General features: G+C 41.4%; 6 protein-coding genes across 19 annotated transcripts; 4 read left to right on the top strand and 2 right to left on the bottom strand.

Annotated features, from left to right (window-relative positions):
• Positions 1-363: 363 nt before the first annotated feature.
• MFF (mitochondrial fission factor) lies at positions 364-22,382 on the top strand. Of its 7 annotated transcripts, XM_036388555.2 has the most exons (10): positions 364-497; positions 4,835-5,052; positions 5,931-6,103; positions 7,016-7,104; positions 10,525-10,599; positions 13,730-13,888; positions 16,238-16,255; positions 19,088-19,150; positions 21,096-21,180; positions 21,542-22,382. In XM_036388555.2, exons 2-10 carry the CDS (start codon positions 4,836-4,838, stop codon positions 21,671-21,673), a joined length of 1,011 nt encoding a protein of 336 aa, XP_036244448.1. In that variant the 5' UTR covers positions 364-497; position 4,835; the 3' UTR covers positions 21,674-22,382. The 7 variants fall into 7 exon arrangements, with proteins under 7 accessions (XP_036244448.1, XP_036244449.1, XP_036244453.1 ...); XM_036388556.2 differs by lacking the exon at positions 16,238-16,255; XM_036388558.2 differs by lacking the exon at positions 10,525-10,599 and having other exon boundaries at positions 365-497.
• Positions 22,383-23,841: 1,459 nt separating this feature from the next.
• Positions 23,842-27,371, top strand: MRPL44 (mitochondrial ribosomal protein L44). Its single transcript, XM_036389229.2, has 4 exons — positions 23,842-24,020; positions 24,327-24,795; positions 25,666-25,844; positions 27,038-27,371. Exons 1-4 carry the CDS (start codon positions 23,857-23,859, stop codon positions 27,207-27,209), a joined length of 984 nt encoding a protein of 327 aa, XP_036245122.1. The 5' UTR covers positions 23,842-23,856; the 3' UTR covers positions 27,210-27,371.
• A 14,015-nt stretch (positions 27,372-41,386) lies between these two features.
• On the top strand, positions 41,387-78,120 carry AGFG1 (ArfGAP with FG repeats 1). Of its 8 annotated transcripts, none has more exons than XM_036388526.2 (15): positions 41,387-41,855; positions 50,710-50,803; positions 61,901-62,016; positions 62,552-62,714; positions 63,701-63,857; positions 69,267-69,386; positions 70,016-70,087; positions 71,051-71,260; positions 72,090-72,270; positions 72,929-73,008; positions 73,299-73,391; positions 74,750-74,797; positions 76,180-76,338; positions 76,943-77,034; positions 77,408-78,120. In XM_036388526.2, the coding sequence occupies exons 1-15, from the start codon at positions 41,689-41,691 to the stop codon at positions 77,465-77,467; spliced, it is 1,812 nt and encodes a 603-aa protein (XP_036244419.1). In that variant the 5' UTR covers positions 41,387-41,688; the 3' UTR covers positions 77,468-78,120. The 8 variants fall into 8 exon arrangements, with proteins under 8 accessions (XP_036244419.1, XP_036244421.1, XP_036244420.1 ...); XM_036388533.2 differs by having other exon boundaries at positions 41,749-41,859; XM_036388528.2 differs by lacking the exon at positions 74,750-74,797 and having other exon boundaries at positions 76,183-76,338.
• Positions 78,121-79,742: 1,622 nt separating this feature from the next.
• LOC118689976 (thiamine transporter 2-like) lies at positions 79,743-101,174 on the bottom strand. The gene is given in 7 exon segments (XM_036388535.1): positions 79,743-80,788; positions 81,542-81,683; positions 82,184-82,376; positions 84,320-84,824; positions 84,826-85,137; positions 98,449-98,614; positions 101,101-101,174. Coding segments are annotated over 6 exon segments (1,425 nt in total). The 5' UTR covers positions 98,599-98,614; positions 101,101-101,174; the 3' UTR covers positions 79,743-80,665.
• LOC118689977 (thiamine transporter 2-like) lies at positions 88,645-96,213 on the bottom strand. The gene is made up of 4 exons (XM_036388536.2): positions 95,912-96,213; positions 95,642-95,834; positions 93,820-93,961; positions 88,645-92,682 (listed from the first exon to the last, which is right to left on the bottom strand). The coding sequence occupies exons 1-4, from the start codon at positions 95,964-95,966 to the stop codon at positions 92,503-92,505; spliced, it is 570 nt and encodes a 189-aa protein (XP_036244429.1). The 5' UTR covers positions 95,967-96,213; the 3' UTR covers positions 88,645-92,502.
• Positions 101,175-113,090: 11,916 nt separating the features above from the next.
• CCL20 (C-C motif chemokine ligand 20) lies at positions 113,091-114,553 on the top strand. Its single transcript, XM_036389108.1, has 4 exons — positions 113,091-113,181; positions 113,409-113,523; positions 114,239-114,316; positions 114,490-114,553. The coding sequence occupies exons 1-4, from the start codon at positions 113,100-113,102 to the stop codon at positions 114,515-114,517; spliced, it is 303 nt and encodes a 100-aa protein (XP_036245001.1). The 5' UTR covers positions 113,091-113,099; the 3' UTR covers positions 114,518-114,553.
• The last annotated feature ends 332 nt before the right edge of the window (positions 114,554-114,885 follow it).

Genomic DNA, 114,885 nt, shown 5'->3' on the forward strand with positions numbered 1-114,885 from the left:
TCAGAGCCGGCCTCAGGCGGGGCTGCCCCGGAGCAGCGCCCAGGGCCCGGCGCCCTGCAGCGCCCCGGCTCCTGCCCGTGCCAGAGCCCAGCACGCACCCGGACACGCACGGGGCACAGGGCACCGCTCCGTGTGTGGGCACCGAGCGCGGCTCTCCCGCCGAAGCTCAACCCCGGGCAAGGGGGCTGCGCCATCCCCGCCCGCCGGGGCCGCGCCGCGGGTCACCTTGCCGGGCACCCCAACGCGCCTGCGCGGCGCACCCTGCCCTCACTAAAGATGGCTGCCCCCGCCTCCCCCACACGTGAGGCACCGGTGAGAGCCGCTTCCGCCCGCTTCCAGTCATGTGACGCGCGGCCCTTACGGACACCCGATGGGGACATGCAAGCCGCGTTTGGCGGCTGACGCGCGGAGCGTGGTGCGGTGCCGCGGTGCCTGACGCGCTCCCGGCCGGGCCGGGCCGGGCTGGCAGCGCTCCCCGGCCTCCTTCCGCCGCACGGGTGAGTACGGACCGCCGGGGCCTGGCGGCAGCGGCCCCAGTTCCGCTCGGAGGGCTCGGCCTGCCCTCGGGGCCGCAGCCGGCCCTTCGCCGCTCTCGCAGCCGGAGCCCCTTCATGAAGCCCGTGTGTCCCCCGCTCCCCGCGGCCGCGCGTCCGCTCAGCCCCGGCCCCCTCAGGGCCCGTCCCGCCCGCCGGCACCGGCTCTAGGGCTGCCAGCACTGCCCCCGGCCCGGCCCGGCCCCTCGGGCTGTGCCCCGCGGCCCGGCCCGGTGCCGGGGTCGCTGCCGGATCGCGTAGGAGCGTTCGGTAGCGGGGACAGCCTGTGCCGGGGCTCCGCCCGCCCGGGGACACCGGGGGCGAAGCGCCGGGACCGCGAGCTCCTCAATTCCCCCAGACGTTGTCGGCTGAGCCGCCGTGACCACCCCCATAAAGGGAAGAAAGCACCTGCACCCCCGTCTATTTCCGAATGTTTTTAGTGCCGCCACAGCGCAATGAATAGTTGGGTATTCCAGAAGAATGGTTGTCACTGATGTTTTCCAGCATTTTTTTTCTTATTAAAAAAAAATTAAAAGTATTTTGTGTTAAAGCATTCTGCTGGAGTAAAACAAACTTGAAAGAACACAGTCTTTAGTGGTCTGTGATCATACAGCCTTGCCCGTGTGTCACAGGTGCATTTTGTTGATGTCATCCCAGTGCTGAGGAGAGGGGCCCGTGCATTGTTTAAGTTCAGCAGCTGTAACTGTGCTCTGCAGAACAGCTTTCAGCGTTTAGCCTGCCCCTGGTGCTCCTCCTCCTCAGATTGTTCCATTTGTGCTTTGTTAGTTCCCGGTCTCTCTCATCTGTATTCAGTTACAGGGCCCCAGAATAAGGTCTTTTGGGTCCTTAATTCACATCCTCAACTTTGCTCTGAGTCTTCCTCTTCCCCCTTTTCCTTGTCCAAGGATAACTGGATGCTTGCCAAGGGAACACTTTGTATCTTATGTGCACGTGAACAGAGGATCTGTGAAGTAGCCACATCAGGAACAAACAGTAATGGAGCTGGAGAAGCTACAGTTTGGTGCGGATTGTAAAACCTCCCTGAGCTCAGTGCTGACAGAGCTATACTGTTACCAGAGCTCATCTTCTTGTATCTGGGGCTCCACACTGTGCAGACCATTGCTGGTTGCAGCACAGATATGGCCAATGTCTGATTATGGCCAGAATGCTGCCAAACAGTTGTCCCTCACATTTGTATGCATTGCTTCAGCCTCATCACTTCTATTCTTGTTTAGGAGAGGGAGGTTCTTCTGTGCCTTTCTGAACATGTAATTCACTTTTCATAACCTTTTTTTTTCCCTTTCTTGCCTTATTATCTTCTGGATTTCTCCTTTCTTTCTTTCTTTCTTTCATTAAATGTGCTTGATGCTCATTTGCACATCAGCCATTTTTTATTTATCCTGTATTTGTGATTGGATTTTTATTGTCTTATCATTCTCAGACTTCTATTATCATGCCATTTTTAGAGGTACTTAGTTCTGTAAATGTCAATTTTAAAATCCTCAGTCACCTGATTTATTATTAATGCTTTCTGTAAAATGCTTTGTATAACAAGGACATTGCAGAAAACATAACTTTGTTTTGTTCAGAAGCTTCATTAAAATGTTTTATCTGTTGCTGAGATTTCACTGTTTCTGTTTTGCTGTTCTCTTGTAAAAAGGGGTAAAATTTGAAATCACTTTGACATCAAATCCAGTTCTCAGTGACAGAAAGTAGATGAGAGTAGGAAGAAATTGAGGTTTTGCATCTGTAGGGCCTTGGCAAGAGCTGCTAAACCCACACAGTGCTATTTAGTTTATAAATACTTGCTACTGCTGTCTGGCTTTGTGTAGGTTTTGCCTTGCAGCTGGAAAGCAGTTGTTGTGCAAGCAGACTTGTGTCCAAAAGCCTCACCAAGCTGTGGTGGAAACACTGCTGCAGGGCAGGGATACTTGATCACTACACTTGGAGCCAGCCAGGTGTTTCCAAATGAGAAGCAGGGAAGCAGGGAAACACTTTTTGTCACGTGTGAGCAATAAGTGTGCTTAAAGCTGTTGCCAGTTGATACTCTGGGTACTGTAAGTTCTTAAAATTTGGTCTCTCTGTTGACATTATGATTTTTATGAGATTGGGAAATGCTTTACTGATCACAGACGGTGTTTGAAATGAAAGGCACCTTTTGGAATGTAGAAATTTCAGATGGCTGTTTATTTTGTTCATATCATTAGTTGATCAAGCCAATGCCTTGCAAGAGGTGCAAATCTAGTCTATAAATCAAAGGGCAGGGATGAAAAAACTCCATGTGAAAAGGTTAACATTTTTGAAGTGACAGATGCTTAAGCACCTCTTGAACTGCTATAAAGTGTTTATTCCTAATTAAATGGGTTGTTTCACTTTCTTTCACTTGATAAAAACTGTGATAATTAATACAGGTGGATTAAATGTGCAGCACTTCAACTATTTCCTTTAAAACTAATTTTTTTGAGTTTACATAGACCTTTTTTAAGGTTACACAGTGATTTTTAGCCTGCTCCCTGATCACCTGTTCTCCTACTGTGCTGCAGTGACATTTGGAGATTATTGAGATGCTTTATTTGATGTGTGGTGATAGGGAGCCTTGCAAATAACACCGAGGCTCACAGGATGGACTGCCAGGTGATCACACTCAGTGTGTGTTACACAGTCAGGTCCTTCTCTGTGCTTCTGTCTTTTGCCTGAGGGTTATTCAGGGTTTTATTGGCAAATGAGGAAGAATTGCTTGTGTGGGATGGTGGGAGGGAGGGTTTGGGCTGGCTCACCTGCCTTGGGCTGCTCTGCACTGAGGCCTCTCTGAGTTCTGCACGTTCAGCTCAGCAGTGCACACACAGCAACAGACGTGGCCTTGCTGCCAAAAATAGTAAAGGAATGTAGTTGCAATTTTAGTGGCAAACCCTGCCTTTTTGCCAGGATGGGTTACTTCATTTAGGGACCTGCTTAAGCAACACCAGTCATAGATTTTGTGCTAGACTAAGCCATGCTTTGCATAGGCAGGTTTGCCAATGTAAGCTATATTTACATGTTGTGTATGTATATATATGTCTAGAAACTTTGCTTTCCTATTCAAATCCTAAAAAAAGCATCATTGCAGTGTGAGCTGTTGAGAAGCCCCCCATTTGTTACCTGGATGAAGAGCTTCCCACAACCAGTTCTTGCAGCTCAGTGTTTCCTCTGGGAGTCCCTCTCCAGCCCCTCTCCAAATGCAGCTTCAGGGTGTCTCGTAACCGAGCCCACAGCCGTTATCTGGGTGTGAGCCATCAGCAAGGTGCACTGGCCACTGCCCCGGTAATCAGCTCCTCCCAGCTCTCTGAGGTCCCTTTCCAGCCAGCCCCAGGCACAGCTATAGGATTTCTTTTTCTCTCGACCCTAAATCTAACTTCAGACTCCCAGTTATCTTGGTCTTTAATACAACTCCCAGCAATTGCATTAGTAAGTTTCTCACAGCCCAGTTTCTAGGGAACTCATCCACTGCTTCATTTGAAATTACACTGCTTCATTTGAAATTCCACTGCTTTTCTAGGAAAATGTATATATAAAGTACTGGCAAATGCTTCTAAGTTTAAATAAAATCTTGTTCTCTCTCCTCCTCATCTTGTATCAGTTCCACAAAAGTAAGATGTTAATTTAGAGAAAAATATAGAAGTGAGAAGTTTAAAGAATTGCTGCACTTGGGAAGGGTTATGAATATTCTCAGTTTTCAAGCTGATTTGACAGGCTGTTGATAAGGAACTTTGTCCTTGTACGATCTGGGTGACTGACAGTGAGCAGGAGGCTCCTGCCCAGGCTGTGTCTTTTCTGTCTCCCTGTGCCTCAACATGCAGTTTTGTGAGACTTCAGCCATTTTCTCAACCACAAGTATGCTGGATTTCTGTAAATGCAAATCAGTAATTTAGATTTCTCACCAATCCTGAATAGATTTCCTATCAATCCTACCGATTCTTTGATGTGTTTGTTTATGTTTCTATTTCTGTCAGCCAGTACTGGAATAGTACCTTGCCTGCAGAATTTCCAGGTTGGTTTGTTTTGTTTTTTTTTTTTTTTTATTTGTCATGGCTCAATTTGAGAACCCTCAATTTGAGCATTGTCTACAGTATCACTTTGTTCTTTCGTTGCCTGCACCACCCAGCACTTTGTGAGTACGCTTCCTAAGAATTTCACTGCGCAGTTTGTTCCTTTAAATAAGACTCTTCAGTTACTATCTCCCACTTCCTGGTGCCCTGAGCAAAGCATCTCCTGTCCCTCCTTCTGCTGGGTGCCTGTCCCTGAGCGTTGGCTTGCCTTGGCAGGATGAGCGGGGCGGCGTTCCCGTCGCCGGCTGCCGAGATGGCCGAGATGAACCGGCTGCAGTACGAGATGGAATACACCGAGGGCATCAGCCAGCGCATGAGGGTCCCCGAGAAGCTCAAGGTGGCTCCTCAAAACGCTGACCTGGACAAGAGCAGCCAGGAAGGATTTCCAAATGCCAGTGTAACCATGCAGGTCCCAGAGCGGATTGTAGTGGCAGGTATGTCTGCATTGCAGTGCAGGTGAAAACTTAAATTAGTTCCCCTGATTTCTGGATGGAAAAAATATGTATATACTGATATGTCATTTTTGAAAGAATAACCTGTAAAATGCTTTCTGGTGTTTAAACAGTTAAAGCTCTTTAACTTGGGAAGTTTTTTAAGGTCTGAAAATGTTTCATGATTAGTTTTGGTGTAGCTTATAATGGAGACAGCTGATGAATTAATTATGAACAGAAGGTTTAATTGCTGATGTTTCATCTTACTATGCTATTTTTGGAGAAAAAGTTACTGTTTATTGATTTACACCCGATTTTTAGTAATTAACTGTAAGCTAAAGTAACCGTAACAAATGTTGGGGATGGACTTATATTTGTCATGCAAATGTTGGGATGACTTATTGTCATGCAAAATGTATTTGATTAGAGTGCTAATTTTGTTGATAATCTGTCTATAATGAGTGGACTCTATCAATATTAGTTTAGTATTTGTGGTCATGGGCACAGTGACATATCCAGAACTGCTGAAAGTCTAACAAGTTTGCAGAATGTCTGACTTGCATATATTTTATGCTTTGATGTCCCCAGTCAAAGACACTGGTAGGACTGTGTCTTGAGTGCTCTCACTTGCATAACACTTTATGTGGTTCAGGGTTACTCAGGATCATTGTCCTCAGAGAAACTGCTCAAATAAGTGTCAATGTGGTCTTTAAGAGCACTTCAACAGTAGTTTTTAACATACAAGAAGGTTAAAGAAGGTTATACTTCATCATTTGGCATGGGCAGGAGAAGTTACTGCTGTGATGTCCTTTTGAACTTTAAGCACTGGCCTTCAGGCCTCAGAACAATTTGCTTTCTATTGACAATTGATGTTCTTGCAGGTAATAGTGAAGACATTCCATTTTCCAGACCAGCAGACCTTGACATTCTTCAGTCTACTCCATTCAAACCACTGGCATTGAAAACTCCTCCCCGTGTTATTTCTCTTAGTGATCGACCGCTAGATTTTTTGGACCTAGAAAAACCTCCACAGCAGACACCTCAAAGTGAAGAGGCCAGTACTTATTTTGCTTTTTCCTTAGATGAGAAGCATTCTGCTAAAGAAAGTGAAATGACCAATGATTTCTCTACTGTGGTGCAGATCAACTTGGTGCTGACATATGTTGGGAAAATACAAAAATATTTTTATTAGCACTATAGTAGTTCTGTTTAGACTTTGAAGTGGCAGATGGCCTGGAATTGCCATGCTCAGCAAGCTTACTCACTACTTACAAAATTAGTCTTTGTGATGAAGAGAAAGCTGTAAGGTTTTTTTGATTTATAAAGTATCAGAAAAGATTCTTGTATTGTATATAGTTATACATTATAATGTATGTAGTTAACTTCTGGACTTCATAGCCAGATGATATAACACCACACAGAATTAATGAGTTTTAACAAAACTCTGAAAAAAACAGCTTCAAGTAATGGTATAACATTGGCATCCAGGTGAATAATGGCAACTGACACTTTAAAAACGGAAAATTATTTATGAAGCTGCATATTCTATAGGCTTATAAAATACAATAGAAATACATTTATCTCTGGTGGTGGGAAGTAATCCCAGAATGGGCAAGACTGGGAGGGACCACTGGAGTTTGTCTAGTCCAGCCTACATCAGCAGGGTTATCCTAGAGCATGTTACTCAGGATTGTGTCCAGAGGGCTTTGAGTATCTCCAGAGAATATTGAAAATTCTGTTGGTTTGTAGTTTTGACATCAGGTCACACGGATAGGTAACAACAGGGTTGCAGTAAGTTTGGAGCTTGATTTTACATGTACCAGCATCACCTCTGTCATCAGCTGTTTTCCTCCTAATCACTGTGAAACCCTGGAAATGTGCCTTTGTGTCTGAGGGCAGTCCTGCAGAGCACAGAGCGTGTCCTGGAACTCTGTGGCTTTGATGTCTCCTTTGCTCCGTGCTGCAGGTGCGCGCGGTGGGAAGGCTGAAGCGAGAGCGCTCCATGAGCGAGAACGCCACGCGGCAGAACGGGCAGCTGGCCCGCAACGACTCCATGTGAGTGCAGCCCCTGCAGGGCCTCTGCTGCACCTCTGGGACACCCACCCCTCCTTCCTTACCTCCTCCTTGTCTGCTTTTCCCAGCTAATGTTTTGTATGTTGTGCCAAGATCATCATTTAACTATTACAACCCCAGCCTTTTTCTTCTCTTCTATGGGTTTTGTTCAGGGAGGTGACTTCTTGCAGGGGATGGGTGCAAGTGTTTGTGGGCTCACAGTTGGTTTTACCACTTATCAGGAATTGTTTCAGGAGATGTTGCAGTTTCTGAGTTGGTACAATATTTTTTCCCCCTGAATTTTCAAGAAATGGCATTCTTTGTGCATCAATATGTTCCCAGTTCTCTCACTGTTAATATTATAATGATTTTCATTCATTGGAGAAGAAATATTTTTATTTCCTCATAAATATTTGAATAAGTATTTTTTCTATGGTGTCACTGTACTGCATGTATTGGAATCTGTGAGTATATACATCTTAATCTTTTCTGACCAAAATGGCAAGGAGCACTTAGAATTGGAAACTTCATCTATTGTTACCATCCAGGGTAGCAGTTCTTAGGGTGCCTCCTGAAGCCATACACCTCTGTAAATTCTTATTAGATATGATAGTCTTGGATTAATCATGGCTTATTCTGAGTGACAGCATCTTTCCACCTGGAAATAACTGGTTTTCCAATATAACACTTAGGAATCTTTTATGTATGAATTTTAATACAGCTGCCATAAGGAATACTTGCCTTAGAAAAGGCTTTAAATTTAAGATTTGAAAGATGGGCTTCATCTGTCCCAATGTAGACTGTATAACAATATTGCTAGATCACCATCAAACTTAATTTTCAGTAACTAGAGGGAAATAAGTGCATAGCCTACTTAAGGTCTACCTATTTTTAGTCTAAAGTAGATTAAGTGAAGTGTGCCCTAGAAATGCCTGTTTTCTTCTATTGACATCAGGGGCACTAGGAGGTACTGTGTGTACCACATATCAGTTCACCTGCTAATTTGGCTAAAATGAAATGTACTCTGATTCATGTTCCACACATGTTACACTTCTCCTTCTCTTCCAGATATTTATGGAAATATTGTTTCATATCTTCCCCTTCTTATTTGATCAGACTTTGGGGTCATACAAGTTTATAGATTGCACATGTCTAGGTGCTCAGGTCTGCAGAGTCACACACATTTACTGAGCTGGCAAAACTCAGATTCCCATCTTTAAGAGCCTGACCAGCTCAGTCTCTGGGTGTCCAAGTTCAGCCTCCTCAGTGTCCAAGTTCCCTGTGGTGTCACTTACCCAGTAATGTCCCATTGGACTGGACACACTATAATGTCACTTGAGAGTGGCTTTCTCTTGCCCATCTGGCAGTTTGGACATGGTACCTGCTGGAGTACCATGGTCTTCATGTGATGGGAGCTTCCTGGGGAAATATTTCTCCCTTTGATGCTGCCAGCTCTGCTTTGCCAGTCTTTGATGTATTGCACTTAAAAGGAAAAAACAGTTGGTAAAGAAATTCTTGCAATCTCTTGAAATTGCTTTACACTTGATCCCTGTGTTAGTTTAGTTTTCCAAAAGTCATGGGCCATGTCAGCCATCTGAGAAAATAGTAAGATCAGCTCTGCCTGTAGTTGCTGTCAGATTTCTCACATGTCTGGACTTCTTGTATCTGAAAATCCTAAATCTGTAAAATTTGCTGTCCTGTGCTTTGCTGTCACTCAGTAGTTATATATAGAATTACTGGGTTTACATGGCCTGAATGTTATTTTCTGTCACAGTATTTTAATCTTCTATCAATCCTTCAGAGGCTTAGCAATACAATAAGCACCTGGAATCCTGTAAATTTAAAAAGCCTGTGATGAAGGAACATATGACTGGCAGCTGGCATGACTCAGTTTATCATTTACAAAAGCCAGGAAATTTTTACACACCTGGAGATTAGTTTTCCTCTCTTGATACCCACGCTGTGCTTGATAAGGTCTCTCATATAAATCATAATTCCAATGCCAAGCACCTTCTATTGTATCTTTTGATTGATCCAGGATCTCTTCTCTTGCTTGTAAGATAAATAACAGCTAGGTGATACTGAGCCTTCAGATCTGTATTCTCTACTGCCCACGTGGAAGATATCCTTCTTCATTGCAGGATTCTTCACTTCTGACCTGCAGATCATGTATTTTAGTAGAACTTCATTTTTTCTCTTGTCCTCTGTTATCCTATGACAGAAATTATGCTGTGTCTGATGTTAGATCATCTGCTTTGAAATCACAGAGGTTCCTAGAAATGGCTTCTTTTTCTCTCACAATTACTTCTTCTGATTCAATATGATCCAAACAAAGAAATCACTTTGAACATGCTGTGGCACTCTGATGCTGAGTCTGACATTTCTCCCTCATCCAGGTTTTGTCACTCTCCAAGTGGAGAATGTGGCTTTGTACCTGGCTACCTCTTGGGAGAATGTTCTAGGAATTCAGATTGTAAAAACACCATGGTCACAGTGGAACCTGTGCAGCTCCCACAAATGCAGGAAGGCCAGGCCGCCTGTGCTTGGTGGAAAAGTAACCTCTTGGCTCTTGTTTCCTCACAGTTTAAGCCTTCAGGACATACAGTGTAAACTGCAAAAACAAAATACAAGTTTCATGTAAATCTATTCTTTGCACTACAGAAAATGTAATTGTGCAGCCATTCCCTCATTTATATCACCTTGGAATTCCTTTACCATCTGGAAATACTAATTTTCCAGTTAATTACAAGAATACAAGAAACTAGCTGCTCCTAAAGTTCTTATACCCACTGTTGTTGGCTGAAAAATAGTTTACTTCTGCACTCACAAATGCTGTGGTGCTCTACCTTGACAAAAATCAGCCCTTTGTTTTTGTGCTTTGGTTTGGTTCATCTCTTCAAAGTGAAAAGGAAGTGCACATGGGCTGCTCAGATGCTGTGATGAGGATTGAAGAGGTGCTTGGAGCACTGCCTTTTTAAACCTTTCTTTTCAAAATATGATTACAGTTCTCAAGTTTTAGACTAGGACACTGTTGTCCTCCTTGGACAAAATATTCAGATGTACTGTGTGAAATTCCAAGACTTGACTTAGAAAGTGACAAAATCAAACATTCTGGAATAGATGGTGCAAGTGAGAGTTGGCTGGGCTCCCTATCACAGTGTTCTTGACATGCACAAATACTGGTGTCTCTTCCATTGTCTTTCTCTTCTTGTCATCCAGTTGCATGCAGAGACAGTTCTGAGTATTTTTTTGGCCGCTGGGCTTCATTAAAGTCAGTAATTCTCTAATGCTCTTAGAAATCCTGGGACTAACAAGTACCTGCTGGTACAATAACTGTCTGTGTAGCAATAATGACAACTCTCTAAATTACAATCCCTCTTTTTCTAAGGATGCTTACTTAAGAGATTACAATTATTATTCAAGGTGGCACAGATCAGATACTGTCCCAAGAAATAAAATGCCACGGTTCCAGTCACCTCTTTCGACTAAGGATTGCACGTAAGCCTGAACCTTCCCTGGTATATGGAAAGCAAGAGTGTGTATAATTCTGTAGCTCTCTGCAGTACTAATATTCTGACTAAGTACCTCTAGCTTAGAATATAAAATCTGAAACAGCTACACTGAATGTGGTGTTTCTAATTTTGCTTCAGGGTTTCTCAAACTTGGCCAAATTGTTTCCCTCTGTAAAGAGCACAGGGAAAAACACCTGACAGCCAACGAAAGGGAAATAAAATTTTAAATTATCTTTAACTTGTTTGACACTCTGTTCTTTGGCTAGTTTTGTATAGCTGGAGAAACAAAGCTTTTTGTTGGTTATTGCCAGCCAATGCTGAATGCAAGGATTCCACATCTCTGCTGGAAATCACCAAACCACCAAGAGTGTGTGGAAAACTGGGCACCACTTAATTTTCTTTTTTGCTCCAGCCTTTTCCTTAGAATAACACATCTTTCTAGAGAGTTCAATTTCACAGTTTGAGAAATTCTGTTCTTCTTGCAAGTCATGGAGGAAAAGGTGATGGTGTGCACGTCTGTCTATGTGCTTAAATTCAAAGTAACCTTAATTAGTTAAATCTGTTTACCTCTCATTTAATACTACCAGAACTGCAAGTCAGAGAAATACCTGAAATAAAGCCTGAGTACACCACAAATGCTTTGAGAAGGTTTAGGGGAGATTGCTGCTAAGCTAAAAACTGCATATAGCAACATGCTACTGTACTCTTTCATAGTAATGTCTGTAATTTCATCCTGTCTGTTTTGGTTCCAAGCTCTGGAATTGACTGGTGTCTGTAACCAAGGAGGTTACAGTGCCTGGAGCTGTATATAAGAATTCTTTTCAGAGATGAGAAACAAAATTATACCTACAACCAGGACCATTTCACTGGAAATGGAGGGGGGAAGGGGGGACAGCCACAATGTCTAATGATAACTGCTTATACTACATATTAGAGAATTTCCTTATGGCAGAGATTTTTTTTCTCTTATGTTATCTGGGCTGATTTGTATCAGGTAATTGCTTCATGATATTTCTTCTCCATGGTCTCTGACATAGTCCAAAGGACTGCCAGATGCTTACAGGACAGCAATTTCAAATCCCGAAAAAGCAAAATTTTCAGAAGAAAAATTTTGCTTCTCTCTCCAACCCCCAGTCATGTGTCCTTTGTGTCCTTCATAGACCTATTCATGTTTTTTGATTTTTTCCTTATTATATAACTTTGAATTTAATCAGCACATGTAACTTAATGCTAAAGAATTCTGTACAGTTTTAGTTAAAACTGGGTTTTTTTGTTTTGCTTTTATAATTTATTAGGATCTTTTTAGTATATACAGAAATCTTTGTATGCAAAAATCATTACTGTAGTATTTATACTAATACCATTCTGGACAACAGGAATTCCACATTTTTTTTCTGTTTTGCAATATGTTTCAATATTATTTGCTACCTTTTTTTATTAAGTTATCTTTCACCCTATTCTGCACATCTCTGAAGTGATGTACAGGAGAAATTAGTTTTAATGCAAAATATACTGTGATTTCAGGCCTTAACTCTTCCCTCATTTCCCTCAATCCAGTAAATCCACAAGGAGTAAAAATTCTGATAAATTCATTTTAATGGCAATATTTTGAACTTGCCCCTGCTGCTTGATATTTTTCAGTTGAATATTGGCATTTCTAGTGCAATTCCATAGTAAAATGTGTGGGTGTGACCACTACTATTGATTACAAAATAGAAGTCATCATAAATATAGAAGAAAGGTGGATTCTACAAGTGTGGGAGAGCAATAAAAGCTGTAAGGAAGGAACCAGATATTTATTGAAATGTAGAATGTGGCAGCCTGAAAAGATACCTGTCCTTGAGGTAACAATGACCAGTATCAGCCAAGCCCCAGTTGCTGCAGTCTCTGGGTGTCCCTTGAAGCCCAGGATGGCTGAGCTCTGCTGTGGGAGAGGTGACATTCCTGTAACATTCTTTGATTCAGGGTGTGCAGTGGAGCTTCCTGTCCTACTCAGTGTTGTGATCTTGCTGCCAGCCACGTGCAGAGCAGCTCTGTTCAAAGTAAGAGTAGCCACAGAATTCTGACCCAGCTAGAGATTAGCCAAATATCAAACCAACTTCCAAGTACTCAGCATTAATGTTTTATTAAAATGCCAAGGTCAAAAAGATTGACATTTTAAATCCAAAGCTGTTGTAGCAAAGCACAAGTGGCAAGGAAATGTGTTGAATTATGGGTGCTAATCTTGGAAAAAAAACTAACCCAAGATTTAAAGGATACAGTGGCTTGCTCTTGGTTTGCACGTGTGTTAATATTTACATTAAGTTAACACCAATTAATTCCTACTAAAAAAGCATCTCACCTCTAATAAGGTTTCCAGATTAAAAAAAAGTCTTGCTGTGTGCAGGAAAAGTGAATAAAGTCACCTTGAATGTAAAGAAACATAAGCAAATCGTAGGCAGCTTATCAAAGCTATTTTCTCTCTGATAGACAAGTTTGGTATAATCCAAATGGCCATGTTTGAAGTCCAGTCCTGCATATTTTAAATAATATTTTTTTCATCATAGTCAACATGTTAGATCATGTAATTCATTGTCACTGGGATGTGAATTTTGTACTATTTTTAGAATTTGTTGCATTTTGCCTTTAAACTTGTTCGTGTGCAAATCAAAATACTGTCTTGATCACAGCTTCCAAAAATTTTGTTGAAGGGGTTCTGTGTGAGATTCTCCTTATTGAAAAAGGCTTGTGTTTTGAAAAGAGATGATGTGTAGGATTTTCTTAAAATACCAGTGCTTGTAAAAACACTCCTCTCATTGATGTCAAGTGAGGACTTGAACACTGACTTCAGCAGGTACAGATTTAGCTGTACAAGCACTTTCTAGGGCTAACCTTGTATAACAGATCCAAACTGTGTCCTTATTACTACCTGTGTGTGTTTCTGGTGAACATATGTAAATGCAGCTCATAATCCCCACACTACTGAATTTGGGAGTGTTACCTTACAGTGGTGGGAGAAGGGTAAACCAAAAGCAAGCAATAAGCATTTTGGAATGGGGTCTATCTGAAAAGCTTTTTTTTCATTTAAAATCTGACTCTAGTGTTTCTCTCTTCATTTACTATGCTTGTACAAACAGTGTGACCCCATCACTGCAACAGGCTCGTGTCTGTCCTCCCAATATGTTACCTGAAGATGGAATTAATCTTTACTCTGCTCGTGGCATTTTGTCGTTTATCCAGTCTTCCACTCGTAGGGCTTACCAGCAGGTCTTGGATGTGCTGGATGAAAACCGCAGGTGATTGGTTGTCACTGGTTCTGCCAGCTTCTGCTGCTTTGTTTTTCTTTTCTCCTTTTTAGTGGACTTTGGTTTCTGTTTACACAACAATGAGATGAAATTATTTGCTTTTGCTTTCCTTTGCTTTCAATATTCATAAGCAATTTAAATGTCCAAAATTCACATTTCAAAATGCTTCTGTTTCAAATATAGGATTGTTTTGGTTTCCTTCCAAATAAAAATCTTTATAGGAAGGGTTAGCCTGTGGCTGCAAGGGGTTTTGCTGGTCCGAGATTATCAGTGTATTCTGCAATTAATACTTGACCCTGAGCCTGCAAATTTACAAGCCTTGTCTTCTGCTTTTCTGTTGGTGAGCAGTGGTGCAGATCAATAAGATTGGGTTGATGATGTCATGAAGCATTAAAAAATGTGCAGAAACAGGGTAGAATATTAAAAGGCATTGTAGACTACTTTGATAATGTGTCAAGACTTGAAACTGTCATGGTTTGTACTGGGAATAATTCTCTCTGGTGGCCACATGACTAATGGTGCCTACCCTGGATGCTGGGAGCAGGGAAGGCAGGGGACACTGGGGAGTTGGTTGCTCCTCTGATTATTGCTGTCTCTGATTTTATGGATAACCTGACACTTGGAGAGTAATGAGCCAGAACAAGCCTCATAGCAATCCCTGTGTAGTTATTTCCATTCTCTTCAGCGGAGTTTTGCTCACTTGGTGTATCCTTAGACTGTCTGGATTTAGGATTTGGAAGTGTTCCAAGACCAGCATGTTTAATACTATAGAAACATTCCTAAAGACTAGCAATGGCAATATTCTTTTACTAAAAGCAATTTCCAGGTTAGTTGTATGCCAGCACAGAAGTTCAGGTAACAATTGCACACAGTCTCCAGTGTAGGGCTAGCTCAGACCTCCAGGGCTTGCCAGGAGGTTGAATTAGTGGAAATAATTGGGAAGAGCACTGGGAGAAAACTGCTCATTTCTCCTGCAGCCCTTCAGTGTGGCCTGTGCTCCAAGTCCTTTGAAATTTGCCATGTGCCTCTGCTATCTTATCTTAGCAGCACACTTACTGTGTGTAGTGTGAAGTTTAAATTATTTGCTTTCTAGTTGTTTTGGTAATGAAATGTGACTATCAAGCCAATCTTACTGTGAATGTCTGTGTGTTTGCAGTCACTTTCCAAACTGGCACCTCCTGTAGCTCACCATGTTTGCTGACCTGACAATATATAAATGCCCATATTAACATTCCTGAATTGTAAAGAACTCCAGTATTTTTGGCCTTTGTGTTCTTAAACTGGGACTCAGAAAAACAAACAAAATCAGCTGCCTAGAGTCCCTTGAAATACTGCAGGTTGGGTGCTTAACTAATGAATTATTTAATCCTATGAAATGCCAGGCTGTAGCTGCTAAAGTTTTGATGCCTATCTATCAACAGCTGGGCATCAGTACTTTTTTGCCCCTTATCAATATTAAAATTATACAATTAAGAATTTGTTTTGCCAAATTAAAGCTCCCAGATAAGAAGAAATTGTACTGTCTATGAACAGTAGCACTCAAGGATCCTGTGCCAAGAGTCCTTGTTAAAATATGGATTGGAACTGTATCCCTTTTCCCAGTCTGCTGTGAAGCTAACAGGTTTTATTCCTGGCTTCTCTTCTGCATGTTCTTGCCTGTGTTTTCTTGGATTCTGGAAAACAAATCCATATACATACACTTTCAACTTAGTTCAATTATCAGAAAAATTCTAGGATTATGAACACTTCAAAAGCTGCATTACTCATCCTGGTTTGAGTTAATTTTTGAGGTGTTCTTACTAACCTTCCTAGAAGGAATGGGAAACCTGTTTCTAGTCACCTATGAATAAGTAGGTGCTAAAATAATGAACCTTTCAATAAGGTGAAAGTGTATTCTTTGTGGCTGGGTGTTTAGACACCCACCATTACAGCTGGCGTGGGAATGTGAAATTTGGATGATCCACTTGCATGGTTGCAAAATATTATTCATTTTAAATTGCTCTAAACCTGCACTCTGTTCTTTTGCTCTGTGTAATGTGTTTTCTTTCTCAAAGCTTTACCTATTTTAACATTTTATGCTTAATACTTGAAGAGATCTTTTAAAGCTAACAAGATCTGGCTGTGTGTTACTCACTGAAAATATTTTTAACTTGTTTTATAGCCTGTCTTTTTTTTTTTTACCCCAACATTTTCCAATCTACTAAACCTGCTAACGGTAGGTGCTGATGGTACTGCTGCAGATAATGAGTTATGCCTAGCTCAGCCAGCACTGCTCACATCAAGGATTATTTAAATGGGCAACAATTTAATGACCACTGTTTACTCTTGCATTTCCTTCAGCTTGGACAAGGACAATAGGTCAGTTTTGGTTTCTAGTTCTAACCATTTTTCTGTTTCAATTTCTGTGGAATGACTATAGGACCTACTCCTAGTGTCGTTTAAAGATTGATCTTTTAAGCTCTAGGCAGCAGAAGAAAATCAGAAAACAAACCAGCCAAACAAGTCCCCCCAAAACTCCATGCATTTAAGGAAATTTTAGTGATGTCTTAAATGTAGGAAAAAGAGACAATTTCATATCTGCATAGACTTGTTTTGAAATCTGTACTTTATCTGAACTGACTCATCTCTTGAGTCAGTACATTTTATTTAGGAGGAAAGAGTATGGCAATTTATAATTTCTTTTCTTTAAGATAGCCCTTTTTTAAAAAAACACTGTCCTTTTTAAATGCCAAACTTCACCCACGTAGTCATATCCTGAGATTTTATAAGATCATTTTTATATTGAAAAATTGAAGATTGTAGAAATAAAATGGGAAGTGAGTTAAGACCATCAAAGAGGACTACACTTGACTCTGGCCTGGGGTAATGATGGTTCAGAAGGAGATGAGATTTGTCCCCCCCTTGTTGTTTTCCTCCCAGACCATGTGTTTAGGGTTGCATCCTCACTGTGGAAGCAGCAGGAGACAGACCAGGTTCAGTTGCTCCTTGCCTTACTGCCTCTTTTCCCACTGGTATTAAATTATATTCTTGAGCATTCCCTTCAAGTTTGAGATTGCTGCTGTGTTTGTAGGGAGTACACATGGCCTTGGTGTTATGGCTTCTTCTGCTCATGCACTAATGTTTAGGATGGAATTGACAGAAGTAGCCAGAAAATTCAAAGTTCTAATGTACACTTATTTTTTTAAAGAAGGCCATGCATTTAATGGCTTGCCTATATTATACTTGTACATTCTGTATTTGCCAAAAAACTTACTGCTAATTTTGGGCTAAGGCTCTCAGTTATTAGGCCACTGGGATCAATGTAATCAATTCTCTGTTGATATAAAAAAGCCAAGCAAGTAGAAGAGATGGGGCAATATTGTGGTATTCCTTTTGGGTCCATATGTAATGAAATGAAAAGTGAACTGTAAAGAAAAGGAAGAAATCACCTGCAGCATCTTAACAGCCTGGCTGTGTTGGGAAGTAGGATCAAAGACTTCAGTTTGAGCTCCTGACTTGCACAAATTTCAGAGTGCTCTGGGTTTGTGCCTTGCTGTAGCCCTCAGCTGTCTCCAAGCCTGTGGCTTTCCTTGGGAAGGGTAGTTGTGAATTAGGATTGATAAATTCTACAACAGCTGTGAAACTTTGTTTACCAAAAGATAGCACAGAAGCTGAATTTAGAGAGCACTTGAGACTGTTGTTCTCATTACACAGAATCCAAATGTCCTGTGTCAGATGGTGTGGGCAGTGCCTGCTGGGTACTGGCACTGGCATTCAGGTATCTGCCAGTTAGTTACAGGTGACTGAAGTTCTCAGAGAAATTCTGTGGCCTTCTCCATAGCTGGTGTTTGCTCAATTTCTTACACTGTCTCAAAGTATTTATTTGTGCCATCTGTCAGAGAAGATTTTCAACCAGCTGAATTATTTCTCTGGTTAGGAATAGCTTTTTTTGGATAACTTTTTGCAAGACCTTGTACATTTAGGTAAGAAGATTCATATATTGCATGTATCAGAAATGGGGCTTTCTGTTTTGTAAAACAAATCCTGCTGGCCTAAGTGCTAGAAAGGAGAACACTGTGGTGTGCACTTCTGGTGCTAACTAGACTAGGACCTGGTGCCAGTAAATAGTTACCAGGTAGCAGAGTTTGCCAAGGCTCCTAGATCCTGATCTTTTGAAGTGTAGCTGGTGGCTGTGATATTTTTGCATGGTTCTGGCTGGTCTCAGTTCTCCCAGCCACCTTGGCACCAAAGCTCTGTTTCCTACATGCACCTGCTGTAAAGATTTTCATACCTAGATTGTCTTCAGTTTTATAGCCTGCAGTATATGTGGGTTATATTCATGGTACAAGCATCTCCAGTTGGCATTGGGAAAATGAAGGAGATTGAGAAGAGATTTCAGGCTCCTGCAGAGTTTGTTGCACACCTGTGATGTGGAACCCTAATGCCTCTTTACCAGAGGCACTGGAAACACAGAGTGCCAGCTTGTCAGAGAGTGCTGCTGGTGAGCTGCAATACAGCAACTTCTCCTTGCAAACCTCATGTATATTAGGGAGCAGTTAAAAAAGCTCTACCTTTCCTTACTCCCTGCCCAGAAAGAAAAGGGAGAAGAGCAACACTTCTAAGGATGTTAAAGAGATGTGCTTGAAGCCTGTAGTCACTTCCTGGAGAGATTTCCCTCTCTCCAGGTTACACATGGCCCTTAGGCTGCCAGCCCAGGTTTTCTGAATTGCATCTAGCATAGATGAATACAGGAAGGGCAAATCTCCCCTTTCCTTGCAGGGAGCAGAGGGTGATTAAAAGGGCTTTTATAAGTGTGTGTAGTACATTTATTGATTTCTGTTATTGTTGGGTGAGGTTTTAGATTTGGGGGGTATTTTTTTTTTTTAACCTGAAGTACCCCATATTTATTTTTTAAGGCTTAATTTCTATTCCACCTGTTTGTCTTCTGTAAATCAAGCTTCTCCAAATCTGCTTCATCAAAAATTTGCTTACATGTCTTAGCTGCAAAAACATTCAGTGTTGATTGAATTTGAATGAGAGAAATATGAAAGTGCAATTTACAACAAAATAAATGATAGGAGTTATATTGAAACATAGAGTAAATCTGGAAGTATTTTGATGTTCCTTTGATCTTTGTGTTTTACATCTTATCTCTTGTTTGTCATTTCCTGTTTCTGTCTTGTGCTTTCAATCTACAAAATCCTGCTGTAGGCCAATGTTACGTGGTGGGTCAGCTGCTACCACTTCCTCTAACCCTCATCATGACAACACCAGGTAAAGAGCATTTTTTTGTTAGTCATGATCCACTAATTCTAAAATTCAGATTTCTATTTCCCTCTTCCCAGCAATGTTATTTTAAAGCACAGTGCTCATTTTTATGCTGCCTCTCAACTCTTGAGGTATTTCAGGCCTTTATTCCTTCCCCATTGAAGTCACCTGCCCAGATCTCAGTTGTCTGGTAGATACAAAGTGCTGCAGAACTCTGCCTCAGATTAATGCCTGAGGGGAGGCTCTTACATTACATGAGCTGTATAGTTCAAACATTTGCTATTTAATAGGGAGCTTACTAGAAAATTTGGCTTTACCTCACCTAATTTGGAGGTGCTCTCAGCCTGTGATTGTTGGTTGTAGCTGGAAGCCTCTTCACTGCCGTTGTCTTGGCAGATTGACATCATTTCAGTGGAACTGGGTGCAAGATTGACACATAATCCCATGGTCAGGATGATGGGGAAAAAACAGTCCTTTCACATCCATTTTTCCCATTTGCCTTTTAGACTTCAGTGTTTTCATGGAGATGGAGGTTAGATTTGGGTGTAAGTAGAAACTGGATTCAAACAGATGATTCTTCTCTAACTCAGGAATTCAGTTTCTGAAATGGTCTAAGAGGGATCTCAAGGGGGTTTTTGCTAGTAATCCTCTTGATTTAATACTTGGAAAGGTTTGGAAATTGTGGAGCAGCAGTGATACACTGTTATGTGAGCTGGGAGGGAAGTGTGTGCATCTCTCTGAAATGCTGACCCTCCCTGCCTTTCCCAGGAGAGAGTGAGGGACAGCTGTGCTGGTGGAATTTTCTAATTTTTTTACCATGTACTACTAACAAAAAAACAGCTACAAAAACACCCTTATCAGAAATCTCTTTGGTTTTCAGAGGGCATTCTAGAGAAGTTTCAGGAAAGTGATGGGAGAACCTGCAAATGCAAAAGTATTTTCTGCACTTAAGGGCATTCCGCAAACTCCAGGAATTCTACTCATATTCTTATTAGTTCGAGATTAACTGTCATTAAATACCTTATGTTCTTTTAGGTTGTATTTGTTGTTGGGAATTCAGTAGCCTTGACGTTATTTTGCTCCATTTAAGCTGTCTGCAGCAGTTGTTCACAGGTCCTCATGAGAATGGAAGTCAGGGGGAGCTGATACTGGAAATAGAGGTTTTAAGACACAAAGTGAGAAGCTCAGGAGTAGGTGGAGGATCAGAAACTGTTTTACCTGTTTAGTTGTTGGAAATGAATCTGGTTAAGAGCTAGCACTTGTATGATCAAAATAAAAACCTGCAAAGACTTTCTGCCACTTTTGAACTGATAATAAATGTTCTTTATTTATTTAACTTGTCGTGGAGTTAGAATAATGCTCTTTCAGAATTGCTGCATTCAGAAAACTGAGAGTGCTCTGGGAACAAACTTTCTAATGCACACAAAGTTCAGCAAGCAGTGAGTGACTTTGCACTGGGCTTTGTTTGCCAGATTCTCTGCCTAAAATACAGAGATGGATGTGACTGAGGTTCTTAATCTCAGTAAGTGTCCCCTTTAGATATTGAAGTAGGTACTGAGCATAAGACACTTTGCTAGTCTCTGGTTATTTCTATTCTGGCCAGGTCTCTTGCAGCTTTGGCACTTTAGGTCAGGCAATGTTCAGGTTTCATTAATCAGATAACTGGAAATGGTCTTTTGAGGAACTGTGTGTCAGAAGGAAGTTTGTGTGGAGAATTTTAAGTGTGGAGAGCAATCAATCCGAATTTAGTCAACCACTAACCCACTTCATATCTGTTTGTGCTTTACTCAGTTAGGATCCTATTGAAATGCAACTCTGTAACAGCTGCACAAAAAAATTTAATTCTTGTCTCTATCACCACCAAAATATAAATCTGCTAGAATGTTGATAAAGTATGGTACTTGCTGATCTGCATGGCTGACACAGCTGAGCCCTGTCCTTCGTTTGCTAGATACACTCTCTCCAGCTTCGAAACGACGCTCGAGGGAACACCAGATGACATGACAGTCGTAGATGCTGCCTCCTTAAGAAGACAGGTATGTAAAACATGCTAGTTGACAACATTAGGACAAAGCTGTAGTGGTAAAATGGAGAAGGTTTTCTCAATGACTCCAAAGGTACCCCCAACAGGCAAGGCAAGGGCTTCTCTCTGTGCCCCTGCTGGACTGCCCTCACATACCATGTCCTCTTCTGGGAGTCTGCAGAATCTCACTCCGTTTCTGTTCCTAAATAATAGGGACTGCAGGATCTGATCACTATTGATTGAAGAGAGAAGGTCAAATTATCAACTGTTTAACATCCATCTGTTTGAGATACTAATTTTACATGGTTATTCAGAAGCTTCTAGAAAGTGTGGCAACTTGTAATGAAATAATCAAAGCCTTTATTTGTTTTTAGATAATCAAACTTAATCGCCGTCTCCAGCTCCTGGAAGAAGAGAACAAAGAGCGTGCTAAGAGGGAAATGATCATGTATTCCATTACTGTAGCTTTCTGGCTACTCAATAGCTGGCTTTGGTTTCGGCGCTAGACATAGCTCTCAGAAAGATTTCCTAGCTGCAAACACAAACAATTTGCAAGATTCCTTGTTTGTTTCTGATTGTATGCTGTTTTATAACGAATACACTGGAAACTTCCACCACAGATAAAGGCTCTAGAATTGCAGTGTTAAAGGGACACCTTGTTCATTTATAACGTATTTAATAGATTTGCATTGCAAATGCTGCAGTATCCTCCTTTGCATGCTTCTGTGTAACATGGACCAGCCCATGGGGAATCTGCTTCGTGCAATGTGAGTGGTCTCCAGGACTAACCACTGGAGGTTTTGTTGTGGAGAGAAGAGAACAAATGGAATGGGTTTGGGAAAAAAAGAACAAAAAACAAAGGAATACAAAGTCATTTTTATTGTTCTGTTATTAGATGCAATTAAACAATTGCACTAGTTTTCCTTTAGTCCAAGTAGTTTGAGGTGTGCCATAATCAAGGAGTGTGTCCTGTTTCATGAGTATGTTCCTTGTTTAAGTATATGTTCAGGTTGAATAATAAAACGAATTCTTTGCTAACATGCAGATTGTCCAGAAGTGTGTAATATGTATTTTTTTTAGGTTTAATTTGGCAGATGTTTTTCTATAAATTACATTTTTAAGCAAGTTAGTTTGTGAGTGATCAAAATATTATGGAATACAAGATTTTGGTGTAGTATCTTTAATAAAATTCTCTCAAAAATGCCCAACCCCAAACCATTGTTTAATATCATTTGAAGAGAATTTATGTGAACTATTAGTGTTTGATGTAAGTAGCTCCAAAGCAGCAGGTGGGCATGTGACAGCGCAGTGCAGGCTGCCACAGCCTGGGGTTGTGGCGCTGGTGTCAGGCTGTATGCTGGGGATGGGGGGCCAGCCTGGGGTGCCCTGATCCCGGGGCCAGTTTAACCATCCTCTGCTCAGCCTCGGCCTTGTTTGGTCGATGCTGAGGTGCTGAGGGATGCACAGGGGTGCTGAGGGAGCTCCCTGCGGGTTGGTGGCTCCATGGCCCTGGCACGGCTGCAGCGGCCACAGCTCCTTCCCCGGGGAGTAGAGAACAACTCACCGTGCCCGTGTGCCAGAGACCGGCAGTGACAGCACAGCGCTGCTCCAGAGGGAGCCTTCCTCGGCACAGCTGGACCCAGAGCCCTGTGCCGGACCCTTTTGGGGCTGTAGAGGGGCACAGCGGGGTGAAGAGCTGGTGAAGCACGGCGGCTGCAGAGGAGAAGGAGCCGGGCTCTGTTGCAGCGCTGTCCTCGCTCCCCCCTCAGCGCAGAGCCCCAGTCCAGTGCCAGGGCTGCCCCTGCACAGCGGGACCCAGGGCGGTGCTGGGGCTGCGCACGGGCCCGGGGACAGTGCCCTGGTAAGGACAGGAGATCCCGGGAGCAGCAGCATGAGAACGCCTGAGGATTTTCATACAAGTGCTGCAAATGCCTGCAGGAATGCCGCTCTTATCCATTTCCTGTGCTGTGAAGTCAGACTGGGCTCGGTGCGTGGCTGTTGCGCTGCTGTACAGGCTGCCTTACCTGCTTCCTTGGCTTCCACAGGGCTGTGGCGTTTGTTCTTTCTGAGCTTTGTTTACTGTGTTCCGTGACTACATCGGGGCGTTTGCTGTGCATGTTTTCTTACCGTGAATGTTGAAGCGTGTGCCTTTGTCTTTTAGTAAAGACGATAAAAAGGGCCAGGCCTGCTTTGCACATTTTCTGCGTTTTCATGAGTTTTATACCATGACCTTTGCACCGAAGGTGTACTGTATGAACTCTGATGGTGCAAATGAGGGCTGAGAGATGTACAAAGAACTGTATAGGCGATAGTCAAAAATAAAGCTGCTTTTGAGTGCACAAAACCGGACTTTGTCTTGCACGTGGGAATGGAACTCAAAAAAATATTTTAAAACGCCGCCACCTAAGGGGCCGCGAGTGGGGCACGTTGGGCGAGCGCTGCAGCCTCGGGACCTGCTGCGAGCTCCCCGGGCACACCGCGGGGCGGCCGCGGCCTGAGCGTCTCAGCTGAAACAGCCCGGCGGCCCAAGCCGGAGCCCCGGCGCTGCAGCTGCCCCGCTCCTGTACTTGCCCGTGTCCCCGGGGCCTGGCGTGCCCGGCGGGGGCCGCAGAGCCCGTTCCCGGTTCCCCCGCCCCGGCCGGGAGCGCTTCCGCCCGGAAGCCGCGGGGCGGAGCCGCCCGCACCCGCCATGGCCGCGCGGCTGCTGCTGCGGGCGGCGCGGCCGCTCCTGGCCGGGGCCGGGCGGGGCACTGGGCTCAGCACCGCGTTTAGCACCGCGCCGCCCCCCGAAAAGAAGCGGTGGCTTCGGGCGTACCTGGAGCTGCAGCGGCTGCAGGCGCCTCCGCGGCGGCGGTGAGCAGCGGGAGAGGCGGGCGGGGCTTGGAGAAGGGGTGCGACGACCCCAAAAAGGGCAAAATCAGAACATTTAGGCCCCGTCTGCTCACGCTTTGGAGCAGAATGGGTTGAGCTCCGCAGGTTGGCATAGTCCGGGTTGAATGGGGCAGGCAGACGGGGGTGCGGAACCGACAGTGTCTGACCCCAGATATTTAAATACTGGGTTTGGTGTTCAAGCTCAATTTCATTTCTTGTGCCCTTTCGAAAGGCGCGGGGCGAGTAACGCGTTCTATTCCTGAGCTGGTTCCCTTTCCGCGCCCGCAGGTCCGAGAAGCCCAACTGGGATTACCACGCGGAGATCCAAGCCTTCAGCCACCGGGTGCGGGAAAACTTCGACCTGGACCTTCTCAAGACTGCGTTTGTTAACCCCTGCTACATCGAAAGCGAGGAGGCGAGGCGCCGGCAGCTGGGGCTGGACAAGGACGCGGTCGCTCTTCAGCTTCAGGAGAACAGCGGCCTTGCGGAGCGAGGGCTGCGCTTCGCCCGCGCTTACCTGGAGCAGTGCTTTGAAGGCGCCTACCCAGAGTTACCTGCGAAGGGCATAGAAGCACTGGTTAATTTTCTGACCAGTCAGGAACTCGTCTCTTATGTGGCTCAAAACCTGTCCATACAGGACCTGACGCTCTGCAGGGATTTTCCTGCCCCACCAGACGTGCTGCAGAGGACGTTCCTCGCTGTGATAGGAGCCCTGCTGGAAAGCAGCGGGCCCGAGAGAACCGGGATGTTTGTCAGGGTAGGTTCAATGAATGCTGGTTTGTACCTGGATGGGGAGAGATCCAGGGAGGTTTGCAGAAGTTTGACAATACCTGTAACAAGACAATTTAGCAATGAGATCTGGTGGTGGTGGTGGTGATCAGCTGGGGTTTTGGGGGCTGGGAATTTTGTTGGCGTCTTTTTCATTAGGAAGGCTGATCAAGTACATGAAATCATACACTTCTGGATTATGATGGTGATGTTAATATTTGCGGAAAGTTGCTAAGGGAAAGCATTATATTCCATGCACTGTATTATCAAATTATTCCATGTGAGATTTCATATATCTTCAACTAAAAAAAACTTCACTCTATATAAACAGGCATGAATTCATAGGTTTTGCATATAGGAGTGCAAGCCCCTGAAGATATTTCATACAAAAACGTTTGATTGAAATTCAGTGTGACAAAGTAGTTTTAACAGCTATTGTTGTTTCAGTCATCCTTTTCACTTATTATTACTTTTGCAATGGAGAAGTGTTCGTTAAAATGATTTTCCCTGATACAAGAGCATTGAGAGGTGTCTGTAAGAGCAAGGCGCTCTTACAGACAAGAGAGTGATCCCAACAGGTGAAGGACCCGTGGGTTTGCACATTCCCGGGTATTGCCCCAGCTCCTCTGCTGCCTCAGGCTGGAGCTGTCCCTTCTCTGGGTCTGGGGCTGACTTTGCCCCAGGCACGAGTCTGTCAGTGGCTACACTACAATCACGAGCACTGAGATGGGGCACTGAGGCAGTTTTATCATTCATTTCAGCAATTAATTGTCAGTTATTGTCTCTTCATACTGTATTTTCATTAGGAGACACCAGAACCTCAAACCATTAATTGTAACTTCTAAATTTTCTTGTTTAGGACTTTTTTATTCCCCAGCTGATTGGAAAAGATCTGTTTGAGATCTGGGAAGTTGTAAATCCTATGGGCTTATTGCTGGAAGAACTGACCAAGAGGAATATCTCTGCTCCAGAACCAAGAATTACCAGGCAGCTGGGAGTCAGCACAGTTCTGCCAGTCTACTTCGTTGGGTTGTACTGGTTAGTGCAACATTAATCTAAAGTTAAATGACTTTAATTGGATGAGTGGGAAGGAGGGAAGATGGTTTTTACTTTTCTACTCATGCTTTTTGGTCAAGTTGTTCCAGATAAGAAGCGTGATGGTAAGTTCCATATAAAATGAGCCATTTAAGCATTGGCCATAGCTTGCTGTGGTGCTACATACACAGTCTCTGACTAAGAGCTCCAGAGGCTAAACAGGGGTGCACCAAAGAGCCTGGGTGTGTTCCAAGTGACCTGACACAGGAACTTTGGGAACAGCCTAACTGCACAGCTTTGGAAGGGCCACAGCTGTAGCCAGGGCTTAGGCAAGCATAAAGAGACATCAAGGGAGTGAGATGGAAGAGAGATTCATTAAATTCCAGAGAAGCTTTTAAGTTTGAAAATCAGGAGCACTGTAAACTGGGCCATAGGAGTGTCTGTGTCCAGGCAGGACTTAGGAAGTGCCAGTTGTCCCTGGTGCATTTGTGTCAGGTGTGGTCAGTGCCCAGCAGTGACAGTGCTCCTGTGGGCAGGACAGAATCCACGTCACTGCTGCTCTCCTAAAGGAGCTGCAGATGAACACATACCTTAACTTGCTCTGCTTTACCCTGCTTTGGTTTCTGTACCTTCTAAAATGTATCTTATAAAAAAGAAAGGAACTTCAATTGTTTCTCTTCAGGAATCCCTGGTGTCCCTTCATGAACTGCTCCTATTTAGTCTGTGTGCATAGGTGGTTTTTAAACAGACATGAGCATATAATTCATAACAGAGAGAGCTTCTCAGTCCTTTTGAAGCAGTTTGAAATGCTTCCTTACCAGGGGAGGAGAAAAGACAAAAGCACTTCAGTTCCTGTTTAAGCTAACCAGAGTAACAAATTTGCACATTTTTTATCAGGGCTGACAAATTGAATGCTGTAAAGAATCAGTGCTGTGTTAGGAACCTAAATGAACAGAGTGATGTTCTCCCAGGAAATGGACACATTTCTGATCTGAGTTTCCATTACTGAATATACAATTACTTACCTTTGCAGGAAAGACCAACAGAAATGTTTCCGTTGTGTGTATATAAAAGTCAATGTTCACAGACACTGGAGAAAAACCAGTCTGTTTTATTGACAGTACACAGCAGCACTCAGGGTTTTATGATGGAAACTTTGGTTTTTCATGGTTGTAACTTTGGTTTTTTTCCCCAAGTGATAAGAAGATGTTAGCTGAAGGCCCTGGTGAAACACTGCTGGCTGCAGAGGAGGAGGCTGCACGAGTGGCACTGCGGAAGCTCTATGGGTACACAGAGAACAGGAGACCTTGGGATTACTCCAAACCCAAACAAGGATTGGCTGCTGAAAAGGCAATCAGCAGTAACTAGATACTAAAAGACGTTTCTGGTGTATCTTAAAAATCAATGGCTTCCATGCTGAATATAGGTGTATTTGGAAAGGCAAAATACAGTTTGTTTTTCTGGTCTTCAGTGCTTGAAACTTCTGAATCATATTTGGTGTTAAATAAAGTCTTTTCCTTTTGCACAATGTTTAATGTTTGCTCATTTTCCTAAATGTAAAAGAAGTGCCCTTAATCTGAATTTTTGCCTTTTGGCTCAGAAGTTTTTCTGTGCATCGCAGGAGACCATCTTTAGTGATATTTAATAAGATGTGACAAAGTCTCACTGTACAGAAACAGCTTTCATGAATGCTTCCTCAGAGATTGTTTGGAGAGGATTGTTAATAAGCTGAGGTGAAATAACATATGTCAGCCTTTGGATTGCATCTGGATTAATTTGTCCTTCACCTTGTGAAAGCATCAGGTATGATGATGATCCTGACACTGTTGGGGATTCAAACTCTGAGGTCTCACTGCTTTCATCCAAATTTTATTTGCCATGCACATTGGTTTCTATTGTTGGAGCATGCTCTGAAAGATTTTTAAAACTTGTAAAAATGCCTCTGCTGCAAAATGAGAAATAGTGAAAATTAGGATCATGAAGGCCTGAACCTAAAGAAATTGGAGAACATGATTTCATTATAGGCTATGAGATAAGATTTTTCTTTTTTTCTCTTTTTTTTTTTTTTTTGGTACTTTTTCTGCTTAGTCCATGTTCTTTCATTTAAGCAGTCCCATGACAGAAGTATTGGATTCAGTGAAATTAGTGTTTGTCTTGTTTGCAACATCTGTAGCTGTTTTAGCTCCAAATGAATGGAAAAACACTTAGGAATAATTCAGGTAAATGCATGATATTTCTGTTAAATGTCATAGAAACTCAGCATGTCTACCAGAGGGCAACAGATGTGTGAGAACTGCAGCTATTTTGGAATACTTTTCTTAAAAAAAAGAGTGAGCATCTATTACAAACGTGTCTGAGCCCTGCAAGGAAGAAGCTGGATGTAGGACCAAGAAGCTGGATGTTCAGAAGTGTTTGCTGCTTTATCCCATTGTGAGCACTCATTGCACAGGAAGAGACCAGGTACATGAATGTGCCTTCACTAGAGGAGGGGGAGAATCAGGCTGATGGCCATTGATCCATGTTTGACAGTGCTGTCCATTGCAACACATCCTTTGCCTTTGGCCCACAAGATGGATTTAGGGAAGGACACTTGGCAGCCAAAGGTCCTGGCTGCAGCTGCTGGGCAGGTGTGTGCTGTGACAGTGAGTGCTGGCTGAATCAAGCCAGTGGAAAGAGATTTATTGGTGTTCTGAGCAGGAGGAGTCTGTGTGTGACCCTGGGTGTCTCCAGCACTCAGTGCCCTGTATCTGCCCGGTGTGGAACGCGGCTGTGGCTGCAGAGCAGCGAGAGCTTCTGCTGCCCCTGGCTGAGAGGGCACAGCAGGGAGGGCTGGAATGCCAAAAGGAGGGCAGGAAGATCAGCCCAGCAGAAAATATGCACAAAATTGCTTGTGTTAAATGAAAAATTCCAGCTAGGCAATCTATTACCACTTACATAAGCAAAGCCAATAAGGTCACTATATTCCAGGGAAATAAGAGCAAAATGTGAAAAGATGGTAAAATTACTCATGCTATTTTTAGTTTCTGGATGAGGTTATTGCTCTTTACCTATTTTAAAAGGACGATAGTGAAGGAGGATTTTTTACAGCCCAAGTTGCCTACTGCTTTTATATACATATTTATGTATTTTGAAATGGAGAAGCGAATTTCAGTTTACCTTTAAAAACAATTAGGATCTGCTTCCTTTGGCTTTATAGTTTGGAATGTGGGCATAAGTCCTAGGAGAAGTGGAATACTGTGCTGGTAAAAGATGAGTGATGCAAGATAAATCAGTTTACTGTGTGGCACATGAAGGGAATGTATTAAGACCAAATGAAAAGACAATTTGGGGACGTGGAAAGAAAGGACTGGGTTTTTACAGGAGTGTTGACTGAAACAGGAGTTTTTATAAGAAAATGTGTCCCATTTTCAAGTTTCTAAAGGTCTGAAAAGCATTTTATGTGGTATCTGTGCCTTAATTTCTGACACTCAACATATTTTTCAGGATCTACAGCTGTGCTAGTGGGATCATTTATATACTTCAAGTTACTAACCTTTTTCCTGGTTTTTTGAATCAGTAGCCATAAACCATAGCACAGTTAAAAGATTTGTCAGACCTACAGAAATCACTAGCTATAAAGTGTGGTGAAAATGGCAGCTGAGAAACATTGTTCATGAAATTCCATGGCAGTTTTGTCTGAAAAGTGCTTTGTGAGCTGCTTGCATTGGTGCTGAGTACAAGTGCATTTATGTCCCTCTGTGGTTGTTCCTTTCACAGTCACATTTTATTTATCTTTCAGAGAGACAACAGATTGAGCAGACTGTCCATAATGACTGACAGAAAGGAATCAGGACATTTTATTCTTGCAACCCATTGAAGAGCTATTGTTACAAAAATTACATTTGTAAACTCACTAAACAGTAGGAAACACTAGTAACCTAGACTTGCTTTTTCTCCAAATGTTAGGTAAATCCAGTGTGTGAATGGTCTTGGATTGCTCTGTTTCTGTCATCTACGTCCTTTGTCTTTTTTTTAAGTGTTGAAAAAGTAATTTTATTTTCAGAAAGGTAAGAGAAGTTGTATTCTATTGGTAGCAGCTAAGTAATTGGAGAAAAAATTCTTAATGTGCTTTCATGCACTGTTGTTAAGTTGCTTCTGATCTCAGCAACAGAAGCTGCTCTGTTGCTTCTCTGTGCCTTTGCTCCTGTGTCTCAGCAGTTCAGTGATGTGACTGAGAACCCAGTTCTGGCTCCTTGCTTTCAACTGGAGCTTCTGGTTACAATAACCAGATGTTTTTTTTAACAAAAAAAAAAAAAAAGTCCAGGAATAATTCTTGTGTGAATTGTTCCTGTGACTTAAAGACAGGAGATGAAAACAATCATTTCAACAGTTATCTCTGTGTTAATTCAGAGTTTGAAGTTGCTGGTGAAAAGTTAAACCTTTTACTGGTTTATAACATTTATTTTTTACTTTTTATAACAATCTCTTGGGTTTTATGACAAATCAAAAATTTAAACGAGGTGCTCTGGTGTTATGCTGCTATACAAAGCCATGAAGAATTCAAAACATCAAAAGATGTCATTGTGTTTTGCAGGGCAGAGGGAGGGGATGATGCAGCACAGGAACATAAGAAGAGCCCTACTTTTCCTTGTCCTTAACTTTACTGAGTGCTGTGGCAACTTTAAAGAGGCTCTGAACTATCTGGGTTCTGTTACATCAGAACTTTGAAGTTTAATATTGAGAGATGCATTTAGTGTTGAGAAGCAAACACTTCTCAACAAGGACAGATTGGTTTTTTCTTTCTAAATCAATTCCCCAGATGTAATTGCACTTTTTTGCATTTTTCCCTTTTCAGCTTGCCTAAGAAACTAAAGATCCAGTGCTCACCAGTTGGTCAGCAAATAGCCCCTGCTGTAGTTTGAGGCTGCAGAGTGGGAACAGCTGCTCTGTGTGACAGAATCAGAGCATTATTGAAGGCACTTGGTGATTCCTAAATCACAGGCACACTGCAATGCAGCTCTTCGTGGTGCACACAAAAACTAGGCTGCTCTTCTGTGAGTAAAGGGTAGCTCTAGGGAGAAGGTAAACATCATCATCTCTCTCTATTTCTGTGTAATAAGTGTAATGTTTCTGCCAGTCTGTGGCAGCGGTGCTGGGGACTGTGCTCTTGAACTTACAGGTTTATAATCAAACATGTTAATTTTGGACACAGTAAATATTTTGCTCCTGTTGCTCCAGCTGGGAACAATTATAGAACCTCATTTTTCTGATATGGAAATTAAAATTTATTCTTTACCTCTGGAACTGTTCATTGCCAGTTGTGCTCACTTATTCTTATACCAATATTCTTTATCAGAAGAAATCTTGATTTTATTGTTGTTGGAGGAATTTTACATTTAATTGCAATGAGGTTAAAATTTCATTGAGTTTTGAACATGCTTGAGGGCTCCCCTTTAAGGAGCATCTCAATAGTTCTGCAGTCCTGTGTTTTCCCTTATTCTGGGATGCTTAAATAAATCAGAGCAACATTTGTATTTCTAACATTTTCAGATAACTTGTTACCTGACATTTTAGTTTCCTACTCTTTGTCCTGAAGGCACCATTTTGGTTTAAAGTACCCGATTTTGTTACTTTATATAGGACACCAAAATAAATTGCATCAGTAAGTAGGCATTTCTATTAAGAATGGTTTTTTCAGTAGTAATTTAAATTACCTGGTCAATGTTTATGTAGCCTTTCTGAATACTGAAAATATAGGCAAATTGCAAAAAAAAGTTCTGAAACAATATTTTTATATCTGCCTTCAAAGAAACTTAACACTATTTAATGCAAGTTGTTTCAGCAGACAATGGTGAGCTGTAGTCCTTTGCTCCTGACAAGAGGTTCCAGAGTTTCATGATTCCCACATATTTAGCCAAGTACTGAATCAAATCTTCAGTTTGTCAATGCCAGTGAGTGTGTGGCTTTTTGTAGGCTGTACTGTGCACTTGGGTGGGGAGGAGAAGTGCTCCTGGCAATTTTTCAACCTTAGAGAAGGGAGAAATGAAATACTCATGACTGGTGCAGGATATCAGTTTCTGAAGTCATGAAGTTTGGAAGTTTTAAAATGTTCTGCTCTCACTTATTTGACCATTTCTAGAGAATGGTGGCACATAGCAGGTAGTAAGTGAGGAGAGACCCACTGCCATGCTGAGACAGCAGATTTGTGGGGATGTATCCAGATTTGGGATGAATATCTCTGAGGTAATGCAGGGGATATTGCCAGGTCAAACAATGAAGCCAAGTGGAATGAAAAATCCTGAAGGATTCATTCCTTCCTGTGCCTGAAGGAAACACACAGGTGGAACTCCACTGCCTACACTAGACCTAAACCTATGAGAGAAAATTCTGAGTAATTGGAGTTCAAAGATAGCATTCTGATACTCTTGTGGAGTATCTCCTCCACAGTGGCAGTTCTGCAAAATGAAGAAAATACTGTTGAAACTAAGGAAGTGTCACAGAATTAGTCATGTTAGAGCAGGATTAACCAGGGGAAGCATTCCCACCACCAGAGGGCAAGGATTTCTCTAAAAGTTCTGATGGTTAAATAAAGAAATCCAGTTACTTTAGTGGTTATTTCAGTAGCACAGCTTTATTCTCCAAGTTACTGGCAAGAAGATGAGAGTTTAGGATGACAACAGAACAAAACAATTTGTGAAAATCAGTCCAATATCAGAGAATGTTTAAGAAGGAAAAAAGTCCAGAGAGAAAATAGTTGAAAATAGGCTTCAATAGTTGAGCTAGTTGAAAGTTAATGGAAATTATTCTCTTTAATTTCAAGTGATGGGAAGTGGAAATGTTTATAATAGTCCATCAGGAAAAACACAGTTGCCTAATCTAAAAGTGTGTCAGAAGGTTTCCTATTCTTTTATACAGACCTTCTGATTGAGCAACAACTGTGGCAATGAGCTTGGGAAGAGCTACTTTTATAATTTGATGAGGTTTTCATTACTAGGGAGGTGATGGGTTTAGATTTGAATTTTTCCCCTGTCATTTTCTGTTTATAATATCAGAGCACAGTTCAGTTTTCTTTCATGTTTCTTTTGCAGTAAAAATATATGTTAAATATTTAATTCCTACCTCAAATATCATGTGATGCTATTTCAGCATCTTTTCAGTCAGGCAGTTTTCAACAACCTGTGGCCATCAGGCAATGAGACAACAATTGGAGAAGGAAAAAAAAAGGATGACATTAATATTGACACTTAGCAGATCCCCCCATGGCAATTCATTATTGCTTCTACTGCTGCTCTGATTACTTTAGAAGGAACTTAGATGCCCACACCCACCCAGTTTCACTTCAGCCCCACAGCATTGCACATTTTTTTCCCAGCTGCTGGGAATCTGCTCTGGCAGTGTCCTGTGACTGCAGGCACGATGTCCATGTGAGCTTTGTGAGGGTTTCTTTGATTCAGGCTCTGTGCTGCATGGCCAGCAGGCAGACTGCTGAAGTTCATGGAAATCTAGACCAGAGGCAAACTGTTGATTATTCCCAGGTTTCAGAATTAGGTCATTTCATAGTTTATTTCTTTGAAAGTCTCCTTTCAAACCAATTAGTACCTAATTGGTTATTTCAACTGCCCACTGCAAGCTCAGCTGTAAGATCAAGTGTTTAAGAGATGATCATGGATGAGGCTGAATTTGGTTGATCTCATATGTAAAAACCTACTATTTAAAAAGAAGTTTGAACATTTTTTTCTTGATTGGACTACTATACTCATCATTTCCTAGTAACCAAAAACATCAGGGATTAAATGATAACAACAAAAATAATAAAGTTTGATAAAATTTTGAATAAGTTTTGAAATTTTCCTTTAGAGAAAAACTCCCCCTGCTGCAGAAAGAATTTGTTGCTAGTGACAGTACAGACTGCTGAGCTATCTGACTCTTACTAGCTAATTTTTGAAACCTGCAAGGAATAATTTTATGCTTCAAGATAATTTCCAGTTTTGAAGCATAACAATACATCATTTAACATGAAGATGTTATTGCAAGGAGCTGTGACAAGTGGTTATTTGGATTTTATTATATAAGGGGATGACACTGGTTGTCTGGAGCACTGAGGGCAATTGTGGGCATTGCCTGGCAATGCTGAGAGGCTGCAGCAAAGAAACAAACCACAAGTGCCCTGAACATTCACTGACTGTTTCTAATAAGAAAATACAGGAAGTGCTAAGCCTTTTGGCAGGTGGGTTTGAACAGTGTTCTCTGTCCAGGAGTGTAAAATGAGTTTACCCTGGCAAATGCCTAAGTCAGTATGAATGAAAACTTTTCAATAATTACTGTGAAACCTTTCTCTGTTAATTGTTGCTTTGCTTAAATTGGTTCTGTTTTGAGTGTTTACACACCTAATCAGCAAAGCTGTAGTGCAGCAATGCACAAAGCTGCTCCATCCCCTCTATCTCCTGCCTGCACGTGTCCCCATGGCAGCTGGGCAGATATCTGTGCCACTGAGGGACGTGCAGGGAGGGACAGGGACCTGGAGCTTTCAGAGCAGTATTTACAAGCTGGCTATGAATACATCAAACTGCAACAATTGCAAAGCTGGACCTTTATTCCTAAAGCCCTGGGGTCTGAAACAACCACTTGCAAAAAGGAGCAGGCAGGATGTGAAACCTATGTGTATTCATAAAGTGGATCTTGATAGTTTAGGAAAGTGAGGGTAAACTGAGAAGAGAGATCTAAAAAGTTACACTAACAGGGTAAGAAACTCAAAAAATTACAAGAGATTTGATCAAAAGTCCTACTTTGTAAGAAATACTATGCTTTCCTAACAGCTTCTGTAATATTTTTGTTTCCATATTTGTGATGATTTATTAACTGTCATGTTCCTTCTCCCCACCAATTTTCCTCATCCATGGTAGCCCAGAGGACCTTGCTGATGAGGTTTTTTTCCATTTGTATAAAATCTCTTGGACATCAAGGGTGTAATTCTAAAATTACTCTGTTTATGTCAGTAAGACACTGCTATTTCTTCTGCTGTTATCCTAAATTTTTCATTCACTGTGCTGCTTCAGAGTATTTATTAATTCTCTTGCTGCCCACAAACCAAACCAAGGTTTTTGTTCTGTTAAGGCTGTGATAATGTTCTGAACACTTACTCTTTTCCCATTTCTGAAATCCAGTTCATGGAATGTTACTGTGCACAACATACCATTGATTATTCATTTGTTTCTGGTGGTTGTTTCATTGTTGGGGTTTTGTTCTGTTGTTTTTCAGATTTTTAAAAATTTATTTAAACATGTAACTAGTAAATATTAAATATTCCAGTCACATAATGAAAAACGCTTATTTTTCATTTTGGTTAAGTCACATGAAGATAAGCATTTTTCCTTTTGGTCTCTTGGTTAAAAAAGAGTTTTTCTAATTGACAAATGCTTTCAAAACCAACCTTCTCAGCTGAAATTCCCACACGTTGTTTCCAGGAGACATGTCTGTCATTGCCACTTCAGCAGAGAATGCATTCTTGAAAGAAATCTTAATTTTTTCACAGCTGTTTATAACTACAAGTATGGCTTGGAGTGTTAAACAGAGTTCAAGGCAAGACACTGCAGGTGCTCTTGCTGTACAGGAGAAGGTACAAGAGGCCTGAGTGTCAGGGGATTAATTTTTCTTGTTAAACCAGTTATTCTAAACAACAATTTGAAGGTTTGTTTGTGTACTTCTGAAGAAAATTACATGGAGAGAAAATGCTAAGCCATTACCTGATTTAGTATTGTTTTTCCTATGTATGGATTGAGATTAGGCTTCTCCTGCAGAAAACCTCCCCTAAGAGGGTATTTGCAGCTACCAGGGATTATCCATATCCACTCAGTGCAGCTGCAGGAGCCTGGGCTACATTCTCTGGAGGATCTTTTTGTCTGTTGTGCATCTTGTTGGTGCTTTTACTTTTATCTTGTATTGCTACCAGTCATAAAGCCCTTCTCTCTGCAGTTTGAATGAGACAAATTCTCAAAGATTAATGGAAAAAGATCTTGGTGACAGCATCTCAGATTTTAAAATTACAGTAGTGAGAAACATTATATTACAGTTCATAGAATCAGTTTTCTTTTTGTAGTTGTCCTCTAAAATATTTTCTTTCAGAAATGGGGTGACTGAAAAACTTAATTTTCCCATATTCACACGACATAGATTATGTTCTGTATTCTTCTAGTTGAATGTCTGACATCAAAAAGCTGTGTTTCCTGTATTTCCCTCTTTTGTTATGTCCATCTCCATTTTTTTAGTCAAAGATACTGTTCTTTTTCATCCCATTTTGAGTCCAAATGGATATTTCCATGATGTTTAGCTATTCTGACACTTGTTATATTCATTGCTTTGTGCAGTGGAGTGTACAAAACTTTGTTTATCAGGCAAGACTCAAACACTGCTCCATTGGAGTCACTGATTTACAATCTCAGTGTTTCAGATCATGCAGTGCATGACAGGTATTTCATGACTTGTCTTGGAAACAGTGACTCTGCACCTTTTTTCTTTATTTTTGTGCTTTTCCATTCTTTATATAATCAGGTTGCTTAGAGAATTAGAAAGTTATGGTCCTGTTTTCTAGATTCCAGTTTTAGACACTGATCAGAGTTACCATGAGCACTGAAAGATGTTTGTTCAGAACAGTTAATTCTACTCTAGTGTTCCCCAAATCAGCCTTCAAGTAATGTTTATTAAAATAAATAAAATTCTAGGGAAGTATGAAGGAGAATATGTTAGTTTTGTAAAGTGTGGGCAAATAAAAGGACACTGGCTGAATATGCCATTTCTCCTATTTTAATAGTCTTTCCCTCACTGAAGATCTGTGTGAAATTATTTCTTTTTGCCTAATCTAAGGCAGCACTAACCAATAGCAGTTTCCACAAATTAGACTGACTAATCAATAATTTAGATTCATTAGTGGAAAGTAACAAAGGCCTCTCTTCACTCCCATGGGAGTTTTACAGAAAACGGGCAGGAAATGCTCATCATCAAGTGGAAATGGTACTGAAGAACTGAACTTCAAAATATGTTGGGCTTTAAATACAAATCTCATTTATAGGTCAAGAAATAACTTAAGTCTTTAAACTTCAATGTGAAAATTAAGTTCTTCCTGCTCAGAGAGCTGGGAGAGCATTTCCTGGTTCAGTACTTCATGTAGCCAAATACTACAGAAGCTGTTGGTGTTTAGATGTCTGTTTAAATTCTGTCTCTCCCTCTTCTAATTTAGAACCAAAGGAATTGAAGAGTTGAACTATCTTACCACTATTGTGTTCTGTCTTTCACATTTGTGTTCTAAATATGGGGGTTTTGCATCCTTGTTGTTTTGTTCCTATCAGTTCCACAACTTGTTTCTTCTACCCATAGACTCTGGGCTGCCTTGTGCATTGCCAACATTCCTGTGGGATGTTCCAGCAAATGTAAAATATTATATGACTCACCATTGTATTTCTATTGCTGTAACAGGATCAAGTATGAATGTACTCTGTGGTTTAAAGGGTTCCACTCTCCTCTGGCATGTTCCTCTGAAAGGATGCATGAAACAATCATTTTACCAAAACTTCTGTTACAGCTTACAAAGCATCACTCAACTACAGGGTTTTATAGATTAATGATAAACCAATACAAAACAAAAAGCAGTAATAGAAACATTGGCACATTCTCTAAAAATGTACTGTAAGGATGATCATAAAAATTAAATGCATTTGCCTTGCATACAAGATATGCATTCCTATGACAGATATTTTGCCTTCACTGCAACTGTACATAGGCACGTTCTTTCCACTGCCTAGTCTGTGATTACAAACTGGAATATGATCTTGTGCACTTAAGGCACGATGGAAATTCAAGAACTGTGTCAAATAAAGGGGCAAGGCTGAAATATTGATAACCTTTCAACACCACTGGCCAATCTAAAAAGCAGGAAGAGAATCATATGGTGACTGAAAACCATCTCCTACCCCATATTACTCCAAATGAATTAGTGTATTTCACACAAATAAAAGATGACATTAAAAAATACAGACCACTAACTTGTTCATTACAAAAATCCCAAGCTGATGAGACTGTGCCTTTCTCTTTATTGTGAGGTCAGTTTCTTATTCACAGCTGTTAAGGGTAAAGGCAGGGCTTTCTATCATTTACCTTTTCTTACTGTGTTAATGTCATAGCAGTGGGTGGGAAATGTCCAAGGGAAATGGCATTGCAAGTAAAGATAAGGTTGTAATTCAATCATATTTGTCTGACCATTTTCTTGCATTGAATTGTCCAGATTTAAATAACTGTCAACAGGCAGTATGATTTCTATAACCATTACTATGACATTCTCTTGTTCTGATCTCTTACCAAAATGTATCTATTCATTAACAAAAAGCTATTGCTTGAATAAGGCCAGGCACAGACACATTAATTTATGCTCAGTGGACTGAACCTTGAGTAGAGCACATCAGTGAATGTTCTGGCTGTGTTCTCTCCTAGCATTTTCAGGAAACCCTTCACATACAAATATGAAGTGAGGTAGCAGTTTACCCCGATCCGATGTACCTAATCCCAGGATTAATTCTGTGTGCCCATCAGTGGTGAACAAGATGGATTTAATAGCCCATTAGCCCTTCAGCATGATAATTTTCACGTCACTTATCCTGCTGGGTTAATTGCTTTAAAGTGGATATTATTGACCTCAATCCTAGTGGCAAACAGAGAATGTCTTATTCATCTCCCAAATGTACATTCTTAGAGTCTTGTTTCTTTTGGTCTTGACAATAAATCCACTAGATTATGTGTTTGTATATTATAATTTATACCCTATTGGCCCATATTTAAGAGCTTACCCAAGGAACATCTTTCAGATATTATTACCCACGACTGGAGTATTAAATTCTGTTTCTTATGTAAAGAGAAATGTTGCAAGCATAAAAAATAATTGTTTTACCTCTTGTTAAGAAATTAATTTTAATGCTAAAAGCTGTAGCAGGTGCAGCAGGGATTAAGCACTTTTGGCATAAACAGCTGGACAGTATATTTCCAACTGCAGAAGTCTGGTCATTAGAAGGAGAGAATGAAGAACAAATTTGGACAGAGAAGCTGCAGGAAAGGAAATTCGGGTTCTAGCACAGAGAAACGGAAAAAAATGTAATGAAAAAGAAAATCCAGGAGTAAAACTGAAGAGAAGCGGTTTTATTCATGTGTATTATTTGTGGATATTTTCCTTTTGTGATTTAGAGAAAACACAGACCAGCTGCTTTGAGGGAATTAATGCTAGCTGTGAGCAGTAAAAAACAGAAAAAACGGCAGTGGAAGAGGAGTGCAAGTCACAATATTGCTTGTGGGGAGGTGAAACAGAGATTGAAGTTACTGCAGCCAGTTTTTAGCTCTGTATGTGTCAAGAGTGCTACACACAGATATACTTAGGGCCTTGCATTCCTTAGGTTCCTCCGGGAAACAGGAGGGTAAGATTTAGATTCTTGATTGTAGGAACCCCAGGTGTGCCCACAGACTCTTGAAGAACCCTGAGTCCCACAGATCTCATTTGTAACACAGTGTATCCTCACACACCCCTGAAGTCTCATTCTGTAGTTTCCTGGGGTAAATTTGCTCTGTAAGATACAGAATGGAGAAGCTTGGTATTTACAAAAAGTAGTTTCTAAACCACATAAATGTTAACATAGGTAATTAATCACTAGTGTAAGCCTATCTTGGCTCAAAAGGCTTATCAAACAGCAGAATAATGGCAGGACTGTTTCTTCACAAAGCAAACTGGAGCCACAGGATTCCTACTGAACTTTCTGATTGACTTAAAGAGTGCTAGGATTTTCCCTGGGACCTCAGTTCCACATTTTACTGACAATGACAGTGTCAATGACAGTGATGTCGTTTTGATTAGCAGCTGTTCCTGTGTGACATTGACGTGAGTTCAGTCGTGACACGAGCAGTGGAAGCTGCTTGCTCCCGCTTCAGTTACAAACCACCTTTGACTCTGGTTGAAACTAAACCTGGCTGCATGTAGCAACTCTCTGCTGCAGCAGGTGTGCGGCCAATCACTGCGCTCCAAAGGATTTTCCAGGAAAAAAACAACAACTTGTTTTTTAACCTTCAATTTTTTTTTTTTTTTCTAAATTTAGGTCATCTGCTTTAGGTCATTTAGGTCATTGGAAAAGGTAAAATGCTAGCATGTTTCATAAAAGACAAAATAAATGAAACTTTCTGAATTACAAGAATATCAGCATTTCATAGAGAAGTGAAAAATTAAAGGAAGCAGTGAGAATTTGGTCCTTATAAGACTGGAAATATTTCCTGTTTATTCTTAAGAATGCTATTTAAGCATTGGTGATTATTTAGTGATGTTTATTTTTCACTTTGAACAGCTCCTGCCATCCATACTAGGAAAAAAATTAGAGCATTGCCTTCTGTGTTTAAAACTTAGAACTGGTTGATCAGCTCATGTAAATTAGCACATAGCACATCCAGAGGAATCAGAAGAGGAAGGACAGATTACTGATGCTGAACACCTAGTCCTAGATTTTTTTTAACTTAAACTATGAGGAAAATACAGTGGATCAGATCTTGCTCCTATGTGTGCTGACGTCAGGGGCACAAAACATGACCCTAAATACATTGTATTGGGTCATTAAACATTAAAAGATTTTAATCATACATAGCGTTGCTAGGGTGAAATCGCTGAAATAGAAAGTGCATTTACTTTCTTTTCTAACATTGATTTCGCACACTGTTAGGCACCTTTGTGTGGAACAAACACGTATTTTGTGGATCAGGGGCTGGCTGGGCTTTCCTCTCGGGTACCAGAAGTACGTGACTGCTGGCTCTGCTCTCTCCCCTGCTGGGGCAACGGCCAGCCGGGCACCGAATTCCCAAAGGAAAATTGTGCATTTCTCACCTCCGTCCCAAGAAAGCCAGAACCGCCGGCGGGGTGCTCTCCCCACAAATCCGCTGCAATCCGCCCTGACGATCCTCACGGAACCTGGGCCACCAGCACGGGCCATCCCCGCCACCAGGACCCGCGGGCACCCGAGCTGGGACCGGGAGCGCCTCCGCTCTCGCCAGGCTCCGAGATTGAATCTCCAGACTTTTGGGACACAGAGGGACACCGGCAGCGCTGGGGTGGGGACGCACGAGGCCATTCGTTCACGGAGCACCTCCCGCTCTCCCCAGCCGGCCTGAGCCCACTGCCCACGAGGGGCTGAGGGACGACGGGGACTGCCTGGCGCTCACCCCGCGGTGTGAGGGGAACAGCCCGCCCCGAGCACCCCGCTGAGCGGGAAGGCGATCCCCTCCTCCCCTGAGTAAAGTCTAACACTTTTTATTGATATTTTTCCATCGGGATTCTCCAAAGGACTGACCCCAGGCCCGCCCCGCCGGGTCACGCGGGGTGACTCGGTCCCGCCGGAGGCGCCGCCCCGGGCCGGGGTCGCGGCGTGAGGGGACGGAGGGGGTGTAGTGCGCCCTCCCACGCGACAGGGGGCGCTGCAGCCGGCGGGCGCGCAGGGCTCCGCCGCCGCCGCCATCTCCTCGCTGAGCTCATAAAGGTGTCGCGCAGGTTCCGCCCGGGCTCGTCATTCCGCCGCCCCGGGCCCGGTGCCGCTGCCGTCGCCGCTGCTTCCCCTGAGCCGCGGCCCCCGCCCGCTCCCTCCCTCGTGGGGCTGCCGGTCCGCGTCAGCGGCCACCCCCCTCCCGCACCGGCCCGCCGGCAGGCGCCGGTTGTGCCCTCCCCGCCCCTTCCTCCCCTGTCTTCCCCTCACCCCCCCTCCCGCCCGGCCCCTCTCCCGCCGGCCGAGCCCCGGAGCGCCGCCGCCGCCGGGGTGTGAGCGGGGCCCGGCGCCGTGCCGGGCCGTCCCTCGCCGGCGGGGCCATGGCCGCGAGCGCCAAGCGGAAGCAGGAGGAGAAGCACCTGAAGCTGCTGCGGGAGATGAGCAGCCTCCCGCCCAACCGCAAGTGCTTCGACTGCGACCAGCGGGGCCCCACCTACACCGACATGACCGTGGGCAGCTTCGTGTGCACCTCCTGCTCCGGCATCCTGTGAGTGAGTGCGGGAGGGGACCGCCGGCTCCATCCTCCCGGCAGCGGTGACCTCCGCCCCCGGCCGCCGGGGCACGCGTCCGCAGGGCGGCGGCGGCCGGGCGGTGCAGCCCCGCCGCGGGTCTCGCAGCGCCGCCGCTCCCCCCGCGCTCGCCCTTCCTGTTGCCGGCTTGGCCACGTCGGAGGACAGCGGGCAGGGGGCTCTCCCGGGGAAGGGGGGGAGGCCGTCGGGAGACTTTCCCGGGCGCGTTCGCTGGAAATCCCCGTTGGAGCCCCCGGTGCGGAGGTGGCCGCCTCTGGCAGGGTGTGCGGCGCTGGGGCGCACGGCAGCCCCGCGGCCCCGAGATGGTTCTGGGGAGGCTTCTCCGGCACGTAGGGGCAGCGCGCACGGGCAGTCCGAGCACCACCGCCCCACGGAAGTGTCGGAGGGGTGGTTAACTAAGCAAGTGTACGATAATACTTGTGGAAAGGGAAGGGGCACGTGGCCTAGCAGTTCACTGTCATGATAGCCTTGAAGATGCGGGGATACTAACCCTGTCGTGAATGCGTAGATACTACTTAAACGTTAAGTTAAACCACCAGCATGGCTTTATGTGCATCGAGTTCTGCTTGGTGGTAGTTTGTAAGACAACCCTTTAAGCTCTGTCTCAGTCTATAAACTCCAGGCCTAATGGTTTAAGAGACTTGATCAGAAAAGTAGAAGCTGGCTGGGATTTTTTGACTTTACATCGACTATTTCCTACAAACTATATATATAAACCTGGGAAAGGGATTGGCTCTGATAAAGTGATTGCATTTTTCCTGTTCCTCATTCCTGTATGGGCCTTTCTACTACTCCTCCCTTTTCCACCCATCCTTCCCAGAGATAGTGTGTATGAAACTAAGAGTTGAGGTCAGTCAGTTGTGAATTTCATCACATATCCATAATTTGGGAGAAAGACACCGCTGTCTTCAGTGCTGCTGTTTCCTTAGCTATATCTGTTTGCTTTTATATGATTCTGTAGCATTGTGCCAATGGAATGGAGCAGAATCAGAGTAACCAAAGAAGTAATAAATAGTATGTCAGAGGATATGGATTGGTGTTTCTAAAGGTATTCAGGAGCCTCAACTAATTTCTGTCCCCTTACTACCCCAAACAGCCCTTCCAAGTAAGGTCTTGTGTTTTAGAACAAAGTTGGTAATTATGTTGAAATGCAAAGTAAATATATTAGTTCTTTGCTTAATTTTCATGGAACAAACTGCCTTTTATACTAATAGACAGCTGATTAGACTTGGAGTTCTTCTACGTTATCTAGGCTTCTGAACAGACTTGATGCAAATACAGAAAATACATTTAGATTGTGAAATTGAAAAGAGACTCTAGGTTTTCACACAAACATGCCACTCAGTCAGCCAGCTCTGGCTATTGTTTGCTCTCTTAGCAAACTGTTATTTGTGCTGGCATGTGAAACTATTTTAAGCTACTGCACTGAGCTTATTTAATGGTTGCACATGTTCTTACTGGGTTAAACTGAAAGTGTGGTAAAGCTGCACCATGAGAGTGTTTGTCTTTATTTTTCAGGCTTCTTAACCTTAATAGACAAGTATATTGTGAATGCTGCTGAGATGCTTAGCGTGGGTTCAGAAGAGTCTGTTCCTTTTATCTGTTGGCTGGGAGGTAGGGACTACTAACACAGTCTAATTTACAGCTACCAAAAGGATGTACAGGCAGTGAAACAGCTCGTAAACAGGGGACAGCTGCCACTTGGTGTTGGCCATCATTTGGATGTTACCATGCTCAAAGGAGGAAGACTATCTGCAAAAACATGGTTAATGTAGTGGTATTCCAATGAAACTCAAATGTTTTTTTCATTCTAAATATGCAGTGGTTTTGTCTTGCTGCAAAAAAGCAACTACAAACTATATGTTTGGTTCTTACAGCTAGTAACACCTACACTTACAGCTGAAGTAAATGACTATTAAGAGGACTGAGTTTCCCTCTAAAATAAATTTGGACTCATTCTTTCGTGTCAACTTGGAAAAACTTCCATAAGTTGTGTGTGCAGGATCATATATATTGGTTAACACCTTATGACCTAGCCAGTGGCATGTTTATTTGTTAGTGATGAGACTTGCTGTAGGTCATGTCTGTTTCATAACTAGAAACTTATCTTTAACACTTCCATCAGAACAGTTCTTCAAACAACTTGTTTATCTCCAAATGCTTTTCACTGTAGAATTTCACGGTGTAGGGAAATGACTTGGGAACAAACAACATAATAGCAAATATAAAAGTACTGCTGCTTTTGTAGTTCTTAATGGCTGTTTGTGTTCTGCCTCATAGTACTTGCTTTACTGTAAGGTTTTAATAATCTTAGTACTTTATCTTGTTTATATGCTATGTGAATGACTTGCATTGCTTCTTGTTTTAATTATTTTTTTCTAATCTGGTACAGGAAGTATTCTTGAAGTCAAGTAGACCAGTTTTTTCAAGTATGAAGTGCTCAATGCAAGATTAAAATACTAGATTATTTTAGATTAAAAGAGATTAAAAAGTCTCTTTCAGAAAGGTTTCTCAATTAACTAAAAGTGATTGCTAACATCGGTATCATCTTAAATAAGCATGTTATTCTAGATACAGTTAACTCCAAGCTCTTTAAAACTGTAGTGTAACTTTTTTTACTAGTTTTCTGAAGTGTTTGTTCATTGTCCTGGCAAGGACTGTCTAGTCACATTCAAAATCTTAATTCTGGATCCATCCTGAATTTCCTTAAAGTATTTCATGTGTATCAAAAGAGCAATGCTATGTATTACTAGATTTAGCTTTAAAAACCTACTATTCCCTCTACTGTTTCCCAAAATAGTATGTCTACTTTTTCATATGCTGCTGCTAAAAACAGTGACAGAACTAGTGACTTTGCTAAAAAGATTCTTTCTGGCTTAATGTTGAAGGTGAGTCTTGTCAAGTCAGAAGTGTGGGTGACAGGAGGTTTTTTCCATAGTACCTGGGGTTTAAGTGACCGGGTCAGATCAGGCTTACCAGAGCAGAAGTTTCGCTGTGCAAAATGCTGCATACAGGAGAAAGTTCATGCACAGTGGTGTGAATTTGCTTCCTCTTAAAATAGTTCCACTTGTCCCATGTTTAAATTCTTCATGTGGGCAAAAAAAGTGTGCTAGCATCACACAAGGTAACTCAAGTTGTTGGTGTTGTACAAGAATCTAGGATATCTGGAATTACACACAATTTCTGCCCTGAGAGTGGGAGGAGGTGCTCTGGAGGAGCAGTGTGCTCAGGTCAAGATTACAGTCATACACCACAGGAAGATTTCTCTTTATTACAGCAAACCTGCATCTTGGGAAATGTTGGCAGGGAGATTATTTTGGTTTGACAGAAGTTCTTTGATTCAAAGGGTTGTGTTGGTAGCTATGACTATTGTTTTCCTGGATTCTCCCATGTGGCCTGCTGACAGTGACATCCTTCCCTTTGTCTTATCAAATGCCTCTCTGCCTCGTATCTCAGCTGTCTGTGCATCTCTGCTTTCAGGTACTTCTGTAGCACTCACAGTCAGCACGCTCCCAACTTTGGTAAAAAGAACATATTTTTAGTTCACTAACGGAAAATATCCCTGTTTAACAGTCTGCTTGCACATGCTTTGTATTATAGAATTTTTTTATTTAATCTTGACTCTTTTTTGTATCTGCTGATGTGATAATTAAGGTACTCCTATCCTTTCACTGCTCTCTTAACTCCCTCTCAACTTATTTAGGAAGTCTCTTGTTCAGCAACAAGGAATGTTTAGAGCATAATAGGTACTTTGAGAAATGCTAAAGCCCTTTTATGCTAAGTTTTTACAACTGTTGGCCTTCTTCTGGCTACTTGTAATGCTCCTAGTTGAAATTTTAAAATTTTCATGGGTAGGAGACTTCTGTATCAGCCAGATAGAAGTATTTGATGGCTGATAGAATAGTAACAAACAATAACATCTCTGTGCAGTGGTGATGTTATTGTTCTTTACCTAGAATCAGTTTAGCAGAAATTAAAAAAGTCTAAATAAACAGTGCTAGAGTGAGGGTGATTGAGTTAGCATGACTTTTCAGTCCTTTTTTTCCTTTGGAGCATGTTTGGAAAATGACTCCATGTGTTCTGGGCCTCTGTGTATGTGTAAATATATTTTTTAAGGATATTTTCTGTGTTACTATATTTCTTGTTTTCAGTTGCAAGGCAGGAGAGCAAAGGAAATGTGTCTATACCACATTGAATAGTGTGCAGTCCAGAAAGAATGTTTGGTTATTTTTTAAGAAAAAACCAAAATTAACCTTAACTCTGCTTCAAAATGTGTGTATGAGTCGTCTGCTATTAAAAATAAATGAGCTTGTGAGATGGCGGAGGGTCTCCAGGGAGGTCTACAAGTATCAGGAATGGCCAGTGCTGCTCATATTCCTTTTTGCTAATTACAGTAGCACAGAAATAATAATGAATGCTGTCACACTGGGTTTTCTGGTGCTCATTTTCTGGACATCTGGGTGTGTGGGGTGCTCTGTGATGGCTCGGTATTGGACTTGCCTCATTAACTTCCTGCATTTTAGGGGATCACATTTTGCTGGCTTAGGTTTGAGATGGTGTTAAAATCTGATCCAGGGGACGTGAGCAGCGTTGGGCAGCCGTCTGCCCACCATTCCTCCTCCGAAAGGGACCCTCTGTTTTGCCAGAGCTCACTCTTCACATTTTTCTCCCCTCCCAGCCTGAGCCTTTGCAGTCGGCTGCTCTGCCAACAATCACAAGTTCAACTATAATTTGCCGCTAAATTATGTTAGAAACAAATATCCACTGCTTGTTGACTGTGTTTTGAATGTTTAATGTTTCAACTGCCAGACTGCAGAATCCTGTGTCAGTGGCCTTAAAGCTTCCTTTGTTTGTGAGAGCACCAGTTTAACAATGCCCTCTGGAGAACAGAGGTCTCATGTTCTCTGAAGCTGCCCCTACGCTGAGCTGTGACTCAGTGAGGGTCAGTGGAGGAGACTCTCTGGGCTGGAATCTCTGGTCACAGTGCTCTTCCACAGAAATAATCGTTGCTGAGCGTGAAGAAGTTGGCAGTGATGAGTGGGATTCTCTGTGTGGGATGTTCTAGCTCTGGTGTGCTGGATAAGTGCAGATGGCAGAATTGTCTTACTCTGTCATCCTTCCCCAGGGCCTCTTGGGAGGAGAGAGCTGCAGTCTGCTTTAAGTGCTGAGGTGACGTTTGGTTGCTGCCTTCCCCAGGAGCTCTGTTGTAGGGAAGGGAGTAACTGGTACTGCTGCACAGGGGCAGGTTGCAAATACTTGTTCAGGGTCAATTTAAATTTAGGCATGGATAATTTGCACTAAGGGACTGCAATCCATTCGTCCCCTGTTAAATAGGGAGTATACTGCAAAGCATTATAATTGTGTGAAACACTTGTCAAATACAAGGAAAGAAACATTTTTCCTATGAAAAAGGAGATTTGGTAATTCCTCATAAGGGATAATTGTACTTGGCTGTCTACCAGTAAGCTTCCCCCATATGTAGATGAGGTGTTTGTGAATCATTTCGGTCATTAAATAGTCTCTGTAAGGTAAGGAAGGGTTCGTCCTTGAATCCTGTTTCAAAAATTGCACAACTGCTCTGTTTTAGGGAAATTCCAGGCAATTCATGGATGTCAGTTAGAAATCATAAAAAATAAGTTTGCTGTTCTAATGGTAGAATCAAAGTAATTATCTAAGGAAGATAATGCTTGGGCTGTGTTTGTGTGCAGCTTCTTGTCTTGAATTCCTTGTTTTGGGCTGACTTCTTAGGCTACTTTAGCATAAGAGGAAGCTTTACATAGGTTCCCTGCATCCTTTGCCATATTCAATGGACATAAATACTTGAATGTACAGTATTGCAGCTTTATAGTTTGCTTTAGATTATGGCTGTTAAAGTTTTGTTCAGAATTTCCAATACCCCTGGACCAGACATGGTTCTGTGCTCTCTTTCCTCCTGCCAGACATCTGACACCTCTGTGTGGTGTCAGATCTTTAGGGGGGATGTCTTCCTTCTTTTAGCAGGATGGTGTAAGAGAAATGTGAATTCCTCTTATCCCATGTGGATATAGTGTGTATACCAGGAAACCTTATATGTCTGAGCTCTTCACTGGAGAGAGAGGCATGGAGGAAGTCTCTGGCGAGATTTAACAAAATCTTATCTAGGCCTCAACCACATTTAATATTGCTGCTTAATAGAGCTGAAGATACTGAAGATGTCAGTGTTTGCTGCTGTAAATGCTCTAAAGAGCCCTGGTTAGATCAGTGTAGAGTAGGTGAGTCTTAGAGAACTTGTGCAGTGCCTTGAAATTGCAAACACGGGTACACAGAGCACTTAAACTGTACTTACTGCAAAAAGGAGTTTCCAGCAGGAGCTAGTGGGAAAGTTGAGATATACTGCCTGTGCTGAGAAACATGTGAATGTGTTAGTGAATAGCTCTGGCTTTTAAATACCCATTAAATAGTTTACAACTACCTAACTGTGCTGCTATTGTAATTACTAGGAGGAGAGTACATTGAACAGACTAAGGCAGACAGAACTGCTTTTATGCTTACTGTAAAAGCAAGGGACAGTAATTGTCATATAACATTTGATGGAGCAGATAGATCTGTGTGAAGTGCCAAGTGGATGCCAACTTTGTTTCTATGCTGTCACTCAATATGTGATGCTACAAGTGCCATTTAGTGAAATGTAATTACTTGCATGCACAGACTGTGAAGGTGTTTCTTTTAAAAGCCAAAAATAAGCAAAACCTAATCCTAGCACCAGCTCTGAAACAATGAATTTTAACTGCATAGAACTCCTACGGGTTTCTTTTAAATTACATCATCTTAAAATGAGAACTTACTTAAAAAAAACCTTGGATAATATTATAGTATTTTAATAAATGTAATTTTTTTGTGATGTAGATGATACAGCTAGATGAAAGGTGTTAAATTAGTAACTTTAATTTACCAAGAAATTTAAATATTTTGAGAGAAGATAGTTTAATCAACTATCATAAAACCTCTCTCACCAACTTCAATGAAACTTCTACTTGTCAAGGTGCTGGACTGTGGAGTCAAATGTCAGCTGCTCTGATTTCAAAAGTTTGCTGAAGCAAATGGTATTCTGTAAAACAAATTTTCATATGCCTCTAGGTTTGGAAATGACTTCTGCTTTTAAGGTAGTCAAAATGACTGCATTTCTTAGCAAAATACAATTAATTGTTTATCCAAGTGTTTCAAACAGTGATTATCTCAAATTTGTTTTCTCATGAAACTTAGGCTAAAATGTTACTGCTTGGTGTTCTAACCCATATTCAACTTCTGATTAAAAATGTGGAATTCTTTAACACAGGATCAGAATTGTCTTATGGGTACACTTAAATTTAGGTGTGAAGGTGAAGTTCCAAGCTAAATGCACAACAGTATTTTTCCCATTAGACTTACTTGGAAAACTTGAAGTGCTAAAATTTTTCTGGCAAAGTTGAATTTAATGTTAATATTTGGAATATCAGATTTTTGTCATAGGCTGTTCTGATGGATAGCAATTTAATTTATAGCTAATGTTCTTGGGATAATCACAGAGTTTAAAGAAATCTACTGGCTGTCCTAAATTAGATGTCAGTGTTGTTTTGTTGTGGTTTTTTTCTTAAAAGCAATCTGAACCAAATTTAGAATTAAAAGTGTAGGGACAAATACAAGCAATACAATTGATTTCCTCAGCGATTTGTTAGGCCTGCATTGCATCCCTGGAAAGCTTTTTGTGTGCTCTGGTATCTCATGGTTAATGTATATGAATTGTTTTTTTAAGATGGTATTTCAGAAATCCAGGCCTGATTAACCTGAGTGTTAAGCTGGCCCCTGGTATTGCCTGGGTGAGTGTCTCCAGTGCTTGGCACATGTAGGATGGGATGTTCTTGCATCCACTGGGCAAAGCACAGCTTGGCTTTGATTGGAAGCAGTTGTGGGCAAAAGCAGTCGCTAGCGTGTGTTTAAAGGAGGAATTGGAAAAGAAAGCAAGCTTTTCTTCCCCTGGTGCTGTTGCTCAGCATGTTTTCTCTCTGTGCTCGCAGGCTGTGGCTGAGCTGGGTTTGACAGTGTCAGGCTGTGGCAGCACAAATTCCCGGTGTGCTGCTGGCCCTGCTGTGGCAGCCTGGCATGGATGTGAGAGTGCTGCCAATCTGGGCTTCAGGCAGAGCTGCTCACCTTTGGAGCTGTGGCATTAGCAATGCTATCTCTCATGTGAGAACATGCTAAAACCAGTGTCTTTTTGCTTTTGTTCTGGTTACTTCTGTAGTGTTCAGGAAGAGGAGTAAGCCCCTGTGAATTCTCAGGGGCGAAAAGTAAACTATAAAAATATGCTGTGAGAAGACAGGAAATGTAGGTGAAAGCAAGAGAAAAATACTGAGCTGGGCAGTTTAGCTTGAGGAAATCTAGTTACTGTGTAGAAGTAATAAGAGATCAAAGTATGGAAAGATTTGGAGGAAAAGGAAGCTACAACCAAGAAACCCAAGAGTGAGAGACAAAAGGTAGAGGCAAGGGTGAAGCAGATTAGGATTTAAAAAAAGTCTAATTTTGTTTTCCTAAATTTGCATAGAAGGTGCCTGAGTGACTTGTTGAGCAATTGTGAATATTGGTCTCCCCAGAAGTTCTGTTACTCAGCTTTGTTGTATACTAAGTGTTACTTGAGGAGAGCTTACACAGCCTTAAGTTGTATGGCAGTACCAAGAATGAGTGTGCTTTACAGAGATGGCTCCTGATTTTAAAACTGTCTGACTTCTAACTGCAGTGTTAAACGTGATTGTATGATGACAAATTTCCCAAGTGCTGAACACCTCTTTCTTCTTTCAGGCGGGGCTTGAATCCACCCCACAGAGTGAAGTCGATTTCAATGACTACGTTCACACAACAGGAAATAGAATTTCTGCAGAAACATGGAAATGAAGTAAGTATTATTTGGAGAATAAAGTGGGTTTGGCACTTTAATACTAAAGTTGAAAACACTACTTAAGGAAAACTTAGGGTTTTTTGTTTGGGTTTTTTTTTTGGCAAAAGCGAGACAGAAGTCTTTTGAAGTCAACATTATTTGAAATGAGGCCTCTGAAGAGCTTGTTTCATTGGGTAGCTGATCATCATAATGTTATTGCCCAACCCAGACAATCCAGATTCACATGATCAGTATTTCTGAATTGGGTTTTCTTTTGATTTTGCATAAGGCAATAGGCAGCCACCTTTTTTTCCCTGTAAGCTCAGAACTCGAACTTGAAACTGACCGCAGCAGTAATTCCTGAAAGAGTGTACTGTGCCAAAAATAAATACAAAAGTACAGCTTGTAGCTGTATTTCTTCACACTTGGTGTCAGAAAGTCTTCTAGTAGTTTTAATACTTAATAAAATAATAATAAAGAATTAATTTATAATTAATAATAAATAATTTAAATACTTAATAAAAGTATATCCATATACTTGTGTATGTGTGTTAAAGTATATCCATATTGAATGTTCTTGGACAGAGGAAGGAAAGGGAGAAATTATCTAGTGAGTAGTTTGTGGCAGCTTTGAAGGGGACAAGTTCTAGCATACTGACTTTTTGTTCCTTTTAATAGAAGAAAAAATCTGAGGTAAATGTTGGATTGACTCTGTGGGAATACACGGAGGTGTTGAGCCCTGGATGTGGCTATTGCTGACTTCAGTTTGAGGGTGAAGTTTGTGTTTTAATAACATGCTGTAGCCTTGAGGATTTTAGAGGCAGATTTTGCCTCTGTTCAAACTAGATAAGGTTCTGCTTCACATTGATTGCATCTGTACCCTGTTTAGTAGAACTATTGATTGTAGGCTGGAGTGTGTTTTATTAATGTGCTTTTGTGAACCTTTGTGAGGATAAATCCCATCATTCAGTAAAATGCTGATACTTAACTTTCTTAAAGTTGGTCCATTCATAACTGTCAGGTTGAAGAATGAAAACAGAAGTAGTAATTTCTTTTTCTGCCCTGGTAAACATGTGTTATTTGTTGAAATGACTGTTAGTGGCTGATTCCTTTAGACAGAGCTAGAACAAGGCCTGAACTCTCCCAGACTTTATAAATACTCTTGATGGCTTGATTGGGCTTTTTAAAACTGTAGAGCATTGCATAAGTGTGTGTATATGTATAGAGCATATATTAGTCAGTACTACTGACTTTTTGCATAAGGAAATTTAATAAAGAATCACCTGTGGATTCACATAGAATGTGTTGGAGGCTCTTTCCATAAGATTAGATTGTAAGCTTCAGCTTTGTTTTAAGCTTCACAAAGTGTAAAGGAAAACGTGTTTGTAGCTCCCTCCCTGTATTTGTTTTAATTTAATTTCTTACTAAACTTGCTGTGTCTAGAGATTGCTATGAGTTTGTTTTCACTGATCTGGAACCTTAAGTGATCCCTTCTCAAATGATTAGTGTGGCTGTCCTTCTCATAGCCATGACTAGTCTGCTAATCATAATGATTTACTTGATACATAGTTTATTATTGACATTAAAAAAATCACAGACCTCTGCAGTGCTACTCTGTTTTGAAACAGAGGTCTTTGCACTTGTAGTACTCTAATTAAAGAATTGTAATGATTTAAATGAGCTGCCTCCTAAATGAAGATGTCCTTCTGAGTTTAGTTTTAGGTTGTTGATAATTGCTTTAATTCTTAAGTAAAGCTGAATAGACACACTGTAAGTGCCAATGGACGCTTTTAGGAGTACTCAAATATTGAACAGAAATGATTATTGTTTTAAACACTGTTAGAAGTTTAAAACCTAGTTAAACATGCTGTAATTAATGTTGCAGTAGTTAAATAGGCATTTTTTCTCTTGATAGTATTGGACTTTGGAATACTTATCTGCAGATAAGATACTGTATTGGACAGAGGAAATTCATCTGACAAATACCCTCCATTTTTCTGCTTAGCTTACTGTTCAGTGTAGGAGGCTTTTGGAAGAAAGGAAATTGCCTGAAATAAGACTTTTCAAACATGGAATTGTCCAATGTTGCAATATGAACAGTTATAATAATTTTACAATGATACATTTTAAAAGAAGCCCAACATTTTGGCAATCGATCATGCTTAACTTCCATTTTTCTGTAACTTCTAAAATACTTTCATTCCAACTTTCTTGTTCTAGTCTTTCTCCAGCATGGCCCAGGCCTCTGTGATAACCTTTCTTGCTTCCAGATGAGTAGGTCATGGTTGTACAATAGGGATCTTGTTCTGAATATAAAGTAAAATAGCAAGAAAACTTCCATGAGATAAAGTAGTTACGGTGCTGAGTTGTTCTTAAAGGAAGTAATTTTCCATTCTCATTTAAAGGGTATTTATAAGGTCAGTGTATTGTATGAGGTTGAAGTCCTCTAAAACAACCCAACCACCCAAACTAAACAAAGAAAAAACCCCAAAATGCTTCATAATATTTTAAATACCAACTTTTCCCCAGTTGTTGTAAATGACCCTCTTTGTGGCACACACGGGTGAAACATTCAGTTACTGAAAGGCTTCTGCAAAGCAGCTGCTTCAGGGAGAGATTATGCAGAGCAGCTCTTCCTTAGGTGAGGCACCATCTTCTTCCCCATATATGCACATTCTAAGAAATTTCTGGCACAGGTAGCTTGAAAATTATTAAATTATTTTTAATGAGTTTTTACTGCTTCAAACAAAGTCTTAAATCCTTATACTGTATTAGAAGACACCTATATTTTGGTGTTGCTGACTCATCTAGAGGTATAAACAGCTGACCAGTCTCCAGTTATGCTTATGTTGGGATTAGGTCACTGTAGCAAGAATGAAGGCATCTTCAGCTGACATTTCTGAACTGCCTTCTGAAATCCTTTTGAAGGATAAAGGCAGTTCTGACTCACTGGGTAAGGTTTTTTGTCTCCTTGCTGTCTTCACGAAGAGCAGTGTGAGGTATTTTCACATTTTCTCATTAGGAATAACGAGGAGAGAGTGAAATGGAGATGTGTCTGTTTGAATACTCATCCTCAAATGATGCTGGTGCTGATTTGGCCTCTGATTCAGTTGTGCAGTGGTAGTAGGAAGTGAACTCGCTGTTTGAAGAAAGTGGAGGTGGTGCTAATCTCCTGTTGCCATTAGAGCTGTGAATATTTATTCAGAAACTTTTCTCCTAAGATGAAGAATAGTATTATGAGGCAAACCAGTTACAGAGTTAATTTTTCTCCTACCCTTTTGAAAGATGACAGGTATTTTATAACCTTTCCAAATAACCCATTCTAATATGCATGTGGTTGAAGAAAAAGATCTTGATGGTCTTGGATTTAGAAAATCTCTGTTACTCTGGGGCAAAGACCATGTTTACCTGAGCAGAATACATGATGGTATGCTCAGCTGCTTGCAGTTATTTTAATAGTGCTGAATTTTGGTGCCAATTTTCCTGACTCTCAATAGCACCTGTGCAAGTCCCTGTTTCCTGCACTCTTGCAAAACTGGCAGCAGTCTGAGCCTGGTTCAGAGCTGATGTTAGGTCAGACCAGAATGCTTCCCTAGGATCTCCTTTACTGTGGAATGTGGCCTGGACACCCTGGAGATAAAGGAGCAGTCCTAAGCTGGAGCTGATGAGTGCTGACAGCACGAGCTGTGCAGTCAGGTGTCCTTGGAGTACATTGCTGGTTCTGCTAATACGATACAGAGATCCGTGAGCTGATTGTGTGTAGAACAATGTCTCTGTTAGCTGGATTTACTGGCTTCACTCTGCTTATGAAACCACTATAACTTCTGGACCCAAACTGCCTTTGAAATTAGTACTCTGGCAGTATAAAATTCTTTTAACCTACCGAGATTAATGAATAATATTGACATCAGAAGTGCAGGATTACTAAACAAAGCTATAACTTCCTTACATAAAGAAACTGTTTCCAAATCTTTCTTCCTGTAGGGTGTTATATTTTGGAACATAGGTTTGTTGTGTGGTAATGTGCAGTTCTTTGCACTGCCAGCATTATATTTGGTACATAATTGAGGATATTTTATTGGCAGGGATGGGGAGAAGAAGAAATCTAATTTGGAATTTACCAGCCTCCTGAAAGGTATTATCTTGTTAGAGCTTTTTAAACTAGACTGACATATGTAATCTTCCTATGCAGTGGTATGTCTGGGTCTCCAGAAGTGTTGTAGGTCAAGTAGTGTGCTTTTTCCTACATAGAAATGCAGCTCCTATCAACACAAGGATGTGTCCTGTGAGAGCTTTTCCTTGCCTTGCTGCCTTCATCACATACAGGAGCAGGAGCCTTAATGAATAAGAACTTAACTTTGCTGGCCTGACAGAATTTTTATTCTTCCTGACTAGCCCAGCTGTGCTAAGAGGAGTTTCTGAAGTGTGGTGGCTCAATGTGTTGTGTAAGCAGAAGGCCTTTGTCTCTCCCGTATCCGCCTTTCCCCACACACTGGAGATCTCTATCAGTGAAATAGTTATAACATGGCAAAGCTTTGTTTCGTACTTGAAATACAAAGCACTGGACTAGAAATAACTGAAGTCTCAGATTCTCAGTGTTTCTGCAAAATTTAGTGGATAGTGCTGATTCTTTTCTTAAGTAGCAGTTTTTTAGTAGGCCTGTTCTTTCCTACTTGCCCAACTCTAAAAGCCCACAGGAAAAATCCCCAAAACATGTGAACAAATATGAAGCAACACAAAAGCTAAACTGTTATGGAAAACAGGTACATGTATTTCCTTTTAGTCTTTGAGCCCTTCTTGGAACTCCTGAAAACATGAAATGTTACTGGAGGCTGGGTTTTAAACCAGAAACCTTTCTGATTAACTCTGTGGTGTGCCAGATGTGCCCTGAATGGGTTGTGTTCTTTATTGCTTTCTGTCAAAGCTGAAAACAAAGGTAATTTCTCAAAGTATAGGACTGCAAATGTAAATAACGTATGGAAAACCTGATGTATGGTAAATATAATTACCATGGGAAACACAGTTCTCCCTCAGATGGAATAGCTGTGGAGTGCATATTCAGGGAAACCAATGCAATGAAGAGAAATATAGGTAAAGGCTTTATTATAACATGCAATATGCACTTGGCCCAATTTCTCCTTTCAATGATATATTTAAGTTACAGAAACTCACAGTTTCTGCCTTGCTACCTCCTGGGTTTTTATCTAGGTCAGGGTGAGTAGGTTGATGCTGGTTGTGATTCTCTTTCCCTCTTTACTTTATGCTGTACTTGCTGATCTAATTCTGAACGTCCCAGTATCTGGTTGCCAAGTGTCTGATGACATCCCTTGCAGGACTGGAGCTTGTTGGCAGAGGACAGGTACTATTCTTCCAAAGCAGTTGTAAAGGGATTCTCACGAACTCTTAAATTCCATGAAGACAACTGCTGAATCTTGGTATCTACTTATTGTTATCTGACAAGGTAAAACTTTGCTTTGTCTTGATTTTTGCAGCCCCCAGAGTGTAGTAGGGGCAAAACTTCAAAGTATTGCTTCTGTCAAGCCTTCAACAAAAGTAGACTTTCAAATGCTGCATACGCTTAGTCATTCTGACTTCAATGCTCTCCTTTTTTTTTCCCCTGCTCTGTTGGTGAACCAGTGGGACATGGACTAATTATACTTTTCAGGGACAGTGGACAATGATTATGGATTGTTGGATCAGTTCCACTGTTTCTAGGGGCTTCCACATAACTTCAATGTTTACTCTTGGCTTCAGCTTGTCAGGCTCTTCTCTAAGCAGAGCATTTTATTTGATAGAGCTGTGGTTATCAAAAGGAGGAGTATAGCAAAGCTTTCAGCAAATAAACAGAGCTTTTGAGCACAGGCTTATTGGTGTGCTGTTGCAGAAAGAACAATATTAATATTAAATGGCTGAACCAGAGTATTCCCAAGGAGATGGTGCAATGTAGAAGGATTTCAGAAAGTCATAGAATTTTTAGGCCCACTACCTTAATAGTAGTGTTGTGTAATTGTGTGGTGAGTTGGGATGATGGTTCATATATTATCTGTAAAAGCAAAGGAATGAGTAATTTTGTTAAAATGGGACTGAAGATGTGTCATACAACTTCAGCAGTAGCATTTTCTGAATGAGCTCTGCAAGTGTGACATATATAGAGCTGTTAGAGGGGTGGTTTGAAATACATGCTCCTTGGGATATCAAATTCAAATTTCTCAAACATATGTTTTCAAAATTACTTAAAATTGAGACAATTACATCCTTGGTTTTTTTTTCAGATAGTGAATTTGTATTAAATAAGAAGAAAACTGTATTTAGTAGTGCTGGCTTAAGGCCTGGGTTTGTGCAGGTTTACCTTTGCTTTAATGTCGTTTTGCAGTTTCTCCCTGCTCCCATGTCCTGCAAGTAATGCCCTGCAAGAGTCAGCACATGCTGTGGATAGCTGTGCTGAGTAACTGTGCTGAGTAACTGTGCTGTTCGGGTGTCCTGCCTGGGCAGCTCTTGGGCCAGACAGAACATAGCACTGAAGCTTATGATGAGGTGTTGGCAACTAAAGTTGCCAGTCTCATCTTTCTATAGTTGTTTTTTTATAGCTATTTTTTTTTATTGTTGTAATGAATCTTATGGAATATTAATCCCAATATTTCCGCGTGGGACGTGCCTGGCCTCGTCTGACCCTCGCTGCTGGGCCAAAGGTGGCAGCTGTGGTGTTTCACCTCAGAGATACCTTTGGCTGGCTGGGTGCTACAGCTGGGCACTCAGAACAAATCCAGGCATGGTAGAAACTCAGTTTACCTCTGGTGGAAAAGGTTCAGGCGACGGTGAAGAGAAACAGGAGAGGATTCTATCGTAGAGTTTTAATCCAGAGTTTTATTCCAGGATGACTGACCTCTGAATGTGGTAACAGCTCCCAACAGAATCCAGACCGCATGGTCTCGTCTCCCTTTAAGCCCCGGGGACAGGGGGAGGGGAAGGGACAGGTGAGGCTCAAGGGATAAAGACACTTGGACAGGCCAATGAGCCCGGACCTGAGGGGCATCTTTTGCACTTCTGCCAACCACATGACACCCTTGCTGGAATGTTAAGATTGATGGACAGCTCTTAGCGGGAGGGCAAAGGGGAAAGGAGAGGTTGGCACACCTGAGGGGTTGGGATAGGTGAAACAGGAAATGGCATCACACTGCAAAAGAATCTTTTGGTATCTATCCAATTCAGATGGTGAATTAGTAGGGAGTAATCTGGCTACCAAAGGTATAAATGCTGAGTAATCTTCCCCCATCATAAACAGAAAGTTGTATGGCATAAGTTTTCCTGATATTTATCACAAGAGTAACTTTTGAATAGCTTTGAAGCAAAAAATGTTATGACCTGATCAATAAAAATAAAGAAAAAAAAATTCTCACAGCAAACTCCTTTCTTTGCACAAGATTGAGGACTGTTGGTGACTTACTTTAAAATGACTATGGACAGATAGCCACTTCAAGAAAACACAATTACATGATGTGACTTCTGTCTCTGACAGCACTGTTTTTTAAATTTTATTTTTCAATTTCAATTTCATTTGCAATCCTGTGGTATTGCACAGCTCTCTGCCATTTGTGGTTTTTTAGATGGCTGAAAATTGTTTTGTGGTTCACTTGAAGCATAATCAATGCAGTGTTGTGGATCCCTGTCAAGTCAGATGATGGTAGCAGAAGTATAGCTGGACAGAGCACACAGGTCACCAGCAAACAAGTGAAGACAACGAGCCTTTATTGGGCTCTGAATGGCTGCTTGGAATGGCTGCTGATGTTCAAAGCATTGTGTGCTGCTTCAGACAGAAATACGTGCCTTTCCATGGTTTCTGGTGTGGTTCTAAAACTTCATAAGGTACGGCTTTCCAAAGGACTTAAGTCAGAATTGTGTAGGTTGGAAAAAACCTTTAAGATCATCAAGCCCAACTAGTAGGAAGACAAAACAGCCTTTTTTTGGCATAAGCATGGTCTGAAATGCCCTTAGGAGGATGTGATTTACCCTTTGTATTCCAGTCATGTTGTACAGCCACTTACAATCTTATGGTTTCTTGCCATCATTCCCACTAATCCAAACTGCTCTTATCTATTGTGGGTGGCCGATTTTGGTTTAAGACTGGTCCATTTTAAGAACATTTAAGAAATGGTACTTCCTCTGATAACTCTTTAGGTTAAGAAACCTAGGTGGAATTTAATTTGCATTTGGTGTGGTAAATGTTTTACCCTGCGTTGGTACAGCTCCTGCAGTCAGACTCTGGTACAATGAGTGTGTCTTGCTGAAGTGTGTGTGACTAAGTAGGTTCTTTGGCTTAGTGGTTGTCCATTAATAAAACTGGTAGTAGAATTGGTTGCCCATTAGTAAAACTGTTGTCTGTGCTACCAGCAACAGAAGAACACAGAGTGCCTGGCAGTTTGTTTAAATTAATTATAGTAGTGACTTAAGGCATATTTCACTTGTTACTTCCTTTTGTGGTTAGGTATTTAGAAGGAATTAGTTGCTCCAGGAAACACTTTTGGAAGCCTGAAAGGTTTTCTGCAGAAATTGCAGTGCAATGGCAAGAGCTGATGCCTTTAAGAAGCTTGCATCATTTTAAATGAACAGGTGTTTGTTCAGCACAGTCCTCCTCCGTTCCATTTTGCATATTCATAGAACTGGATCTACTATGGCTCTGTAGCTGCTAATGATCTGAAGTCACACAGCCCCTTGTTTTCTGAGTCCTCACAGAAATTGCCTGTTGTGGTCATGATGGGCTGAGACATTGACACGGAGCTGTGGTGGTTTTAGTTTGTTTGTTTGAGGGTTTTTTGTTTGGTTTTCTTCCCCCCCTACTCCGAATGCTTAGGTACTTCAGGGGAAGATGAAGCAGAAAACTGGGAGGGAGAAACATGAAAAACTGGGTTGTGGTTTGTTGCTGTGAGTTGATCTCTAGGTCTCAATGGTAGCAGTGACATGGTAATTGTGATGAGTTTCTTTGGTCTGACTTGTTTTGGATGGCAGGAGAAGGAGAATGGATGGTCTGGTATGGCTGGGGAAGAGGCCCTCCTCTGTCATTTGCCAGCACATCTCAGGCTGGATGCAAACTGATTATCATGGTAGAGCCCCAAGTGTTACAGTGCTGTGTGCAGAATCAAGTGGGGGCTGTTGTAATGTTTGTCTTTCTGTTTGTCTGAAATTAAGTCCAATTTTTCTTCAGTGTTTCCTGATGTTCTTTCCAATATTGAAGTTGGGGTTGGGGAGGGACTGTGTAGATTTGAGCACCACCAACTCCTGCTGCTAGAGATTCTGTAAATAGCCACAAGCAGGACTTCTCTTCCTCCTAGCAATCATATGACTGCTGCTTGTATAGTTATACTCACAAATCTAAGTATGGAAATACTACTGCTGGCTCACTTCAGGCTATTCCCTGCAAGTTTAAAGCTACACACATAAATATTCTGACTTTATATATTTTGTCACCAAAAAGTAGTGAAAGATTGATACTGTTAAAACAGTGATTCTTGATTTTAGCTTTTACTTTAGAACACACTTGCTACTTTTTTGACTAAGTTTGTCTTCTAATTTCGTATGAAGATGTATTAAACAAATAATTAAGCTTCATTTTATCTATTACTATACTGTAAATGACTGTTTAATTTTGAGAACTCAAATCAGTGCATTGAACTTGATCCTGTTGTGGAGTACAATTGCAGAATGAATGCAAAGTTGCTGAGTTTGAGGTGGTAACTACTGATCTTAGCTCTATAAATACTCATTTAAAAATATCTTTTGATCATTAGATCTGTTTCCTGTTGTTGTTTGTCTCTATCCAGTAGATGATGATAATGTTGGTAATAAGGACTGTTAGGTGTTGAATATGTAATTGGACTATTTAGAGCTGAAACATCAAATATGAAATACATAGTTAGGATGTCTGCCTAATCTCTCTAATGCTGAGCAATCTTGGAAATGACCTATAAGATTTATCATGTTTGCCAAGTAGTTTGGGGAAGATGCTGAAGTGGGAGTATCACAGCTTCTACCTCGATTTGCCAACTTTCAGAGCAATCAGTTTTGCAGCTCTTGGTTGTTAGAGCCTGAAGGTCACTGGGGACAATGTTGAAAACCTGACACTTGCAGGGATAGAGGGCATGTTTGTAGTAGGCAGGTAGGAGGCATGGTCAGGGCTATTTCAGAAAGGGTGTGGGAAGAAAAGGTATGCATGATAAAAACAAAGCCTTTTTGACTCTGCTTCTCTGGAAGAAACCTGTTCTAAAAGGGCACTGTGATTTTTGAGGGCAGCTAATGTTTGGTGTTATTGTTTGGGTGCATATTCAGGTTACTTGCAGAATAGTCTGAAGGTCTTAAAACATTTCAAGTTAAAACTCCTACATCTTCTTTAGTTTTGAGAACACCTTTCCTCTTGTTTTGCTCAGGAATTAAAGCTTGAACATACTGAGAATTTTGCAAGTGGTTAAACTTTTGCTCACTCACAACTACAGTTAGAAAACGAAATTGGAGCAAGAGTATTTTTACCCCTTATCTCATACCATCACTCAAATGTGTATGGTATTGTAGAAACTGCATCATGGTAACAAAGGCTGTTGAAAAAACAGTTCTTGTACTCAGATAGTAATTAAAAGTATAAATACTGAACCTTGGATTCTTTAAAATCTACCATTTGAGGCTTAAGGCATATGGAATCTGTTGAAACAGTGTAAGCCCTGAAGTATGATAAGGGAATGTGTAGAATTAGGTGAAGGAGAAGAATCTTAAAGATTGCAAGTAGAAATCAGGTGCTTTGCATTTCATGAGCACATTCTACAAATACTTTGTAAAAGGAGTGTTGAATGGTGAAACTGGATGCTGGGATCTGCTTGCCCTGCTGTGACTGCCCAGGCAACTTTAGGTATTTAGACCAGTACATGATTGGTCTAAATACATCTCAGTTGTTACTGCTGTAACAACTGACAGCACCAGTCCATTGTTACAGCAGCTCAGTCTGGAATATAAATTATGCAGCCACACACTTTAATGGTTTAATGTACTAACAATAGTAAACTTATTTAAGTCTTGAATTAAGGGATTTTCTCTGATTAATCTGTGTTGTTGTGGTTTTTTTTAAAAATTAAGGTGTGCAAACAGATTTGGCTCGGCCTATTTGATGATAGATCATCAGCAATTCCAGACTTCAGGGATCCACAGAAAGTAAAGGAATTTCTACAGGAAAAATATGAAAAGAAAAGATGGTAAGATACCTTTACTATTATAAAGATTGCCCCTATGATGAGAAGTGAGGATGGACTGTTTGCTCTCATTTTAAATGTTATTTCCTTCTTTGAATCTGCTCTTCACACTAGATTACACACTCTGTAAAGTGAAATGATTTCTGAACTTTATGTAGAGCTCCTATAGGAAGCAGAGAAGACAAACTAAACAAGTTTCTCAGTGTTCATATTGATGGAACAGAAATGGCTTAAGAGAATGTCAACAACAGTGTAAAGGAACAGTTTTGCAAACTGTTATTTCCCATCTGATTTATTTGTATGGGAAAGACATGTTTTGTATTGAATAAGTGCTAAAAATATTGATGACTTTAACTTCTAGTCCATTAAAAAAAAACAACTCTGTCATATTTAAAGAATAGGTACTTTGCAAACTACTGATACAGTCTATTGCAGGATCAGGGTTTCAGTAGCAAAGCTGACATCTGCCAGTTCTCAACTTCAGACTCAAGAACTTCCATGTGAAACTTGTAAAAACCATTGCTCTTCTTGCATGTAGGTATGTTCCTCCCGAGCAAGCAAAGGTGGTGGCATCAGTCCATGCATCCATCTCGGGCTCCTCTGCCAGTAGTACAAGCAGCACACCTGAGGTGAAGCCACTCAAATCTCTCTTGGGAGAAGCTGCACCCGCACTGCACTTAAACAAGGGCACACCTAGCCAAGTGAGTAATGATTGCTGAGGGGCACAGGACTGTTTGCAGTCCTTGTAACTCTTTCAGTGGCACAAAAACCCTTGCAGTAACAGCTGCTGTGATCTGTAGGAACTGATATGATCACTGTATGGTGTATATTTTTCTGAAGTATATACATGTTAGCAGATCAGGTACTAAATGAAGTTTGTTTCTATTGACCAAATTGATTTTTAATGGTTATTTTCAGTAAATAGAGTTCTCCATTGTGATAGGATTAATTAATTGTCTTTTGCATAAATACCTCTAAAGTTTAGACCTAATGTGTTATATTTTAATTTTTGCATTTTCTCTCTGAAAACAAGAAAATGACTGCTGTTGTTAACTGTGAGATTAGTAGTGACTATGTGGATGAAAGCATGTCATATTTATTATGACTTCCTGTGCATTCTGAAACTGTCTTATGCTGTAATGTAAAGTCAAACAACACTGTGTACTTAGATTTTTGGAGGGAAGACAGTTTGTTTGAAAACTGCCATCAAGATACAGGCAGCTCTTAAATGGATCTCTTTTAACTCAAACAGTAGAAAATTGCAACTTCAAGCCTTGCTATTAAGTTCTTCAATTTTTCTCTCTTATACTGAATTCTAATGATTTTTTCAGAATGTAGTGAATAAATATTTTCTGTCTTGTAAAATTAAGTTTTAGTGCTTGTATTTGTACAGTATTTACAGTTTCAAATGCAAACTCTGAAGTTGCTAATAATATCTTGCTGCTTTAGTCTTGTGGGTGCTATTAAACCATGTAAATCTGCAAGAGTTCCTTTAAGAGCCAGAGTAATAGCATATAGTCTTCCTCATACTGTGGGAGGAGGGTGCATACTACATACAGCATCTTAAACTTCAGGAATAAATGTCTTGTTAAAGAAATAAGCTTAGTCTAGCCTTCTAATATTTTGTAAATGTCAGTTTGGTAAAATACCACCTTTTTGTACTAGCTAATTGAAATCTTGTTTGTAGTCTCCTGTTGTAGTTCGATCTCAAGGACAGCAGCAACAAGAAAAGAAACAATTTGACCTCCTCAGTGACCTTGGCTCAGATATCTTTGCTGCTGCCCCTCCTCAATCAACTGCTACAGCGAATTTTGCTAATTTTGCACACTTCAACAGTCATACAGGTAGGTATTTGGACCACTGTACCCTTTTTAATTGTATAAAATGTAGTTTTAATTTTGATGGCTTTTGACTAAACTTCATGAGATGTATGTAATCTCTGTGCCTTAGGAATGTTGTATTGTTGAAAGTTTCTTTCAGGTCTTTATAAAGAAAGGTTGAAGACATAAAGATTGACAATTCTGCTTTGGGAATTGGGGGTTGCTATAGCTATTCTCTAGGATATGTATGATTACACTGTTTCTTGCCTACTACTAAACTTTAGGTTCTTTGGGGGAGAGAGTGAGAGGATGAGTAATAAATTGTTGAGAGAAGCTGATATTAGACCTTCAATTTTCTTTCTGAAAATTATTAGGAAGACCATTCATGAAAAGCAAGCAGATACAGAGACTTTAAAGGAGTTAAAATGTATTGATAATAACTGCCAATTTGTCAAAGGAAAAACCAAGGCTTGCCCAGTTTAAAGAGTGATCTCATCTTTTGTGTTTCTGTTTGAAAGCTGAGTACTGCCCATGTGAGCAGTATTCTGTAGTTTCAGGAAGGATAAACAAGCCTTGAGCATATGTATTGACTGAGGAAAGAGGATAGGGCTTGAATTCTTAGAGGATGACTTCAGTAAAATATATTGAACCCTCAGGGGTTTCTTTTCCCAGCCAAAGACCAAGAGCCATAGAAGTGTATCCTAAAGACAAAGTCAATTCTGTGGTCACTGAAGTTTCTTGTTGCTAGCTTGCCTTGTAGTTGTGGGAAAGTACCTTTGCCTGCCTGGTCTGAATGGGCTTTTCATCTGGTTGTTCTGAGAGAAACTGTGATGCTGCTAAGCTACTCAGAATAAGAGAGATTTCTTGCAAATCAGTCCTGAAATTGTTAACAGCCAAGATAAACTATCATAGGCTGGACTTAAGGTTCACACCTGAGGAGCTGAGCAAAATACCAAGATTTATCCAAATTAATGTAAAATAAATGTCTGAATTCAGTAACACTGCAGCAGCAATTGTTATTCTGTGTGTTCTGTAAAATCCTAAAAATTAGATTTCATGTTAATCGTAATTTCAGGGGTGTTTTTAACTGGGAGAACTTCTGCTGGCCAGTGCTGCATAGTGTTACTGAAAAGGCTGCAGATGGTTATTTTTTTCTAATAATTTCTTTCCAAACTTGTTGCTGAATGATTCTTTATTTATATACCCTTTATTATTCTTTGTGCTTTTTAGGAGATGAAAATTCCGTTAAAGCAGTATTTCAATACTGTGTTCCAAATCTAGGTAAAATTCCATTGCGTCTCTGCTGGGTAATTTTTAGAAGGATAGAGAGCTATAGGAACACTCCAGAATAAATAAAATCTGAGGAGAGAGTCTGTTAATTTCTGGTCACAAACTAACCATTGTGGTCATTCCCATGACTTCTTACCATAAGTTTTAGAGCCCCAAGCAGTATCAGGGCTAGTAAATCAGTTTCTAAAAGGCAGAAACCTGATTCTGAGTGTGTGATAGCTGAACATGCATTGCAGACTTGCTACCTGAGGGTGTTTTCTGACTTGCTGTAGTACAATGCTTGTAAGGCATATCTTGTGTGCAGTAAGTACAGGCTAGTGTTAGTGAAATGAATAACAAAATGTTACAGACTCTTCCTTTTGGAACACAAGGAGGGTTGATCAGTCTGCCAGCTTTGGCAAAAATGAGTTTGAAATGCTCATTAAGGAGCTGTATAAACATGTAATTTTTGTTAGCAATTACACACTGCTAAGGAGGATGGGAGAATTTGCACTTAGCCCAGCACTACTTTCTTGAAGTTTACGGTCTGGTCTTCTTGTTTTAGGGCTTGGTTTTAGCTGTGTGTATAAAGGATGGAGTTTTTTCCCTTCCTGTACACAATACCAACTAAATCACTGAAGAGACCAGCAAACTTAAGATCCCTCAGTATAAGTTACTGAGTGTGGCAGCTGATAAGAAAATATTAACAAACTTGTGCTGTAATCTGTGAAGTGTAGGTGTAAATCTTGAAAATTATGCAGGAACTACAATTTGTGATATGTTTCTACTTTCCAAGTTCTTTAATGTATTAAGCTGGTTCAGGATGTTGTTGCTTATTGAAGGGGAAACATACTGACCTTATGTTTGCTATTGGTATTTAATTTACAAAGTTCTGTAATTTCTGCAAAATCGAGATTTTGATTTGTCTGTGGTTTATAGATTGGTAATCACAACAAGGATCAAAAATTTTGGCATGTAAATTTCTTAAAAACTGATGGAATAGATGACCTGCACAAAAGATTTTATAAAGGTGTAGTGACACAACACAACTCTATTACAGATAACATGGAAGAAGAGGCATTATCTAGAAAAACAAAATAGTATAAGAGTTATTTCGTAGAGCTGTTTTTTTTACTTTAGGTATATGTAGATTTTATTTTAGCTTTTTTTTCTGTTTTGCAGTGTTTCATGCCTTTATTACATAGGAGGTAGTACAAAGCTCACAGAGGAAACTGCAGAGATTGTAGGAGCAGCTGGCATTGCCATGACTGGTGTTGTCATCCCTGGCTGTAGCCAGCTGGCTTTTGTACTGCCTTGTTGGTCTGCAGTGTCAAGAGCAGCTGTAAATCCATTGCAATCTGCAACCCTCTGCAGTTCCTGACCTTACTTAGGATTGTTCTTGGGTTTTTGTGTGGAGAACTGGATTTTGGAATTGGCAATTTATGTATTGTCCAGGTGCAGGAGAGTACAAGTCTTTCCTGGTCTTTACTTTTGTGTCACATTCACAAAGGTTGACATTTTACTGCATAAAATAAAACAAGATTAATATCAGAATACTCTGCTGAAGAGGCTTTACAGCAGTACTATTTGAACATGGGCTCACTTGAAGGTCATCCTTTCTGTGTCAGCTGATACAGTAAAATGAAGTGTTTTGTAATGTAATGCACTCCAGTTTTTAATTTGGGCCCAAAAGATATTTCATTTAAGATTCTTGACATAGTTTTCTGTTTGTGTGAGTGGTTAAAATGAGTTATCTTGCCCTTATTCTAGAAGTGACATTTACATATTTAATCCTCTTTGGTCAACTAAACATCAGTCTCTTGCCTCCCCAATTGATGCATTAGGATGAAAGTATCACTTTCATTTTTAAAGTAAATTCTTAATCTATTCCTATTAAAAAACTACTGGTTTAAACACCAAGACCTGCTCAAACTTTGGGATTTGGAGTCTGTAAAATGCTGTTTGAATCAATACAGAGGATATCATAGAAGTAATTTTTTGTCTGTTTGTGCCAACTTTTTGCGCACTTCAATAACTTTCCCATGATCTTGCTTTCACTTTGATATTTTTTTTCTCCTTGCTGACTCTCATGCTGTGGTGGGTTCCAGGTGCCCAGGGGGCTGTGTGTTCACTCTCCCATCAGCAGGGTTGGGGAAGACACCAAAAAGCTGCTGAGTCAAGAGAAAGTAACTGGGCAAACCAGACTTGATTTATTTATTGACAGTAATAGAGTAGGATAGTAAAAGAATAAAATGAAACCCACCTTCATCCCTTCTTGTGAGGTGTAATTTCACTCCTGACCATTTTAGCTCCTCCCCATGAGGGGGCTGAGGAATGGGCATTGCAGTTAAATCATAAGATTTTGTCTCTGTTGCTACTTCTTCCTCATGCTGTTCCCCTGCTCCAGTGTGGGTCCTTTCCATGGGGTGCTGTCCTTCAGGCAGGGTCACAGCTCCTGCCAGAAAACTGCTCCAGCAGCAGCTTTCCATGAGCTCCAGCCTCCTCACGCCCTCCCTACCTGCTCTGGCATGGCTCCTCCAGGGCTGCAGTGTGAGTGTATTACACCATGGTCCTTCATGGGCTGCAGTGGGGGACAGCCTTCCTTACCATGGTCTTCTCCATGGGCCTGGAGCATGTCCTTCCCTCCCTCTTAGCTGACCTTGGTAACTGCAGTGATTTCTCTTGCATTTTCTTCGCTCCTCTCTGCCACAGCTGCTGCACACTGGTTTTTAACCTTTTTTAAACACAGTGCCCCAGCCAGCACTGCTGGTATCCTTAGCTTTGGGCAGTGGTGGGGCAGTCTTGGAGCTGCAGCAGCTGTGCAGCAGTGGGGGCAGTTTCTGTTCACTCCTCACAGGGACCACCCTGGCTGCTCCCTGCTGCCAAAACCATGCTCTGTAACCTAATGCTTATGCACATGATTTGTTAAATGTGGTATTGAGTCCAGCCAAACCTCACCCTCTCCCAGGGTACTCTGGGAAAGAAAGTGCAGGCACTTTCCTGCTAATTTATATTAGCAGCATTGTGGAGTACAGTAGTTTGTATTAAAATGTCCTTTTAGTTTCTAAGTTTGTAGTACAGATATTTTTTAATAGAAATTAATTTAAATAATACAGCTTTTAATTAGCACTATCAGATTATTAAGTTATAGCACTTCAGCAATCAGCATAATTTATTCTCTTTGTATATACTTAATCTGCAAAATCTCTCCAGAATAAACAAATTCTAACCTAAAAATATAATGTATTGCCATCTGTTATTCCAGAAGGTGTTGTGTGAGCTTTCTTTAGATAGTAATTCAAGTTATCTTTATAAAAAGGTTTGGTTTGCATTTGATTAAAAACATTTTTTCCTGTCTTGCTTATAATAGAGGTTAAGGGCTTCTGTGGAACTTACCAGCTAGGTGTGCAATTCCTGTTGAGTCTATAGATGCTTGCATGTCCAGCTGGTCAAAATTAGATTAGTATTAACTTTTATTTCCCTAGAGTATGGAACAAAAGGAAGGCAAAAACTGAAATTTTATTTGAAATTTCCTTGGATTTAATTCTGTGGATACACTATGAATGCTATCTTCTTGCCACCAGCATTGATTTTCTATTTCTGTACTCTGATTTAGTTTTTTTAAAGGCTGAATTTTTCAGTTAAATGAATGTATAAACCTAGCCCAAACTATTCAAGCTGTGCCAACCAAAATTCACCTGAGGAAGAAGCACTTGGTGTATGAGGAATTTGAATTGCCAATATGTTACAAGAATACCTTCTGATTTTTATGCACAAAGAAATGTTCAGTTAGCCCACAAGTTCTAGTTTTGGAAACTAGGTATTCTGTACTTTATGGCTGCTTTTTCCTGAGCAGCCAGCACTGCAAGCACTGAGGGTTAAGCTGGAGTGGATTCCATTGGGTCATGCAGTTGTGAGCAGCAGCTTGTGTGGGAAGGACAGAAGTAGCATTAACTGATATAGCTCTGTGAAGGTGATTTGTGAGAGCTTGTTCAAAGACAACTTTCAATTGTAGAAGAATGTGTAATTTTCTTCATGTCAAAAGCAGCACATGGTAGGACATAACCCTTGAAGGCTGTCATGACCATGAATTCAGTTAAAACATCTGTTTTTGTGTTTATTTCCCATATCCATTAACATGTTTTGTTCCTTTGCGATTTACAGCGCAGAACTCTGCCAATGCAGGTTTTGCAAACTTTGATGCATTTGGACAGTCTAGTGGCTCGAGTAATTTTGGAGGTTTCCCCACAGCAAGTCAGTCTCCTTTTCAGCCCCAAAATACAGGTAGAAGTCCTAGCACTTTTGATTAATCCTTAATTGAAATAATCCTTACCTTTATGTTGAAAGGTACCGAAGTTGAGTTTTTCTTGCATCTGCCTGCTTTAATGTGATCAAGCCATCTGAAGCTCTGGGGAAACTCAAAATGAATTCCTTGTGTTTGGTGTTGATTTTTTTTTTTTCCCCTAATGCTACTCAGAAGTCTGATTTATGGCACTGTGTTTGTTAGCTCTACACTTGAAATAACTATGAAAAGAATAAACTCTACTGCTTTTAATAAGTATTGAATTGACTCTGTCTTCTAAGAGAATCACTTCAGTAGATCCAAAAGGATGTCACAGTACCAAACAAGTGTGTGTCTATGCATATATATATAGCATATGCACACACTTCAATATGTTTGACTTCATGTGTAGAGCCTATTGCTAAGATTTATTTTGCTTTCCTTTAATTTGATCATGCTTTAGAACTTCTGCTTGAGTTTACACTTGCTGTTTGTCTAGATCTTTGGCTGACTGACTTTCTTTTCCTTTTTTTTTTCTTTTGAGTGTGGTGTTGTTTTAAACTTTTTTTTCAAATTTTCTTTCTCCCTTCTTATGTTAACTTTAACCCACACACAATTTCTGGCTGTCCAGCGTTCAGAACGCTTTCATCTAGCTGCAGTTTTGGTGAATTTACTTCAGCTTTTCCTCTCCAGGCTGTACACAGTAAGTTCCACGCAGTGGAAAACTCAGCTTGCTTCATTTTATGCCATTGTAGTATAGCACTTCCATTCCTACTGTTGCATATGTTTCAACTTGTTGCTTATGCTTTTAGAAAGTTGTGTTTCTGTTTTAGAAAGTTCTGTAGTATGAGTGGAATCATCAACCAACTGTTATAAAATGTGATGCACTTAATGGAACAACTCATTTTAATTTAAATATGTGACCTGCCTAGATTAAATTGTCTGGACAATGAAGAGATGGAAGCTTGTGGTGTCATACTTGATCTGAAGTTCAGTTGTATGGACTCGTATCAAATTTATAAAATTGATTTATGTATCTCTGACTTCAGTGGATATTTGTTATAAAAGAGCTGTGTTGTGTCTTCCTCCTAACCTCTTTTCTGATTGGATGCAGTCTAAAATTGTTGAGAACAGAGAACAAAACTCTTTAAACCTGGGCATTAAATCATATAACTTTTGGACTTCCAGGCACTTTTTTTTTTGCTTAGGATTATAGCTGACATCTGAAATGACTAAACATTGAACCACTAAGCAAATGTAAATAGTTATTTGTTAGCCACGTATGGTAGGGAAATGAAGCTTCTGTATTTTGAGTATTAAAGATTAAGACAAATAAATCTTTTTCCAGGAAGCTTTTATTATTGAAAATACATTTAACAGCTAAAAATAGCATATAGTTTTCAGGATCAAATTATGATTGTGATTTAAAGTGTTGAAGTTTGGGGTGTTTATCCCTGATATGCAGTCAAAACACTGCAATATAATTTTTTTCTGATGGCCCACTGAACTTTGAAGGAAATGGGAAAGAGCCTTAAAGGGGTAGGATGGGACAGGCAAACACATTGCCTCACATAACCACAAAGGGAGGGTTATTGTGCCATCAGTTACAGTTGGAGAGACTTTCTAACTTCGGAGCATTGATCATGTTTAACTTAATTTGTTACAGGTGGAAGTGCTGGATCAGTGAATGCTAATTTTGCTCACTTTGATAACTTCCCCAAATCCTCCAGTGCTGATTTTGGATCCTTCAATGCTTCTCAGAGCAACGCCACAGCAACTGCAGCCAGTAAAGCTGCAGTGAATAAACTGAATCTTCAGTCAGCTGACAAATATGCAGCTCTTGCTAATTTAGATAATATCTTCAGTGCAGGGCAAGGTATTAAACTTTATTGTTTGCCATGGTTATTCTATATGTGTATAGTTACCACAAGGATGGCTGTCCTTGTCAAAGTACTGTAACAGTATTTCAAAATTTCCCTTCTCTAAGTGATCAGCGTAATTTTGTGTTAACGTACCCTTAAATGTGCAAGATATTAGTTTTAAGACATCATTCCAAAAAGATGCCATTAGAAGACTGCTTTTTGGGAACCTATTTCCCATTGAGATGAATAATTCAAAATTAAAATATCTAAATAATCATTACTTCAATAATGAAAACATAAAATACAAATACATATTTTATATTTGTACTACAACCTGTAGTGGATGCTCTGGAATGGAGAGCTGCAGTTATTGCAAAGAGCTACCAGAGCAGCCTTCTTACCTCTCTGCCACAAAAACAATAAAATAGTAGCAGTGATATTTGGATTTAGTTGATAGTAAATTGAGGAGAAAAAACTAGTTACTCTGTTACTCAAATGTAGTTCTTCTCGAATGCTGTGTTAAAACTTATGTTCATTTGTACTCCAGAGGTTTGTTCTGAAATGGCGTATTTTGAGGTTAGGTCTTCTGTTCATTTTCTAGTTGAAGATGAATGGATTATTTTTCTAGGAAAACAAAAGCTCTTTGGGGTTGCAGAGTACCTATAGAGGCAGGACGTTTTGCTAACAGCTAATGGCTTGTTAAATACTTTTTCCTCTATGCCCTAGCGCATATTTAATTTTTAAGTCTGCAACCTACTGTGAACTTTCATTTAGTTCTCAATGTCAGCAGGGCAGGAAGTGAAACCATCTCCAGTATGCTTCATCTGCTTGCTTTCCTTCTAGGTGGGAGTGAGCAGGGAAGTGGCTTCAGCACAGCAGTGTCCTCAGCAGGCCCTGCCCTGTCAGCCCCCAACCAGTCAAGTGCATCTTCAGACAAGTACGCGGCGCTGGCGGAGCTGGACAGCGTCTTCAGCTCCACGGCCACCTCCAGCAACGCCTACACTGCCACCAGTAACGTCAGCAGGTACGCTGCCGGGCTGCTCCCTGCCTGCAGCAGCGCTCAACAGCTGGAAGGCATTTCTCAAATCTGGCAGTTCTTGTCTAAATGAGGAAGCATTGAATGAGTGTAAGGTAGTGCTGAAACTGCACCTCTTGTTTTCAGTAACGGCTGGACTGAGGGATGGCTGACTCTAGGAATACTGTCAGCGGAATGTTCTCTGCGCCTTTCTAGTCATGACATGCTAAACCTGTTAGATGGTAGCACTTTGCTCTACAGAGCACTTGCACGCAAACTCAAAATCAGAGGATCATCCCTGAAAAAAGAATTCAGATATTTTTAATGTAAATAGTGCCACCCATTTCTGGATCACTGAAGTAACAAATACCAAATGCCTGTTAGGGGCTTGGCATTGCAAGTGCCCCTAAGGCTTTTGCTTTGCAACCCTTATGCTGTTGGCCTTAGCTCTATATTCCTTCTCCTGCTGTTGGTGGAGATGACTTTCTATTGCTCAGCACTAGTGAGAGTGTCTGACCTTGGCATCAGGGAGGTACATTGCAGTCTGCAAACTGCACATAAGTGTTCATCCCCTTTCTTTTACATGCCAGCAGTAACTGTAAATTGTATTTAATTATTAAACAAGCAATTCTGACTTCACTGAATGAATTGTATAAATTATTTCCAGCAATGCTTTTGGAACAGTACCTGTAGCTGCTACAGCACAGACACAGCCTGCATCTTCAAGCGTGCCTGCTCCATTTGGAGGTATGGAAGTGTTACTAACACCCTTTGGGGACTGTAAGCAAGCAATCAACTAATTTTTACTTGATAATGCTCTGCTTTGATACCACTACTATTGAAGCTAATAAAAGTACTATTAACAAAAAAGTATTTCTGTCAAAATAACTATATTTTGAATGTATCTTATAAATTCCTGATTTTTGGCCTAATTTTAGGTATTTATATGTCTTCGTATAAAGGCTGTATAGACTTCATGTGAGTGAGATTTGCTGTTAGAGAAATGCTTACTTAGTAAAATGTCTTTAATCTTTCAGCAACACCTTCCACAAATCCATTTGTAGCTGCCCCTGTTGCACCAGTGGCACCTTCAACAAATCCATTCCAGACCAATAGCCGAGGAGCAACAGGTTAGGAAAAAATACACTGAGTGTTTGAGGAACTTTCTTTAAAGAATTGCATTGATTCTTTTTTCCTGTATCTGTGTAATATGTGTCTTAAAGATTTTCTGTATTATCTGTCCCTAGTCTGTTTGACATGTTGTGTGTTTGCTCAGTGTTGAGGTGCAATTCTAGGATTTCAAATGGTGGCGATGAAAAATGTCAAAATGATCTGTTTGAGCTCTACCTGTTTGTAGTGTATGTATCACCAGCTGGCTTCCTTCCAAGACTATAACCTTGGCTTTAGAGCATGCTTTATAGAAGGTAGCCCTGAAATCAGGGATCTTGAAAGCCCTTCTTTTTAATTTCTTTCTTTATTTCGAAGTGTTGAAAGCTCTCAAAACCAAAGAGCTGGAGCCAGAGCCATGCCAAGGCTCTTGGGATGCTAGCTCCTCACCAGTCCACTTAATTAGTACATTAGCGTCTCTTTTTTAAGGCATATGTTTAATCTTTACATTCATTTTTTATATTAATTTTCTGTGGGATGATTCTGTAGAATCATAATTCTGTGGGCAAAACTTAATCACTTTCTAAGAAAGCAAACTTCTACTTCTTTAAAACTATGAACTTGGATTAGATGGCTGCTAGGTTATGCTGATTTTCCTCTCCAGAGCAACTGCTAAATTTTGACACTTTTATCTGTCAGCTGGACTTCAACAGAAGTCTGCTGATGTGTGCATTTTGACATTTGAGATGTGGTTTGCTCAATGATTTAGGTAAGCAGAGTTAAACCCTGATTTGATAAATTTTTGTCCTCTGCTGAAGTTATTTCTGTTTTCAATCCATTTTGAGATACTATGCAGCTAAATTTGTTCAGATATTTAATGCCCAAAATACCCTTTTTCTTTATTTTAATCCCATTCCTAAATGGGCTAGTTTGGATCATCGTTAAGAATTTGTAGCCTCTTCAGATAAATTTCTTTGAGTACGGCACCTCTATCCTTCCACCTTCTCTGCAGCTGTCCCTGGCTTGCTGAGGTTCCAAGCCTTTGGCAGCATCCTGATGTTCCACACTAGGTAATAGAGATAATGTCTATAAGTAAAGATAATGTTCATCCCCTTTCAGTGTAAGGTGTAAACTTATGGCTTGTCCTTTTATGTGTTCTTCCTGCATGAACTTTGCTATTTAGTACATGGGATATCTGTTTTGTAGAGCTTATTTCTGATGGTTTTCTAATACTAATCTATTGCTGGTCATGCTACTGATGAACTGTTTGGTACATATATGTGTATCTATTTCTCTCTCTATATATATAAAACTAAGAAATGACTGTTCAAGAGTGTATAAATGATTTGACATTGTCTGGTCTCTTTGTGGCTTCCATAAGGCCTCTCGGGAGCAATGCACTCTCACATATTTCCTCAGGCTCATTTTGGTAGGTGGCCACATTTGGTATCAAGTTTCTTGTGGCTAATTGTTCTTGCTTGTAAAAGCTTATTGACAGCTATCTGGTTCTCTGCACAAAGAATTGTGGAAGACTTCTTAAAAATGGAGTGGGTGTGGGTATTTGGCAACTGGGCAGAGGGAGAGAAGAGCATTCATAGACATCCTATCAAGCAACCAAAACAAAACCATTATTGGTATCATCCATGGTCACCATATAGTGCTTATGAATGACTGTTGAAGTTTCTGCCAACAGTAGTTTGACGCCTTTTGGGATATCCCAAGTCCCCTGCTGATTTTGTTGTGCTTCCTTTTGCTGTTTTAGCCAAGTTTGCTGTGGAGTAGCTGCTCTGCTCACTGTAACTTGAGAACAGTGTTAGTACAATAGTTTTGTGTGCACTTGTCTATGCTTTGTCTGTACAATGTCTTGCCCTAGAACACTTTTGGGGTAAATACTTCAACTGATAATTAAGCTATATTCATTAAATTTATTTTATTAGCTTTTTTAAACAGTTGAGCTTGCATAAAAGGTTGCTTGTAACATTTCAAAAGAGAAGTCCTGTTTAACTAGTATAGAATACCTGGTGTCTGTATTTGTACCAAAAATCTTCCTATGCACTTCTCTTTCCAAGAACAACTCCCAAAAGACTGAATAATGGTTTTGTTACTGTACTTTTGCACCTCATGTGCTCATGTTTATTTGCTGAAGGCATGGGGAAATGCTTATGAGCTGTGTGTTCTTTACTCAAAATATTCAGCAGAGAATCAGATTAAAAGTTTTGGGCTCTTTTTGTTTTAAGTTCTACCTCAACAGTAAGAGAGTTTGCAACAGAAACTTTGTGTGCAAATAATGTGCATGGTGAGAATCTCCTTAAAGACATTAAAGATGGGATGATAAAAGGGGATGCATGTATCCCTTTGTTTTTTGGGGTTTTTTTTAATTTATAACCTCCTGTAGTGCAGCTTGGAGTAGGAAAATTCTTTCATGCTTTTCTCTGGACAAAAACAGAGGGGCTTAGGCTGCCTGAACCTGCTTGCTTCTTATGTGTACAGACTTCTACCAGAAAAACTGTGGGGGAAATATATGATAACACTCGGAAGAAAAAATAATTTCCTCTTCAGAAAGTATATCTGAATGTGCTGGATCTACTAAATTTTAAATAACACCATTCATTTCTAAAGTGTAAAGGCAAATTATGCACCCAGGTGGTGGTGATAGAAGGGAACAAATCAGTTCAGTGGCTGTGGAAGTTGAACCAAACTTTTGTCCAGTCACAGAGGGCATTAGAAGACTTTAACATGGCCTTATAGTAATTTGTTTAATGAAAAAAATTATTTCTTACAAATAATTGCATGTTATTTTTTGCCTACCAGCAGCAACATTTGGTACTGCATCCATGAGCATGCCGGCAGGATTTGGAACTCCTGCCTCTTACAGTCTTCCTACTAGTTATAGTGGCAACTTCCAGCAGCCCACGTTCCCAACCCAGGCAGCTTTCCCTCAACAGACTGCTTTTGCTCAGCAGCCAAATGGTAGGTGTGCATGTTTTAGATAACCTTGTCTAAATCAGAAACATGGAGAAAATGCTCTGTCTATAAGTTGGCAATAATGGGTAGATACTTATTTCTGCATGAACTTGATAGTAATGTTGATGAGGGGTTCCCACACCGTTCTGGCTCTGTAGATTAGCCTTCTGACTTGGCTGTGTGCAATTGCCTAATTACCAAACTGAAATTTTACCAAAATCCCATACTAAAATGGTAAGTATTCCCAGGCTTAAAGGGGTTTTAGGCAAGAAGGGCTGTTTGGGAATGTCTGCAACACACTATTACACTTTCTCTAACTTCATAGAACACAGGCAAGAGAAAATTGGAAAGTATTTTCTCCCTGAATTTATATGATACAACATTGAAAAAAGTGCATATGTAGAAATTGGAGATTGATGAGGTGTGGGCAGTTGAAAACAAAAAGCTCAGCCACAGTGTTTTACACTTACATTCCTGATCATGTTTAAGTAGGATCAGTCCTGCTGATTCTGCAGTTCAAACTTACACTTAATTTTGGCTGGGAGCTGCAGCAAAGAACTCTTTGAACATTGTTTACTAGTATTAATATTCTTTTGCTTTTCTTTCCAAGGAGCAGGTTTTGCTACATTTGGGCAAGCAAAGCCTGTAGTAACTCCTTTTGGACAAGTTGCAGCTGTTGGAGTATCTAGTAACCCTTTTATGGTGAGTTGTTGCATGTCAGTGACTTCTGTATGTCCAAAGAAGAATTGTCTGTAACACTTAATTTAGAGATACACAAAGATTAGGGGGTTTTCTTGCTTTTAATAATGGAGGGAAGCATGTGACTCTCCTAACTGCAGCTCACTATTTGGATTTATGCCATTTGTAAGGATGGTCAGATCAAAGCAGAGGTACTTTCATACATGTTCCCAGAGTAGTGTAATTCCAGAGAAGCAGCAGAAAGCAGATTGCAATGTAAAACAGAAGTACTCCCCAGCAGGTTATTTTTTTAAAATATATTCTGCATTTATTATTTACAATACGGAAAAAAAAATTAAAATACTTGCCTTATTTTTCTTTGTTCCTTTTCCCCCAGGCTGGTGCACCAACAGGACAATTTCCAACAGGAAGCTCATCAACCAATCCTTTCTTATAGCCTTATAGACACTTTACCCAAAAGAACTCTTATGTGGTCACATAACATCTCTGCGCCTCTTGCACTGTTGTCTTGTTTCACTGATATTAGCTTTAAACACAAAAGAAGTCTTTAAGAAGTAAAAATAAAAGCCTGCATTGTGTACCTTTAAAAAGTTTCAAAAAGGAAAAAAAAAACACCTGACACAAAAAGCAAGAAAACCAACCCCCCACCAGGTAATAACGTGCAAAACAGAGGGCTGTGGGAACATCCTTGAACCTGTGAAGTGGCAGGTACAAAGTAGCGGTATCATGTGTATTAAAATTGGCTAATAAGTTATTGCAGATACCACACTCATTATGCTGCAGTACTGTACATATTTTTCTTAGAAAATAGCTATTTGTGCATATCAGTATTTGTAACTTTAACACATTGTTATGTGAAAAATGTTACTGGGGAATAATCAGCCACTTTAAGGTGCTGTTGTATCTCTTGGAATGAATGAGCTGCATCATTTTAACCATTGGTATTGGAAGTCACGAAGTTAAATTGAAGGTTTGTTCATTTCTCAAAATGTTTTCCTTTCCTAAGAGCTCTTCTATTTATACATGCCTAAATCTCTAATGTTAGAGGGATACCTGTCTGCATAATAAAGCTGATCATGTTTTGCTACAGTTTGCAGGTGAAAAAATAAATATTAGAAAAAAACCCCTGTGTAGCATTATTTCTGTGCAGTAACATGTACTGGAGGAAAATGTACACACTGTGTCCTGTACACAGATGAGTTGTCCACAGCAATGTGTTTAAAGGTGAGCTAAGCTTAAAATTTTCACATGCCTCACTTGGATGTGTTTCTTTTTGCCCTTGTGATGAAGCTCGCTGTTCTGGCTCAAGTGAAGTGACTTGTCACACAGGAGAGTGTTAGGTGAGGTTTGGATTGTTTGGATAGAGTATGTCATGAAGGACACTGGAAGCACTAGGAAGGGTAGTTATTGGAGAGAAGGTTTGCAGTAAAAGACACCTTATTATGGGTAACTAATGACAGGCTCTGAACAAGCCTTAGTTGTGGTCTGAACAGAGTGTGTAACAGCAGGCCAAGGGACCACAGATGTAATAGCCCTCTCTTTATTAAAAACCGATACATATCAGTAAGAGCTCCTGTGGAATATTAAATTTTTTTTTTAATTTACAGAAATATTTCCTGCCATACTACAGTGAAACTTATAGAGGGAAAAATGTCTGGCTTGTCTTCCTCTGTAACAGTGATAAGATTCAAGGAAAGTATAACTGCATCAAAGTAGTTGGTGTTTTAAACAGAAATAAATTTGGCTACAGTTCAAGTGTAATACTGGAACTAAGCAAATAATGTAAGTACATTGTATATATAAACTGCAAGCTTAAAGGTTTCTGACCAGCTGGAGAAGAAAATTCTAACAGCTTTCAAGATAACAGGAATAAATACAGTGAGATTGACTTTTTTTAAAAAGGACAGATGAATGCATTTGAGATAAACACAAAATTCTTCAAGGTAAGACATTTCACTTGTAAATGACTGCCTGAATGTTGTATAGGTTTTTCTAGGGCATCTGAAAGGTTTGACCTCTGCTTGTAAAAACATTTGTGCTAATGCTTTTGACTTCTGTTGCCTGCCTATGTGGGATGTAATTTCTTTTTGGTTTTGTTTTTTAAACGTTGGAGATACCAAGCTGGAGACAGGCAACTTATAAAACATGCTGCAAGTTTTCTGTACTTAAATGTCTGGTTTTGTCCTGTTGCTATATTTAAAACAGGCTTGAAGGCTCTCTTTTGTTTCTGATGGAGACTGCTCAACGCAGTGTGGTGTTGAGTTCAGTTCCCAGCATTCTCTGGGGAATTCACTGAAGAAATCCCCAGCAACTGGAGGTCTGCAGGGTATTAGTAACACCCTTACTCTCACCACTGTATTTTAGCACAGTGTAAATAGTTGTAACTCTCCCTGTTCCCCAACCTTGGCTTTTTGGATAGTACGAGGTAAATGCAGTAGAGAATGGAGAACTGCAGGGGTTCAGCAGGGCATGTGGAGTACTTAAAAATGCTTAGTGCTGAGAACTGGACCAAATCAAAGAGATGTCTTGTCAATGAGATGAGAAGTGTTATGAAAGAGCAACAATTCTGTGCCCTCTTCACTTACAGTGGTGTAAATTAGGCTTTGGACAAGGGCTAAGGAGATCAGCATCTATAGAGATTGTTCTAATCCAAATATTACTGCTGATACACTGAAACTGATTGAAGTATGCAAGACATGTAGTTTAGAATATGCTGTAGAAGTAGTGGAATACTTTATTTTTCATAACTGAATTATGACAGATAAAAGGTTTGCAACTTTTAACTACACACAAGCACACCTCTTTAGTCTGTGTTCACGGATTTTAGATTTGTCCAATTCCAGGTAAGCTGAAGATCTTGTATTGTTTTGAGTTTTCTGTATATTGAGCATAAACTGACACCATTGGTGTTTTGTTGATTAGGTTTTAAAATAGCTTTATTTACAAAATGAATTTTTCAGCCCTGATTTTAAATGTTTTTATCATGGAGATCTCTGCAGTTATTCCCTCAATTGTTCATGCAAATAGCATAGTTGCCTAAAAGCTGTATTTTTGTGTTTTAGCATCAAAGCACTTCATTTGATAACTTTAGGCCCCTTATACAGAAATTAATATGGAGACCTCCTAGATTAGGCTTCAGTCCTAAACATCAGCTGTTACAAGTGTAAGAAGATGCTACACTTGCAGGACCATCCTGAGCTCTGTAAGGCAGACAGTGATGTCCAGTTGAAAAAGTCTTAAATTTTCCAAAGGCCTCTGTGACAAATTTTCTGACAGGTCATTGTATGGTTCAACTGCTTTAGATTGCCTGGGCATGTCTGTGAGTTCTTCTGATGTGAGGTTCAGGCATTTGTATGTCCTTGTGCTCACTGAGCCTTAATAGAAGTTTATATGTCAGATCACTAAACTTGAATTAGAAGACTGTTTGAGGAATGTTTGTATTAAACTGTTGGTGAAGAAATTGGAGGAAATGCCTTGTCCTGTTGACAAAGCTCTCTGTGCAGTAGGCTCATAAACAGCTTGCTTCAACCTAGACCAGTTTTCCTTGATCGAACGTTATATTTCTCTTGATTTCTTGTCCAGATGACAGAGCCTTCTGCATTGTTGCTTGTAACCATTGCTTTTTTCTTGGTTGTTAAGGGGCAGTGCTTTCAGCAGCCACACTTGTATTTCTGCATTTGATGGAAATTATGGTGTACATGCTTCTGATCAGGAAAATTGCAGTTATGACTGTGAAGTAGCTGCCATAAATGAGAAACTGGGAAATGGAGGTGGGGAGAGAGAAAAGTAGTTATCTAACAGGAGAAACAGTTTTTGACTCTGAGGGGTGTCCCTCCATTGCTGCCTTCCCTTCCCTGTCACATGTGCCCAGAATGACCCCATTTTGAGAGGATTCAAAAGTCTGGACTGCTTGACTTTACACTATAGAAATTCTGTGGTTGTAAAAGGGGAGACAATGTTCTGATTATGTCCTTCCCCACCTCAGTAAGGGAGGACAGCTGTCTTGCACTTTGTCTTTTTTCTGGAAACATGAAAGCTAGAGTCTTAGACTCATTAAGTGTCTCTGTTTAAACTAATTTCAGCAATTTAATGAGGACTTGCCAGGAGTTAATTTTCACAATTACAGTAACTTTAAAGGTGTGTCCACTGAAACTATGTAACTTAGAATTACCCTAGTAGTTGACCCATAGGTTGTCTTTCAACTGGCTTCCTGCTTCTGGTTAGGGTATTTTGACTATAAACTTGTGAATAGTAAGCCTTTAATTGAAAGAATACCCAAAGTAATAGGTGGTCACCTTTGCCCTCTGTTTTGTGAACACAGAATATTTTCCAGTCATCCCAGTATTGGAAGGCTTAGAGGACAAGGCAGGTCCAGCCAGTTCATTTTAAATGAGTCATTTTCCAGGCGAGTAACTGTCCTGAGCTTGCACATTACCACAGGCTAATCTTGGAGTAGAACCTGCTTTTGAAGGAGAGTAGGGGAACTAAGCAGTGGGACTCAGTGGCTTACCTGAGTGCTGATATCCAGTCCCAGACCACTTGAATCTACTACAACAACAGTTAAAATCGTCTGAATCACCAGTGCAACAAAGTTGTTGAAGCCAAACATCAAAGCATAGCGCTCCATACTGAGGTTGACAGCAATCTGAAACCTGATAATGAATGCACAGGTTCACAAAACCGTGGAGAGCAAGGATGGCTGGATGCACTTATGGGAACAGTTTAATGGGCACTGCACTCTTCAAAGGACAAGATCACTTCAGTCTTGGCTATTAAGCTTTACCAGCTTCATTTTGACAGAAATTTTTTTTGTTTTTTTCTGGCTTTGTGACTTTGTGCATCTTATTTACCCTTGAGTGAATATTTTTGCTAAATACCTGTGTATATTCACTGGATCATTTTAAGAATACTCATGCATTGGTCATTGAACGGCCAAGTGCAGAAACTACCTTGTTCTGACTTGGACTGTGCTATGGTAATGGTTAGGTCATATAATTTTACCCAGTTTTATACAGGCTAGAAACAATATATGCTGCTGTCATAACCTATTTGTATTTATATCTAGGGAAACATCCAGTAAAATTTTGATTAATATAAGAATTTGACAGTGATTTAAATCAATTTAGTTAGAACAGTTGCGTGTTGTACTTACGTGGCTATTGTTATAAGGAGCATATAGCAAGCTTTAAATGCAAGGTAACCAGCATAACATGCCCAGATGTTGTCAGTGAAATGCATAAGAAGCAGAGAACCACTATCCAGTGCAGAGAAAATTCCCAAAGCCAGTTCTCCAGAGACATCCCAGTTTATTTTGACATATCCAACTGCCATGGATGTTGCCGAACCTGAAAATTGAAAAGTAGTAGTTAAAACTTTGAAACATTATCATTGAGAGCCATTGCATAACTGTCATTGGATCATGCCAGGAGCTCTTCAGTCTTGCTCACAGTGGACTTTGGTAATGGTGTGGATCATATTTCTTGTTAGGGGTGTGGGAGTCTTCTGTTAGTTTGGATGTTTTCCTCCTTGCTTAGACCCTTCACTGCCTGAAGTGCTCTGGGAAAGTGCCTCATGCCTAAGGCTGGAGGCAGCAGTGCACTATCTATTGTTGCTCCATTTTTAGACAACTGTGAGCAAAGAGAAGAACAATCCCACCAAGCATTTTCTGTCAAAATATGTATAATGAGTTTAATTACTTCATGTGAAGTTCTTTAAGGAAAGAAAACCTTAGCACTTTATGCCTTTTTTTTACTGAAAGTGTATTTTCAGTTTCTAGTGAAAAGCCTTATGAAACTGCATTTGTCAAGTATTGGCCATCACATGTTAAAACCCTTACTTGAGTCTATTACAGTGTAGCAAACCGCATCTTCTCAGGTGGGCTAGCACAGTAACTGGACTTTGTTTGCTGGTTGTATGTGTTCTTCATCAGAATTCCAAAAATTGGAGCAAACCAACCCCTTTGGTCCATCCCTGCCATGAGCAGTGGTTCCCAGTGCTGAGAGTGCCTTCTGTATTCTGAAGTTGTGTCAAGTGCCACAGGGTGTAAGTGCAAGAAAGACTTTAGGAACTCTGTTCAAAGCAGTAGTCAGAAGTTCTGGAGTAGCTTCAGTAAAATGGATTTTCAGGCTGATTGCAGGGAGGAAGAGTAACCTGACAATTCCCTGTAGCAGTGTGGGATACAGCTCCTGGAATATAGGGAGAGACAGCTGTGTAAATAGGAGCTCCAAAAGGAGGCTGTATTGGTGCTGCACAGCCATGTAAATGAAGTTTCACTTTACCCATATCCTTCTGTGGCTAAAGAGAAATGGAATTTGGGTGGACTAATGAGAAGCAGAATGGCTGAGGTTGGAGGAGATGGAGGTAACATGGCCCTGTTAAAAGCTGCCAGCTAAAGGAAGCTGCTCAGGATGGTGCCTAGGTTTTGACTCTAGGATGGAGTGTCCACACCTCTGGCCAACCTGTTCCTGTTTAAAATCACCCTTGGAATAAAAATGTTCCTCTCTGTTTAAGTGGAACTTTGCTTGATTTTGTGCCCCTTGACTCTTGTCCTGGCACTGGCAACCACTGGGAAGAGCATGGTTCCATCCTCTTTGCTCCTCCCTTTCAAGTCTCTATGCACATTAACAAGATTTCTTGCTTTTCAAAGGTAAACAATTACAGTGCTCTCAGCCTTGTCACATCACAGAAATGGTTCCACAAAATATTCTAACTTGGAAGGGACCCACAAGGACCATCAAGTTGAGCTCTGAAGTGAATGGCCCATACAGGGGTTGAGCACACAGCCTTTGTTATGGCAAACATGCCAGTCAGGACACAGATGTAGTCAGAATATTTGGTGAGGAGCACTTAGACTGGAAGGATTTTTAATCCAGTGTCTAAATAGACATTTTCACAATATGCTCTGAGTAGTATTTAGAGCAGTGTGTCTCCTAACATGTTCTTTTCATTCTTAAAGCAGCCAGCTTAAGGTGTATTTGAAGGAGGAATATGGAAGATATCATTGCACAGTTTTGATATGCTTACTTGAGGTTAAAGACATGGTCTAAACAGAGCAGTAAACTTAAAATATTTTGGCAGAATGAGTCTCCTCTAAGAAGGAAAAGCTTATTTATATATGTTTTAAGAATAATTTTGAAGAACCCACTGTAAAAGTTTATAGTAAAGTCATGCTTTGCACACTGTTTATCTCTGTCTGTTTACTTAGTCCTCATAGGAGATGGGAAGGTACCAAACCCATTGCTGAAGAGTCTCTCAGCACAGGATGTGTTCCAAGCTAATGATTGCTTACCCAAAAAAGTTGCTATGGCTTCCACAGCTCCGTTGTACACTGCGGAGCTGTGCGAGGGGGCTCGGAAGTCCCACAGCACCTGGACGTAATTCACCACCTGGTTGAAGCCGGCCGTGGCCAGAGCCCACCACAGGGACCAGCAGAGGAGCTTGCGGGAGCCGTAGCAGTGCCTCAGGTCCCTGCCCAGCTGCAGCAGCACGCTCAGCAGGTGCCTGTGGGGCCCGGCACTGCCAGCCCGGGGCTGGGGGCTCAGGGCCCTGGCAGCAGCATCAGGGCTCCTTTCCTCTTGGCAGCTCTGGGGCCTGGGGGCAGTGGCCGCAGGCAGCTCTTTGCCAGGCCCTGGCACAGGCTCAGGGGCATCTTTCCTGTGGAAGAACATGCTCCTCTGGGGCATGGGCAGGAAGAGCGCGCACACGAATGCCAGGGACACGGAAGCCAAGCTGATGGCGTTGAGGTGGAAGTAGGAGACGCCTGCTAAGGACACCAGCAGCTGTCCCAGCACGGCGGCCACAGGTGGCTGCCACCAGAGTGACGCTCCTGCAGTAGCTGGTGACCCTCTGGTAGTGTTGGCTGCTGACCACGCTGTAGATGTAGGCGTAATAGGCCACCTCGGTGGCTGTGACCATGCCATAGAAGAATTCCACCAGCTGCATGGCCACCACTCCATGTGCAAAGAGCAGCAGGAGCCACGTGACGATGAGGCTGATGCCCTGCAGGAGGACGACGGGCTTGTAGCGCACGTAGTCTGTGAGCAGGAACACTGGGAAAAGGAGAGCCAGGTAGGAGTATGTCCAGACTGGAAAAATCTGGTTGGTAACCTAGAACACAATGAAAGAGGAGATGTTAAACAAAACAGCCCCAACCCCTCCATATGTTTAAAATACCCCCTTGCATGGTTTTTGATGGTGTTACTGCTCAAATGACATAGTTTGATGATATGAAACATTGAAATGTCTGAACAGTGCAGGTTTAAACTGCTTTTAGTTACAAGACTGTGACTTCACTATGTAAGGGCTAAAGACAGTGATGCTATGCTCCACTACAGAAACAGATAGATTGGCTTAAAAAGTAATTCCAATAAAGGCCTATGAAGAAGACAGGTTTTGATGTGCAGCTGTTTAAAGCAATTTTAACTTTGTGTCTGATGTAAGTCTCTCTAGTTTCAAATCTTATTCCCTACAGTATCTGACAATGAAGGCTTGTTTTAACTTAATGTGAGTCATTGTATACCTTTGGTCACGTCTTTCCCTTGTTAGGTGTAGATAAAAGCATGTGCTTCTTACAAAGGGGAACTGGAGCTGCACAGAGTGTGTAGCTGCTACTGGGGTACTGCACCTTCTATGTTTCTTTCTGATTTAAAGTAAATTTGAAGTAAAGAAGTCTTTCAGTAAGTGTAAGATGGACTTCAATACATAGATGCCCTGTGAAGAAATTCTTTCTCTTTTTTCTAAAACTCATCTGATTTTGGGTTGGAAGGTGCTGTTTGTGGTTGCCACTCAAGCTCAGTGCTTGCCTGGACAGTTTGGGCAGACCTGGGGCAGGTATCCTTATAGATGCACATGACAAAGCAACCTTCTTCTCTGACTCTGTTGCCTGTTTTGGACAGGTCTTGCCCAGTAATTGTGGGGCCTGCCGAGGTGTCGATTCCTATCTCTTGTTCTCTGCTTAAGCAATTCGACTAGAAAGGAACTGTATCAAATGCTGGAGGAATGCTTTTTACTTCTGAACAGGTACTGGAATGATTTTGCATAGTGAGCAGCAGGTTCGCTGTATCTTTCTGTGTGACTTCTTTTGTTTCTCTGAACTTAGAATTACCTCATTGAATTAACTCGAGGTGAGTTTGGCTGAAAGAGACAATATCTGTACTCTGCTTGATTTTGAGTTAAGGATTCTTGCTGAAATCAGACTTAAGGCATTCTCTGATGCTATCTGTGTGATTTATATAAGAAATAATGCTTTCTTTTTTGGTTAAAAAATTAATTAAAAAGGGGGAGAAAAAAACTCCCTGACAACCTAAACCACAAATACCTTTTTTCAGCAGAAACCTTGGGTTCACAGTGTGCTGGTAGATTCTGCCTTAACATTTGCTACTGCACATCAGGAATGACTGTTCTTCATATTAGCTGTACGTGGGTGTAGCAAGCCTGTGTTTTCTAATTATACCGTTAGCTCCATGACTCAGCCACGTGTTAACCATGTCCCCTTTTGTTGGGAGGTGTACTCCTGAAGCAGCCAGTGCTGAACACAGCACGTAGCAAGGAAGCTTGGAGTGCATGTTTTTGTCAAAGACCCCCAATTTTTCTGAATGTGAACTTAAACTCCACAGGTTAATGAATGCATGAAATATAGGGAATATAGGAAATAAGCTTACAACTCATAAGGGGAAGGCTGCTTAGCTGTGAAGGCTACTTAGCTTTCTTGTGTTTTGAAATCAATTCTGTCAGTGTAATCAATTCCATGGTAAGTATAAATAAATGTCTCCTCTGGGGTGGAGAGAGGAACTAGCTGACCTGATTTTGCCAAAAATATCAACTACCAAAGGGGTTTCAAAGCCCTGAGAATGTAGGGACTTTAAAGTTTGGACCTCCTGCCAAAGAGGTGACTCCTTTCCAGAAGCATCTTAAATATGGGTCTTTAGATAAAATATTCACACTTATCTTCCCTTTAGTTACTGCTGTAAGGCCTAATGCTTTAAGCATTTTAGTTACTGCTTAAGAGAATAGTTACATACCTCTTCAGCTGTTAGGTTTTTGTCTGGTCCTGTTAGATAGGGGGTGAGAAAAGATTCTGATGGCCTCATTGTGGTGAAAAATCCATTTACACAGATGATCACCGTGGGATAAATCCAGCTGTGGCTTACAGCTCCCTTCCAGCAATCCATAATCTACCTAAACAAAAAAAAAAAAAGGTGGCAAAGGGAGATTAGATGCTCTTCACAGTTGGTAAAAATTAATTTTCAAGTTTACATTTTAACTAAACCTACAGTCACTCCCCTGCAGCCATAACCACCAGTGAGGGCTGTGGTGGTGGCATCTAGTGTAACTGGACTTAGGGGTACAGGTGGCAGTATGACAGCCAAGGGCTGCCTGCAGAGGTGACTCAGATGTCTGGCTGGTGTGCAGATGGAACCAAACCATTGACCTCAAGCTCTCCTGCACTGAGCTGCACTCCTGGATCTCCTCTTGGGCAGGGACACCTCTGGCACACTCCTGAGGCTGAGATTCTTTGCTGCAACACATTCTTAGTAAGTGACTAACAGCGTGCTCAGCCTTGAAACCTTGGCTAAATCATATAAAGAACTTATTGCATATATTGCATAATCCTTTAGATGGAAGCAGTTGACCAAATCTGGGACTAAGAGTGGGTCTAAGCTGCACCCAGGCTCCTCTCTGAGAGGAGTTTAGAACTCAGTGACATAGGAGAGTCTCTCTGACAGTTTAACCTGATCTTGCCATCTCTGCACTAAATCAAGCACACTTTCCTGTTGAGTCTTGTTAAACCACTGTCACATTTACCACTGAACTTTGTTATATTGATAAAGGGCATTGTCACTTCTGTCTCACGAGTGAAGTGCATAGCTCCAGCTGTGCCACATGCCTAAGCCAATGTTCCCTCACTGAACCTGCCTGGCATCACAGCTGCAGTTTGGAAATGAGCAACTGGATCAAGGTGCACCAGCCCTGGTAAACTCTGTATTGTCTGTCAAAGGTTGTTCGTGGTGACGTGCTTAGGGCTCAGTGGCTGTGCTGTAGCAGAAGAATAAAGTTCCATTATAGTCTCATTTCTGAATAAATGGGTGGGCAAAATGTGGGATCAAAGCTCATTCTGTGTGGTCAAGGAGGTTTTTTTCTGTTGATTTGCAAATCTGTTTGATTTTTTTGTTGACTTTTTTGATTTGACACAATGACCATGCAAAAGTTCTTGATGGCAATAAAACCATCAGGCAGCTCAACCCATTGTGATCTCAGCTTCTTAAAAATGCTTTAACATTCATCATGTTTCTTGCATTCCAGTCATTGGAGAGGGTAAAAAAAGACCCAGAAACTATCTGCTCGTGGTACCTGCTGAGACTTAGAATAGAGAACTATTGACTTCATTTTTGAAAGTGATGACCAAAAGGAAAAGGAGGCTTGTTTCTTCAGTGTAGCTGGCAGCAAAAAGAAGTCTAGAAAGATTTGGTTTTTAAGTTTATTTTACTTCTTTTGTGTTAAAAAGTCAATTTCACTGATCCTGAAATAACTGAAATAGTGTTTTCAATCATAAGCAAATGAAAGCAAAGCACTAGCTGATGTCTAATCATGCTGCTACAAGCTGTGTATCTTAAATTGCTGAATTCCACTCTATAGCAGGCACTTTTGAAAAAGTGCTTCTGCTTGCACTGTGAGATGATATCCATTAAAACTTAGTATAGATTGTATGTTATAAAGACAATATTTCTGTGACCTCAGAGGAATGTTAGAAAAAGCAGCCCTAACCTTGTAACTTGATTTTTAAAAATTTCCTCTGTCATCTTTCTCTTACAAATACTTGTAAATAAAATATAGCTTCTAGTATCTTTAACTCAAGACCTTATTTGAAATGTGATAAAAATATAAAAAATTAAGCCTGGGCTGACCAGTAACATCTCCATAAATCTTGCATCACCTCCAAATGCACTGAGCAAGTGAGTAGCCAGCACACTCCCAAATAATGATGAATTACCTGTCAAGGGTCTGGCTGTGGAGGATTTCCTGTGGATTCAGGTGCAGTTCTTCCTTGGATGACTTTGTCTTGCAGAGAAGTGAGAAACCACCCTTTCGAGCTGGTGGTAGTCAGATATTTCTGTAACTTTTTTCCAAAATGTTATTTCTAAACTTGAAAATGTTATCAGAATTGAAATAATAATAATAACAACTTGTCATAGCTGTTCTTTCTTGCAGAACTTGTCCATGAAGATTGTAGGGAAAGTGTTCTTTATGGGTTTTGTCAGCAAACTGAGTTCTATTTTTAAGATAAAACTATAAGACTTAGTGTAGCTAATGATTAATAAAACCTGTTGTGACAAGAAAGCAATGATTGCATTCTTTCTGTTAATAAATACCATTAAAAGCTCTGGTCTCTGATTTATGGAAAGACAGATAACCAGTTTTACAATTTGGACTAACTCTCCCTGTCCCGTGCATAGCACAGAGGCCTCTGGGCTTGTGGGGCTGCTCTGACTGTCCTGGCTCTGCTGGGGCTATGGGAGGTGGGACAGCAAATGCTTCCTACTATTAGTTGGCCTGGAATTACTTCTGTATAGGAACAGATCTGACATTTAAGGACAAAGGGATGAAATTCAACTGCTAAATCTAGGTTCTTAGCTAAAAAATTAACAGGCTTGTTTCAGAGAAATGCTGCTGCTTTGCTTTCCTTTACCCATATTTTTCAGACTGTACTGCCTGCATGTTCCAAGGTTCATCAGAGGCTGGAGTTCACCCCAAAGCCTGTTGGTAGGACGTGTGTTGACCCTGGGAGCAGAAGCTGAGGCCCTGGCAGGAGAGGCCCTTTGGGAGCTTGACAGAGCCTGGTCTGGTCCTGCAGGTATGGGAGGTTCCCTCAGGGCTGAAGTGTGTGGTGCAAGCAGGCAGGAAATGCTCAGGAGAGCTGGGCCTGCCTCTGCCCTTCATCCTCCTCCCTGGCCAAGGGCTTTGAGGCAGGGAAAGGACCTTGGAAGGGAAGGTGCTGCTGGGCAGGGGCTGAAAGGGCTGCTGGCCTCTGTTTCTCTGGTAGCCCACAAAGTGCTTGGGCAGTACCTGCATGTTTTGAATACAAACACACATCTGTTCCTTGTTTGCTCAAACTGGCCTTACCAGCTTGTTGGGCAGAAGGTTTGTGCCCAAACCCACTAAAGTTTCAAAGGTAATTAGTGGTGTATTTAGAGGGGGTTGCAGCTATGGGGAGGAATGTGTCCAGCTCTGGAGTTCCGTGTTTGCATGGAAACCTTTAACATGCTGGAAGAAAGACAAGCAGCACTAAAAGTTGCTAGGAGAGGTGGATGTTGAGAATTTCCTTTTCCCACAGAACTAGACAGCCTGTGGTTCCAGCCTTCCTTGTAACCCGCCAAGTCTCAATTATCTCCTCTCCAGAGTGTCTGTGTGCAGGTACACAAACACACAGGTGCAAGTGTACATCTTATTCTTTTAGAAACCTCTGACTGCTGGGTGAGTTCTGATTTGCAGCTGAAAACCCAGGATAACATAAGGCCTTGTCTTTCTCCTCCTAACACTCCTAAGAGCTGCGTTCTTCATTCCCTATTTCCTCCATATTGCTTCCTGCCAGCTTCCAACCTCAGAATCATTATTTTGGAGATTAGAGAGAATAGGAATGGATTTTTTCTTTAAAGTCTTATCTGTTTTCTGAAGATAGTTTTCTCTAAAGCTGCAAGCCAAATACACTGTGTCTGCTCAGTTCTTTGCTCCTCAGTGGCATCCTACAGACACAGAGAGCAGTTAGCTCTAGCCAGAATGGAGCTGAAAATATGAAGTTCCTCCTCTTAATTTAAACACAAGCTCTTGTTAACTTCTAGTCTGGTACTTGCATCTAGTTCTAAACTGAGTGCCTTACAAGAAGATTACTACTCACAAGGAAGGATAGAAAAATAGTCTTTACTCTCCTGGATTCTATTCCTGTTTTTTCAGGCAGGAGCATCATGCCCTCAGTTCTGCAGTAAGAAAAGAACTGTCACTGGAGACTAAGGGCATCTCCTATTTTTATGACTGTAATGGTTAAACTGTTCTGCTTAGAGCCAGTTTACAACAGACAATGTCCCCACAATGCACAGTAGTAAACAAAAGGCCTAAAAAATTAGCCAGGTTCATTTTGTCAGATCCTACTGATTGTTCTTGTGACTTGAAACAAATTGCTTCTGTCCTGCCTGCCCTTGCCTCTGGGCACTTTGTCTAGTTGCAGTGTGTGACAGTGGTATGAAAAGCTGGTATGGCTGAACAAATGATAGCTTGTGCCTCTACAGGAAAAAATATTCTGTAAATGCTAAGTGGTTTTTATTAGTTAGATGTAGATATTGGAAGCTAGAAGCAAACAGCAGTACAGAAATAACTTCAGCATATGGATATGGTTCATATTAAATTAGACATTCACTATGCAAACTCATTTCTAGTGTCTTTTTTCTTCTCCTGGACTGTCTTTTGGACAAAATTAGCTGTGGGACTTGGAGCTTCTTGACATGAGTTCGGCTGATCCTGCCAAATTCTTGGCCAAGATCAGTGGACCTCCCTCACTTGGCACTCAAAAACACACATGATGCTCACTGTTTGTTTCAGTTATAAGTCTTGGATATTCCTGTTAATCTGGAATTTCCCTCTGTGGAATCAGCTAAATTTCTCTGCAATGTCCTCTCTGATTTTAGTCTGTGCGACTTAAGCTCTTTCATATTATTTTTTTCCTGCTGAAATAGGAAGATAGTCAGTCCTGAGTTTAATTTTACTGGCAGCACAAAGGAGTAGTGCTCTTGCATTTTGCTTGGATTCTGGAGTTTTTCCCTTCTCAGCAGAGGTTGCTGTGAAGTCAGCACAGTGTTTGTAGCTCTCAAATGTGGGCCAAGCAACAACTGTGATGTTGCAGTGTAGCTCCCAGGACAGGTTGTGCAAGCCCAGCTTTTTGCAGCCTGTGTGCACTGAGCTGTGGGATGAGACAGGAGGAGCCTGTCCCCCATCTGCCTGTACTGGGTATGAAAGAATAGCATGATGCAAACATGATCTTTTCTTCCTTGGTTCAGAACAAGGGCTGTGCAAAGGGGAGCCACACCCTCAGCCACTGCACCAGCAAATGTGGCAGAAGCAGCTTTGCTAGCACCACATTCAGGAGCTACAATGAGCAAGGCAGGGTGAACTCTGCTCTCTGCCATTGTGCACAGGGGGAATGCAAAGGTGGTTGCTCTGATTCTGTGTATAACTTACTGCCCTTAAGCTATTTATATGCATGTAAATAAGAATCTAAAGCAACTTATCTTTTATTCTTGGCACAGCGCCATTCTGGTGAGCTCTCTGCTGGCATATGTTGTGCTGAAGTGCTGGAATGATTCAGCGTAGCTTTTCAGGGCTGAGTTGAATGTTCTTCTTGCACTGCTGTTCCCTGCATGCTGTTCTTCTTCCCTGCTGGGAGCCCTTCTCCCAGGAGAAGCCCTTCTCCAGGGTGCCTGCCTCCTATAGCCGTGTCATGCAGCTTGTGACAATCTGCTCTCTTGACTCATGCTCAGCCTGGTTCAGCTGCTCTCTGCAAGATCTCACTATTTTCCTTTGGCATTTGCATGAGATGAGCACACAAATGCTTCTGATCATGAAAATCCCATGTATGACTGCGAAGTAGCTGCCGTAAATTAAAAACTGGGAGAGGAGGAGAAAAAGGCAGAACAATTAATGAAAAACACATTAGAGAAATGCTGCTTCTTCTGAAGATGACAGTCACTCTGATTTTCTTGTGTTCTGGCAGTTCTCTACACTTGAGTTTTTGCTTTGTGATTAAGCAAAATCTCAGCTTTTCAAGTATTCAGCAGATAACTGTGAAATAAAGAACTGCCCCTTTCTTCCATTCCTTATGCCTCTTAACAAACATCAGACAGGGAGAGGGATAAGAACAGGATATTTTTTTCTATTAGTGCAAAATGTAGAAGTACCTTCATTACCCACATGGTCATGAATAATCTGCATGAAGAACCTGAGCTCATCCTTGTTTTGCTTTTACACATTTCAGTAAATGTCACCAAAATGGTTTCAGTAAATACCCTGTGATTTTATATCAACATTTCCAGCAACAGTGGCAAGGCTATTTAAATCTTTAAAATTAAGGACAGGAATATGTAGGACTTCATAATGTTTGATTCAATCTTTACTCTTTGAAAGTCACTTTTGCCTTCTCTGTGCAGAGTGTCAATAGCTTTAATCTTCTTCAGACCCATTAGAGTAGGAAGCTGCCCCAGCTGAGAGCCCAGGAATTCTGAGGAAATGCAGAAGTCAGTAGGTTTCAGTTGACTTCATCTGAGTGACATTGGGTTGAATTTAGGGACACTGTTGTGAGATAGGGTGTCCCATCCCAAATGAAGTGCCCAAGCTGTGGGCAGAAGACTCTATTGCACATGTTGAGATACAGACCAGGTTTGCTCCTGAGCTGGAATCAGAAGTTACTTGAGCTGAAATAACTCAAATAATCCAGACTGTGACTCATAGTCTTGAACTCCCATTCTGCATCTGACAAAACCAGTCTGAGCTTTTGGGAAGAGAGGATGGTGTCCTATCAATTAGTAAAACTGGTTGGATAGCAGGGCCTGGTTAGTTATGTTCTGGTGTATCTCCCTTTGAAAAGTAACAGACCAGCATCTGTAATCCTAAATGCATTAAAAGGCAAAAGGGAAGAATGATGTCTGGATTTCTATAGAGGAAAGATAATTAAGTTGGCCTTTGGCATAGGAATTTTGAAGATGACTTGGCTGAGCAGTAAATAGGAAGTAAGGTAACTGCACTTACTTGAGTCACTATGTCCAGTCCCAGGCCTCTTGAATCTACAACAACTATTGTGAGAATGGTCTGGATCAGCAGGGCAATGAAGTTGTTGAATCCAAACATCAGGGCATAGCGCTCCATGCTCAGATTGACAGCGATCTGGAACCTAACAGGAAACCGGCAGGTCAGTCACTTCCCCTGGGAGAGCTATTGCTGTCTAGCAGTCGATGAAGAGAAAGTGATTCATGCAGATGGTGCATCAAGGACAGAGGAAATGGTGCTTCATTTGTTTGTTTGCTTCATTGCTTTCTCTAAAAAAAAAAAATTCTGGGGTACCATAGTGTGTTTTAATGGGTTTTTTTGAACTGCATGGGCTGCTTTTCTAAACCCTGCTTTCAGATGATCAGGTAGAATGTCAGCTCTCTGTACCCTTCCCTTTGTTCCTTCTCTGCCTGCACAGTCTGTGCCAGACAGGCTGTAAAGAGTCCATGGCTGGAAGCTTTCAGAGACCTGGCCAGGCAAAGCTGTGACTTGCTCTGGCACTGGAAGCAGTTCTGCCCTGGCTGGGAGGTCACTCTGGGTATCTTCTAACCAAGCTTTCCATGGTAATAAGGCACGTTTTGCTTTGTGATTTGACAGTGGAGGTAACTTGCTGTTTATTTCTGTCAAGAGCCCATAGATTTTTACTTGCAATATCTTTTTTGACAATAATCAAAACATCTTTCTTTGCAATACATACCTGCAAAGTTTCAATACAAACAAAAGGGTGTTATTCCTTCAGGACTCATTTTCAGTAATTTTAGCTTGGGAGTTTTTTGCGAGATTTTACTTTGTTGGGGTTTTTTTAAGAATATATTGAAATGGTCCAGGTGTAATTAACTATAATGTAGTAGCAATCTACCAAAATGACAATTAAGAGCTCACTTGGCTTCCTTCAAGACAGGCATAACCTTGCTGTGCATTATAATGTTAGCAATGTTTAAAAAATGGTATCTGATTAATTTTGGAGTTTGACACAAAATGCATCCAGTATTTTTGTTAATGAAATAGTGTGGTATGTCTAAAGACATTCCAAGCAAGAAAATGACTGGAGCATTTTATTTTTTTATATTTAATAAATATACATTTTATTTTTTTATATTTAATAAATATATATTTAATATATTTATCATTATATATTTATATTTTATGCATTTTTTATATTTAAACATTTTGTATTTATTACACAGGATGAAATATTTGTTGTTAATATTATTTATACATTTCTATTTCTGACAACAGAATAGCTTGGCCTCCTATGAGATCTCATCTGAGTTTATATGTCCTATGCTCCCTTTTATTCCTTCTTTACCTCTTATTATCATTCATGATTATATGTATAAAATTATGTTGGGGAACACTTTATGTGGAGTCTTTTCCTGCATTCATGCAGGTCATGACATGCTAAAAGGTTTATCAGTAGGGGGTCTAGGCATATGGTGATCCTAAAGGATGGCTGTCAAGGTGTTTTTGTCCCTATTGCTCACTTTGCATCTTTCACACCAGGAAGGAGGAAAGTGGCTTCTACATTTTGCAGTTATCATTGCCTTTAGTAATAACATTACCTTGTGCCTTATTTAATTGCTGCTTAGGTAAATGTTCAATGTCCTTTTGACAATTTTTTCCTGGTTGTTTGGAAGAATGAAAACAACATAACCAGACATTTAAGTGTTTTTGTCCTTACCTAAAAACAGTTATGTCAAGCATTAGGTCAGCTACCTCTGAGGAAAAGGATGCCCAAAGCAAACTCAAAGTAGGGTTAGTATTCTGTGCATGATGATGATGCTTTGTGATGTTTTGTACTTACGTTGCTATTGTCAGGAGGAGCACATAGCATGCCTTGAAAATGAGATATCCAGCATAACATGCCCAGATGCTGGTAGAGAAGTGCATGAGAAACAGACAACCAGCATCTATTGCAGAGAAGATCCCTAAAGCCAGTTCTCCAAAATGGTCCCAGTTAATCTGCATATATTGTACTAGGAAAGATGTTATTGAGCCTAGAAAAAGAGAAAAAAATACGTGTAAATATTGTATCTGCTTCATAGTCTGTATGACCAAATCCTGCCACACTCACATGCTGAAAGGCAATGCTGAATAATGAAGCAGAGTAGTCTGAAGTTTGAAAGCATTTCTGATGACTTCTGCAGCTGTGCAGATGACTGGTCATTTTAAGACAACTGCATATATCAAGTCTCTGCCATTCCATTCTTAGTGTTTTATTCCACTTCATGGGATAAACTGTAATGTAGGAGGATTCATTATTTAGGTGTCTGTACACAGCATGGCTCTCTGGGGAGAGAATTGGGAACGTGGTTTGGAGTTCAAGAAGGAAATTCTTCCACCTTCTCCTAGTTAGGCTAGTAAACCGTCTATTGAACAGTTAGCTCTGTGCACTCATAGAGGGGATAAACTGTCAAAAAAGTGAGTTTTGAGGCATCAAGGAAGTATATCCAAGGAACGAGAAAGTATAGGTTTGCTTTTTGTGGGCCTCCTAGAAGATGCATCTCTTGCAAAGTTAAGCCACCTGACTGCCCTCTTAGGGGTCCCAGACCCTTTTTAAAACTTCTATAAATTATATTTAAAAACTTCTATACTTATACACTGAGAACTAGTCAAGTCCATGAGAGAGAGAAATTCATCAAGGAGTAGATACTACAGGAGGTCTTCAACTTCGTGATTCACGTGGTCTATTTAGTTGCCTGCTGCAAGAATGGTGAAGACTGTAAAGGTGACCTGAATGACTAGGTGTGGTGCAGATGTGTTTATTTTTCCTGATAAAACACACCCCCACGTCTTGTGCAAGTTCTTTACAACAGCACAATGTGAGCCAAGGCAGGGTGGTATCCTCTGATGTTACCTTTTGATAACCTCACTTTGCACGTGTGATGTGAGCATCTACTCCTGGTACAAAAATGGAATGGTTCAGATCAGTAAAGATTCATAGGGTCTTTTTTCCCCTGAAAATCTTTGTATCATGCAATTACTACATTTTTTCTTTTTGTCTGGTTGCATGAGGGTATTTCACTAGAAAAAAAAGAATAAATGAGAGGATTATGTTCTTTTTGTGTAAAATTTTTACAGAAAACTTCTCCCATCTGTGTAAACTAATAGCATTGTTATGGGGAACAATGCAATATTTGTTTTGGGGGAAAAAAATACTAACACCCAATAGCCTCATCCAAAGAAACAGGGGTGCTTCTGAATGGATTTACCAGCTAGATGCAATGTCTGTGTGACTTGCACACTTTCTGCATACTGGTAAAATACAGTTATTTGTCTGCTAGAAAAGAAAAACCAACATAACTCACATTTGAACTGTTGTACATCAAAGACCTAGGTCTGGAATGCACAGGGTGTGCACTGGCTCCCTGGAGCGCCTGCAATGGAATGGCACTTTGAAAGTTTACTAAAGTGGAACTTCAGAGGCTGTCATTGTGATCAATGTTTAAACATTGACTTACTCAGAAAAGTTGCTATGGCTTCCACAGCTCCGTTGTACACTGCGGAGCTGTGCGAGGGGGCTCGGAAGTCCCACAGCACCTGGACGTAATTCACCACCTGGTTGAAGCCGGCCGTGGCCAGAGCCCACCACAGGGACCAGCAGAGGAGCTTGCGGGAGCCGTAGCAGTGCCTCAGGTCCCTGCCCAGCTGCAGCAGCACGCTCAGCAGGTGCCTGTGGGGCCCGGCACTGCCAGCCCGGGGCTGGGGGCTCAGGGCCCTGGCAGCAGCATCAGGGCTCCTTTCCTCTTGGCAGCTCTGGGGCCTGGGGGCAGTGGCCACAGGCAGCTCTTTGCCAGGCCCTGGCACAGGCTCAGGGGCATCTTTCCTGTGGAAGAACATGCTCCTCTGGGGCATGGGCAGGAAGAGCGCGCACACGAATGCCAGGGACACGGAAGCCAAGCTGATGGCGTTGAGGTGGAAGTAGGAGACCCCTGCTAAGGACACCAGCAGCTGTCCCAGCACGGCGGCCACGGTGGCTGCCACCAGAGTGACGCTCCTGCAGTAGCTGGTGACCCTCTGGTAGTGTTGGCTGCTGACCACGCTGTAGATGTAGGCGTAATAGGCCACCTCGGTGGCTGTGACCATGCCATAGAAGAATTCCACCAGCTGCATGGCCACCACTCCATGTGCAAAGAGCAGCAGGAGCCACGTGACGATGAGGCTGATGCCCTGCAGGAGGATGACGGGCTTGTAGCGCACGTAGTCTGTGAGCAGGAACACTGGGAAAAGGAGAGCCAGGTAGGAGTATGTCCAGACTGGAAAAATCTGGTTAGTAACCTAGAACAGAAGAGAAAATGTCAGTGTTCTTGTTGTTGAGGAAAGGAAGTTCATGTATTTTAAATGGTGTTGTAGAGGGAAGTTTTTTCTCTGAAGGAATTCATAAAATATATAACCACATTGAATCAGCATGGGACTGTTGGGCAGGCAAATGGATCTTGGATCTGTTAAATTGATCTTTTATTTATGCAGTCTGCTGCAAGTTGTAACCTGCCAGAGCTAGTTAAATTTGTGCTTTTTTTTTCTTTTCATATTTTTAAAAAACTTTAAACAGTGTTTTCCCTTTCTATTTTCACTACTTCAGTTAAAGGAAATCATAGAATAAAACCATACCTCATCTGTGGTCAGGTTTTTATCTGGTCCTGTTAGATAGGGTGTTAGGAAAGGTTCTGATGGTTTCATCATGTAGAAGAATCCATAGAGGCAGAGGATCAGGGTGGGAAAAGCCCAGGTGCTGATTTTCTCTTGCTTCCAGCAGCCCATGGCCTCTGCAGCAAAGCTGAGGATAAAATTTGTTAGAATAATGATACTGCCCATGCAAATGCAAAGAGATCTTGTAATTGATTTTCATTTTGTGGTTTCTAATGCCAAGGAGTGCTCTTTAGAGGTTGACAGTTCAAAATATTTTTTATTTAGAATGTTATAGTGAATAGCTATTCCTTACATTTGTCTGCTGCTCTCTTTGTAGAAAGTTTATAAAAAATGAATTGGAAGATCCTTAACTGGGAAACAAACTACCCTGTCATTCTATCTGCACTGACCAAGATAAACACAGGAAAAGCCTTTCTAGATTGAAGTGGCTGAAGACAGCTGAGCACTGAGATTTCCCTCGACACCTTGACTGATCACAGCCAAGCACCTTGCTGAATGACATAGATAACTCTGGAGCCTAGCAGATGGAGCTGCTCAGAAATATGGAAAGGATATCAAGCCTGAGTCTAATCTGGAATTATCTGCATAAGAAATCCATTTTGGATACAAGCATCATATCTCCAATTATAAAAGTGGCCACAGAAGTTTACCAGTTCATGCTGAAATGAAATGAGGCAGGTATTTTTGTTCTTGTCACTAGGTGAGGTGGTGGAATAAATTAAAGTTTGCATCTCTGCTGGACAGAGCCTAAACAGAAGTCAAAATGGGTGTAATGGGGACATGCAAAGGAAGTTAATATCCATATTCATGTTAGTATAGGCAATGTCAAGAATCTTAATGTGTGCAGTTTATCTTTTGGAGCCCTTTGGACTTTGCATATTAGCAGGTGGGATTTCTATCACTCTATTTTTGACTTTTATCTACTTCCCTACTGATAACTCTTTCTTTTTTGGGCAAAAAACGAATCTTATAAAAATCTTAAAAATTAAGTAGTGTTTTTTCACACATTTTTTTTTGTAAAAACTGAAGTAAAGTCTATTCAGCACAAAGCATCCAGGTTGGATGGGCAGAGGATCCTTTTATATAGGATGTGATATGGACAAGGCAGTAGGCATTATGCATCTTCTTTTCTAACTTCGTGCTATGACAGCACTTTTTACTGACAGCCTGACACACTAGGAAATGGGTACAGATCCAAGGGAATTTGAATCACTTCCTCTGGTGCATAAAGGCCAAAAGCACGGGCATTACAGGATTCCAGCATGAAGGAACCCAGCTCTGTGTCAGCTCTGCAGTGTGAACCACTAGATGGCAAGGTGGCCCCAGCAAGGCAAATGAGCTGGGGAGGACTGAGACACTGAGTGCTCAGCATTTCTGCCCCTCCTTCCTCACAGCTGTTGGAACATCAGCCTGCTGCAAACGTGGCTGTGGCAGGACCAGTTTGGGCCCTGCCCAGGATCATGCTCACTGAGTCACCATAACATCCCTGGCTCTCCTCCCACGTGGTAATCATTAAAGCCATACAGCACCCAGTGCCATGGGAATGCTTTGTGTGATTCTGAGAGAATCACACCAGAGAGTAGGGTGGAGACCATTTCTAACACTGTAATGAGAAACATTTGTACAAGTCAGCTTTGGGACGTAGCCAGGGCATATTTTTCCCTTTCCAGCCTAGATTCTCTGCTCTGTTTCAGGTCTTGACCTGTTTGCTCACCCCCAGCAGGCTGTGTGACACAAGGGCAGCAAGCCTCATGTAGCCTGTCAAAATGTCACACACACCTTGGGAAGTGAGTGGGCCACTGCTGCCTCTGCAGGGCTTGCAGGGTGCTTGTGCTGCCCCTGGGATGCTGCCCATGGGTGGCAGGGCTTTTCCATCATGTGCAGGAATTCACAGTTTCTGCTGTACACAGAAGAACTTAAGGTGTGTCCTGGTCACTGCATCCCTACAGTGCCAGCTGTGCACTCTTCAGGGTTTTGGGCTAGACCTTACCTCTAATCTGCACTTCTGCTCTTTGAGCTGCCAGGGTTAGGCTGGTAGGTGAAGTGAGAAGTTTCCCACTTGATACAAGGAGCTGTGCAGAAAACAACTGTCACTGGTGCTGGGCTGGGAGGGGCAGGGGGCTGAGGGCTCTCAGGGGCAGCCCACTCTGCCCTTGAGGAGTGGGAGAGGGTGTCACCTCACCTGCCCTGGGGTTTGTGTTCCACTTACACCCCAGCCCTTAGTGAAGCCCCCTCCAGCTCTGCAGCTTCTGTACAAGCCCTCCTTTCTGCATTCCTAACCACAAACCTCTGACAACCAGAGCTCTGCCTTGCTGCTTGAGGGGGAAGGATCCAAGTTGTTCCTGGTTCGGTCATCCTATGTGGTCAATTTGTCTTTTATAAATCCAGGGTTTGTTCACTTTTGAAGAGATTTTAGGATGCCTTGGTGGTGTTTTGCAACAAAAAAATCTGTTTCTTTTTTCCTTCAGCAGTTCTTGCTGCCAGAGCTGTCAGCTCTTCTACACACAGCGTAACACAGCCCCCCAGCTCCCCACTGGATTGCTCTCTTCTTTCCTCCCACTTTCCCTTGTCATTGCAGGATTTCATATTTCTAAAGTTCATATATAATCATACCTTCTGTGCTGGAGTTCTTCCTTTCTTACTTCCAAGGGAAAAGCCTCCTTTTAGTATTCCCAGTCTTACTTCTGATTGTCCCGTGTGTATTGCAGCTACTGGACTCTGTTTGGGTTTTGTGCTTTTCCTGTTCTTCTAGTGTTACAGCTTGCTCTGACACCTCCTTTGGAAAGGCCTCCAGCTGGCTTTCTTTCAGCACCCTTAAAGGAACAGCTAAAAATCCTGGCCTGACTTTGCCCCAAGGCAGCAGTGAATCAAGACCCAAACTACAGTTTAGTGCCTGACTGGCACAAAATCAATAGAGGAAGTTCTGTTCCCAAAGAATTTTGGGTCTATTTGACAGAATATGTGGCTTGGGAGCCATCTGTGCCTCAAACTGACCTATATTAAAGAGGGAGCAGTAGATGTAGTGGGTAGTTACAGAGGTGAGGGTGAGCAAATACCACTGCTGTAAGATTGGAAGGTATCCACACCACTTACATGGGGTTTCAAACTATTCAGAAGAACTTAAAAGGTAAAAAGTAAAGCACACTGCTCTGCTTCCTCTTTACTTATTTGCTGGCAAATTTGTCAGATTTTTTGCTTCTAAAGGTTCCTACAGGGCTGCTGAAGATGGGGAGAGCTGCCCTACAGCCAGCTTCAGAAGATTCTGTGGGACTCACAACAGCAGAGTACACTATGTAAATGTACAGACTTTCACCAAAAGTATTTACACAAATTTAGATCCACTCCCACCCTGGTCTCACAGCATGTAGGTTTGGGTGATGTAATAATTATTTAGGAATAAGACTGATACAGTAGGAAAATGTGTAAATATTTGTAAATAACAGGGAATTATCCAACCAGAGGAAGGCAGCACCTTGGGTCACACACAGTAAAACGGAACAGTAGTTTTATGGACACATACATGAATATGAAAAAGGTATGACATTCCTTGCTGGGTCAGACAAGTGTCTCAGCTCAGCCACCTTTGCCTTCACTCTTGGCCAGGTTTTGCAGCCTTTGCCTTCTATCCCTCAACAATCCAATATTACAGGATTAGTGATGTTAGAGGGGCCATCCCTGCCTCTTGCCTTTATAACTTATTTGTTGGCCTTTGTCATGAAACCATCTCCTCCTGCCTGAGACAGTGCTGTGCACTTCTGGAGTCATGAAACACCTAGAGCTGGGAGGGAGCCATGTGACCGTGTTCACAGGGGTTCTTGGACGAGGCAAGAGACGAGAACGTTGACTCCATGTTCAGAAGGCTTGATTTATTATTTTATGATATATATATTACATTATAACTATACTAAAAAGAAATAGAAGAAAAGGTTTCATCTCTCAGAAGGCTAGCTAAGACTAGAATAGAAAAGAATGATAACAAAAGCAGCTGGCTCGGACAGAGCACGAGAGCGAGCTCTGCCGTGACTGGTCAGTAAATCCAAACATCCACAGGAGACCAATCGGGGATCCACCTGTTGCATTCCACAGCAGCAGATAAACATTGTTTACATTTTGTTTCTGAGGCCTCAGCTTCTCAGAAGGGAAAAATCCTATAGAAAAGGATTTTCACAAAAGACGTCTGCAACAGAGCCGTAGGGATCATCATGTTCCACTTCCTGCTCCTCACAGGACTATCTCCATCTGAACCATGTGACTCATGGTGCATCATCAGACACTCCTCATATGCTGGCAGCCTCTGTAATGCATGTGAAACTAACCCGTGGAAGGAATGTAATAATTCCTTTGGGCCCTTTCCCAGCAATCCGTCACTGCTGACACTGATACCAGAGTTATCTTAGTTCTCCTGTTCCATTGATCCTGTGGCTATAGGAGGTGACAGCCCCTCTGAGAGAACACTGAGAATACCTGCATTTGGTTTTATTCTCACAATCTCTAGCTAAAATGCAGAGAACACTTGAGGGAAACAGTGTTACTTGGGGTTTGCATTGACTTACTGAAGAATCCAACTAAAATTTCTTGACACTGAGAAAAACTGCAAAATTCTGTTTTTCCTGTAGTGCAATAATTAGAAAGAATTATTTAAGTAACTTCCAGGTACTGATGATTGGTTTCTCTGCTTTCAGATCCTCTTTTATCCTTTATTATCTCTTCTTTCCCATAGTCTTCAATCCATCTTGTTTGTAGTTAAAATTTCATGCTTTTTCACTGATTCACTTCTGAATGCCAAATAGAAGTCTGTGAACTTATGCAAGTTTTTGGTCAACTTGAGCTCTATGCCATAAGGTGCCTGCAGCAGAGCTTAGCTGCTGGGTTTGAAGGGAACTCCACTCTTTTTACCAAGTTTAGTCAGATGCAGAAGTGTTGTTCTGCTTGGTGGGAGGGCTGGGCAATCTGTTTCTAGCTGACATCCCAATTCTGTTTACTTGGGAAAGGGAAGATTCTGTAAGAGTGGAGGAAAGGTGAGTTTTATGGTAGTAGTCTATCCTGAAGAGTTACTCTAATATGGTCTCCAATGAATCAAGGAGATAGGAAAATTCTGAGAGAGGAAGAAAGGCAGTAAAAGAACAAGACTGAAAACCTTTGTCATCCTGATACTGTCTCCTGCCTCTGCTGCCCCTTGGACTCAATCCTGATATTATGTCTGGTGCTTCACAGGATGGCACCAAGGCTGAAAGGCTCATGGTGGCAGCAGGAGGTGTCTCTCTGCCTGGTTGGGCACTGAACATCAGCTCACAAATCACTTCTGCTTATTGACGCCTGCCCAACTCAGACAAAGAGGCTTCTTCAATCAAACTGATGGCTTATTCTATTTGGACAATGTGTACTTTGTTCTCTAAAGGAAGTGATAGCAAAGAAAATTTTCTGTGGCTATCACTTCCTTTAGAAAAAGGAAGTAATTTTTCTTTCCAGAAAAATACTGCAGATTTTTCTCCATTTGTGGCCAAATATAGCCTATGCACAGAAAGGTTCCGACGGCAGTTAGAATAAAGTGTATTTTTGTCAGATACTCATGACCCAGGAGTATTCACAGGACAAGTTCACTTTCTGACATACGAATCAGCTGATCTTTATCTTTTCTCATGTACTGCATGCTCACTTAGGGAACGAGCTGCTCTCTGCAGTCTGGCCCTGAATCCCACAGTGTGTGGGTGAGTCTTTCCATGACTTGTGTCTCAGCTGAATCTTGCCCCAGGTTCCTAACACATAGCAAGACATTCACATCCTGGGCTCAGGTGATTTTTATCTGAGACACAAAAATGAATATGCAAAGTTTGGTGTGGAATATTTAGATAGAAGGTACTAAGGGCAATACTCCAAGGGGTAGGTTAGGAAATACATTCAACCAAATTAACGTCACGGGTACTTGGTTTATATGTACACTTACAGCTGCTTCCTTATTAAAAAGTAATGCTGTAAGGCCATTTTTTACTATGCTGTACCTTACCTAAGGATAATGCCTACCCTTTTTATCTATTCACTCTTCTTAACTCTTGTCACTGGAGTGCCCATTGCCACTGGCAACATGCCAGGGGAGTGGCTGCTGGTAGCAGTGCAGGAGCTGGAACAAACAGCTGTGCCATTAATCAGCACCCTAAGACATTTTGAGAGGGTTTAATTCTTTTTTATTATAGGCAGCATTTTTGTGTTGGCACACTTGGGCACAAACAAGACCTGGATCTCTTGTTATAATGTGCTACCAACATGGTATGGAGCACATAGAAGTCCTGTGATGAGTTTATAAAGACTGGTTGAAACTACTTTGACCATGTTTTATGTCCCTTTTGTAAACAAAGAAGTCTGAGCTGGTTTGAAGGGATTTAGCCTCTTAATCTCCTCTATTGGCCAGGGAAAGTTAGGTTGCATTACCTTTCTGCAATATAGGTCACTGGCTGGTTTGTCTCCTTTTGGTTACAGGTTAGGTGCTGAATTCACTGTAGGTGAGAGATCACTGATGTAGTTGTGAGAGGCTGAGCAAGGAGCATCTAATAACAGTGGGTGTCCCTTTGGAAGCATTGCCAAGGCTTTACAGGCATCCTTATTTGCATGGCAGTGCCCTGAATTGCAGCTCTCTGATTTGCTCTGTGTCTCTTGCAAAAATCTCACACAGATCTTGGGAGGTTTCCAAATAAAGGTGTTTCCCACTCTCTGAGGACTGGGTTGATTGAACAAGTTTTACTTTCTCCCTCTTACTGGCACAAAGCACACTCTGCTCTCCCAGCTGAGGCGTGCAAAGCAGTGAGGTGTTGGAAGGAGAAGAAAACTTTTGTGTAGCATTCAATGACAGCAGAACAGAAAGTTCTACAGAAGAAGAGGTTATACCTTAAGTAGGTCATTTAATTTTCCTTATATTTTTCTTCTGGATCATTAGTGGAGGACAGGAACCACTCTTTTGTCAGTGGAACTCTCTAAGGATCTTCCTTTCTAATCAAATATTATGAGGTCACTGCTGTAGGTTTGCAGCTGACTTTTGTTCTAGTTCTGACTGTGGCTGAGTGCACTGGGCTCTGGTGTCCCTCTGCCTCCTACACTGTCTGTCAGCTCTTCTAATGGCATAGAAGCCATCAGGATTTAAAGGAAGAACAGCAGTTTTTTTGTTTCTCAATGAAGTGGGGAAAGATGATTCTGGTGAGAAAAAAGTGACACATGGTAACAAACAATGAGCAAAAAAGCATTGCTTTTAAGAGATGAGGAAGAATATGAAAGACTCTATTAAGCTTCATGTTTAGAATTTCTAACCACAGTTAGAAATAGATGTATGTAGGATGCTTATCCCAGCACCAAAAAATCTTCCCTATCTCCAAGTTTGCTATTTGATGATTTGGCCTGGTGACTTTAACATCTTATTTGTAGTTTTTGTAACAATGCCATACAATCCAATTCAATACCTGTGCTTTAGTCTTTCTTGGATTGCATACTTTCAAAATCTCCAGTTAATTAACAAAAGGGAAGTGATATATACGTCAAAGAAATCTCATTTGAAATGGTTAATACTTGTAGTGACTAATGCTAATGCTCCCTCACTGTGGTTTGCCAAAGAGAAATGAGAGGAAAAACCTGAAGGGATTTCTAAGGCACTTTCCATGTTGAAAGAGCACTTTCAAGGGTGTGTTCGCCTGCAGACTTATTCCACAGGCCTCCCACTAGTGGCAGATATTGTCCTGCTGTCACAGACGGATATCTCATTTCAGAGATGCAAATTCATGTTTGCACAACCTCTGTGTGTAGGAAGTTTCATTCAGCTCAGCATATCCTCTGTTTTTTTTTTAACCTCAAGGTTCATCTCATTACAGACACCATGGGAGACTCTGAATCATTGCAACAACCCAAGTAGTGTAAAGTCCTGCTGGAAGAGCATTTGTCACATTTTCATAAGTGGTCATAACAAGCTGGCTGCTTCATTTAATGCTAAACCTCTAATGACAACTGAAACCATCTTAAAATAAGTCCATTATGCTGCTAGTGTTTGCTTAAATGTAAGAATTCTTGCACTTAAAATGTCCCGAGTTCTTCTAATATCTTGATTTCTTGCCAGCTCCAAAGAGTTTTGATCATAAAGTTATTAATGTTTTTAGGGGTTTTGTTTTTGTTTGTTGTTTGGTTTTTTTCATCAACAGTGTGTAAGGTTTTATCCCTTCCATGAAGAATTTTTTTTTAATGTGATCCAAGTTCTTCATGTGCCTTCACCTTCCTGTGAGTTCTTTCAAAGGCAAAGCAGTTACAGTGTGTGTTATACCCTGGAGCTCTGGCCCTGGTTGCCATATGCCTCAATGTCCTAGGTCAGGTACAAGCACAAATAGAAAAAGGACCAGTCTTTGATCTGAGGAAGGCTGAGCCTACTTACTTGAGGAGATGTTTTTGTAAAACACAGGTCACTTTGGAATAGCACATTTCTGTCAAGCCCGGATTGCTTGACTTAAAACATCTTTTCTGGCTTAAAACAGTTTTTCTGTCTCTGGTTCTTGCCTTGCTTACAGGAGCCCCTGATGACTGTGAGCAGGCTTGAGTGGTTGGACACAGCACCCTCCTCAAAGCCCTAGCCAAGAGCCAGACCAACAGGGCACTTCTGGGGCTGGCTGCAGTTGTCTGGACTAGCAGTAAGCAAGAAAGACTCTGAAAATGGGGACAAGCAAGGGAATGCTTGAAACAGCCAAGCAAACTCTGCAGAAAGAGAGGAAAAATTACCCTGGCAAATGTCTTTCTTCACAGGAGCTAGGGCAAGGCTGCTCTTTCTAGGGCCTCCAAATGCCTCTTGCAGAAATCAAGGGGTGATAACCAAGGTCCAGAAAAGGGGTATAGGAGGGTGAGAGAGTCAGTGATATCAGTTGTGTTATGCAAATAACCTGTAACAGTCAGGATGGAAGGGATGTGGTGGTGTGGTTCCCTTGGGAAAAGAGCAGGCCTCTTGGAAAGAGGGAAGTCCAAGGAATTTGGTTTGGGCAACTGTGGTTTAAAGCTCCTCACAGGAAAGTCCCTATAACGTAACCCTGTAGAGGTGAAAAGCTGCAGTGATTGCAGCACTTGTCTTGAGAGGGCCTGTGTCCACAGCTGCTCTGCCAGCCCTCATGACACAGCCACTCCAGTGTTAACTAACAGCTATTCAAAACAATCTTGACTGGTTTTTGTTTGGCAATCCCAAATAAGCAGGAATTGCTGGGTATTTTTAAGCTGGTCTTCCAGTAAGACATGACAAAACGCTGGCTGTGTTCACAATGTACTGAGTAGTCCAAGTAATCACATATTCTGTATGTCAAGTATGACTTGGTAAAAACTTCATGATTTCTCTTGGTCAACTTAAAACATTACCACTTCATGTTGTTTAGTTCTTTATTCTCTTTTCTTTATAGGGTTTGGATTATTTGTCTTAGGTCTTCCTGAGGAAGCAAACTCAACACAAAAAAGCAGCTTCCTATTTTCTTAATAGTTCTCTCTTAATTTTATACAAAACCATGTTTCAATTGAATTAATGAACAGTTTCAGCCAACCTAAAACTGCATTTTAATGAAAAATTTAGGTCACAGATTTTCTTCCTCCCTACTTCTGTTCTTGTATTTTACTTTCAAGATTCAGAAAATGTCACATATTTCTCTTTCATAATTGCCAAGGCATAGTATCTTTTTCTCCTCTCTCTGAATTAAACATTTTTAAAGTGCAAGCCCTCATTTTATCAGTACCAGAAGGCATTTTCACATTCAGGCTGTGGATTTTGGCTCCACCTGGCATGGTCCTGCCCCTCCTTCTGCGCTGAATTTGGGGTATGGAGAGTGTTTTCATACATCCATCCTCCATGTACTCATTCTCTCTCTGGCTGCAGTTGCACAGGGTTTTTTCCCCTTCCTAAATACATTATCCCAGAGATGATACCACTGTCAGTGATGGGCTCAGCCTTGTCCACTGAGTCCTTCCTTGGAGCCAGCTGGCATTGGCTCTGCCAGACATGGGAGAAGATTCTAGCAGAGAATCCACCACCAGTGCCTATCCAAAACCCTGCCACACAAATCCAATGAAGACTTTTTCTCATTCTTCTTTCTAGTTATAGGCTTTGCCATCACATTTGAGAGGTCCCTTTCTGTGAAAAGGTGATTGGCTACCCCAAGGGACTGTAGACAGAGTAGAGTTAACATTGCAGAGAGAAATCTTCCTTCAGAACATTAGATATTTAGCTTCTGCATGTAAGTAGCAGGAAGCAATCAGCAGTGCTGGGATGCTGCCAGGATGCTCATGGCAGGTGCACCAGGTCTCCTCATAACCTGCACTTTCCATAGATGGGAAGTTAATTTCTCCCAACAGGCACAGATCTTGTCCATAATTGCTTCAACGCAATGTCATTCAATGGTATTTCTAGACCTGTAATGTATGAAGTGCAACCTCTAATTAGTGAAAATTGGCTTCTTCCTCAGATAACAACTTTTGTCAGTCATGCAAGTACTGAATTGCCTGAAATCACCGGATTGCATCACAGCCTCTACAGCTCCAGAGATATTGAGCAAGTTACCTCTGGAACTTTTGTGCTTGGTACTTATTATGCATTTACTCATCAGAGATTATGCAATGATTAAATCCCCGTATTTGGCCATGTTCCTTCCGGCTACTGCCTTCTCATGCACTTTGCTTTATCAAAGGAGTCCTAAACCTCTGGAAATTACAGAAGGGAATTTCCCCCATCTGGTTTTGTGTTTCCTGGATGATCAGCAGTATTGCTGTACAGTTTTATTTACATCAATTCAGAAAAGGTACTAATAAGCTATAAAACAATATCCATTTGTGAGGATGAAAAACATGGAAACTTGTTATCTGCTAGTTCATTAACAACTGGCAGTATGTTTCTCATCTTATTGTGGGGCACAGGTAAAGATACTAATAGTGGCTGACATTCAAGTACTTTATTTTAGTCTTTCATCTTTAATGGTAGACCAAAGCCCATAAAGTGACAATAATCAAATGGTTAATGATTATAAAGTTCCTTCTCTGTCTTTCTCTTCAAAAGTCCATGAAGTATTTTAACCCTTGCATGAAGACTAAGTAGACTGCTCCTGTGCTTTTCTGTGATGGGGAGAATGATGTGGTAAGACCATGCCCTCCCCTGCAAATTTTTTTACTCTGTATGGAGGTGTTTATCAAGGTTGAACTATTAAGTCCTCTTCAGCACTTCAGACTTTCAGCAAATATTTCTGTGAGTAAAAGTCCTTTGGGATATAAAAGAGGAAGCATATTATCAGGATGCAGCAGCTTGGTGACCAGAGAAAGTTGCCCCTGGCTGTAGCTTTGCGGTTGGTGTCTGAGAGCAGTTTGACTCCCCAGCTCTCCTCTTTAACATCCCCAAGCTGTTCAGCACCATCAGTTCCCCAGTATTGCTTGGGAAAAGGCTCAGTTTTCCCTAATGCATTTCTTCCACAGGTCTGACTGTATCGCTCTGCAGCACTGGCACCTAGGCTGTCTTTGCTGTTATACCCACAGGAGGGGTTTGAGCCTGTTTTCTCTGGCCCCTGGAACAACAGGAGGAAGCTTAGGAGAGGATGAATGCTTTGTCAGTCTGTGTTTTGCTGCTCTGCCTTACTGTGTCTGCAGTTATTGTGAGGGGATCTGAGGAGGGACAACAGGAGGGAGAGAACCTTCTTTGCTGAGAAGCTTACAGCAAAGTCAAGTCAGGAAGACAAATAAGTCAGGGAACTAAAATAAGAAACAAACAGCTAAATGTGAAAAACCCAGAAAAAATAATTTAGGGTTGACTGTGGCTTGGGAAGGAGCCCAAGTTTAAGATCATGTTCAGGGAAAGACCACATCCAGCTTGAGTATCTGCAAGGCTGTTCAAGCTAGGCTTTCCCATCCTGGGCAACCTGTCCCAGTGCCTCACCCACCTGCTATGGCTGCTCTGTGCCTGATGGGAGTTTCTCTTTTCACAGCTTGTGGCTGATACCTGTCATGCTTTTGCTGTACCCTCTGAGGAGACTCTGGACACAGCCCTCCCTACACAGGCCCCAGGGCAGGGAAATGATGGCTTCCCTTGACCTGGTGTAGCTTTTGAACTGCAGTAGTGTTAAGACACTGAACACATTTATATGGCACCTGCAACTGAGCCAGGAACAGGTTTGGAGGTGCCACTGCCACTGGCCACCCTGGGGCCTGGCAGCCTCATCTCTTGGCTGTGTGGCAGTCCCTGGCCAGCCCACATGGCCCCACTCGGTGACACAGGTGCCAAAGGAAACCAGGTTGAAAGTTTGGTTGGGTCAGGGTGGACAACAGTCACTGTCCCCTCACTCCCAGGGAATAAAGAAAAACACTTCTATGGGACATATAAGCACCTCCTTGTTTTTATATGTTTTTTGCCTTCTGTTTCCATTAGGGGTTTGTGAAGGTAAAGAATGATAAGATACAGTTATGTGTCATATCACAACTAGCAGAGCTTTCTTCAGCTGTTTGCAAATTAAACCTTTTTGGATTGTTTTAACTACTTTGTGCAAACAAACTGAAGGCACTCTGTATACACCAAGTACAAACAAAATGACAGTGCTCCTGAAGTTGGGGCCATCCTTGTGGCTGTTGTTCCAAATCTAAATCTTAACCTAATTTCCTAAAACTAACAAAAAAATGAGATAAAAAGAACACCTTTTAAAATGAGCACGTGTCCAGCTGTGACAAGGTACATGGCCAGTCACGGTCAGTTGTGGGAACCACAGCTGTGATGGAACTGCCTGAGGGCAGGACTACAGGGTTAGGGCTGCCTGAGGAGTGTCATTGCCCTGGTATCCAAACTGCTGGGGCTTAGGTAGAAGTGTCAAAGCTCAGATGAGAAGATTCTGTCCAAGAAGCACTCAGTGGAGAAGAAGTAGAGCTGTAGAGTCACCAGGAAGGCATGAGGTGCAAGGCCACCTCCATATGGATAAGGAAATGGCATATGAAATGCCAAAGCTGGGTATAGGTACAATAGGTTTGGGATCCATGAAACCTGTATGTAAAAGAAAAAAACTACCATTCTACTCAGCTAGTTTCAGGCATTGCCTAATGCTGACAGTCTTTAAAGCAGTGCAGACACAGCTGGATAAGGAGAGCATTGATCTTTTTGAACTTTTGTGGTATTTCACTATGATCCATAAGACAGTTACAAAAGCTGCATTCATTAGGGTATGGGCTCTTTGTTGCCTCCTCCCCATCCTTTGGCCAGTTGCTGTGGCTCTGCAGAGAAGCATGTCCAGTATATGTGATGCCATGCACACTGCAAAGCTGCTCATGTATATGAAATTTCATATGAAATTCCCTCAATTCTCACTATTACATAGAGAAATTAATTTCTCTGAATAACAGTCTGTTCTAGAGTTCAAGCTGTTTCCATTTCTGCAAATCACCCTTTGAGAGAGGTACTGGCACCCTGTGAAGCATAGAAGACATGTAATTATGCACTGCCTATGACTGTCCATTGACTCTACCTTAAGAGAAAGCTTGAACACTTAAAGCTCAGGTTACTCTATAAGCACCTGGAGCTGGCAGCAGCTCCTGTGAGCACTGGCTGGCCGGGACATGGCCTGCAGCCATCACAGTAGTTTCACAAAGATCCCTAAACAGCATGGGAAAGTTCCATCCTTGAGTAGCAGCTCAAACGTTGTACTTGGAGTGGTGACAGAGCCTCTCCCTGGTGGTTTCTCTAGAGCTGTGCGAGGCAATTTTAAGATTGTGTGTATTTTTGTTGAATGTTCACGAGTTACAATACTCTGGTACAGTTTGGGAAAGCAACAAACTACAGCTATTGTTTATGAAGCACATTAATGCATTCTAGAAAGCACAGATTTGGAGAATATAGGCCCCATTTCAAGTTTCTTTTAAGCTCACTGTGTTGCAGATGAAATAGTTCAGACATGTAATGAGCTGCAGGAAGTCATGGCAAGGAATATATGGTTAAGGAAACGAAAACCCCATTTCCATGGATACTCAATCCTGCTCATGTGTCCCTGCCAATACTACAGTCCAGAGCTCAGAAACAGTAATCTGGAAAGTCCAATGTTACAGTGTTGGCCAACCAGGAAATATTAATGTAGCACTTTGGTGTTGGTGCAGCTTGTGACCCAGCTCCTTGCCACACTGAAATGAATCTGGCTGGCTCAGCCCACCTGCCTCTGCTCTCAGGCTGGGTTCATTAAACTAGAGCACAGCAGACACACAGTTTCTGTAGGTAATATTTAAAGTTACCTACATTGACTTTCCTCATTTCACAACCCACACTCCTACCCCCAAAACTACACACGCTTCACCCACAGAACCATTACCTCACAGCCTTTTATTTCCTTTTCTTTCAGACTGAATCTTTTAAGCAACTTTAAAAAACATTAGAATATTCCCCAGCACACTGTTATCTCCATTTGTAGTACCCGGAAGGAGAGCCGGGGCCAAATCGGGCGAGATGGAATGTGCCATGGGGAAACCCGCTGATGACAGTGGAACCGCCCGTGTGTGAATTCCCGGGCTCCTGCCCCCTTTATAAGCAGGTGGAGGTGCGGCAGGGCTGGCAGGAGCAGCAGGCACAGCCAGGCACTCGCTGGAGCACAGCTGTGTGTGCAGAGGGAATGACTGGCTGCAGCAGCAAGAGCATGGTCCTGGTCTCCCTGCTGGGGCTCCTGGCGCTGCTCCTGTGCGGCACCGCGGAAGGTGAGTGACCTCAGGTGCTCTGCTCTGGGAAGGGCTCCTGCTGCTGCTCACAGCTGGCAGCAGTGAGGGGCTGAGCTGAAGGGAATGGTTTCAGCAAAGTGTGCTGTCTCCTGTCTCATCCCCCTCTTCTGTCATGGGTGAGCTGGATGGCTGGGGTTGAGCAGAGAGTGCCTTAGACAGCAGGGCCAAATGGAGTTTATTTACCTTGTTGTTGTCCTTCATTCCAGCACAAAGTAACCAGGACTGCTGCCTGTCCTACACCAAAGTGCGTCTGCCTAAGTGGGCCCTGAAGGGTTACACGGAACAGCTCCCCAGCGAGGTCTGCGACATCCCTGCCATCATGTAAGTTACTTTCTGAACCTCTGCAGTTTTTTCTGACATGTATTAACTTTAGGATGTCTGTTTGGGCTAAACCAAGGATTTGAATGTTATAAGAGAGATTTTTCCTGCCTTTTCAAAAAGTTAAATTAACTGAAGAAATTGTATATCACACCTGTAAACAAAACACACAACCTCTAGCTGATAGGGACTGCTAACCCAAGGGACAGTCATACAATGTAAATAATAAATCTGGCTCTTTAGCAATCAGCTGTGCAAACAAGGTTTTGTCTCCAGCTAAGGGCCATTCTGGCCAACACAGAGTGCTTCCTTGCCAAAACCTGTAAACAGATACATAAGTGACAAGATTTCTTCTAATTCACAGGGATCGGATGTTTTACTTACAAGGTTTTGGCCTAGATGTTGATCTGTCACCTTAGCTTGACAGCACCTATTCTCAATTTTACAAATTGTTTCCAATATCCAGCAAAGGTCTTTGACTAAACAGATCAAATAAATTGAACAACATTTTATGGTGCAAAAAATGATCCCTGAGACTGAAGTAGCTATTGCATTTAACTTTCTTTTTCTTCATATAATATTGGAGGGATTTGGAGCATCCATATCTAGCTACTGTTTACAAAAGCAGTTTGTATTGGTCATTATATAGAGTAACTGTACTCCACACAGCAGTTATTGGCAGAGATTTCTGATTTCTTTACCATTATTTCTTTACCAGTTTCCACACTGCCAGTGGGCTGAATGCCTGTGTAAATCCTAAGGAAGGCTGGGTGAAGAAACATCTCCTTTTCCTGAGGTAGGAATCCATCTCTTTCCATCTTCTGTCAGACTCAGCTACTCCTTTCTGGAGTCTTCTGAGAGACAGTCATGTCACATGCCCCTTCTTCCACCTGAGCTATTCTCTCAGGGGAGAAGAGGAAACTATAATTGAGGTCATTATTTATGTGTGTTCTCTCTTCCTTTTAACAGCCACAGGCTCAGGAGGATGTCAGCCTGACGCAGTTTCCAGCAAGGAGCTGAACACAGACGTGGCTGAAGAAGCACTTGAGGCTCCTAGCTGAGGTGGTTTGTACACTGCTGTGTGCTCACTCACCTCCAACTCTGGCTTCTTTGGAACCATGAACTTCTTGAGTTGATTCATATTGCATCGCTGTTTTGCTTGAGTTAAGCATTTTGTTACAGTTTCTATTTTTACTAATATGTTTATGTTACTGATAGGACATGAGTACTGTTTAGTAAGGTCTACCTTGAGCTGTTGTACAGAGTGTGAATTTTATTAAGTTTATTGCATGTTGATTTTGTTTTCTTCAGCATATGTAAAGCAGGTTATTTATTCTGTTTATTTTGTTATTGTCTTGTGCCAAA

This window comes from Molothrus ater, chromosome 10 (genome assembly GCF_012460135.2).
Source record: "Molothrus ater isolate BHLD 08-10-18 breed brown headed cowbird chromosome 10, BPBGC_Mater_1.1, whole genome shotgun sequence".
Classification (NCBI taxonomy): domain Eukaryota; kingdom Metazoa; phylum Chordata; class Aves; order Passeriformes; family Icteridae; genus Molothrus; species Molothrus ater.

Bases quoted from the DNA above. Each gene is read 5' to 3' on its own strand.
- MFF (XM_036388555.2), top strand. From the start codon at position 4,836: ATGAGCGGGGCGGCGTTCCCGTCGCCGGCTGCCGAGATGGCCGAGATG. The intron at 10,600-13,729 runs GTAAGCCTGAAC...TTGTACAAACAG, and splicing joins CTTTCGACTAAGGATTGCAC to TGTGACCCCATCACTGCAAC. The intron at 19,151-21,095 runs GTAAAGAGCATT...TTCGTTTGCTAG, and splicing joins CCTCATCATGACAACACCAG to ATACACTCTCTCCAGCTTCG.
- MRPL44 (XM_036389229.2), top strand. From the start codon at position 23,857: ATGGCCGCGCGGCTGCTGCTGCGGGCGGCGCGGCCGCTCCTGGCCGGG. The intron at 24,021-24,326 runs GTGAGCAGCGGG...CCGCGCCCGCAG, and splicing joins CAGGCGCCTCCGCGGCGGCG to GTCCGAGAAGCCCAACTGGG. The intron at 24,796-25,665 runs GTAGGTTCAATG...TTTCTTGTTTAG, and splicing joins GAACCGGGATGTTTGTCAGG to GACTTTTTTATTCCCCAGCT.
- AGFG1 (XM_036388526.2), top strand. From the start codon at position 41,689: ATGGCCGCGAGCGCCAAGCGGAAGCAGGAGGAGAAGCACCTGAAGCTG. The intron at 62,715-63,700 runs GTGAGTAATGAT...TCTTGTTTGTAG, and splicing joins ACAAGGGCACACCTAGCCAA to TCTCCTGTTGTAGTTCGATC. The intron at 73,009-73,298 runs GTATGGAAGTGT...TTAATCTTTCAG, and splicing joins CGTGCCTGCTCCATTTGGAG to CAACACCTTCCACAAATCCA.
- LOC118689977 (XM_036388536.2), bottom strand. From the start codon at position 95,966: ATGCTTTCAAACTTCAGACTACTCTGCTTCATTATTCAGCATTGCCTT. The intron at 95,835-95,911 runs GTGAGTGTGGCA...CTCTTTTTCTAG, and splicing joins TCAGCATTGCCTTTCAGCAT to GCTCAATAACATCTTTCCTA. The intron at 92,683-93,819 runs GTAAGTGCAGTT...CTCCTCTCCCAG, and splicing joins GACTGGACATAGTGACTCAA to TTTTTAATTTACGGCAGCTA.
- CCL20 (XM_036389108.1), top strand. From the start codon at position 113,100: ATGACTGGCTGCAGCAGCAAGAGCATGGTCCTGGTCTCCCTGCTGGGG. The intron at 113,524-114,238 runs GTAAGTTACTTT...TTTCTTTACCAG, and splicing joins TGCGACATCCCTGCCATCAT to TTTCCACACTGCCAGTGGGC. The intron at 114,317-114,489 runs GTAGGAATCCAT...TCCTTTTAACAG, and splicing joins AAACATCTCCTTTTCCTGAG to CCACAGGCTCAGGAGGATGT.